General features: G+C 41.3%; 1 protein-coding gene across 1 annotated transcript; it reads right to left on the bottom strand.

Moving 5' to 3' along the window:
* Nucleotides 1–35,785: 35,785 nt before the first annotated feature.
* On the bottom strand, nucleotides 35,786–108,613 carry TOX3 (TOX high mobility group box family member 3). Its single transcript, XM_081336267.1, has 7 exons — nucleotides 108,289–108,613; nucleotides 58,287–58,349; nucleotides 50,099–50,356; nucleotides 42,356–42,625; nucleotides 39,215–39,442; nucleotides 38,428–38,508; nucleotides 35,786–37,769 (listed from the first exon to the last, which is right to left on the bottom strand). The coding sequence occupies exons 1-7, from the start codon at nucleotides 108,388–108,390 to the stop codon at nucleotides 37,053–37,055; spliced, it is 1,719 nt and encodes a 572-aa protein (XP_081192393.1). The 5' UTR covers nucleotides 108,391–108,613; the 3' UTR covers nucleotides 35,786–37,052.
* Nucleotides 108,614–144,179: the final 35,566 nt, after the last annotated feature.

The raw sequence follows: 144,179 nt of genomic DNA, 5'->3' as shown, positions 1-144,179 counted from the left end.
ATGGTTCTCTCCACGTTAGGAAACTTCCTGAACTCATTGGGACTTGTTTTGGATAAATAATCTGCATTGATTCATTTATCCATTAATACATTTCTTCTGTAAGGGACACGGTGGCTCAGTGGGTTAGGACGCTGAGCTTGTCGATCAGAAGGTCGGCAGTTTGGCGGGTCGAATCCCGAGTGCCGCGTAGCAGAGTGAGCGCCTGTTACTCGTCCCAGCTTCTGCCAACCTAGCAGTTCGAAAGCACGTAAAAATGCAAGTAGAAAAATAGGGACCACTACGGTGGGAAGGTAACAGCGTTCCATGCGCCTTTGGCGTCTAGTCATGCTGGCCACGTGACCACGGAGACGTCCTCGGACAAGCGCTGGCTCTTCGGCTTTGAAACGGAGATGAGCACCGGCCCCTAGAGTAGGAAACAACTAGCACGCATGTACATTTATTCTAGGAGACAAAACTGGTACGTACAGTAGCTATATGTAGCACATTGAACTGAAGGATTGTTACATCAGAAGCCTAGAGCATAGTACACAAAATAACGGGATGGTTTGGACGGGACCTTGGAGGTCTTCTAGTCCAATCCCTGTTCAAGCACTAAACCTTATGTAGAAGCATTTACTGAGCTTCCATTATTTAGGATAAACTTGAACCTCAGTTTTTTTTCAGTCCCCAATTCAACACTTTAACCACCATTCTACATTTGTGGTCATCTGAAATGTCGCTTCACTAATAGCGGTTTTCCAAACGTTTATGTAAAGGATCCATACTGTTGAAGAAGGAGAAGAAATTATACATTTATCAATGGTTCTAGGAACCGGAAAGAAATCGGGTTCGATAATTGAGAAAAGCTATAGTACCTCCTCCTTCCTTCCACCATCCTTTAAAAGTTTGTTTACAGTTTATACATGCATTACGAACACACGCTCCAACCCAAGGGGATCGAAAAGTTCGGAAGTTCAAAAGTGTCACCTACCCAAAAAAGAAAAAAAGAAAAGAAAAGAAAAGAAAAGAAAAGAAAAGAGAGAGAGAAAGCTCTTTTTTTTGAAGGAAAGAAAAAAGAAAAACAGTCACTACCACCACCTCACTCCACTCCCCCACCCCCGGTAGCAGCTGGGATGCAAAATGGCTGAAAGCCATAAAAATCCATTTTACCACTTCGTACAGTTTGTCAGACTTGAGAAATGGGACTGAATGTCAAAGCCTTCGGGCAATCTGGCCACAATCTGTGGTTCTGTGGTTGATAGGGAATTCCTTTCCCCATTCATTTTCTCTCTCTCTCTCTCTCTCTCTCTCTCTCTCTCTCTCTCTCTCTCTCTCTCTCTCTCTCTCTCTCTCTCCTTTATTTACAACTCTTTTGATAATAAGCCTTCCAGAACTTACACAGGTTTTGCCTTAAGTCGTACCCCATTCAGCTGGATTAGCATACTTCATGGCCCCTTGGATAAATTTGGATGCAGATGGTCCTTGACATTTTTCATGCCATCAGTCACAACCCAGGCAAGGAAACTCTTTCATCCTTTGTTTATCCTTCACTTAGAAGCCACTACATTGGATCGTTAAACTTTCATTTTTCACCGGGGCTGATTAAGGCGTATTACAAGGCAGATGTTATTCAATGCTGGGTTCGCCCTTCCTTTCTTTCTTTCTTTCTTTCTTTCTTTCTTTCTTTCTTTCTTTCTTTCTTTCTTTCTTTCTTTCTTTCTCTCCCCCCCACCGCCTTAACAATTTACATTTAGTACCAAAATGCTGGCTTTGTGCTTGCTCCAGTGGATCAGTTCCTATTTCTACAGCTCCAAGGTCAAGCCCTGCTGTTCTGTCAAACAATTAAATGTTTCATAAAGTTTGCTTTGTGCTTCTTTCACACACACACACACACACACACACACACACACACACACACACACCATTCCCGATAACAGGGATCTATCTCCCCCTGTTTGCACACTGGCAGCTGCCAACTGGAGCACAAGAACATCTTGAGGGCTACATCACTGCAGTTAGATGAGTTATTACCTGTTATTTAAGATTCTGCTTTTTGGAAACAAAAAAAAATTGAAGATGGCAGGGGAAAAAATACAATTCTGATATGAGAGAAAAAAGAAGCAGGCTATCACTTTCCATCTCAGGTTTTCCCATGCGTATATAATGATCGTTCTTGCAAACCCCAGTCTTACTTCCAAGGAGTTCAGGACTAAATCTGAATGCCATCAAGTGTATATTTGCTTTTCTCCAGCTTTTGGGTTACACAAGACTGTATTTATGATTATCTAGACTTTGAAGGATCCTTGGTACTCTCAAAGCACCTTTGAGACAAACCGCTGCAAGTTTGCTATTCATGGACACATGGGCCCAGGATCAAATTTAATGAGGAATTGGAAGGTCCTGTGGCATTTTTCTGAGGTTTTTCAAGTAGGAGATAACATGCAACACACAAACAACTTTATCAATTGTTGGTGCTCATGGAATTGCGGATATTCAACCTGGAAAGGGTTTAGAATTGCTTCAGCCACAGAAAGCCCGTGGAAATTCTCAGTCATCCAAGTCATGGTTGTCTCACAAGAAGCTTTTTGAAAAAGCCACTGGATTTTCTTTGGTTTTTTTTCCTTGAAGACATTTCACTTCTTCATCCAAGAAGCTTCATCAGTTTAGCCACAGAAGTAGAAACGCAATGTAGACACTTACCACCTGGCCTTTTGCTGCTTATATTTCCTTTGCAAACAATCAGATCTGAGCTGCAAAATTCCAGAGGACCATTACCCGGTGGGAAAATGCCAGAGTTTACTATATCTCTTTGCTGCTATCAAGTGGTCACCTGCATTTGCGTCAGCTCAGACTGGATACTCTTCCCTGAATCTAAAACAAACTTGCCATCTCTGGAAAGTCAACGTGAGCATAATGTTTTGAAATGGGAGAAAAGTGTTTTTACTGCCTCCCCACAAGCACATTTCATTGTTTGAAATCAAATGTTTGCATGAAAGCAAGCAAAACATTTATTACAAGTGTGTGAAAGTTGTTATGGAAATGAACCGTCTTTAGGACAGGATGTCCTTGCCTTTCACAATAATGGATATATATATATATATATATATATATATATATATATATATATATATATATATATATATATATATATATATATATATATATATATATATATATATATATATATATATATATATATATATATATATATATATATATATATATATATATATATATATATATATATATATATATATATATATATATATATATATATATATATATATATATATATATATATATATATATATATATATATATTGAAAAGGGACACGGTGGCTCAGTGGGTTAGGACACTGAGCTTGTCAATCAGAAGGTCAGCAGTTTGGTGGGTCAAATCCCGAGTGCCGCGTAACAGAGTGAGTGCCTGTTACTCATCACAGCCTCTGCCAACCTAGCAGTTCGAAAGCACATAAAAAATGCAAGTAGAAAAATAGGGACCACTACGGTGGGAAGGTAACAGCGTTCCATGCGCCTTTGGCATCTAGTCATGCCGACCACATGACCATGGAGACGTCCTCGGACAAGCGCTGGCTCTTTGGCTTTGAAACGAAGATGAGCACCAATGAGAGTTGGAAACGACTAGCACGCATGTGCGGGGGAGCCTTTACCTATATATTATGAATACCTTAGCAGTGACATGCTTGAGGGTTTTTTCCTTCAATATCCCAAACAAGCCAAATAAAGTTAAGATGCTTTAGAACAGGGTCCCCAACCCCTGAGTCTGGTCCACAGTTCTGTTAGAACCAGGCCATGCAAGCAAGCGAAAGTAGCGGATGAAACTACTGTCCTCTCGGTCCATGGAAAATAGTGCCCAAAAGGTTGGGGGAAACTTGCTTTCCAGAAAACTTGTGCCTTCAATTAAAAAACAAAAACAAAACTCCAGTCATTCATGACCATCGGGCATGTAGTCTATTAAGGTCCAATATGTCAAAGGAGCTAGAAGAATGAGAGTGGGTGGCAGGAATGCCAAATGTTGAAAGGATAGAAGAGAAGAGGATAAAATTTGGGGGTCTTTCTCACATTGGGGAAAGGAGGATGAATTAGGGGGTTAAGTATTTTAAACATGAGATCAATCAGATCCTCCAGTGACCTCAATGTCCAAACTATGTCCACCTCAATGTGATCCCCAGAAGAAACTTAGTTGAAGCAATATGTCAATAAGGATTCTCAGTCATTCAGGCAAAGGTGCCTGAAGATTGAATCCTGGCAAACAGACTAATTTTTCTTCTTAGTTTGTGATGTTTCACTTTTCATCCAAGCAGCTTCCTCAGCCTGGGCAATTCAGTTAGACAGAGAATCACTGGGATGTACCAATTCCTGCCACACCAACCTCAGGGGATTCCTCCCCCCAAAAAAACACACTGCAATATGTCAACGAATATTGCATATTCTTTAAGCAAGAATTGCATTTCCAGATCTCTCAAGGTAAACTATGTAACGAGTAAGCAAAATGTAAGGATCATTGTTTTAACGGCTTCAAGTCTTCCATATTCCCATACAATAGAAGCAGATTCATGCAATAATTCATTCTGTCTAGAGTTCTAAAGCTTGTGTAGAAATGGTGAGAAGATCTTCTAGCTGACACACACACACCTAAACATACTATATACGACATATACATACTATATACAAGAGTAACCATAAGATGGTCCTAAAGCAAGTTTGTATGACAACCCATTCTGATTACCTATCTTGGTAACCCTTATCCAAGTATGCATAAGGTAAGGTAAGATAAGAAGATAAGATAAGATAAGATAAGATAAGATAAGATAAGATAAGATAAGATAAGATAAGATAAGATAAGATAAGATAAGATAAGATAAGATAAGATAAGATAAGATAAGATAAGATAACCTTTATCGTTTTTTTTTTACTGTGGGCACAACGAAACACATCAAAAATGAAATTTAGTTGCTCGCTCTCAAAGTGAACACATATATGACACACACCTAAACATACTATATACAACATATACATACTATATACAACATATGTATAGACCTACACCCCTACATATACATAACATATGAATATTACACACTGTCCACCTTGAAAATATAATGAAAGGAGGAAGCTTGAGAGTTCACAAGGTTTATACTGCATGGAACAAAACTGTGGCTGAATCTGGATGTTCTGCTTCGGACAGGAAGGCCTCCGAAATATACTGAGATCTTCCCAAGATAATGAAGTTGTCTTGTCAGCATCAATGCACTGAAGCAAAAGTTATCTACAGCACATCGCTTGGCTAGAATCCAAATTATTTTCAAAAGAGAGAGAGAAAGGAAGCTCTCCTCCTAGCCAATTAGAAGTATCCAGCAGAGAAGAAATGTTAAGAGAAACCAAGAAAATGGAAAGTGCGACTGGGATGGTGGAAGACTCTCTGAAGTGAGTCAACCTGGAAGGTGCTTATTTACCCAGTAAAAGTTGCCCACTTACAGAGGAGGCAGAAACAAGCTGCAAGATCTCACCGCCGTTCTTTCTGAAGCAAGAGATTGTGCTGGAAGTGGAGAAAAACCCGATTTATAGGTTCGAAACAGGTTTGGGTGAATAAATATAATGGAGGAGAAAGGGGATAATCTGGAGGCAATCCTCTGAGGTCCTGGGTGCTCTCTAGAACTTGGTGGTTTTCTTGCAGACATTTCATTGCCCAACTAGGTAACATCAGCATGCTAGAAGGGAGAAGGGTTTGTGGAGAGGAAGAAGAGGAGGATTGTGGGGTCCTTGATGCTCTCTGAGCTTGGTTCTTTCCTTGCAGACATTTCATTTCCCAACTAGGTAACATCATTAGTGCAAAAGAATGGGGGTTTGTTCCCTGTTTATATACAGTAGCTTCCCCTTACAGTGTCACTCTAGGTATGGTTTTTCTACTTAATAGTTCCTTGAAAGAACTTGTTGTTAGTTGCGAAGTCATGTCCAACCCATCACAACCCCAAGGACAACGTTCCTCCAGGCCTTCCTGTCCTCTACCATCTTCTGGAGTCCATTTACGCTCACGCCTACTGCTTCAGTGACTCCATCCAGCCACCTCATTCTCTGTCGTCCCCTTCTTCTCTTGCCCTCCACCTTTCCCAGCATGAGGCTCTTCTCCAGTGAGTCCTTCCTTCTCATTAGGTGGCCAAAGAATTTGAGTTTCAACTTCAGGATCTGGCCTTCTAAAGAGCAGTCAGGGTTGATCTCCTCTAGGACTGACCGGTTTGATCACCTGGCAGTCCAAGGGACTCACAGGAGTCTTCTCCAGCACCACAGTTCAAAGGCCTCAATTCTTTGGTGTTCAGCCTTTCTTGTGGTCCAACTTTCACAGCCATACATTGCAACTACCAAGAAGAAAATTCTCCACCAGCAACACTGGCAGGGCGTACTCCTCACACATTCCTGCACTGATGATGTTACCTAGTTGGGTAATGAAATGTTGCAAGAAAACGACCAAGTTCAGAGAACACCAGCTCTGAGCTTACAAATATTTTCTTTTAAAAAACTTTTTAGAAGGGTTTGCATCCTGGTGAATGGGAAAAAAAATCAGAACATATTAATTATAACAACTTCTGTCCTCCAGCTGAGAAGCAGACCTCGGACGTTTTTCAAAAGTTTTCTTGCAAATCCTTCTTAAGGGTTAGCGTCTGGGATGAATTATTCCCATGGGGTCTCTGACACATCTCAGCTCCTCAGAACCATGCAAAGAGAATGAGAGGTAGGTAGAACTAAATTAGAAAACAGATCCACGCAGAAAAAAAATATTATTTGGGGGGAAATTAAATACTTTCACCTAGCGTTCCTTGGCTAATTATCATCCCCTTCTTTGTGGCTTAAGTAACTGCTCATTTAGATCCGTGAATGATTGCTCGGAGATTAGGGCACAGGGTAAATCTTTCTGCTGGGAATAATCTACTTATGCTACTGTTTATTTGAAGCAGTGATAAACATAGATATTGAGGCTCCATATGTGCCAAGCCAGAAAGAGAAAAGTGGGGGGAGTTGGGTGATAATTAATGAAGTCTCACATTTTTGTCAATAAATTATTAACTTCAGCTGCAATTTCATAATTTTCATTAACGTAAGGCTCCATCAGAAGGGAGTAAACACACATCACAATCCATTTTAAGTAGGCGGCATCAAACACCTTACTTGCTTGTTTAACATTATTGCCATTTCATCCGCTGGGAATGGGATTTTGTGCCCCATTATTTATCATTTACGAAAATTAATTATGCTTCTAATTAACAGCAGGCAAACAAATTATTACTCAAGGAGTTATTTATTCAGCAGCGAGACAGAAGCATTTGCATCGTACAGGATATAAATGCTTCCCCTTTTCTATTCTTTTTGTTTTGGAAGAAAAAGCTCTCTTCTCACACCCCTCCTCTCATTTGTGATTAATTTACTTCCCCTAAATTCTAAGGTTCATTACAGTTTGTTTCCAAAATACATCTCAAGAGGCCGGGAATTATTCATCAGGCAGTCGTTCAATTATTTAATTAAAAATACACAATATCAACAACCTTATATGTGCATTAAACCAGAATTTTGCACGGAGCAAAATAAATGAAACCCTTGACAGTAACAGAGGGAACAAGAAACTTTAATCTAGATTAATTCATAAATTCCTTTTGATCTATTCTATCAATCAGAAATTTTAGTGGCCTATCCTTTAATTCTGTTCCCCCTGTTTTGGACAATGAAGAGGACTGCAAGATATGTCAAGAAACTCTTAAGACTTCCCCCACCTGCTGTGGAGTTTGACTGCCAATTGATGTTTTAGGAGCTGAAATGGTTTATTTACTGAAAGTCATTATTTGACCCATGAAGGAATGCACGAAAGAGGGATCCAGTGATTCCAGGATGAAACTCATAGCACAAGAGCATCATCTAGTTCAGTGTTTCTCAACCTGGTCAACTTTAAGATGGGTGGCTGAGGAATTCTGGGAGTTGAAGTCCACAAGTCATAAAAGGGCCAAGTTTGAAGACCCCTGCTCTAAAGAATAAAAGAGAAGACGTTGGGCTCAAAATCATCTCAGCGAAGGAGGTACAAAAGAATTAGTGTATGAAAGAGTATATTAAAAAAAAGATGCCATAAAACCTACCACTGAGTGCTCTGATTTTATAATTACCATGATCCGCTCTTATGATACATCACTGCTAGAGCTGTAGATAAAACAGGAATAAATCATAGTTATTTATATTCCAGTAAATCATAGGAGAAAGTACCACAAGGAGTTATAATTCACATTCCCATCAGGACATAATTATACATGCATTGCCTTACATTTTTAGCATAGATATATCAGGAGCGTGGTAATTCATTACTCAATGAGAAGAAGAATCAAAACAAACGTGTGTGTGTGTGTGCGCGCGCGTGCACGTGCGCGTGCGTTTGCCTGCTCTCAGAATGCTAGCAGTGTCATTTAAGTATGGAGAATAAGGCCGCCACTGTAAAACTACCTATAAATTAGCCTAATACATTTTAATTCAGCAGTCTCTTGGGAAGCAGTTTTCAAATTCATGTCCCTTTAAAAGAGTATATGACATGGTTGAATAGGATGCACGGCAAGTCCGGAATAATTTCTCCTTTGCTTCTTTTGAGGAAGGACATTTTTGTAAACAATGAATTCTGAAGTCTGTAAGGTATACCAGAGAAATAAAACTCTTATGGGAGTAGAAAAGCTGGATTCAAATCCTCATTTAATTAGGGAGTTAATAGGTTATCTTATATTTTGACCTTGTCCCTTCCTTCCTTCCTTCCTTCCTTCTTTCCTTCCTTCCTTCCTTCCTCCCCCCGCCATCCATCCATCCATCCATCTTTCTCTCCTTCCTTCCTCCCCTCTGCCATCCATCCATCCATCCATCCATCCATCCATCCATCCATCTCCTTCCATCTTTTTCTCTCCTTCTTTCCTTCCTTCCTTCCTTCCTTCCTTCCTTCCTTCCTTCCTTCCTTCCTTCCTTCCTTCCTTCCTTCCTTCCTTCCTTCCTTCTCCCTTCCTCCCCCCGCCATCCATCCATCTATCCATCCATCCATCTCCCTCCATCTTTCTCTCTCTCCTTCCTTCCTTCCTTCCTTTCCATGACCATGGGGTTACTCCGACAGTCATAAGTGTGAAAAACGTTCATAAGTCACTTTTTTCAGTGCCGGTCTAACTTTGAACAGTCACTAAACAAATTGCTTAAAGTCGAGGATGACCTATATATGGTGGGGTTTTTTTTTCCCCTAAGAGCAGCACGTTTAGCAATTTCTTAGCGTTTACCTCATCGTGGATCCAATGTTCAGTTGGTTGCTTGGGGAAGCCAACCTCTCTCCTGCCTTTATCTCTCCATCCCCCATCTTGCTGCCTCACGTGCTTTCCTCTGATAAATAGCTCATTTTGCAATCACTATCATATAATTTAGCATGCTGACAGGTGCATAAACTACACATGAGCTTTGTATAAATATTAAAGAGGCTTTCTCCAAATGAAAGCTTCCAAATGAAACACAGTCCTTTGGCTGTTTTTAATAGCCTTGCTTGGAAGGAAAAGGGGGTAGTGGTGGGGGGGAGGGAGAGAGAGGCAATTGCTGGAGTGGCAAAGGCTCAGAGCAATTTGCTTTGATTGTATTTGGAGGTCTGAGATTGCCAGCTTCGGATATTAACTAGCCCTTTATGGGATGGTGGACTGTTGCTATCCGACTCCCATCCAGGTTTCTCTCGGATGATTGTTCCTACATGAGGAGCTGGCGGCCACCATAGTCAAGGTAGCCTTTGCAAATTGCTGGATTGAGAGAGTCACCTCACAGCCTTGGACAGATCTCTGTTGGACTATTGCAACACACTCCACGTGGGTCTGCCCTTGAACCCATGCAGTGCTGACAACGAGTGCGGGATGCATCGTGGTTTCAGAAAAGCACCTTTGGGACAACCGTGAACCGGATGATGGAGCATCTACATGGACATCAGCTGACATCATTAAGTCTGCATCTAGTTCTACGGATAAGTCCTTGACTTACAACCGCAATTGAGCCTGACATCTCTGTCGCTAAGTGAAACATTTGTCAAGTGAAGCTTGCCCCGTTTTTTTTTTTTTTTTTTTTTTATTGAAAAGTTTTAAAATACAATTTTCCTTTGAAAAACCCCCCTTCCCCCTCCCTCCTCCCCTCCCTACCTCCCCCCTATCTCCCCCCCTCCCCCTCTCCCTCCCCCTCCTCCCTCCCCTGCCTCCCACCCCTCTACTTCCCCTCCTCCCCCCCTCCCCCCCCCCCCGACTTCCCAGAGCAGAATACAAGGTATATATCTAAAAAGCAATCATAAACAATCATATACTAACAATTATAAACTCTAAAATCCATCACTCTCTAGCTTATATAGAGTAAACCAATCCTTAACAATACTAAATATGTATAAAGAACTAAAATAAAAGAAAACTAGCATCATTCCCATCTATGTTCTTCCACAATTCACTATTACCTAGACATATTCTCACTTACACATCACAAGCACCTATCCCTATTAACCTCTCTAGCCAAAATAGGCTATAATAGATAGTTCTTACACAAATTAACCCGCATTAACCCACAAAATTTTATTCCTCTTCCTCTGTAGTAAATTGTCCATTAATTCCAAATTGAACATTCTGTTACCATAGATATCATCCCAAAACTCTTAAAAACACAGCTACCACTTGACTATAAGTATATTGTGGAAGTTCCATAGATTTCTACTGGTCTTATTTTTTAATCTTTTTTGAGCGTTTTAAGGCAGCACGCGTCACCCTCTGTTCTCTAGGATCATCCAAAAGAGTTGCAGCTTGATCTCCTCCTGTACCCTTCTCGTCTATCTGTCCATCTTCATCCTCTTGATGTTCTCCTTCTCCAGATCCCTCTGCAGCTTCCAGAAGTGTTGATGGGGTTGCTTTTAAAACATTGTTGTAAAAATCATGCGCTTGCTTCACAGTACCCAAACAGTACCTTTTGCCATCATACATGAAGCTCAACCCAGCTGGGATCTCCCATCTGAACCTTATATCTCTTTGCTTGAGCTCTTGCACAAGAAATATAAAGTCCTTCCTTCTCTTTAAAATCTTTGGAGGAATTTCTTTTAGAACCAAAACTTCTTGACCAGCAATCACAACTTTAGTATCATAGGCAGCTTGTATAACTTCATCTCTAATTTCCCTTTTTACAAAATAAACCACCACATCTCTAGGCAACTTTCTCTGCTTAGCAATCCAGGAATTCACACGAAACACTTTGTCCATGCCTTGTTTTATTTCAGATGCTGGATGGTTCAATACCCCCTCAAAAGCCTCAGAAACCAGCTGCTTTAAATCTTCCTTAATATTCTCTTTTAGGCCTCTAATTCTAACAGCAAACTGCATCTGGTAAAATTGAGCCAAACTCTGTTCGCTATCCATTTTGTCTTTTAAATCTTCAATTTCCAATACTTTTGCTTCTAATATAACATTCTTTTGAGTCAAGTCTTCCACTTGATCATCCAGCACCTCCACACATTTAGCTACTTTATGCACTGAGGACAAAATGTCTACCTTCATCTCTCTAAGTTTCTGCTCCATCCTTTCTTCCATTCTCTGCTCCAATTTCTCCAATTTCTCCTCCATCTGTGCAAATTTAACACCCATTGACTCCAAAATTAACTGGGTATGTTTTTCAAGATCCTTCGATGTCAATACATCAGGAGAATGCAACGCCTGCAGTAATGATTGTTGTTGCACCGGAGAATTTCCAGCACTCCGAAAAGTTCTAGGGGGAGGTTTAGCCGCCATCTTTTACTTACAATTGTGACGCACTTTCACTTTAAGTTTTAAGCATAGTCCATCAAGCTTGAGAGTAAAATAAAATAATCCTCTTCATCTCTTCACCTTTTCCTCTTGTACCGCTCTGCCTGCTCCTTTAAATCATAGTCCTTTCTTCAGGCAGGGATGGTTCGCAGACGCCTGGCTCTGCTCCAGGAAGTTCGGAGCAGAGACGACGGCCAGCTGGGAGCAACCCAGGCTTCGGGGGAGTTCGATCCTTCAGCCGCCCAAGCTCAAAGCTCAGGCGGCCTCGGAGAACTCTACCCCTACCTGGGGCCTCACCCCCTCCTCTTCTCCCGAGGAGGGGGCTTCAATTTCGCCCGAACAGCTGATCGGCGCTGTTTCGGGCGAAAAAAACAAACAGCTGAGCCGCGGGCAGCCAGGGGAGGCTGTCTTCGGCGCCGCGCCGCCAGCGGAAGTCTCAAGCTTGCCCCGTTTTATGACTTTCCTTGCCAGAGTTGTTCAGTGAATCCCTGTAGTAGTTAAATTAGCCAAATTGTGGTGAAGCGAATCTGGCTTTTCCCGCTGACTTAGCTTGGCAGAAGGTCGCAAAAGGGGATCACATGAACCCGGGATGCTGCAACTGTCCTAAATGTGAGTCAATTGCCAAGCGTTTAAATTTTGATCACATGACCATGAGGATGCTACAACAGTCGTAAGTGTGAAAAACAGTAATAGGTCACTTTTTTTCATTGTAACTTTGAACAGTCACTACATACGTTGAGGACTATTTGTGCCGAAGTGAAATCAGGGTTACGACCTGTTGGCTTCCGAGATGCTAGAAGTCAAGCTTTAAAAGCTACGTGGGGGTCTTAGGGCCTGACTACAGGTAGTCCTTGCCTTATGACCATTCATTTAGTGACTGCTTGAAGTTACAATGGCACTGAAAGAAAAGTAATTTAGGATTTCTTTTTTTTTCACTTAGGACCATCGCAGCAACTCTGTGGTGACAAGATCAATATTTGAGTGCTGGGCATGTGTTTATGACGGTTGCCGTGTCCTAGGATCACATGATCGCCATTTGTATCCTTCCCAGCTGCCTACCGATACGCAAAGTCAATGAGAGAAGCCAGATTCGCTTAACAACTGTGACCGAAATAGGTCTTAAAATGGGGTGCAATGCCCTCCGCAGCTGCCTTGCCTAGCAATGGAAATTTTGCGGGTCAGGTGTACTTGAAAGTCATTAGAAGCTCTGCCCTCTTATCCTAAAGATGCTTTTTTTTTTCAGGAGGCAACTGGACTTCCTTGTTTTTCTTTGAAGGCATTTCGCTTCTCATCCACGAAGCTTCTTGAAGAAGCTGAAGAATCTTCTTGGATGAGAAACGAAATGGCTTCAAAGAAAAACAAGGAAATCCAGTTGCCTCCTGAAAAAAAAAGCATCTTTGGGATAACTGTGACCTGGATGACTGAGAATCTCCATCGACCCTCTGCCCTCTTATATACCTTTACAACCGTCTTTTTTTGACCATCCCACCACCACCTGTTCAGTGAATGTTCCCAATAGGGTCAGCCACAGGTGTTTATTCTCTATTCTGTGGATTTTTTGTTTCTGTGTGTGTGTGTGTGTGTGTGTGTGTGTGTGTGTGAAGTAACGCTGCCTTCTCTGTTGACTTGTCAGAAGTTTGTCAAAAGGGATCACACTGCAACCGTCATAAATATGAGTCAGTTGCCAAGCATCTGAATTTTGATCACACGATCGTGAGGATGCTGCAACGGTCGTAAGTATGAAAAATGGGGATAAGTTAATTTTTTCCAGTGCCGTTGTAACTTTGAGCAGTCATTAAACCAACCGTTGTAAGTCAAGGACTGGTATTTACTTTGACCCAGCAGCTACCTACTAAGACCAGTGGAACCTAGGACCATCTCTTTACAAAGAATGTATCTGTTGCTCAAAGTGTAAAGGGGCTCCCATAGAATGAAATATCTATAGGTTTTGCCCCACACCTTAAGAAAATTAAGGCACTAGTAAAATAACATAAACCTCCAGAAGCAAGGAGCAGATCATTTTTCCCCCAAGGTGTTTCTGACTTTTGTAGTCAGGGCTTCATGAAACACAATTTCCATTCTATTTCATTCATCTCTCTCTTAAAACATAAAATTTCACCAACTGTAAATGTCAACTCTTTTCTTTGTTATTTACTAATGCCATTTTAAAAATCCTGAATTGTTAGCTTTGTTGAAGGGCTCAGCAAGCCCTGGGTATTCTTTATTTGTATTTTACTACTAGACATGCTTTTTTTAAAAAAAAGATAAAGTAATATATATTTTTTCAAAAAGAAAACCCAACAGAAATGGGATTTAAACAACAGAGTGAAGTTTGCCATTATCATAAATGTGTGAAGTGCTTTCTGAATAATAAAATGGATCAGAGATTCGGGATAATTCAAACGGAAATGTTATGTTCAGCATCAGAATTAGATTACGTTAATGTAGTTCATTTGAAATGGTTTAAAGGCCATGGGAAGCGCGAAAGAAGAATCTGTATCATAACTTTGAATAAATAGATTGCGGCATTTGTTTATAATAACAGCGCGCTGAACAAATCTATTACTGAACTGCTGAATGTGGCAATATATTACCACTGTTATTAAATCTCCTTCTGTGTGATGATAAATTATAGATTTAATTAGACACATTCCCTGGGTACATAACATGGGTATCAGTCAGGGGGAGGGAGGGCCAGGAGATGTGGCATAGGACATCACATGCTTCATGCTCTCATTGCACAAATAATGCCAATTATGTAACCTGCATCATTTCTTTGACAGTCTCGTGATGCAGAAGACATCACTGTGACTTGTGCTGGAAGTTATATTTATGTGAAGATTTTATGTTTTGATGTCTATTTGTAAACTGCCCAAAGACGCTCTTGGAGGAAGATGGCCAGTTTCTAAACATGATATATTAAACAAACAAACAAACAAACTTAGGTGACCTTCAGATAGATGGATAGATGATTGAGAGAGAGGATAGATAGATAGATAGATAGATAGATAGATAGATAGATAGATAGATAGATAGATAGATAGATAGATAGAGCAGAGCAGAGCAAGGTAGATAGAAGATAGATAGATAGATAGATAGATAGATAGATAGATAGATAGATAGATAGATAGATAGATAGATAGAGCAGAGCAGAGCAGAGCAGAGCAGAGCAAGGTAGATAGAAGATAGATAGATAGATAGATAGATAGATAGATAGATAGATAGATAGATAGATAGATAGATGATAGATAGATAGATAGATAGATAGATAGATAGATAGATAGATAGATGATAGATAGATAGAGCAGAGCAAGGTAGATTCGATAAATAGAGAGGGATAAGATATGGATGGGCGGAGAGAGATTAGATGATTGAGAGAAAGAGTTAGAGAGAGAAAAGAAAGAAAGAAAGAAAGAAAGAAAGAAAGAAAGAAAGAAAGAAAGAAAGAAAGAAAGAAAGAAAGAAAGAAAGAAAGAAAGAAAGAAAGAAAGAAAGAAAGAAAGAAAGAAAGATTAGAGAGAGTGAGATAAGATATGGACGGGGCGACAGATTAGATGATTGAGAGAAAGAGAGAGAGAGATGAGAGAGAGATTAGCTATGGAGGGACATTTATCAGATGGAGAGAACTGCAATAGGTTTTGGATACAGATTTGAACCTGGAAAGAAAAAAAATAGCTTGGATTTAAATCACCACACAGCAATGGAAGTTTGTTTTTCCCCCCACTCCATCGATGGACAGCACAATTTATGATGACACTTCGGGAATCTTTCTCTGAAGAAAGCATAGAACGGGAGGGTTTGAAACAGCCTTGAAGCTTATTTATTTGCAATGCTACATTAAGTCAGCTCAGGAGTATAGTCAATAGGAAGCCTTCTTGAGAGAGTTTGCATTTTGACCTTTCAGATGTCGCTAAAGCACAATTCTTAGTGTGCCTCATTATGGACCACGTAAGCTCATCCCCTTTTCGACGAAGGTCCCCCAAATTTAATAGATTCCATCTTAATTCTTTCTTCCGTTGACCATTATGGCATTCTGACTCTGCTCTTCTAATTTCTCGCCATCAATTTCTTGATGACTATCCTTTGACTTGATTAAATCTATCCATCTGATTGCTAAGAGTCAACAACAACTTGAAGACATATAATCAATCATTCTTATTATTTTTTACTTACACATTCAGTTTTGCTTCTTGGAAAGAATCCTGTCACATCAGTGGCCTTACAGCTCTGCTTTCAGATAATTATTGGGCTTGCTTGAAGGGTGTTTTTTTTTCTTCGCTGCCAGAAATAAATAGTGGCAATTAACTATGTTGATACAAATCCCTTAGCAGCTCAACCGTTGATGTCTAATAGTTATCTCTGGAGCTGGGGCTGTTGTTTTTTTTTACAAGTGCACCTGCATACCTTGTTTTTCTTTTTCACAACCTTTTGTGCTGTTGTTGTGTTATCTGCTTCACGATCCAGTCAAAGGACTATAATCAACGGTATTCTTTCAATTAAGGAAATATCCCTTTCCGTTATATTGTCCCGTTTCCTGCTCCAGAGAACTTCACCCTTGCAGTTTTTAAACAGGGGCAAAAAATTATCTCATGAAACCTTTACTATTATTATTTATTTGACTCTTTTGATATGTACCATTGCTACTTTCGTTTGATTTGATTTTTTTTTAAAAAAAAGAAATTTACTGTATAAAAATAATTAGCGTTGCCACCATTAACACATTTATTCTACAAACTGATTGCAAAAAAGACTGTGGAATTTTATTTGCTTTTTTCCCATTTTATGGGATTCCCTTTAGTCTCAGGCACAAAGGATCAGGATCATACGGTAGCACAGAAGATTTATTCAAGTCTGCACACAAGAATCTGGTCAATTAATGGTCAACAATAAATTGGTGATAGATAAGGAATTCAAGGGGAGCTGAATCACAGAATCACAGAATCACAGAATCATAGGGACCTTGGAGGTCTCCTAACTTGGATCCTTTATGGCAATGTAAGGATTCTAAGCTGATGGCATGTTTAACTCCATCCCCCAGCTGTGCCTTACAGTTGCTACTTTGACTGCAGAAAAGATGCTTTGGACCATGAGAGACTGTGATTGAAACACCTTGTCTGCAACTCTTTAAAGTAGCCATGTCTTCATCTGAATCCATCCCTGGAGCATTATAAAGCCCAACTTTAAGATATATATCAGAACAAAAATGACCGAAAGAGGCAAAGATTCAATTAATCACAAGGGGTTGGGGGAGGAATCCTCCCTTGTCATCTTGCAATCCCTTCACTTATCCCCACCAGCTTTATCATTCTGCTTAATCTAATTACACATTAATTTCTGGAGAGATTTTTCTCATCACATATCCCATAGGCAAAGACCAGGAGTTCCAAGAGAAATAATTTCTGACATTAAATAGAACCTTCATACAATATATTAGTCTACGAATCCCTGACTTCTTTTAAATATGCTACATAACATTTAAAGGAAAACTGATTAGAATAATGGAAAGTTTTGTCTTCTTAATGCACTCTAATGACAGTTTTAAACTGCATCTTTTTGTTAAATGAATATGTTGGCAGACATTATGGTTATTTTCTAATAATGAGATCTTAAGAATCAAAGGAGATTTTTTTAAAAAAAAATGATGTGGCTGAGCAATCGTACTTAAATTTTACACTCTTATTCTCTGGGTGTTGTATGCATAATCTTAATAACACACCAATTTAATCAAGTTAGCTACAGTACCTTTGCTATCATTTAATTGACTGTGCTTTATATCTTGCATATTTAATTCTTAGATTATTGAAAAATGTAATGGCTTTAGTCCCTTAGCAAAGAAAGGCAAATATTAACACCTGTTGTACTCGTTGTCTCCCAGGAGTTAAATTTCTTGGTGAACTTCATGAGGATTGTTTTTCAGATCTATCTGGTCTGGTTCTGGATGATGGGTACTGCAGCCCAATGCATGTGGAAAATACCATATAGGGGAATATTATGCTCTACAGGTAGTCCTCAACTTACGACTGCAATTGAGACTAGAAATTATGGTATAGGGTTTCCTGCTCAAGCAAGAGGTTGGAGTAGAAGACCTCCAAGGTTCCTTCCAACTCTGTTTTTCTGTTATGTGCTGTAGAATATAAGGCCAAATATAAATGGTTGCTAAATGAATTAAATTGTAAGTTGAGGACTACTAACTGTATTCCAAAGCTCCTACTAGTTACAGTTCTTTGGAATTTATTTTCATATAGGGTGCAGGCAAGCCATTGAAAATGTCTTGCATAAGCCAGGAAGGATGTTAAGCCAGGAAGGATGATCATCAGAAACATTTAGAGGTCTAAAGTTTCTGCACCCCAGGACCTAGGCGAATATTAGTCTTACTTGTGAGAACCATCAACTACATGGGATGGGATGGGATGGGGTGGGGTGGGGTGGGGTGGGAGAGAAGAGAAGAGAAGAGAAGAGAAGAGAAGAGAAGAGAAGAGAAGAGAAGAGAAGAGAAGAGAAGAGAAGAGAAGAGAAGAGAAGAGAAGAGAAGAGAAGAGAAGAGAAGAGAAGAGAAGAGTTGGAAGGGACCTTGGTAGTCTTCTAGTCCAACCCCCTTCTCAGCTGTCCAGTCTCCTCTTAAAAACTTCCAGTGTTGGAGCATTCACTGACAATTAATCCACTGATTAATTGTTCTAACTGTCAGAAAATTTCTCCTTAGTGCTAGGTTGCTTCTCTCCTTGATTGATTTCCATCTGTTGCTTCTTGTCCTGCCTTCAGGTGGTTTGGAGAACAGGTAGACCCCCTCTTCTTTGTGGCAGCCCCTGAGATATTGCAACCCTGATATCATGTCACCCCTAGTCCTTCTCTTCATTATAACAGTTTTAATTACTATGTCAACCCATTTGTGTATGAGAAGTACTTAGTGCACCATTTAAATGCTGCTTGAGCAGATAAATAAAAATGATGTGCAAACCTACAGAAGCATGAAGTGGATCACCATGGTTTTCAATTATATTTGTCCTTCTAATATTATTATTAATAATGATAATATTAGACTTACAAACTAATTTTGTTGCTTCTGGACCAGAAGCAAGAGGAATAAAATCTATCTTCCTGATGAATATTCTAAATATAAGTTTCCTATTGGCTGTGTGGTCCTTAACAGACTGGATGTCAGCAGCCAGAAAGGGACCTTAAACAATAAAATTACAGCAGAAAAAGAAATAGGCATGAATAAAAATACATTCAAAGAGGATAGAGAATAATTTGGGAACCGTTTAAGTCTTTTTTTCCATACTGAAAATATTAAACTCTTCTAAAATGCAACACATCAGTATTTTATTTCTTTTAACCAAAATGGACAATATGTATTTCAGGGAAACATTTTGTCATTTATTATGTCACCAGCGGAAAAAAAGAGTAAAATAAACTGTTTATTATCACACATAAAATGCTTTTGATCAGCCAACTGAAAAACTAATTTCATTTTCTCATTACAGTGCCTCAGGCATCCTTTAACATCAATTTTTATTACAGACAAAGCTGGGGAAATTAAAATGATCAGTTACAGTGGAGGGAAAAAATATTCATTTCAGGTTCTTCCCCCCCCCCTTTTTTTGAAAAAAAAAAGGTAAGAATAGCAAGTGGTGAACACATCAGTCTTTGTAATTACAATTAATTTTGCAGAAACAGAGGACCAGAGCTTATGAGTTCTCAATTGTTGTACCTCTTTTAACAGAAACTGACTGAAAGTAACAGGAGACGCTTCCGGACAGCATGTGCCAAGAGACACTAAAATTTAATTTAAATCTACTTCACGGCATGTTCTCTTATTTCCAAACCTGAGGACCGTCCAGCTGCATTTCAGTCCTACGGTTAGATCCCTCTTTGCCACTGATCTCACAAATTTGACACCAATGGTTTCGTAATGTTGACCATTCGTATGATAGAAATGTATATTGTATATGGAGCAAGACAGGCTGGAGAAGAACTCATGGCAACAAGAACCTCAATAATGGCAGCAGGTCAGATGTTTGAAAATTGGCAGCAGTTTTGTTCAGAGTACAGAATAGTACAGTTGGAAGGGACCTTGGAGGTCTTCAAGTCCAATTCCCTCCTCCAGCAAGAGACCCTATGTTTTCAGACAAATGGTAGTCCAATTTCTTCTTAAAAGCCTCCATTGTTGGAGCACCCACAGCTTCTGAAGGCAAGCTATTCCATTAGTTAATTGTTCTCACTGTTAGGAAATTTCTCCTTAATTCTAGTTTAGTTCTCTCCTTGATTAGCTTCCATCCAATGTTTCTTTTCTTGGATTCTGGTGCTTTGGGGAATAGGTTGACACACACACACCCTCTTCTTTGTGGCAGCCCCTCAACTATTAGAACACTGCTATTATGTCAACCCCTAGTCTTAGGGTTAGGGTTATGTCACCATGAACTTTGAGAGCAAAATGGACATTGCCAACAAATTCAGAGTATTTGGGTATGGTTAGAAAGGCATTGACTTTTCTAGCCTGCCCTATCTATCTTTCATGGTAAAATACCTGGCAAAATCCCATTGGAGGAAAATTCCACTTAGGGTTAGGTCACCATGAAGTCAGAGAGCAAAATGGACATCGCCAACAAATTTGGAGTATTTGGGTATGGTTAGGAGGGCACTGACTTTTCTAGCCTGCCCTATCTATGTTTCCTGGTAAAATACTTGGGAAAATCCCATTGGAGGAAAATTCCACCAAGTCCCTCTTTTCTCTAGAGTAGCCATACCCAATTCCTGCAACCATTCTTCATTCTTCTACTGCTAAGCTTGTAAGCCGCCCTGAGTCTTCGGAGAAGGGCGGGATATAAATGGAATTAAAATTAAAAAAATATGTTTTAGTCTCCAGGCCCTTTATCATCTTAGTTGCTCTTCTCTGCACTCTTTCCAAAGTTCATTTTTAAAGTCTTATAATCCACCTATCTGATCGTCTTCAGTCACTTTAACAAGCATTTCTTTGGACAGTTTGCCATCTAATGGTCTTGGACTAGAGAATAGATTGCTTGACGTCTCCACATCAACTTTGGTTAACCTCTTCACAAGCAGAATGTGCTGGGGAATTCTGGGAATTGAAGTCCATCCCTCTTCAAGTGGAAAGATTGAGAAATCCTATTTCAGGAATTTAAGATGGGACCCCATAAGATAGTTTTGGCTGAGATGTTTTGTAGGAGTCATTTATCCAACATCGTGTCTTTAGCTACATTAAGCCCCCAAGATTTGAACAGGCGTCTCTCCAATCTTAATAAGACCTTTTAACCAGGATGGCCTCCCAGCTCCCACATACAACTTGATCGCCTCTTTTCTGTAAAAATGTCATCTTGATGTAGTTTTGCATCAAGCACATCTGCTCCAATGTGCCTCGATTCTGCTTAATTATTCTTTTATTTCAGAGGCCGCATTGCCACCTTTGATTCCAGCCCCAGTTGTTGATACAGAGACAGTGACAGATATCTTTCATGCTAATAAGATCTCTTTAAAAAAAAAACCTCAAAAAAGCATGGGGGAAAATATATATTATTAAGCTTCCTTATCAGGATGTGATTCATCTTATATAAAGAATGAGAGATCAATAGTGAATGCCCCAGGTGATGAGCAAAAAAAAAACAACCCCGCACACAAACTCAGAATGCAATTATGCCTTTTTTCCAGTTTTCTTAGAATGCCATTCAAAACGGAAAAGTAAGAAATTCAGGCTGTTTCCCAGGCAAGAGAGAAATAGGTGGTGGTGGGGGAAAACATTTCTCTTAACCAAAAGCAATATTCCTGAATACATCTTTTCTCATTTCCTTCCCCATTCTCTGGGGAGGTAAAAGCTTTTGATCAGCGCCATAATTAATGCCATCTTCTGGCCATTCTATTCCCTTGGATGGGAGTGAGCAATAGGTTACGGGGCAATAGAGCGAAATTAGATTTTAACTGAACACGTGTCTTGACCTTTTCCTTAAAGCCAATCTATTTACTTCATAATGCAGCCCATCTTGCATCAAGTCATGTAACCAAACTCAGTGTAAAGGTTAAGACATCTGCGAATAAGAAATTACCTTTCTTTCTTCTTTCTTTCTTTCTTTCTTTCTTTCTTTCTTTCTTTCTTTCTTTCTTTCTTTCTTTCTTCCTTTCTTTCTTTCTTTCTTTCTTCCTTCCTTCCTTTGCTGTTGACATGGGGGGAAAAAAGAAGAGAGAGATTGAGAAAGAGATGCGATGAACAACCAGGTTGGAGTAAAGGTTGTGGAGTTCACACAATGCTACAAGTCATCTTCAAGTCATCCTTTCAGACAGCTCACTCAAAGTCTATTTATTAGGAGGGTTCTTTGGGGACTCAGGCTGGAATGAGAATGGAAGACGTTAAGTACATGGATGCTAAAGCTGATTCTCATGTTGCCAACACATTGGCCATGTTTAGAACAATGTGAAAAGATTACTGGTCGTCCTTGACATATTTAAATATAAATATAAATAAATACGGCCATCCATTTAACAACTGTTCAGAGTGACAACAGCATTGAAAATATTGACTTATCACAGGCCTTGTGCTTATACCATTGCAGCATCCTCAAGGTCATGTGATCAAAATTCGGGCAACTGACATGTATTTACAATGGTTGCCATTCCTGGGTCATGTGATGCTTGCTGGCTGGAGAATTCTGGGAGTTGAAGTCCACAAGTCTTAAAATTGCCAAGGTTGAACACCCCTGGTTTAGTGTGTCATAAGAATTCAGATATTGCTCTACTAATAAATTAGCTCAAAACACTGAGAACATTTCTGGTTTTTAATTCACTGTTAGCCTGAGAGAATTAAGAGACGCCAGGAGCCCCTGCTTGAATTCTTGGAGGAATTCCCAATAAGAGAACTTTTTCACAAGACTTGTGGGGAAGATGAGTCTATCACACGTACACAAAATACACACCCTCAAGTCAGCTACTATTAATCAGAAATGACAGTCTTTATTCATATATATTTGACTGAAGCTGCATAATTTTAAACTCCACTGGGCCTGGATAAATGACCCTAAGTAGGGTACTTTTTCAAAATTGACAATGATTGATGATGGAGCAGGAAATTATGAACACAGTAACAGCCGATCAGAGTAAACAAGACAGGCCTTTTAAGATTGTGGGGACAGCGGGAATTTGCATCTTCGCTCCTGAAATTCTTTACAACTCTTTTTCCTTCTTTCATTTTCATCCTTCTGCTCAGTATATTTCAGTACAGAGGATAGGGAACTTGTTGGCATAAATTTAGAATAGAATAGAATAGAATAGAATAGAATAGAATAGAATAGAATAGAATAGAATAGAATAGAATAGAATAGAATAGAATAGAATAGAATAGAATAGAATAGAATAGAATAGAATAGAATATAGAGTAGAGTAGAGTAGAGTAGAGTAGAGTAGAGTAGAATAGAATAGAATAGAATAGAATAGAATAGAATAGAATAGAATAGAATAGAATAGAATAGGGTAGGGTAGGGTAGGGTAGGGTAGGGTAGGGTAGGGTAGGGTAGGGTAGGATAGGGTAGGGTAGGGTAGAGTAGAATAGAATAGAATAGAATAGAATAGAATAGAATAGAATAGAATAGAATAGAATAGAATAGAATAGAATAGAATAGAGTAGAGTAGAGTAGAGTAGAGTAGAGTAGAGTAGGGTAGGGTAGGGTAGGGTAGGGTAGGGTAGGGTAGGGTAGGGTAGGGTAGAATAGAGTAGAATAGAATAGAATAGAATAGAATAGAATAGAATAGAATAGAATAGAATAGAATAGAATAGAATAGAATAGAATAGAATAGAATAGAATAGAATAGAATAGAATAGAATAGAATAGAATAGAATAGAATAGAATAGAATAGAATAGAATAGAATAGAATAGAACCTTGGAGGTCTTTTACTCCATCCCCCAACTTAGGCAGGAAACCCTAGACCATTTCAGACAAATGGTTGTTGAAGCTCTTCTTAAAACTTCCAGTGTTGGAGCATTCACAACTTCTGGTGTCAGGTTGTCCTTCTGGAGGCAGGTTGTTACTTCTGGAGGCAGTAGATCAGATTATTGCGTACGGCAGCATGAAATGAACTTGAGTTGTTTTGGATTCAACTCCTGATCTGCACCTGGCAGAGACTGGTGGTAGACCAATTCACAGAAATGGAACTGAGTTTATATTAGTCCACATAATTCCTGAACTGATTTTAATGTTATTGTATCATCTCCATTATTATTTTTTTAAAAAAAATTCAGTTATAGTATTTTCTTTTAAAAAAATGTATCATTCTGGACAACATTATCTACAGACAAAAGTTATTATCCTCCCGTTTTTATCTGAACTGCTTTAGTTTTCTCTGATGTGGGTTTGCTTTCATTGTATTGCTGCTTTTACTTTTAATTAAGGTATATTTGTTATGTTGAAAACCACTTTGGGCATTTTAGAAATGCAAGAAGGCCAGTAAAAATGATTTGAGTGAAGAAATAAACGCGCACATAAGCAGAGTCTTTCTTCCCTCTCTTAAAAATGTATATCTAAGGCCAAGATACATAGAAAGAAAGAAAAAATGAAATAATTTCTAAAATCCAATATCCGGTACATGATTAAATCTCAGAAACATATTCATAGCTAACATTGCTTCGTTCAAATCTGCTGTAGCGATTAGGAAGAAATAATATTCCGTTTCTTCACATCAAATGTATAACCTTCAGTTTGACGCCCCTTGTTTGTTCTTTTTTATAAATAAAGAAGCGTCCGTTCCAATTAAGCTGAAAATGGTCTCTTTCTGACTGCAATCTTGGCTTGATTGCCCTGAAAAAGTAATCAAATTACAAGAGGAGAAAGCAGAACAATATACACACCCTGCGTGGTGGTTCGTGGTAAGCAGCATCTGCTTTTCAGTAAATGCTATCTTTTGAACGCCGTGTCATCCCTGGGTCAGAAGGCCTGGAGCCTATCAATGCTTGTTTGATCCTGAATAACTTGGCGAGCTCATCTACCTGCTGGATTGCCAGAGATAAAGATAGCTCTGGTGTTTATCTAATCTGTAACCCTCTAATTGTTTAGAACATCCCCACGCCGCCGTAGCCTCAGAAAAGAATTTCCCTTAAGGTGCAATAGTTGTTGTCTCTCAGAGGAATTCTTGACACTTTGGATTCCCTGAAGAGTTTTGTGCTCTCACAAGTCTCAAACTCCCAGCAGATATGAAGTCAGGTGTAGCAGTTGGGACTAGACAAAGCCATGCAACTGTTTGTTGCATGAAGTGGCTGGAACTGAATTCTCAATTGTAAAGCCCCCTTCCCCCCCCCCATAATCAGAGTTGACTGGGTTACTGAGTCACCTGAAAAGAAATTGGACAAATTAGCATTTTTAGGTGTGTTACACCACAGGTCCCCAACCTTTTGGGCACCACCAACCGGTTCCGTGGAGAGAGATTTTTCCATGGACCGTAGGGCACGTGGTTTTGTGTGCTGCCTGCAACCCGCGGATGGGGCTTTGCTTGTTTGTGCGTACCGGTTGCTGGCATGCCACAGCCCAGTACCGGTCCATGGACTGGAGGTTGGGGACCGCTGTGTTAGGCTTCAGGTCTCATCAAAGTCCAATCATAAACAGCTACAGTTCCAACAGCAAAGGTTAGTAGGAAGGATGGAAGGGACAAAAACAGTGGATGTGTAGGAATGTCCCGTGTCTCAACGAAAGATCAAAATTTCAGGTACAGAAGAAATCAAAGAAAGGATCAAAGTAAATTGTATTTATGAGATTTTCAAGAAGTGTCTTCCAACTTCTAGCCATGGTTTTCATCCCAAACTCTAAACAGAAAAACTGAATAAAGCCTTAGCAGATACTGTATGCTAAGCCAAGTTTAAGCATATTTTGCAGTTTTAACATACAACTAGGGGGGGAGGGGGTTTGCTTTCTAAAACTTTGTAAGCTAAATTTTATGATCATCTTCCATCCATCTCTAAGAGGCTTTGATAGCACTTTAAAATAATGAGGTTCGTTTTAATTAATGCAACATTAGTGAACATTTTGTAGGAGCACACTTAGCCAGTGCTATTGGAATATCAAATGAACTAATTTGGGATTCGTTTTATTGTAACAAACATCAAATGAATAGCAAAGAGGGTCTTCCTACCCCCTCTTTAACCACTGATACTTAAAGATAAATCTTATGATGCCAGCTTGTGAGCATTTGACTGACACAAGACGGTCCATATTAACTATGAGGCTTACACATCCTGCACGTTTGTTTGTTTTTTAAAAGGAGAATCTACACCATTAAAGAAACAGACCTGTACAATTTCCAAGTCATCAATCTGATCAGGATCAGCTAGTACTATATATTCAAGTAGAACAGGGGTCTTCAAACTTGGCCCTTTTATGACTTGTGGACTTCAACTCCCAGAATTCCTGAGTCAGCATGGCTGGCTGAGGAATTCTGGGAGTTGAAGTCCACAAGTCATAAAAGGGCCAAGTTTGAAGACCCTTGAAGTAGAATATGGAATAAAAGAGTTGGAAGAGATCTTGCAGGACCTATAATTAATAATAATAATTAATAATTAATAATAATAATAAGTTGGAAGGGACCTTGGAGGTCATCTACTCCAACCCCCTGCTAAGGCAGGAAATCCTATACTATTTCAGACAAATGGCTGTCCAGTCTCTTCTTAAAAACTTCCAGTGTTGGAGCATTCACCACTTCTGGAGGCAAGTTGTTCCACTGATTAATTGTTCTAACTGTCAGGGAATTTCTCCTCAGTTCTAGATTGGTTCTCTCCTTAATTAGTTTCCAGCCATTATTTCTTGTCCTGCCCTCAGGTGCTTTAGAGAATAAGGTGTCCCCACCACCCCAAATATATTTGTCATATTAGAAATATGGTGGCACAAAGGTTAGAATGCAGTATTGCAGGCTAACTCTGCTCATTGCCAGCAATTCGATCCTACCGGCTCACCTTCCATCTTTCCAAGGTCAGTAAAATGAGAACTCAGATTGTTGGGGACAGTAGGCTGACTCTGTCAACCACTTAAAGAGGGTTGCAAAGCACTGTGCAGTGGTATATAATACTGTAAATCTATGTGCTATTGCTATTGTTAAATATATGAACATTGTTCATTTTTCCAACATGCCACGTCCAGAAAAAAGGAAAGTAGGTCTAAAATAACCAGCTTTTTGCATTGAAGGCGTGAAACCAAAATGCCGACATCGCCATTGTGACCCACGGTCCAGAGCCTCGGGTTCCAATTTCACATATAAGTACTGCACGCCATGCGCTATTCTCCTGATTTGTGTATTGTGTTTTAGCATTTGTCCACTTCCTCCTCCCTCCTCCCTTAAATGCACATCATCACCTCTCCGTACGGCCTTCAACATTTAATTTCCTGAAGGCCTGAAGTTGAGTCAAGTAAGGGGAAAAAATAGTCTTCCAAAGCGTTCCCCTCCTGCCACCCTCGCCTTCCACTTTTCACCGCACTTAAAACTCTAAAAGGCCCGTGTGAATAGATGTTGTTTGTGTCACCTCTTTAGCTGTCATAAGAGAGTTGGGAATTGGCTTCAGCACTTAGCAGAAATAAAAGAGCATTCTTCTTCTATCACTCTTGGCTTGATTTCATGGTCCTCATTATTTATTTCTTAGATTTATATCCTGCCTTTTGTATAAGGAGTTCAAGGCCTCTTCTGTAGAAATCTTCTTTGGCTTTTTCCCCCCCATGGCTCTATGATGTTTGGGCTGAAGACAATCAGGTTGGCCTACCCCTTTTAAAGTGTGTGGATACTCTCACAACTTGCAAACCCTACAGTGAAGTATTCACCTCTCGTTTCTTCCTGCAGGTGGTCTTCTACTTATGACTGAACCCAACATTTCTGCTGCTACGTGGGACAATTGTTAAGTGAGCTTTTTTGTGACCTTTCTCGCCACGGTGGTTAAGTGAATCACTGCGGTTGTTAACATAGTTGATAAGAGAATCTGGCTTCCCCATTAACTGCTTGTCAGAAGGTCGCAAAAGGGGATCGTGTGATCCTGGGATGCTGCGACCCTCATCGATATGAGCCAGTTGCCAAGCATCCGGATTTTGATCCCATGACCCTGGGGATGCTCCAACGGTCGTAAGTGTGAAAAACAGTCCTAAGTCGCCTTTTTCAGTGCTGTTGTAATTTCACTAAATAAATGGTTGTAAGTTGAGAACGACCATTATTTCCTTTTTTTGCCAACTCCTATCAAACCCAGCAGATCTGAAGAGCTTTATCTTCACCGGGACCGTTCCATTAAGGTTAAATAACGGCTATGAAAATGGAAGGGAGAGGCTTTTTTTTTTCTCCCTCACGTTTCCTTCCAGAGCATCGGAGGGTAAATCCAATAAAATCAGCCATGGGGTTTGTTTACAACATCCCACTCATTGTTAATAAATTAGTCGAAGTGCAACTGCAACTCTAATTCCACAAAATGTTTAATATAACAGCTGAAATCCTCCAATTATGCAGTAGGAACTGCAAATAATTCGTTGGGGTTTTTTTTTTAATCACTCTCTCGCCCTCTGTTCCTGCACGCTATCTAAACACCATCTGTAGAAAACACACAACCTTCAGTTTCTGTGTGATGATGATAGAGATTCTGAAGTGGGAAAGCAGATAAACAGTTACATATTTTTCCCCCTCCGTTCTCTTCCAGTCCCTGCAATTAAGTGAATCATTTACTCAGTTGCATTTACATTTCTCCTTTATCAGTTGACCATAGGCAAGCTGCGTGTTACTCACCACCAGGAACCTGCAGCCTACTTCTTTGCGACAGTTCCTCAGATGCTCCCAAACGCCTTGACCCAGCCCTACGCCAAATGGTCTTATTTTGCACTTGAGCCTTTGTTCACGTGTCTCGTTCACATGCTAAAGCCCATGTCAAGTGAGTGAAGAGATGAGCCTTAACAATTTGTCCAGCTGAGAATTCTGGGGATTTTTACGAATCCTATAGAAAAGCTATTCTCTCAGTAGGAAGGCTTCTGGTGAGGATCAAGTGGAAGTGGGTTTTTTTTGTGTGTGTGTGTGTGTGTTCTTACATAAAAAGTTAAAAAAAAAGACTAGGAGAATTGGTGCTATTATTGATTTGGGTTGGGAACTGCCCAGTATTGATTAAAAGACCTGTGGCTATCCCAAAGGTGCTTTTTCGAGAGGCAACTGGACATTTTGTTTGTTTGTTTGCTTTTCCTTGAAGACGTTTTGCTTCTCATCCAAGAAGCTTCTTCCGTTTGGACCGAAGTTCAGCTTTCTTCAGTCAGAACGGAAGAAGCTTCTTGGATCAGAAGTCAAACGTCTTCAAGGAAAAACAAAGAAAGTCCAGTTGCCTCTCGAATAAGCACCTTTGGGACAACCATGATCTGGGCGACTGAGAATCTCCGTAGATGGGCTGCTATATAAATCTTTTAAATAAATAAATGTTTAAGGTAGTACACTAACATTTTTTCTGACAGCTCTACCCGTCTTGGTGATTCTTCTCTAGAAACAGGTTTTGAGGCCTGATCATTTGAAGGACCATCTTTGTCCTATTACAGCCGTCCAGCCGACCAGGTCAAGAAGGTAGGGTATGTTACAGATTCCACTGAATGGAGATTGTCAATTGATGGGACTACGAAAACGGGCCTTACAGTGGTGGCTCCTTCTTTATAGCAATAGCAATAGCACTTAGACTTATACACCCCTTCATAGTGCTTTACAGCGCTCTCTAAGCCATTCACAGAGTCAACGTATTGGCCCCAACAATCTGGCTCCTCATTTTAACCGACCTTGGAAGGGTGGAAAGCTGAGTCAAAGTTGGATCGAACTCTTGGCAGTGGGCAGAGTTTGCCTACAATGCTGCATTCTAACCACTGCGCCACCACGGGCGCAGTGGTGGAACATAATTTATGGAACATAATTCCCCTCCAAAGTATGGTTGGCCCTCACCCTGCTTGCTTTAACAAAACCCCCCAAACGTGGTTTTGTCAGCAGTCCCGGGGACCCCGAATGGAGACGTAGCTGCTCAAGTGGCTGATTTGATTATGTTGTTGCTGTCATTGGGGGGGGGGATTTTTTTTAAAAAAAAATGGGAATTCTTATACGGTGGAATTTTTTTTAAAAAAATTGTAAGCTGCTCTGAGTCAACTACACGTGAGTAGGGCAGCCCTTTGTTTTAAGAAAATAAATAAGTAGATAACTCAATAAAATAAAAGCGTAGACTGTGCTGTTTGACAAGATTTGAAGGCTTAAAACATACCCTGTACACACTTTTAAACAAAATGTGCTTCCCTTTTTTTGAATAGGGGTGGGGGGTTTTTGGGGGGGGGGTTTACAGTAGATCAGTATGCTTCGATCTTTACTTGTTCTTAACTCTTTACTGTTTAGTTACATCTTCATATTTTACATTTATTACTGTTTTGCTGCCCTGCGTCTCATCCTTGCCCTGGTTTTTAATTTCATTGTTTGTTTGCCCAACCTCACCGCAGGGGTCTTTTTGGGTGAGAAGATGCGAGCTGATTTTATTCAAAGAAAAAGCCACCTAAATAGAGGTGCATTTTTAAGGAAAAAAATGTCCGAGCCCCACAAGGCATTTCCCCCCCCCTAAAAAAAAACAGCATTCCCCCATGCTTGCTCCTTACCACACAGTTAATTAATGTATATTGTTACAGATTCATGGGACATGGGGAGGGGAGAAATTCCCATAGCACCCCAGACAACTCCTGTGATAGATTACTTGTACTTGTTGTGTCATATCCAATTAATTCAAAGGGACAGTAGACTTGCATTATGTGGTGAGTGCAGGGCAGATCAATACGGTACGTCGGGTGGAAATCTACCACGACTCTCCTGGTTCCTCGCCGGGTGCCGCTTGGTCCGAGGCAGATCGCGCCAGGCTGATCCGCAGCTGATGGGGCAGGTGGTTCATAGACACCATTCAAAGTTGGCCTATTCAACCCCGGCTTTTCTGACTCGCCATTCATGCATCGCAAAACACCATCTGCTCCTCTTTCGCCTCCAGCAATCACAGCTGACCAAAAAACGATAATAACAGCTGTTGAGAAACAAAAGACAAACAAAGCAAGGAGGGAAAGGTTAGGATGAAATCCAGGCCTGCAGAGTCCTCCATGAATACTCCACGAAGTGAGAAATGCGGGGGGGGGGGAGGGAGGGAGAGGGAGCTCTTAATCGGTCTTATTTTATTTTAATTTCAGCTTCCTCCTCCTCCTCCTCCTTCTTCCTTCTTCTCCTCTTCCTCCTTATCTTCCTCCTCTCTTCTTCCTTCTCCTTTTTCTCCTCCTCCTCCTCCTTTCCTTCTTCTCCTCCTCCTCCTTCTTCCTTCTCCTCTTCCTCCTTATCCTCCTCTTCCTCCTCTCTTCTTCCTTCTCCTTTTTCTCCTTCTCCTCCTCCTTCCTTCTTCTCCTCTTCCTCCTCTTCTTCCTCCTCCTTCTTCCTTCTTCTCCTCTTCCTCCTTATCCTCCTCTTCCTCCCCTCTTCTTTCTTCTCCTTTTTCTTCTTCCTTCTCCTTCTTCTCCTCCTCTCCCTCTTTCCTTCTCCTCCTCCTCCTCCTTCTGCTCCTCTTCCTCCTTTCTTCTTCCTTCTCCTTCTTCTTCTCCTCCTCTCCCTCTTTCCTTCTTCTCCTCCTCCTCTCCCTCCCCTCTTCCTTCTCCTCCTCCACCTTCCTTTTTCCTCCTCCTCCTCCTCCTCCTCCTCCTCCTCCTCCTCCTCCTCCTTTCTTCCTTCTTCTTATCCTCCTCCTGCCCCTTCTCTATCCCTTCTTCTTCTTTTAAGGCAACACTTGTATGCAATTTCCTCTGGTTAAGCTTGAAATATTTAATTCATCTGTTTCAAAACAAGAAAAGAAGGGGGGGGAAATGGGGGGGGTGAGAATACCCTTCAAGCCACAATGAGCAGGTGATAATATATCATGGAAACAGTTAAAAGGTTTATTCATGTTTGAAAACTAATGAACCTGTTTCAGCAAAAAATTAAAACTCCTTATGTTCCTTCATCATATGTCAGCCTGGGTTAATGTGAAAGTGGAATATAGTTAAGGGGGGGGGGGTGATAAGTGGAGGGACCTTGGGAGAAAGCAGAGGGAGGAGAGGACTTAATGATAGGAGGGGGGGGAAACATTATTTAACAGGTGTTGATAGGAGAGTGGGAATCACTTAATCCACAATGCCATTCCAGCGCTGGTTGCACAGGGATACACTTTAAGGGTATGTTGTGGCCCTGCAGGGGTGTGATAAACACTTATGGATAGGGACAATTTGAAGGGAAATTATGAACAGGAGTACAGCATCTCTGCAATCTCTGAGACTTGCAGTGGTACCTTAGTACTCAACTGCTTTGAAGCTCATTGAATTTGGTACTCAACGCATTTTGATGGGAAAATTCGGTCCCAGTACTCATCATTTGTTTGGTACTCAAGGCACAAGCCAGTGTCATCTGCCCTGTGACTCACTACATTATTCCCTATGGGAAAAATTTGTTTGCTACTCATCATTTTGGGTACTCATCATGCCTCCAGGAACCAAGTAATGATGAGTACCGAGGTACCACTGTAGGAACATTTTAGCAAAATTCTATTAACAGGACAACCATGTTCTCCATTCTGGAAGGTTCCCAGATTGTTGGCTGATGACAATTTCCAAGCTTCTCCATCTATGCAAAAACAGGATTTCACACCAGGTGGAATCTTAGCCTAACTCTTCTCCACCCTCCAAAAATAAAAATAAAAAGTCAAGGAAAAATTCAATGTTTCTCCTGCTTTACATGTGATAGGTTTCTGCAACTTCCTCCTCACCTTTCAGAGTTTTGAGGCTATCTGGCGGACGGAGACCACGTTGTTCTACTTCATTGCTCGATCACAAAGGTTGAAACACAGTACTACCGTTCCCTAACTTGATTCATACATTTGTATGACCCATCCAGGCATATCTCCAGATAGTCCTCAACGTACGACCACAATTGAGCCCCAAATTTCTGCTGCTAAGTGAGATCTTGGGTGTTAGTGTTGCCCCATTTTATGACCTCTCCTGCCACAGCTCTCAAGTGAATCATTGAACTTGTTAAGCTAGTAACATGGTGGTTAAGAGAATCTGGCTCTCCCATTGACTTTGCTTGTCAGGTTGCAAAAAGGGGGTCACATGATTCCTGGGACGCTGCAACGGACACAAATGTGAGTCAGGAAGTAAGTATGGAGGTAGGGTGGAAGGGAGGGAGGAAGATATCAAATCTACTTCAACCATAAATATATTTTGATTTTTTTTTTGTTTTAGCAGCATAACCTGTTCATACTGACCCAGAATCAAATCATTTCCTTGCAAGACTGATCATCATCAATGGGTTTTCAGCCCTTCATCTCATGTGATCAAGTGCAGGATAGGTGAAATTGATTAATGGGTGGAATTGCGCTTGCTTCTCATCCCAAACTAAGGGAAACAAGACTTCCTTTGTCATTAACTCTTATCACTGGCGACGTTTTCCTAGCAATGCAAGCCTGCAATTACAGATCATCTATACAATTACTGTCATATATGCTTTGGGTTTCCATTTCTTGAAGATAAGAATTTCAAGAGCTTTCAAGCGTGTTGATGGCTATATTCAACTAGCTGTAATTGACATGTGTGTGTTTTGTGTGTGCGTTTGCACAGGCTTGGGGGTTTCTTCCATGTAAGTCCCATTGAACTGAATGGTAACCATGCAACAACAAAAAGCTGAACCTCCACCATTATCTATCTATCTATCTATCTATCTATCTATCTATCTATCTATCTATCTATCTATCTATCTATCTATCATCTATCTATCTATCTATCTATCTATCTATCTATCTATCTATCTATCTATCTATCTATCTATCTATCTATCTATCTTACTCATTGTCTGTCTGTCTGTCAGTCTGTTAAGGATGCTGATGGTGAAGATCTTCCAACTATCCATTTTGTCTCACTTCTGATTAAAGTTGACATATTCAAGGGATGAGCTAGGCACGCACATAATTAGTTCCATTATTTTGACTTGAAAAAAATGGCTTCTTTTCTGAAACAAAAGAGTGCTTATTCCCAAATAGAGCTTGTTTGAAGGGAAGCCCCCACCCACCCCCCAGTTAACTGCAGGGTGGAAAATTACCTAGCTGAGATATAAAGACCATTCTTTGCATTGCTTCCCTATCTGTACTGTTTTATCCTTTTATTATTGTTACACGCCCGGAGTCTTTAGATTCTGGCTCTATAGAAATGTGAGAAGTAAATAAGTGAATAAGCAAAAACAAAAAAACAATAAATAAGAAACATGAATTAACAGGGTCAATGCAAACATTTGATTTAATGAAGCTGCGATCTCAAGCAGCAGGTGCTGGAGCAGGATTCTTAATCCCTGCCATCTTGTCTCTTTTCAGGATAAAGAAATGGGCACCTTATGGCTTGTACTGCCATTGCTAAATTAGATTTAATACCCTCAGATGAAGTTAAAAACTTAAAATTTCTCTGCCAATAATTTTTCTTTAGCTACCCTCGACTTTGGAGGTACACTCCAAAATTAGGTAGAACTAGGGAGAAAAAAAGACTTGGGAGTTGAGAAGTTAAGGTCTGCACTGAGCATGATGTCTTTGAGCTGGCTGATGTCATTTCTATTCTTCCTTCTTAAGACTCCCAACGCTGATAGGATGGGGAAAGGTCTCAAGTTCCCTGAGAAATTCACAAACTGATATGAATTTCTCAGGGAACTTGAGACCTTTCCCCATCCTATCAGCATTGGGAGTCTTAAGAAGGGAGAGGTGATGGAAGGTGGAGGTGTCACTTAGCCCAAGAAAGTAGCCAGTCAATCTCTTCTCTGCTCCAATATTTTTGGGAAGGCTGCAGTATCTTAAGTGACTTGGATCTGTAAACCACCCAGGTAGGTCTCTTTGAGGGTTGCAATACACATTAACAGAAATTTCCTGCACTCTTTGATGTTCTTCATCCCAACATTATTGAAAAGCTCCACAGAAGTCACGTTGGGGAACCCGATGGATAGCAGCTTGAAAAGCCGCTAACTTTGCGAATTTCATTTTGATCCTGTTTATACGACTCCCGAACGAGAGCCCTGGACGCTGCATCTATCCGATGTTATTTTCCTCAAGATTAGGATTCTGCTCAGGTTCCTGACTTGCTGTTTTTCATTTTCATTTTATCGTAAGCAGTTTAAGATGGTTGCCAGTGGTAATTTGCAATTTTTATCAAGATCTCTTCATTATAGCTTCTGACAGGACAGATGCTGTAATTAATCATGCAAGACAACTGGGGATAGTGGTCAAACTGTTTTCCTTGTATGGAGAAAAAAGAGGAGGGGGGGAAGATGTAAAACAGTGAGTACAAGAGGGCTCCTGATTTCCTTTCTCATAGTACAGGCGATATAATTTTTAAGGTCAACCTAGATAAAACAGCAGAATCAAAGGATTCTGAACTAAATACACAGAGGCAGATCTAGGCAAAACAAGGTCTGCCACCGAGCACCATCCTAATTGCAATATAGATATTGCTGTTCTTGTTTTGTTGGCATATAAGGAAAAAATGCATTCAGTGACCAAATAGGTAAAGATGCCTTCAAACTTAAGCCCTGTCAGATGCCACTTTCTCATGATTTGGGGGAAAATTATTTTGCAATGTTGCCTGAATGAGCCAACTCTTCTGTGCATTATTAGAATATGACTGTGTAATCCATAGTGACAATAATTGCTGGTTATTTTGGGTTTAACTGTGGTCGTAAGTCAAGAACTACAAGGTTGTGGGATTCCAACCTTCTGTTTGCCACAGTTGCCAGCAGATGGGCCCATAAAATGTTCCATTTATATTCCATATTCAGCACTAGTTACAATTTTGTAAAGCTGGTTGTTGTTGGTGGTTGTTGTTTTTTTTCTTTCCTGAAATGTGTTTATTCTATAGCAAGATAAAAGCATTTGTTTTAGATAAGCAAAATATAAACAACTTAATTGCTGCTATCGTAACTCATAAAAAGTATAAAACAGCATAAAAACACAATAAGCAATGCCGCAATTAAATCATTCATGTTACCAGTGTTTACATTAAAGCCTCATTTATGAAAACTTTACAACACATGATCTGAAAACTTACAACCTTTTAAAGAAAATATTTACACTGATTATTCAGATGTGGCAATCCCCTTTAAATAATCTACCAATATTACATATTTGAAAAACTCACATTTTTTTCTTCTTACTTTTTTTTTGTAATAACAGTTTATTTAAGTGCATTTCCTTTTTTTAAAAAATACAGTGTATTAAATCTGAAAGTTCACCCAAACACAGAATAGATTCAGTTTTTTTTTATAATGGGTGGGTATGAGCAGAACTGAAAAAGTGTGCGTTTTATTCCAAACTATTGGAGAATTTGGAACAACATGGTAATAAAACGAGAAGATGGCGTTTGATGTTGATAAACTTCAGAAGACATTATTAAAAAGGAAAAAAAAAGAGCTTTGGCAAAAGTCTGTGATGTTTCTTTTACATCATTATTATCCATGACAGAAAAACACAGTCAGCTACTCGTGTCATAAAAGCATGATGGTATGAAATCCAATCAACATTTTACAGGTCGTTACAACTGTGCTTTTAAGAGCTTCGTGGGTTCAAATTAATTCCGAAACTTAACTGGTGTGCAGTACATCGCCCGAATTTTGCAGGAAGGAACAGTTTTAATCGGAAAATTGTAAAAAGGCCATTTTTATTTTCTCAGTCTTCTTGAACCAGGCATTTAAGACTATTCAGTTCGCATATTTTTTAGTAAAGCTTGGAATAAATTAAAAAAAAATAATGGGCCACATTAAAAAAAAAAGTGGAAAAAAAAGAGCACAGCTTATTTGCCTAATAAACAAAAGAGAGAAGAAAGGGACAGCAAAGGAAGGGATGGGGGAAGGGAAGGGGAGAGGGGGATGGGGATGAGGAAAGGAAGAGAAGGGGAGAGGGAAGGGGGAAGGGAAAAAGGGAAGAGAAGAGGAAGGGAAGGAGAAAAGGAAAGGAATGGGAAAGGAGGAAGGGAAGGGGGACGGGAAGAGAAGGGGGAAGGGAAAGGAACCCTGGAAAACAAATATTTATAATTCAGCTAAAGGATTATACCCAGCTACACTGTAGTTCTTTATTGCCTATCTAATAGACAGCTTAGAAGTCTCTTGAGGTGTTATGCGTTCCTGCATAACTCCTCATCAGCAATGCGCCGTGTCCGCCTGATTCACCACTTGGCTTCCTCCGCGATGCAAAGCATGGCCGACTTTGCGCCTCTTCAGAAAATGCCGGCCTGCGATAAGAGCGGAGTCTGCGTCTGGCCTTGCATTTGGGACGGGTGGGGCTGGCTGGCGGGGGGTGGGCTGCCGATGGCCGCGATTGGGGAGGTGATCTGCGAGGAAACCGGGGAAAGTTGCTGGGGGGAGGGCTGCGGTGGATGCTGCTGCTGCTGCTGCTGGTGCATCTGGTGCAACTGCTGCTGGTGCAACTGCTGCAGCTGGATCTGTTGCAGCTGCTGCTGCATCTGCTGCTGCATGTGGTGCTGGAAATGCTGCTGCTGCATCTGCTGCTGGATCTGCTGGTGCAGCTGTTGCTGGTGCAGCTGTTGGTGGTGCATTTGCTGCAGCTGCAGCTGCTGCAGCTGCTGCAGCTGGTGTTGCTGGCTTTGCAAAGAAGGGCTGACTTGGGAGGGGCCCGAAACCGGCGTGGTGGCCAAGCTGGTCGTCATGGCACTGGTCAGCGAGGGGGACATGTTTGTAGGCCCGCTGGGGGCAGCCGAGGTGGGGGCAACGATGGGGCTCCCGGGCAATCGCATGGTTAAAGGTTTGGGGGCGATGGCCCTGGGCAGAGACTGCGGGAGAGTCTGTGGGGAGGGGACGACCGCTGGGTGTTGTGAAAGAGGGGTGTTCAGGAGCAAGGAAGAGGACAAATTCGTAGAGGCCAGAGTCTGCTGGACGGACCGGATCGTCTGGGCTTCAGCTGACTCGGCAGCAGCCTGTTAGTCAAAAAGAGAAGGCAACAACAATAAGTCTACTCGTCTGGGTTAGGGCTATTTATGCAGTGAAGGCAGCTTTGGCCTCAGTATTCATGTATTTCATCTTATCTTAGTATGTTCTGTGATGTAGTGGTGTGGTGGCCTAGTGGGAGAGGTCTGGCCTCCCAATCTGCGAGGCTGTGAGTTCGATCCTACGTAGCATCAGATATTTTGTCTCTCTCTCTGAGTGCAATAATTGTCTGCTGTGAATACCGTGTAGGCGTCAGGAAGGGCATCCGACCAGGAAACTCTCAGCTCCATTTGGTCATCCTCAACTCCACCCCAATGGCAAGGAATTACAGGGCCGTTAAAAAAAGGGGGGGGAAGGATATTCTGTTGCAGTGCTTTACCTGACACTTCCTTGATCTTATTTGTTGAAGAAACTATATATGGACCTATTATATTGTACTTTTAAAAAGTTCTTAATTGTTCAGCTTGCCCCGCCTTTTCCCACAGGTTTAGTTCTGCATTTGCAGGTAATTTTAGAAGGAACAGGGACCCCATTACACACCTCAATCAATGAGATGGCTACTTGTTTTAACAAGATGATTGAAAAAGGCAATAAATCTGCATAGAAAACCGCTCCTATACACTGAACTGAAATCAGCGTTAAGCTCACCTTTGACACCAAACTAGCTCTGTAGGCTGCAAGGGCTTTGAGATACTCCTTCTTGGCAGCTTCTGTTTTCCTTTTATATACCTGTTAAAAGTGGCACAGTTTTAATATCACACCTTTGTGACCAGAAGCTTCACAACATAGAGCAGTTCTTGCTTGAAGAAGGGCTGTTATTTGGGAGGGGAGGAGGAGGAGGAGGAAGAAGAAGAAAAAGTAGGGAGGAGGAGGAAGAGGAGGAGAAGAAGAGGAAGAGGAAGAAGTAGGGAGGAGGAGGAGGAGGAGGAGGAGGAAAAAATAGTAGTAGGACAATATGGTCAACTCTAACTATGTAAAATAAAATAAGTCATTTTGTGAGATAGAAAAGAACAAAACACTTTTTAAGTAAATTCATATTTTATACAAGCCTGTGTGCCTATTTCTATCTTTGTGTGTGCACGTGTGCGCACACCCATGCACCTGCAAGGAGCACACAATCGCCCCATAATCCGCAAACTTCCCATTGGTGAAAAAAGCCCGTCTAATCCCCTCACCCACTGGTTCATTAAAATCCTACCACCGCCAATTCAAGACCGCTGGGTAGATCTTTAAATCAGAGTTTCTCAGACGAGACTACAGGCAGCCTGATCAGGTCCCCATCTGTGCTCTCTTCCTCATTAACGAAGCCCCCCCCCAAAAAAAAAGACCACCACCATCCCCCCCCGCCGTTTAATTAGATGGATTGCAATCTTTGGCACCTTTCCCTCCAAACTCCCAAGGCCGCTTCACCACCACCCCCCCGCCCTCCGCTCACCTGTTTCTGCTCTTCTCCTAAGCCGTCCCACATGGAGGCCACGATTTTTGAAACCTCGCCAAAGGTTGCGTTGGGATTCTGGCCTTTAATTGCTGCTTGCGTGTCCCTGAAGAAGAGGGCGTAGGCAGAGACCGGCTTCTGGGGTTCGTTCGGATCTTTCTTTTTCTTTTTCTTTGGGGTTTTGGGCTTCTTGCCAGGATCTGGGGCAGCTCGCTTTTCTCCAGCAGCCTAAGAGCAGAAACCAGGGAAGTCATCAGCCTTGGCCTTTCCGCAGCCAGACGGGATAAAAAGACTCCGGTGGATAAAGGCCGAGCCTTGGTGGAGCAGTGGGCTAATGCCTCCCTAAGTAACACCAGCTGCCTGCAATTAGTGCAGGTTCGAGTCCCACCAGGCTCAAGGTTGACTCAGCCTTCCATCCTTCCGAGGTAGGTAAAATGAGGACCCAGATTGTTGGGGGCAATAAGCTGACTTTGTAATAATGCCGCTTGGGGTGTGTGTGAAAGCCCTAATAAGCAGGCATATATGAAGAATGAAGGCTACTGCTAAGCTTGTGAGCCGCCCTGAGTCTTCGGAGAAGGGCAGGATATAAATGGAATTAAAATAAAAAAATAAAATAAAGGCGTTGGGTTTGCAGGGAAACAGAGGCTTGAACAGGAGCTCAGGACTTGTCTGCAACTCCGTTCAACTATAGGCAGACCTTGACTTACGAACGCAACTGGGTCTAGGAGGACCCAACTGGATAGCAGAAATCTAGTAGAGATGAAGGCACCTCCTTCAGCCCTTGACAAACCTAGTTGACCTCATCTCACAAGCTGCCCCTAAGTCTACTGCTCTCTCAGTTTTTGCACAGCCAAATTCATTGATTTGTTGATTCATTCATTTATTGATTTCTTGATTCATTGATTGATTCATTGGACCCAGGTTGTTGGGGGCAATTAAGATGACTTTGTAATAATGCCGCTTGGAGGTGTGTGTGAAAGCCCTAATAAGCAGGCATATACATAGAATGAAGGCTACTGCTAAGCTTGTAAGCCGCCCTGAGTCTTCGGAGAAGGGCAGGATATAAATGGAATTTAAAAATAAAATAAATAAAATTCATTCATTCATTCAAATTTGTTTGCCACCCATCTCACCACAAGGTGACTCTGGACCAGCTTACTACATTAAATTCTACAGCTAGATCACCGTAAGCAGGAAAACTTTCTTGGGTGCCCAAAGTCCTTCGGGAAAGGGCGGTATATAAATTAAATTAAATTAAATTAAATTAAAATTAATGGACCCCAGTAACATCTGAGAAATAAGACACACTGTGTGTGAAAAGAAGGGGAAACAAGCCTTTGTACTTTTTTTCCCAGCCCTTTTGTTCGCGCCGTTGCTAATGTCTTTGTTAATTCTTCCAGGTCAAAACAGCAATGAGTAGAGTTATTTTTCAATCCTTTCTCAGCTCCTGTGATTCTCTCTCTCTGAAGCTCCCCTATGTAGCTTGCAGGCAGACTTCTGGTAAAAACGCCACTTGATAGATCCACACTTTCTACCTGTGCAAATTTTCCTGGTTTGCATCAGGAACCAGCTTACCAATCTCTACATATGTTTTGCCATAACCCTCTGGCTTAAGGTTAAATAATGGGAAAGGTTTTCCCCACCCCAGGGGAAAAGAAAGCCAAAGAAAAATAAGATGCTGTGCTAGAAACACACACGTATAAAATCCTGCTATTTGTTTTCAAAACAGATGGCTGCGAGTTCAGATGTTATTTCTCCACCTGTCATCTCTCTTTTGGGGTGAACATTTAATCTCAAAGATGAAAGCAAACTGGAGAGCACACTCATGAAAAGGTGAAGGCTGCGTTTTAGAAAGAAATGCATCGGGGTTTTTTTTTAAAAGCACAAATACCCAACAAGGTGGCATGTGAAAAATGTCAAAAGCACTGCAGCCAAAGATGACAAACAAGGGGACTGCATTTCTAAGGCAGGAATCTATTCATGATGACCCTTATGCTGGTAACCTCCTTGTTTTGAAAAACAGTAACAAAGGATCTCCAATAAGCATCTATGCGATAAAGCTGGGTAAACATTTGTATATTTAACTCTTTTTTTATATATTTTATTAAATTTATTATTTAAAAACATTGGACACGGTACAAACGGACTGACAAACCTTCTTGTCTACAATATTCATATATATATATATATATATATATATACACCTAAAATACACTTAAATACACTTAAGATACAAATCAGTTAAGTATAGTACAATACTTAGAACAGTGAACCAATCTGTAAGACCTAATAGAGACCTTCCTTTTGTTCCCGCCAAAGATAAAATTTATTCCAAATTCTGTAGTAATCTGATTGATCTTTATTTTTAAATTCCAAAGTTAATTTATCCATTTCTGCGCATTCCCAAATTTACCTTATTACCTCATTTTCTACTGGGATTTCATTCCTTTTCCAATTTTGAGCAAATGACATTCTTGCTGCTGTAATAATGTGAATCATTATTTAACTCTTGTTTTTACAAACGACGACAACAACAGCCAACTAACTACTACCTTGTTTCTTTTGCATTGTATTGCAATAGAACAGACATGTCAAACACAAGACCCGGGGGCCAGATCTGGCCCGCGAAGTGGTTTCATGCGGCCCGCAAAGCCATCCTGGAAACAGTGAGGGAACAGCCCCCACTGCCTTGGCCCTGGCCCAGAGACCCTCCTCCTGCCAGAGACCCTCAGATCTGTCCCACTGCTGCCCAGGCCCCCATAGGCACCCTTGATGCGAACCATGTAGAGCTGGCCACGCCCACCCAGTAGGCCATACACACTCTGGCCACGCCCACCCAGTAGGCCACGCCTACCCTGGCCATACCCACCCGGCCCGAGGGCAACCGCAGTGCTGATGCGGCCCTCAATGAAATTGAGTTTGACACCCCTGCAATAGAACATTTACAGGCCTTAGGTTAGTTATCATATTCACTAATAGGTAACTCCTCCAAAATTATCTGAAAATCTGTTATTTTGGGCAAGGATTCTGAAATCTTCCCGGACCAAAACCACCAAAAGTTATGCAGAAAGTGCTTCGGATTGATTGATTGGTTGATTGATTGACTGACTGACTGATTGATTAGCATGTGGTGTAACTTACTCTGTTGGGGTCATCCACATCTTCTTCATTGATAGAACTGGATGGTGAAGGAGTTGCTGATTTGCTTGCAGGAGGGGAAGGAGAAGTGTGTGGCAAGTTGGTATTCCCTAGATTTAATCCCAGTTGAGCACTTAGCTGGGACTGGTTAATAGTAGTAAGCTGGTTAGGAGTCATAATTCCTGAACGAGTTGCTTCCGTCATGTGGACAACAGATCTCATAATCAAAGGATGGTCCTGGCGATACTGAGGCATTTCCGTATGGGTATGATCCTGAAACACAGAAAGAATAGAAGGGCTATTTATTAATAGGATTTTGAGCTTTAAAGAGTCAGGATTAGGAAGAGTATTGACACTTTTGAACATTGGTGTTGGAGAACATTTGAGAAACCATGGAGACCCATGAAAACAAAGTGATGGAACATTGAATAAATCAAACCCAGAGTTGATTTGGGCAAAAAGGACCAGGCCAACTTTGGACACACTATGCAAACAACTTAGTTCTCTGGAATGTTGCCCTCTGCAAGAGGCTGCCCTTGAAGACTATAATGAAGCAATGTGGAAGTGGTGGGAGCACTTAAGTATGTCAAAGTTAACAGTTGCTGGATGACTTGCACTGGTTATCAGGAAGCTTCTGGGTGCAAGTCAAGATGTTGGTTGTGATCTGGGGTCTGGCTATATGAAGGACCATCCAACAGTAGGCATGCTCCAGGTCCCCTCATTGAAAGCGTCATCTGATAGGTCCCAGCAGATGAGCCTTCTATGTTGTAGCTCTTGGTCTCTGGAATAGTATCACCTCCATATCCTGAGTAGCCCAAAGCCTGCTGTCCTTTAATTGGGCCTTACAGATTTCGCTTTTCTTCCAAGCCCTAAGTAGAGTATGTACTCTTGAGAGGGGTTATGCTATTCAGTAGATGGATGCTTTTTTTCCTTGGCTTCTCGAATTTGGCTGAGAAATAGCAACAACACTTAGACTTATCTATCGCCTCACAGTACTTTACAGGCCTCCCTGGGAGATTTACCAAGTCAGCCTGTTGCCCCCAACAATCTGGGTCCTCATTTTACTGACCTCAGAAGGATGGAAGGCTGAGTCAACCTTGAGCCCTGTCAGGATCAAACTCCAGACTGCAGCCAGAGTTTGCTTGCAATACTGCATTCTAACCACTGCGCCACCAGGGCTCTTATAAAAGATTTTTAAAAATCAATACTATTTAACAGTCCAGAAATATGCTACTTGTTGGAATCAGGTAAGTAGCATTCCCGAATCTGCAGAGAAACTAACTTCAAATGTATTGAGAGGGATCCTTCTTTTCTCTCCAGCAACTCCTAATGTTACTGTTTGCAAAAGGCTGCAATTAGAGCCTGCCTTTGTTTCGGAAGAAACATCTATCTTGTTAATTTGCTATCACTATATTTTGGATTTGTCTGCCAGCAAGATTTAGAATAAGCCATCCTCAGATTCTTCACGATCCTTTTTCACACTAGAGCAGAGGAAATTTATTAAATCCATGAGACAATCCAAGTTAAGACAGTTAATGTTAGTTAGATGGAAAAATATAAGAAGTAAATGAAGGCTAGGGTTTTTTGGGGGGTGTTTTTTTTGGGTCTTGGCTCTATCAACTCCTTCTTGGAAAGTGACTTGATCTGGGGACGAGTAAATGTTGCACACTTAGGCTAGAAAATTGTGTTCCATAATTTTCCTCCCTAAACAATGACAATATGATAGCAACAATGTTGACAACATGTTCGAAATAACAAAGGCTTCTTTTAACAAATTGTTCCAATCACTAAACATATTAATGGAGCCTAAAATAAAACATTTTAGTTGTAATATATTAAACAACACTAATGTAACATTGTCCTAATTAGAACCACACTTATTCATCTTATCCGTATCCGGATCATAAAGTTTATATTAAAAAGAAGCTATGTATTAAAACAAACATTTAAAAAAATTGGAAGCATACATTTTCTAAAGGAAGTAAGCTGAAATTATGCCTATCCAGGTTTGCAATAACCTAAAGAACATTCTAAATTTGCCTTTTTAGAAAAAACGGTAAGAATTTGGAAACCAATACAAGTTTAGCTTGTGGGTGTTGTTTCCATAAAACTTCAAGTTGTCTTCATTTCTTACTTTGGAAAAAAAGTTCTTTATAAGAATAAAAACAATCATCAACAATGACTCATTTCTTTTGTGCCATAACACAGTTAAAATGAAGATCAACAGACCAACATATAAAGATTAAGCTGAAAGACGCTTCAAAGAACCTTCAGGTGTTTCTTAACCTACATGGGTTAACAAGAATTTCAGTGATGTAAACCATGGTTTTATTTAATTATTTTTATATAATCCATCACTGATTCTTGAAAGAATAAGATGATAATCATGATTTGTTAATCACGGTAAACAGAAGATAAAATCTTCCTGGGTGATGTTTAACTAATTAAGCTAACACTTAGGCATCTGGTGAGCTTCCATGGAGTAGATAACAGAATGACATAGTTGGAGGGGGTCTCAAAGGCCATCTAGTCCAACCCCTGTTCATGCAAGAGACCCTATACCATTTCAGACAAACGGTTTTCCAATCTTTAGATGGCTTAGCTTGGTCAAAAATTCTTCTTCCTAGTGAATTTGATTCTTCTTTGATAAATGAAAGCAGCATAAAATAAGTTTCGTAGAAAAGCATACCACATTATCCTCCCATAGTCACTATCTCATAACACCTAATTTCATCTAAGACTAGGTCCCCAAAGCACGGCAATATTTTTTAAAATGTTCCAAAACCTCACATTTTCATAGAAGAAAAACTTTACACCCACCAACATCCATACTACAGGAATGATATATATATATATATTTGTAAAACCTGAGGTAATTTATTTTTAATAAAAGAAAAGAAGAAGAAAAATAAAATGTGGGCTGCAAAAAAAAGGCAATTATTTCCCCGTCTTGTTTCTTAGATATCTGAAAAAGAATTTCAAAATTCATCAAAGCTAACCTTCTCTTATATACAACAGGCTAAGCTGAGAGAATGCTAACAAGTTCAATTTTCATTCAATCAGCACCGCTGTTCCCTGAAATGTTTCATTGCAGAAAAGAAATAAAAAATAATCTATATGGTAATTATTAGGATGAATCCCTCAGTAACTTTCGGCAACATAAAAGGTCAGTTCTATTCAAGATATTTTATCAGTCCCTTGCACGTACTCCTGTGCTGTCATTTTAAATCTGAACAGCATTTTATTTTCCCATTTACAGCTACCTGCAGAATTAAGTATTTAAGCCAAATAAGAAAAGAGAGAGAGAGAGAGAAAGAGAGAGAGAGAGAGAGAGAAATCTTGAATGTTGGCAAAGGCTATAATAGCATGGAGATAAATTGTTCAGCCGCTCTCTCCCAAGCCTCTAGGGCTACAGATTTTTCTTCTCCTGGTGCACTGTGGGTATTCAAAACTTGTTCAACATGATTTCATTTCATTTCAGGCAGTGCCTGAGAAAACTAAATTACAGAATCAATCATACAGAAGGTCAGAGTGAGACTTCATTACAAGTATTGCATGCTTGCATGAATATCTTTCATTTATGACTGACCCAATATGTCACAATAGCTGTCTAGTAAAAATAATCCACTTTCTGAAATTGATGTACTACTGATGTCAGTGCTACTCAGCGGGTTGGGAAGATTATAGAGAGATGTTTAAAAGGTGGGGGGGAGGAGAAGAGATTTTTTTTTAAAAAAAATAAAAAATAGAACCCTACAGAGCTCAAAGAACAGCTTGGTAGAATGGGTCATCCTTTGCAAATTAAAATAATTTTTCAGGTGATCACCGCCAGTCAACGGTGCTTTAGTTGGTAATGACTTGAGATGGTGTTTTGCTAACGGGTTTCAATCTGCTTATGTCTAGATGTACACATATTTTTTTTCCATATTGTGTTATGTGCCCTGGGTGCTTTTCTGAACACAAATGGTACTTTATTCAATTTTTCCCTCCAGTAATTCATTTAAGAATGTTGATATTTTGTATTACCATATTATTAAAATGCCAATGCTAATGATCCTGTATGCCTTTTATCTCTCTCTCTCTCTCTCTCTCTCTCTCTCTCTCTCTCTCTCTCTCTCTCTCTCTCTCTCTCTCTCTCTCTCTCTCTCTCTCTCTCTCTCTCTCTCTCTCTCTCTCTCTCTCTCTCTTTTCAGGGAAAGGAAATCTCAACCTAACAGAATGCATTTAAATGAAGATAAATGCTTCTGTCTTTCCTGTCCATAATCATAAACTAATCAGCAATATGAAAAATTGTCCCTCTCTTTACCAACAAAAAAGGACAGAGGCTGGTCATGGAAGGTAAGACAATGCATGGTGAGCTGTCTTATTAATCTTTTCTTGAAAGAAGTAGGAAATTGTTACTCTATTGACAGCCATCTTTAATAATTGGGTGCGGGGGAGGGACCGCTGAGTTTGACAATAAAACTGCTTACTTGCACTTAAAATATAGCCATCTAAACTTACTAATGGAATGTAAAGCATTATTTATTATTCTGATTGTCTTCTGGCAGCAAATCTAAGAGAAGCTGGTAAAAGTAGTGTTAGGTAGCTAGTCAACTCAACGCCCTGAGGGAAACATGGGTGAACCTTGGCATAACCTATTTTTTTACTAACGCCTCTGGCGATTTTATATTCAAGTTTGTAGGTGAACATGTCAGGCAGTATTCAGAATAAATCTGGAGACACAGTGTATTAATCATAGCTTTTGCCCAAGTACATTTCATTTCTTCTCCATTGACGCTTGAAAATTTCATGACATTTCTGCAAGGTGACATTCTGCTGGACATCTCAACGGGTCAATCCATAAATCCAATTAAGAGAACAATCCGTGGCTAGAAAACTGCCCATAATAGTGATGTTTCCAAAAACACCCAGGATTCCATGAGGTATATAAAAAGTTATGTTCTTGGAGAACAACTCAACAGGACTTAGACCTGGATGTCCATGAGACTGACTTCTCTCAGTAGCTTCTGCCTGCTCATAAAGATCAGGATGGTGGACTCTTTGGCAGCCATTTCTTCTTAAAATATGTTATCTTCAAGGACCATAGTAATGAAGCTTCTAGGTAACTGAGACCTTCTTTAGAACAATGTTTCTCCAGAAATTAGATTGGTTCCCATGCTGTTACTTTTTTAGAAATCCACCAACCCCTGGTTTTTCATGCATAGATAGGTTCAGGAGTTCAATCCTGACTGGCTCAAGGTTGACTCAGCCTTCCATCCTTCCGAGGTCAGTAAAATGAAGACCCAGATTGTTGGGGGCAACAGGCTGACTCTGTAAACTGCTTAGAGAGGGCTGTAAAGCACTGTGAAGCGGTATATAAGTCTAAGTGCTATAGATTGTTGCTATAGATTGCTATAGATTGTTAATGACTAGAACACTTCTCCTAGAAGCTTGAGATAACAGAATAATGAAAGGGCTCTTGGAGGTCTTCTAGTCCAACCCCTTGCTCAAGCAGGAGATCCTATACCACTTCAGACAAATGGTTGTCCAATCCTTTCTTAAAAACCTCCAGTGATGGGGGACCCACAACATCTGGAGGCAAGCTGTTCCACTGATTGATTGTTCTAACTGTCAGGAAATTTCTCCTTACTTCTAGGTTGCTTCTCTCTTTGGTTAGTTCTCTGTTCTTGGAATCCTGCTCTTTTCTTTCTGGCACCCTGCATGAAAGTTGTCATTTATTTCATTTAGGAATCTGCTACAGCAGAGGTCCCCAACCTTTTGGGCACCAGGGACCACTTCCGTGGAGAAAAGGTTTTTCCACAGACCGGAGAATGTGTGGTTTTGGGTGCTACCTGCATCCCACGGAGGGGTTTCGCTTGTTTGTGCAGAACGGTTGCTGGCATGCCACGGACCGGTACTGCTCCACGGCCCGGGGGTTGGGGACCCCTATTCTATAGGGACTGTTGGATTGAATGGTATATAAACAGCAAGTAAACTGGATTCATACATTTGGGCTGACATGAGAACATGTTGTGAGCACCAGAATGGGTTTGGCAACCATCAGTTGCCTAACATTCTATAGTTCTTTAGAGTACTCTCCCTACCATCTTAATTCCATTGGTAGCCATTCATTGCTTTTATTTTGTCAGAATGGATACACAGGGAATCCAATAATATTTCTGGTAATACAGATTTTTCCTCTGTGTAACATACTAGGCTTCTTTTTTTAATTTTCTTTAAAAGCAATATTTATCTTTATTAGAACAGGGAGAGAAATGTCCGCATGGACTCTGTTGCTTATAGATGTCACCTTCAGATTTCAAGGATTATTCCAGTTTCAATATGTCTCATCCAATATTGAAACTATATCTGTAGTATCTTTAAAGCCTGTGACTTAACTATCAATACCGATTTAACAACCTGACAACCAAGATGTAATAAAAATTTGAGAAGCCGAGCACTGCTGCATGCAGCCACTGTACGAATGTAGATTAATATCATAATTATTTTATGCCCCCATAGTTAGTTCTCTCAGATACAGCAAACCCAATTGTCCATGAAATAAAATTTCATAGTTAAAATGCCTCTTTTATGTTTTTTTTATTGCAGTAATAAAAAAGGGGGCTCCAAGGAAAGATCATTCATAAAATATACAATTTAAATAAAGGAATATTATTATTAATAAATATTTATCACTTTAATAAAGTGCCTGTTTTAAATAAATAATGACAGGCATGTATCAACACGGCTTTGAAATATAAATTTAATATTCGGGATAATATTAATCTTAAAGAGGCAAAGGAACTCAGTAGAAAATCTGGTTATTTTTAGGGGACCATTTTTCTTAAGATTACTGAGAGTAGAGAATATTTGGAGCTCTGGGTTAGACGGTGGGGTTTCTGATGCTCTCTGAGCTTGGTGGTCTTCCTTGCCGATGTTTCATTACCAAACTATGTAACATCATCAATGCCAGAAGAAGACGGGGCTTGTGAAATGGAGAAGGAGGAGAATGGGAGGAGGAGGAGGAGGAGGAGGAGGAGGAGGAGGAAGAGGAGGAGGAGGAGGAGGAGGAGGAGGAGGAGGAAAGGAGGAGGAAGAGAAGAAAGAGCAGGAGAAGAGGAGTAGGAGAAAGAGGAAAGAGGAGGAGAGAAGAAGAGGAGGAGGAGGAGAAGAGGAGGAGAGAAAAGGAGAAAGAGGAGAGAAGAGGAGGAGGAGGAGAAAGAGGAAAGAGGAGAAGAAGAGGAGGAGGAGAGAAGAGGAGGAGGAGGAGAAGAAAGAGCAGGAGAAAGAGGAGGAGAAGAAGAGGAAGAGAAGAGAAAGAGGAGGAGGAGGAGAAGAAAGAGCAGGAGAGAAGAGGAGAAAGAGGAGAGAAGAGGAGAAAGAGGAGGAGAAAGAGGAGAGAAGAGAAGAAAGGAGAGAAGAAAGAGGAGAAGAGAAGAGAAGGAAGAGGAGGAGAAGAAAGAGCAGAAGAAAGAGGAAAGAGGAGGAGAAGAAGAAGAGGAGGAGAGGAGAAAGAGCAGGAGGAGAACGAGGAGGAGAAAGGAGGAGGGTGGGTTCCTTGGTTGTTTTCCTTGCAGAGGTTTGATTGCCAAGCGAGGTAACATCATCAGTGCTAAGTTTTAATGCTAGTTTTAGCCCTGGTGATGCTAGTTTTACATTATCCACATCACTTTATGTCTTTGCTGCAATAAAATAGGTGGATACCCAGAAGATTTTTTTAAAAATACCCAATATATATAAAAATATATATAAATATGTTCCTACCATATGTAATCCATTGCTTTGAATAATGCCATCTTGTTCCACCAAGTTTCGAGATACTGTAATGGAAGGCAGATCCAAACTCTGGGGGGGGAACTGAGGGGTAAATTCATTTCCTTGGGCCCCCAACTGATCACTGAGGCCTTGAAAAGGCAGGAGAATATCAGCCATCCCTAAATTCGTGGGATCCAGTTCAGGCGGTGGCGTAATTGGTGGAATCTCAAACTCTTCGTCTCCAAGGCTTGGAGTATGGAATGTTTGCTAAAAGGAAAATAAATAAATTCTTTGTTATGATCACACAACAACAAACATCGTTTTTAAAAAAATCGACCAGGTCATGGTTGCCCCAAAGGTGCTTTCCCCCCCCCCAAGAGGCAGCTGGTCTTTCTTTGTTTTTCCTTGAAGACATTCTGCTTCTCATCCTAGAAGCTTCCTCAGTTCAACTTCTTCTTCAGAACTGAAGAAGCTTCTTGGATGAGGAGCGAAACGTCTTCAAAGATAAACAAAGAAAAACCAGTTGCCTCTTGGGGGGGGGGGAAGCACCTTTGGGACATTGTTTTTTTTTTTAAAAAAAAGAATTCTTCTACACTCCTCACAACTTGACTGGCAAGTTCCTCACATCTGCCCAGCTTTTTTAGATCTTTCAGATTAAAGATTATCATATGGCTTTAATGATGTATCAGTATTAACTGTTTTTTAATGCACACTTAATTAGCAACATCTGTTCTCTGTTGTTGGACTGAACATCGGCTAGGCTGGGCTGTTTTGTTTTTAGCTGGAGAACAAATTACCAGTTTATTGATATATTAGGAAAAAACAAACCAGCCCAAGCAGGTTACAAATTGTTCTGACACCAACATAAATGCTTTCAATTTGGGTAGAGCACATACATACTGGTAGTAAACTCTTATAGCTCATACGCATGAAATGTTAGAATCCTATTTCAAATTCCCTCTTATTCCATTTATACACAATAACAGATTGTATCTTGTTCAGGTGACTGTTAAAAAGGTAGTTAAAAAGGTTTATTTAGTACAGACATGTCAAACACAAGGCCTGGGGGCCAGATCCGGCCCGCGAAGTGGTTTCATGCGGCCCGCGAAGCCATCCTGGAAACAGTGAGGGAACAGCCCCCACTGCCTTGGCCCTGGCCCAGAGACCCTCCTCCTGCCAGAGACCCTCAGATCTGTCCCACTCCTGCCCAGGCTCCCATAGGCACCCTTGATGCGAACCATGTAGAGCTGGCCACGCCCACCCAGTAGGCCATACGCACTCTAGCCACGCCCACCCAGTAGGTCACGCCCACCCAGGCCACACCCACCCGGCCCCCTGAGGGCAACCGCAATGCTGATGCGGCCCTCAATGAAATTGAGTTTGACAGCCCTGATTTAGTACAAAGGCTCCTAAAAACCTTGGTTTTGTTTAAATGGAACAAGGTACAGGCAGTGTTTGACTTAAAACAGTTTGTTTCGTGGCCATTTGAAGTGACAACGGCACTTGGAAACAAGTGACCTATGACCATTTTTGCACCATCAACATTCGGACACTTGGCTGGCAACTGACAAGCATTTAGGCTCACGCGGTTCCCCTTTTGCCACCTTCTGACAAGCAAAGTCAACGGGAAAGCCAGTTTCCCTCCAACAACGTGTGGCTAACTTAACAGATGCAATGATTCATGGAACAAGTGGGGCAAGAAAGATCATAAAATGGGGCAAAACTCACTCCAGAACAGAAAGCCACAGAAATGTTGGGCTCCATTTTGGTGGTAAGCGTAGGACTCTTTTTATATGAGTGTTAATGATGGGTCTCTTCTCAAAAAAGCAAAAACAGAACACATCCTGTCCCAATAGCCACATGTAAATTTCTACGCTCAAATTTACACTCCTCAATTTACAACCATCGGGACTGGGACTTCTATCATTAAGTGATGCGGCTGTTAAGTGCAGGCACGTGGTTGCAGGAGTGGGGAGCCCAACTGTCAGAACTTTAGATCTGGGTCGTAAGTCCCCTTTTTCAGGTGAGTCATAACTTCAACCCATCGTAAGTCAAGGACTGCCTGAAGCTTGTTAAATATCTATGGAACCTTCTGAGAAGCTCTTTTGACCAACGCAGAACCATCATTGTTCCATTGTTCCAATTAATTTAGTAAACTAACTAATATAGGCACGTTCTAGATCCAATCTTTAAAGCGATGTCAGCTAATGGGACCCAGGAGGTCCTGCCCTCTGGAATAGCTTCTCCAAGAGGTTCAAGGTACCCAAAATCTGCTTTCCTTGATAGACCTAAGTTTTTTCCACCAGCGCTCAGTTAGGAAGTGTGTCCACATAGAAATTTTGTTAATATATGGGTATATTAATCTCTGGATTAGTGCCTTCATCTGTTTGAAGTGACTTTTTTTAATCTAGTACAGGGGTAGGCAACCTCGGCTCTTTTATGACTCATGGACTTCAATTCCCAGAATTCCTGAGCCAGCTGGCTCAGGAATTCTGGGAGTTGAAGTCCACGAGTCATAAAAGAGCCAAGGTTGCCTACCCCTGATCTAGTACATTGACCAGATTCATTTTGAGTTGGGTGCCCTATACATTTGACTAATAAGTCAATAAATAAACACAGTTATTAACTTTTATAGTAGCGAGCAGAAACCCAACATAAAGGATCCCTTCTCAGCCCAAAGTAGAGTTTTCACCCAACGATGGCCAGTAAGTTCTTTTGATTATGAACCCATCAATAGTTCAGTTAGGCAGCCATAGTTAGGGTGAAAAATGTCCCACTGAGCCGTATACATCAACAATATTGCTACTCCATAACTGTTCTGTTGCCTATTGTTAGAACCACGGCAATTATTTTTGTGGCTTCTGCACAACACAACCCCTCCAATGGTTTTCCAAATCAGTGTCACAGTGAAGCCAAATAAGCTACTCCGCACTAGCAATTGTTCCCAAGGAAAACCCAGAGCTTTATTAAAGATATTAACAATTCCAGGTATTGTGTTGTTTCGGGGAAATGCTGTAGTGTACAGTCACAACAGAGGGCTGCAGATGGATCACCAAAAACCGCATGGCCATCTCCTTTGCTATTCACGGCCCTTCTTCACCTAGTTTACCTCGGGCTGAGCTTGAATTAAAAGTGTTTACCTTATCTATTATTATACGTTGGGTTTATTTTGTTTCCCTCAGCCTACAATTTTGCTTCTGAGGGAGGCGGCAATTTCGCCTCATGCATTATTTATATTGTCCGAAAGAGCGACTTAATGCCAGTTAATTTAAAAATGATACGTTCGGTGAAATTTCTCATTAAGTGGCTAGAAATTGTCATCCTTCAAACTGTTAATGATGATATAAATTAATAACTGCTTGAGAGAATATGGAAACTGAAACGCGAGGATGAGGAAAAGGGGGTCCCTTTGCCTCCATATGAAAAAAATGTCAGCTGTCATTACTGCTCTCCCATCACGAAGGAGAAGGCAGCAGACAGCCGTCTGCAGAAATAAAACCATCTTGAGAGAATCAAGCAGGCTCATAACGCACACACACACCACACACACACACACACACACACACACACACACACACACACACAAACACAAAGGACATGGGCACAAATATTGCAACTTAATCTCAGTCCTGCAAGCTCCTGCTTTGCATGGGGAGATATTTATTCCTGTTTCAATATTAAAAAAAAATGGGAGGGGGGGAAGGAAGCTATTCATAGTCAACAGACTTGAAGTTCACCAACACAAAAGGATGAATTGGGCACGGAAGGCCTTTGGCTAATAAAAATAACCCTATGGCTACATTTTACAGTTGGGGTTGGCACAAAAGCTGCCTGGTAACAGATGCAATGATAATTTGTGACTCATTTACTACCCTATTACTGCTTAATGAAATCTAACATATCACATTAACAATATGGATAAACACTCGTTCCTGATATCTGGCATTTGGCTGTCTTCATTACCAACGTAATTATCATTTGAAATATTATTTCAATAAATATTTAAGGTGCTTCAGGATGCGGGGTTTTTTGTTTTTGCAAGAAAACAAAACCGGGTGACAGCTTTTATGACACCGACACAGGTTTACGCAAAAAAACAAACAAGCCACATCAATTTCTCAACCGAGGTTGTTTTTTAAGGGCTAAAGGCACAAGCGAACTGGCAGGCATTAGATTGAAATGCAATATAAGCTTAAAGATGTGACAGGTACAGATTGAAAATGTACCTAATATTGTGGACTTGGTAAGTAAATTTACCTGAAACTTGATGACTGCAAAGCAGTCATCCACAGCATATACATACATACATACATACATACATACATACATACATACATACATACATGTATATGTATATGTGTGTGTGTGTGTGTGTGTGTGTGTGTGTGTGTGTGTTATTTGTCAAGGCTTTTTTTGAATACACCTTGCTAATTAACTCTTTCCTGTTTTTGCCTAACCCAAGGCTATCCACAGGATATAGTCAACTTATGACAGCTCATTATTTGTGTAAATTATTCAAATATATATATATATATATATATATATATATATATATATATATATATATATATATATATATATATATATATATATATATATATATATATATATATATATATATATATATATATATATATATATATATATATATATATATATATATATATATATATATATAAATTAGATTTCTATGCCGCCCTATTCCCGAAGGACTCAGTGCGGTTTACAGGGCAGCATAAAATACAATATAAGAGATAATATAAAATTAAAATAAATTAAATTAATTAAGCCCAACAATTAAAACAATATTTAAAAAGCTAAAACCCCTTCAGTCCAGGCCTGATAAATCGAAAAGCCAGGTTTCCAGGTCATATATATATATATATATATATATATACACACACATATTTCAACTGTTCTGTAGTCCTTCTGTAGTATAAATGGTAAAAAATGTTTTAAGCCAGACATGGCAGTTGAATTCATTTTGTAAAAGGGAGTATGAAAAAAAAATCTCCAATAGTTGTGTCATTTATGTGCCTCCCTATAACACAACTATTTTAATTTGCAGCACATTTTGGAAAAATGATATTTGTCATGTTTTCTTGATGTCTACCAAGAGTTTAACTAAAAAAAAGGAAAAAAAAGAAAGAAGAATCAAAATTGTCTCACGTTATGATTGCTGAAAGTAATGTATAGATAAGCGAATAAGATGAACGTAATCTAAATGAAGACAATGTTTAGCACTGAACTATTCTAAATGATTTAGCCTGTTTCATATTCTGCAAAGTGTCCCCATGTTGTGCAATTTGATTGTGGAGAAAAGTCCTCTTATGATCCAGAGAGGACTGGGCAATGTTTTTAAGAGAGTTGCCTTGCCCATCGTGATTATAAAAGAGCTATTAACTTTTCATGCCTTTCTCTCTTAGATTACTTTCGGGAAGAGAGAAAATCCTCCAATCCTTAACAAAAAAAAAACAAAAAAACCCAAAACAGTGCATGTGGTTAAAATGCCATCTGCACTGAAATGTTCAAAACATTTGTTCCTTTTGATAAAAATGCAAATTTAGAGAGCTGTTGTATCAACATATAACAGCCAATGTCTGACACGGTGAATTATCACAGCTGGAATTAAATTGTCTCTGAACAGCTGCTGGCAGCAGAGCCTTCATCAATGTTTGATTCAAATGGAGGAATGAAATTCTACAGAATGAAACATCATGTTGTCATTACAGATGGGGGTGGTGTTCATTACCACAACCAACACCGAAGCAAGCCGATGCCAAGCAATCTTCCCTTATCTAAGCAATCTTGTTGGAAGGAGGAAAGAGAGAAAAAGAAGGAGGGAGAGCCAGGCATTGTTTTAAAACTATGAACATAAAAATACTGCATTGAATACAGCCACATTTATCACGGCTCTCCAATAATTTTTCTCCTCTGTAATTTTTTCTTCTTCTCTACTGTACAAGGATATAAGCAAAAAAAAAAAAAAGATTTCTGGCTCAGAGGCAGAAAAGCTATTGATCTTAAGACGTTTCTGTTTACAAGGACCACTCAAATCCAGCTCACATGCTGAAGGAGTTCACTGCAATTTTCATTCTTACAGAACGACAGAGTTGGAAGAGACCTTGGAGGTCTTCTAGTCCAACCCATTGCTCAAGCAGGAGAACCTACACCATTTCAGACCAATGGCTGTCCAGTTTCTTCTTAAAAAACTTCCAGTGTTGGAGCATTCACGGCTTCTGGAGGCAGGTTGTTCCACTGGTTAATTGTTCTAACTGTCAGGAAGTTTCTCCTTAGTTCCAGGTTGCTTCTCTGCTTGATGAGTTTCCATCCGTTGCTTCTTCTCCTGCCTTCAGGGGCTTTGGAAAATCAGTTGACCCTCTCTTCTTTGTGGCAGCCCCTCAAATATTAGAAGACTGCTATCATGTCACCCCTAGTTCTCCAGTATTACAAATGAACCATCAAGAGCAGTAAAAAAAGAAAGCTGGACAAATTCAGCTTGCATTTCTATCCAATTGGAGCAAACATGTATGTTGGCCAAAAGGCAGCTCAGTCTGGAGCAGAGTCACTTTTGCTACCTTGATGTTCTTTAGAAGAGAGGCCCCCAAACTTTTGGGCACCAGGGACCGGTTCTGTGAAGAGAGGTTTTTCTGTGGACCGGAGTGTGTGTGGGTTTGTGTGCTGCCTGCATCCCAAGGATCGGGCTTTGCTTGTTTGTACGGACCGGTTGCTGGCATGCCACAGCCTGCTACCAGTCCATGGACCAGGGGTTGGGGGACCCCTGCCTTAGAAGACCATCAAGGAGAGGTCCAACAGATTGAAAGAACTACAGGAATATTGGGCTGGCAAACGCCTCTCTGCCATCTTTCCCAGATGTTGGCCAAGTTCATCACCCTGTGACCTAGTCAGATTCTGTCAATCAAAGTTAATGCTTCCATTCAACCAAGACTCTCTCTATGGAGAGTCTCCTCCTTATCTTTCCCAGAAAACAAATGATCCTGCAAACCAGTTGTGTTCCCTTTGTTTTCCTAAGAACCTAAATTAAAAAATAAGGTTTTTGTATGTATCTATGGCCCTAATTAGTTGATGAGCATTCAATGAATTTGCTTTAAAATGTACGCCTGGACTGTGCCTTAAATCTGCCTCCTTCTGGTTGCCTTTATGCATGTGCTTGTATGCGTGTGCATTTATGTATGTATATACATTAATTTTTGCACATTTCTGAACCACCTATCTCCCCTTATCTGTCTATGTAACAAACTGCAGGAGAAGGAGTGACAGAAACTGTGGGAGGTGCTAAAAAAGGGATCAGTCTAGAATCCTTATGTAGCCACAAACTAAATCCAACCTCTCTTGAATTCCGTGGATCCTTATCTAACTCCAAATAGGAAATAACCATTAGTTGAGACGATTCCTCTGCATAGAGATTTTAGCAATAAATCAGTTGTAACTGGACCCCTCACGTGTGAAGCTGGTCTTTCATGCCTGAACAAATACATGCAAGCACACACACACACAAACATACACACACACACACAAACACATACACACGCACATGCAGAGACAAACATACACACACATTTGCAGATTTGTTTTTATTGACCTGCTACATAACTAACACTCTTTCAGACAACCAAATTGACCCACAACGGTAAAATGTCAGGTTATTTTCTCTCTCATTAAAGACTTTATTTTATGTTCCATAAAACACAGAAAATTTAGCGCTTTGCCCATCACCTACTGAAAGGCTGAAAAAATGGTAAAAGTGAACAACAGAATTACAGTGTAAAGCAGGGGTGTCAAACTCAATTTCATTGAGGGCCGCATCAGCATTGCGGTTGCCCTCAGGGGGCCGGGTGGGTGTGGCATGGGTGGGCATGGCCTACTGAGTGGGCGTGGCTAGAGTGCGTATGGCTTACTGGGTGGGCGTGGCCAGCTCTACATCATTGGCATCAAGGGTGCCTATGGGGGCCTGGGCAGGAGTGGGACAGATCTGGGGGTCTCTGGCAGAAGGGGGGGTCTCTGGGCCAGGGCCAAGGCAGTGGGGGCCGTTCCCTCACTGTTTCCAGGATGGCTTCGCGGGCCGCATGGAACCACTTCGCGGGCCAGCTCCGGCCCCCGGGCCTTGTGTTTGACATGTCTGGTGTAACGCAAAGAGGAATAAAGTGTTTGCAAGGGGTGAGGATGTGATACTTACCTCATTCGCTGCAAAAAATGCGTTATTTGCTTCTGCCATATTCATGTAGTTATTGTTGCCAAACTAAAAAGAAAAGTATGATGTTAATATATTGCATTCTATTACATTATGCTATATTATACTGTATAACACGTCCTGGAAAATGTAAAGGGTATATATATAAGAACAATTTGGATCCTAATGCTGTAGGAGTGGGGAATGTAAAACAAATTAATTTGCTAAGTTTCAACAACTCTTAATCGAATGTTCAGTTGGGAATTCTGAGAACTGTCTGGCACCAGTTGATTTTAAACATCTTGCTTCAAGTGTTCCTTCCACAACCATTGCATCTCAATATATGTATTTATGTTTACCATTTTTATTTAGAATAACTTTGCCCCTCCCTTTCGGGCAAAACTGTTTTAAAAGAAGCATAATATAATGATACTATAATAACAATGCACATATTAAAGCATGATTATGCCATAGATATCTGCAAGACTCACAAGATTATGACAGCCTAGAAGAGAATCCAATAAAGCTGAAAGGTGAATAAATAACTCACAACCTGGTTCCATTAACGTCAGGAAAAGAATCAAACTTTTCATACTCAATATACTCAATATATAGGTAGTCCTTGATTTACAACCATTCAATTAATGACGGCTTGAAGTTACAAGGACACTGGAAGAAGTGACTTATGACCATTTTTCATACTTACGACCATTGCAGCATCACGTGATCAAAATTCAGATGCTTGGCAATTGACTCATATTTATGACGCTTGCAGTGTCCCAGGATCATGTGATCCCCCTTTGGGACCTCCTGACAAGCAACATCAATGGGGAAGCCATATTCATTTAATGACAATGTCACTAGCTTTAACAATGTAGTGATTCACTTAACAACTTGGGCAAGAAAAGTCATAAAATGGGGCAAAACTCTCTTAACCGTCTTGCTCAACACCATAAATTTTGGGCTATAATTGTGGTCCTACATCAAAGATTTACCTGTACTTTGTTTTGCGTAAATATCTATTTTATTTATTATTTCATTTGTGTGCCATTTTGTATGTAACACACGCATATACACACAGACGCACAATTTTATTACAGGCAGTGTCCAGAGCTAAAGTACCATTCAAGACAATTAGTATCGAGTTACCAGAGTCGTGTCAGTTGAGAAGAGAAATTATTTAAATAAAAATTTAAGTGAAATTATTAAAGCTCTGTGTGTGTGTTTATATGGGACATCGAAAGGCTATAAAGCTAACACACTGAGTTACCGAAACAAATTGTTAAAGCAAATTAACGATAAGGAACAAAGGTTCCATCATATTTAATAATTAATAATTAAACTATGATTAAACATTTAAGCTGCGTGTGCGACAGAAAGAGAAGCCCAGAAAGAAATCTGAATGGTGTTTATATCCAAAATCAAGGCCTCTAAATTGGGGTTTTGAACAAGAATTTAACTACCAGCTCCTTAATTTACCTCCTCAATTTAACCCTGAAGAAAAAGATTGTTCCCAAAAGCAACAGATGAAAGTCAAACCTTCATGTACCTGGTTTTATTTTTTGTTCTTGTAGCTTTTTATTATTGTTTTGCTTTAAATGGCTAAATTTTATTAGAATGTTACATTTTACTTCAAAGTTACCAGAAAGACAGCTGAGAGAACTACAAACCATTCCTTACAACACTTCTCTGAGTTGTGAAAAGAACAATGATTCCCACAAGCATTACGTTTTGACAACCAACAGGAAATTATTGCGTATTCTGGCTATGAGTGCAAGATATATCATCACGTCTCTACAAGCAGCAATTCACTACATACAAGAGACTGCTCAATCTTGCTCATAGTATGTCAGAAATCTCAGTACAGGTAGTCCTCAACTTACGACCACAATTGAGCCCAACATTTCTGTCGTTAAGTGAGACAGTTTGTTAAGTGAGTTTTGTCCCATTTTTATAACGCGATCCCCTTTTGTGATCTTCTGAGGAGCAAACACAATGGGGAAGCTGGATTCATTTAACAATCACGTTACCAACTTTAGCAACTGGAGTGATTCCGTTAAGAACTGTGGCAAGAACGGTCGTAAAAAGGTGCAAAATTCACTTAACAACTTGTCCCACCTAGCAAGAGACATTTTGGGCTCAGTTGTGGACATTGGTCAAGGATTACCTATAGAGGCACGAAAAAATGGCGTCAATAATGAAATGGATGTCATGATCTAAAGCCTGGGACTTTTGCAACAAGATCTTGTCGAGTATCAGGACAACAAGTGCAAAAAGTACAATGGCTTGGTAAGGCCACACCTGGAATGCTGCATCCAGTTTTGGTCACCACGATGTAGAAAAGATGTCGAGACTCTAGAAAGAGTACAGAGAAGAGCAACAAAGATGATTGGGGGACTGGAGGCTAAAACATACAGGGAACGGTTGCTGGAATTGGGTATGTGTAGTTTAACGAAGAGAAGAGTGAGGGGTGACACGATAGCAGTGTTCCAATATCTCAGGGGCTGCCACAAAGAAGAGGGAGTCAAGCTATTCTCCAAAGTGCCTGAAAGCAGGACAAGAAGCAATGGATGGAAACTAGTCAAGGAGAGAAGCAACCTAGAACTAAGGAGAAACTTCCTGACAGTTAGAACAACTAACCAGTGGAACCACCTGCCTCTAGAAGCTGTGAATGCTCCAACGGTGGAAGTTTTTAAGAAGAGACTGGACAGCCATTTGTCTGAAATGGAATAGGGTTTCCTGCCTTAGCAGGGGGTTGGACTAGATGACCTCCAAGGTCCCTTCCAAATAATAATAATAATAATAATAATAATAATAATAATAATAATAATAATAATAATAATAATAATAATAATAATAATAATAATAGGTGGCATTTTGTTTTGTGACGCCACTACTTCAGTTCTCACTCTTTATCATCCCTTAGCCCTAAATCGAACTTCAACCTCTCTCCCACAGGAACTCTTCCTCTTGAAAGAAAAAAAAGTGGGGAAATAATTAGCAAAATCTGAAAGAAAAACACAGCCTGCCTGGATTCATTTTATCTCAATGTTTCAGAAAACGTGCCAAACATAAGAAGTTGGAAGACCAGGAGGGCCACAAAAATGTAAAAAAAAAGCCTCATTCATGGGAAGCATGTGAGGAATTTTAATCAAAATTTGTAGCTGAGGGGGTGAGGACATACCCTTCCATTCATTCCTGCACTGTTTACATGTCTTTCCCCCCTCCCATGTTTTCTGGCAAAACTTTAAATTTACTGCATTTACATTTCATTACTGTACTCCAAGTTCTTGATGCAGATGTAACCAGAATTAAAGACTGCACTAAATTCCAGACGTATGTCAGATCAAACTTTGCAGAGAGCAAATATTTTGATTCTCTACTGGAAACAATGGGGGGAAAGCTGTTTGTTCTATTTCTATTTCTATCTCTCTATCAAATCATAATCTAGAGAGGAGTTCAAATTGAAAGCATTTCCTTGTTTCCTTCCAACACTTGTTCTAATTTTAAAAGAAACCCACCAGTCATTCTTTTAAGGGCAGGACATGTCAGGGCTGCCAAATCCGGGCTGCAAAGATGCAGACAGCCATTAGAGGGCAGCAAAGAGATCCAGAAACCCTTCATTGCCATCTTGCAGTTACTGGAATGTCTGCAGCTCCGATCTCGGAGCTCAAGGAAAGAAAATGAAGAGAAGTAACTCAAGAAGGGAAGAAGAGAGGCAAGGAATTCTCCGTAGGTAAAACCACAAATATCCACAGGTGGACCTCGGCTTATGACCACCACTGAAACTAGAGCTTCTGTTGCTAAACAGTGCGGTTGTTAAGTGAGCGATGCTTAAGGTTCTGTCCTTTCTTGCCCAGGTGACTGAATCATGGTAATCATTACATAAACCTGACTCCTCCCACTGATTTTGCTTGTCAAAAGCAGGCAGGGAAGGGAGCAAATGGGGAACACATCACCCTGGGAAGCTGAATCCGCAAAAAATAAATTGGCCAAGTGCCCAAATTGTGGAATCACCGCAATGATTGTACAAGTGCGAGGACTGGCCATAAATCACTAATCTGGCCATCGTCATTTCAAACAGTCATTAAACAGATGGTCGTAAGCGAAGGACTACCTGTATGGTACTGTACTACCTGCGCTACCTTGACATACTCTCCCCGAGGCCTCTGGGCAGTGGAGTCTAAATGAAGATGCCTTAAGTGGCGATGCTAAACTATTCACAATCTCCACCCAAATCCATAGGGGTTTACTTTGAGTAAGCTTACTTCTGATACAGAATAACAGAACAGAATAATGGGGCTGGAAGGGACCTTGGAGGTCTTCTAGTCCAACCCTCTTGCTCAGGCAGGAAACCCTATAACTTTTCAGACAAATGGCTGTCCAATCTCTTCTTAAAAACCTCCAGTGTTGGAGCGCCCAGAACTTCTGGAGGTAGGTTGTTCCATGGATTAATTGTTCTCACTGTCAAGAAGTTTCTCCTTAGTTCCAGGCTGCTTCTCTCCTTGATTAGTTTCCATCCGTTGCTTCTTGTCCTACCTTCAGGCGCTTTGGAGAAGAGGTTGACCCCCACCTCTTCTTTGGGGCAACCTCTTAGCAATAGCAGTAGCACTTAGACTTATATACCACTTCACAGTGCTTTACAGCCCTCTCTAAGCGGTTTACAGAGTCAGCACGTTGCCCCTCCCCAACAATCTGGGTTCTCATTTTACCAACCTTGGAAGGATGGAAGGCTGAGTCAACCTTGAGCCAGTCGGGATCGAACTCCTGGCAGTCGGCAGAATTAGCCTGCAATGCTGCATTCTAACCAGTGCGCCACCACGGTTCTTAGATATTGGAAGACTGCTATCATGTCACACCTCGTCCTTCTCTTCATTAAATGAGACATAGCCAATTCCTGCAACCGTTCTTCGTATGTTTTAGCCTCCAATCCCCTGATCAACTTTGTTGCTCTTTCTCTGCACTCTTTCTAGAGTCTCTGGCAATTTTATGGCAATTTTACACCAATGCAACGTAAAAAATCTAATAATCTAGACAAAAGGAAAAAAGGCTGTGATAGAAATAATCCTCTGAACAGTTAACATGTGCATGTAATTAATGTAAGATCTACAACTAAACAGCTACGAATTGTATCCATTAATTAGCACTGGCCCTAGAGAAATGAGAAGTGGGGGGGGGGATCAGTAAAAACATTAGCACTAAACTGTGCCAGCCTCTGATGAAACAGAGCTCTGGTGGCATCTGAAATCAAGCAGCTGGCACTAGCCGGCCGAGCTATTTAAGAACTTTTCACCTGAGGTCTGGCGAGCTGGAGATACAAAGCATTCTCTCCCTATCTTTTGTCTCTCTATGAGGCTTATTATTAATGGTTTTTAATTTAGCAAATTCTCGGTGATCAGCTGGGAAATGTTATAAATCACACACCAAGCAGAACAAAGAGTTCCCCCCCCCCAGTCGAAGATTTTAATTTTGGAGAGGCAGTTCAGAAGGACCTGTCACCTGCTCTTCAAGGCTCCCATTTCACGAGGGGTCTGAATTCAAGTTTTTTGGGGGGAGGGGGTTGTTGTTGTTTGAAGCCTTTGTCTCAGTTTAGCTCTAGTCGGATTACACAGGTAGTTCTGGACTTACAGCGGTTTATTTACTAACCGTTTAAAGTTACAACGGCACTCTCTTAAGCGGTTTACAGAGTCAACCTGTCACGCCCGACAATCTGCCTCCTCGTTTTACCGACCTTGGAAGGTTGGAAGGCTGAGTCAACTTTGAGACGGTCAGGATCAAACTCTGACAAGCAAAGTCAATGGGGGAAGCCGGAGTCACTTGACAAGCATGTGTTTTGCTTAACAACCATGTGACATCAATTTCAGATCCAATACGCTGAAGAAATGAATTGCATACTGGTGTACTTGGAAAAAGAATTTCAGGGAATAAGACTTTAAATTCCTGCACTGCTTTCTGCAAAAATCCAAGTCAATTTAAGCATTCTGTCTGTATTTGTAGATAGATAGATAGATAGATAGATAGATAGATAGATAGATAGATAGATAGATAGATAGATAGATAGATAGATAGATAGATAGATAGGTAGATAGATAGGTAGGTAGGTAGGTAGGTAGGTAGGTAGGTAGGTAGGTAGGTAGGTAGGTAGATAGATAGATAGATAGATAGATAGATAGATAGATAGATAGATAGATAGATAGATAGACAGACAGACAGACAGATAGATAGATAGATAGATAAAGATGGATGATATACAGATGATAGATAGATAGATAGATAGATAGATAGATAGATAGATAGATAGATAGATAGATAGATAGATATGAGAGAGAGAGAGAGAGAGAGAGAGAGAGAGAGAGAGAGAGAGAGAGAGAGAGAGAGAGATAAGATAGATAAATGATAGGTAGGTAGGTAGAAATAAGATCTAGTTTAATTATAAAGATACGATAAAGAAAAAAAAACCTAGTCTGAGACCACCATTAATTCCATTGAAACTCATTTTCTTTTAGGCCCTGTGTTGCCTCGTAAGTCAGGTGATTCGTTCACTAAAAGGATCAATAAGAGTTTCTTCTCTTAACTTTCCTTGGCTTCTGTCTTTGGTGCTAAGCAATTTTCTACCGTTAGAAAACTGAAATTGGAATCAATTGTCTTCAGAGCTTGCTTGAAGTGTGGAGAATTAGAAATCAACATTACAGACGTAGAGAGTTAGTCATATTGCCCCTTTTAGCATCACACCCTTTTTGCTTTGCATTTCTGGCAAGAAAAGGAGGAATGTACTGATTCCCAAAGATGCAATTAAGAACCAAAACTTAATTATTTTACAGCCTTAACTACTGTATCTTAATCACTGCACCAGATAACATCTTCTCTGCATTTGGAGGGGATTTGATTGCTTTCCAGGATTAATAATCAGAACTGTCTAGTAAATAAAATGTTTGATAAAAGCAGGAATTAAAAATTAAGTGTCTGAAAGTGGGGGGAGAGGCATTTTGAATTCATCGTGCTCACAATTTCTTTGACTGCCTGAAATGCCAAGCAAAGTGAATGGAGGAATTTAAGTTTTGTTTCACTAATGAGGAATCACATGGAAATCAGGTTAATACAAACAATAAATCAAAAGATAAGAAGCTGGATGAATGCTATTTCAGCAGGGTTACTCCAAACACTAGAATGTAGAGTAGTACTTTCTCACAGCAACAACAAAACCACCACCAACAACAAGGATACAAAAAGAGGAGTACAAAAAAAATCAGCTTTAGCCAAGCAAGTTTGTCATTGCAGATTTCTCAGAGAATAAATTAAAATACACTGGGCAATGTAATTTCTGAAAAAAGTGACTTATGACCATTTTTCACACTTATGACCGTTGCTGTCTCCCAAGATCACGTGATCTTGTTTTGATAAGGAAAGACAATGGGGAAGCCAGATTCATTTAACAACCAAGTAACTAGCTTAACAACTGTCTCACTTAGCAACAGAAATTTTGGGCTCATATGTGAAGGCTACTTTTATTCACCTCCCAGGGAATAACACTGCATTTCTTTAAAGAGCCATAGCAGTCTATGTATTTATCTATCATTTTTAGAACATTTTCCTGTTCAGTGAATCAGTTCCATAACGGTTAGTATAGAAGTCACAGACAATATGAAATCTAGCCACTGAATTTAAATCTGAAAGCCTTTTATTCTTCAAAATCCTAAAAGCGGGGGCTTTATACCACTGTTGGACACGCCTACAATATTTCCTCAAACCGATTTCAACCGCAGCTAATTATATCGCAGTTGGTCTCTAAGTAGCTTTTCTTAGACTCTTCTATAAAATTTCATGTGTGGATGTGAACATTCTGAATTCTAACCTGGAAATATTATTTAGTTCCATCGCAGCCTCTCCAGTGATGAAGGGGGAAAATTAATGTAGAAAACAGATGGCAATACGTTATAATAAGAATAACAAAAGGTTAGCCGAGGTACGTTTAGGTTAAACACAGCAGCGAACATACAAGATCTTACTTCTCTGATATAGTCATACCATTCCCCTGCAAAGAAACAGATTCTGAACTTAATTGCTAGATATGTAATAACCACCTAATAATATATTTCCTCTTATGTAACCGGTTTGGCATGAATAGTGGCGATACTATTTTTGGATAAAACATTTCAATTAAATAACAGATGATTAATTATACAACGGGATTCTCATCCACTATAAGACTTCTTTGGTTTTGTCATGCCATATTAAAGCAACTTTCTTAATACCCCAGGATATTATTGAGAAACCTTTTGTATAAACCAGGGTTGAAAAAATACTTTTTAAAATTGCAGTCCTGAATAGAAACCCAAAATAAATGAAAATGTGTATCAATTCAAAACAAAAGTACAAAATCAAAAGTACAAAATCAACTTGACGTCATACAAATTTTCCTTATGGTTGAAAACTTAACTTGGAAACTTGATTTTAAGTACTTTTTCCTGTTTAGTTGGTCACTGTTTTAGCAGAACATTGTTTTCCTTCAAAACTCCAACACGTGGTGGTAATTCATGAAAATTCACTCATGGTACCTGACATAAGAACATTTCCACTTCTCCTGTGACTAACTAACATAGATGGGAGTAGAACATACTCTTCCATTTTCTGGAAGTTAATCAACGAACAATATATACAGCTGGGATGCCTGAATAATGCACATAAAGGTAATGGGACCAATAGAAGGAGATAGTCCTCAATTTAGAACATAGAATAACAGAGTTGGAAGGGACCTCGGAGGTCATCTAGTCCAACCCCCTGCTCAAGCAGGAAACCCTACACCATTTCAGACAAAGGGTTGTCCAGTTTCTTCTTCGAAACCACCAAGTAGTGATGGAGCACCCACAACTTCTGGACCAAGCTGTCCCACTGATTGTCTTCTTTGTCAGGAAATTTCTCCTTAGTTCTAGGTTGCTTCTTTCCTTGGTTAGTTTCCATCCATTGTTTCTTGTCTTGCCTTTTGAGGCTTTGGAAAACAGTGTGACCCACCCCTCGTCTTTTTTAGGAGCCCCTCAAATATTGGAACATTGCTATCATGTCATCGCTGGTCCTCCTTTTCATTCAACTAGACATGCCCAATTCCTGCAACTGTTGTTCTTCGTGTGTGTTAGCCTCTGACCCCCTAATCATCTTTGTTGTTCTTCTTGATCATGTGACCTTGGGGATGCTGCAACTAAGAACTGAGACAAATGAACTCAAAATTTCCATTGCTAAGCAACACACCTGTTAAGTGAATTTTGCTTGATTTAGCTAATCGGAAGGTTGCAAAAGGAGATCACCGTTCATTGAGTGATGTTCAAAGTTGCAATGGCAGTGGGGGAAAAAGTGACTTATGACCATTTTTCAGGCTTACAACCACTGCAGCATCCCCAGGGTCACACAATCCAAATTCAGACACTTGGTAACTGGCTCCTTTTTATGACAACTGCGGTGTCCCACAGTCACGTGATCCCCTTTTGCAACCTTCTGACAAGCAAAGTCAATGGGGAAGGCAGATTCACTTAACCACCGTGTTACTGACTTAACAACTGCAGTGATTCCCTTAACAACTGTGGCCAGAAAGATGGTAAACTGGAGGCAGAACTCACCGAACCACGGCCTAGGAATTTAGCAATAGTCATTTGGGAGTCAAAATTGTGGCTGTTAAGTTAAGGTCTGCCCTCAGTGGTTTACAGAAACTTTTTCCTGATGTAATGTAAGATGCGTTGTGATTTCAGTGACAATACTCCTCAGCCATGTGGGCCAAACTTCGTTTGAAAGCCAAGGAAACTGTGAGGTTAGCGCATGCAGCCTCTCCCTTTAACACACACACACACAAACCCTTCATTCCTATCACGGAAATCTGAACAAGCGTTTTTGAGAGATCCTGTCATCCTCAGGATTAGCTTGCAACAAACAGAAATACATACAGAAGAGTTTAAATTTTAAAGTAAAGCATCTGACTTATATCAGTTTGACACTTCCAGATAAGATATGGCAGCAGAACAGGTTATAGTTTCAATAATAATTTCTGATTGGCATGTCATTCCTTCTAACTACCGTTTGGCATCTCTCCAGAGAAAAGAGCAGAGCACTGTTAGGGGGGGGGAAAATTCTCTTTGTATAATTCAGTATTTACACAGCCTGGGCTCTCTTGCTGTAAAGAGAAAGCATTTAAGCTGTTCAGCTTTAAAAGATTTGGATCACCATACCACAGGCCCTTCTCTTCCCCCACAAAATAATGTTTTGGTTTGGTTTTTTTCCCCTACAAGCAGGTGACAATTTTGTTTAAAAATGTTCACACCACGGCTAAATAATCTCTCAAGGTTAGGAGAGGGAAAGAAAGGGTTGAGAACCCTCTGATTGCTTCGGTGCAGCTGCTCAAACAATTTCTATCTCGGCAAGATTTGCATATTTCTGAATATTCTCTTTCAAACCCCCGCATTTTTGTGAGCAAAATCAATTTTGTCCAAGACAAAAAAATAAAATAAAAATAAAAGTGAGATTTGGCGCAATGATTTTAAGCTTTTAAATAAACATGAACTCCACAGTATGAAGAGGTCCAGCCTGGCTTTGAAGAAAGGGCTTCTGGTTGTTAGCTTGCACGGATATCAATTGTCAGGGACACATTTTTAACATGCAGCAGAGAAAAGAGTGGAAACAAAGAACAAGTCGAATGCAACAGAAGAAGAAGAAAAAAGAAGAGCCAAGCCCTAATTATGTGGCCACAATGGCAGATGGATACTAAATTTAATTCCAGCCAAATGCTAAATGCCAAAATCAATATTTATAGACGCTAAGTGAAAAAACGCAAACAGGGATGGTATATGAAATCAGGTTCGAGAAAATAAACACAAATGCAAAACGGCTCTCGCCAAACATTCAAACCAAAACATTATCCTATCTGAACCTTTTTAATGCCCTGTTAATAGTCACTGTTTGCACACCTCAAAGAGGAGAGCGTTGCGGCCCAGTTGTTCAAATCTATACAAATTTAAGAAACGTGCATTGCCAGAGAATTACTCATCTATCAGTCTATTATATGCTGCTGCAGGACTGACTGTATTAAACAAATCACTCCGTACCATTGAGGAATACAAGCTATATACAGAGCAGAGGTTATTGTGTAATTTAAATCTTGGCTACCTTCCCAGTCCTCTACAAGACTCCAATTTGTGAAAATGGTTGCTCTCTGCTACTGCCAAAAAGCCTGCAAGAAAATGGCATTGGAAGCTTTCCAGAAATATGTCTGCAAAATGCCAATCAACAACTCACCAAAGATTAACAATACGACTCTACCAAATTAATTTAAATTATGGAAACATATGGGTGGAAGGCTTGCGTTACATTTTAAAATACCTTCTTCGGCACCCACATTGGTAAAAACTAGGTGCTGTACCACCACCCTCATGCATTCAAACTTTTTTACTCGGCTGCTAAATTTTCTTTAGGATAAGACAGGGAAAATTGTTAATAGTTTTGCTAAAGGGCTTTGCAAGGCACGGTTTTGAAATGGTTTTGTCAGAGGGAGAGAGAGAGGGAGGAAGAAAGAGAGAGAAAGAGGGAGAAAGAGAGAGAGGGAGAGAAGGGGATCAACATACTTATGATGAGTTTGGTTTCTTTCCACTAAATAAGACAAAAATGTTTCATTTGCATAATTGGGATATGCTGGGGGGGGGAAAGAAAGGAAAATTCGTTATGCCTCAGTGAACAAATCCTAAATTGCGTGTGCATTTTAAATGAGGTAACTCTTTTTTTTTTTTGTTCTGTTCTCTCACAGTCTTAGAATTTTAACTTGCCTGTTCTGGAAGATTTATATAAAATCAGTTTTCGGTTTCAGCCCAGAAACACAGCATATGGAAGCAGTCCCTTGGAAATACTCAGAAAGTCTTTTTATTATTACTATTCCACCCCCCACCCCCCCACCCCGCTTCCTTCGCACTAAGTATTGATATCTGTTTTTAACTCCTTGATGTTGCCTTCCCATTATATTACAGAAAGTATATAAGTGAGAAACATTAAAGAAAAATCAATGACAAGGCTGGCTGTATTAGTCATTAGTATATGCTGGATTTGGGAGAGGGGGCGTTGGAAATGAGGGTCTCCTGTTTCTCTTCACTGCTTTTCTATTATTGCCCAACTAATGGAAATACATCAAACAAATGTTCTACAAGAGCCATATATATTAAAACTGACCTACTCATCTAGGAGGCAGGAGGGGGGGAAAACGCTGCTCACTTTCAGTCCAAATATGACACTGATAAATGGAAACGTGAGGCTCCACCACACACCCCTCAGTAACCTAAACTGGGTGCCCACCAGGTGACCCTTTCCCGGCCAAATTTCTCCATTCGTCTTCATTAAGGTGACCATATCAGTTTCTGAACCTTCCTGTCATATTTGGGCCTTACCTTCTTTTTTTTCCCCCTGGAAGTTGGGAGTTTCTAAATACAGGTAGTCCTCGGCTTCCAGCCCTTCGAACGGCACTAGGAAAAAGTGATTTATGACTGTTTTCTAAGCTTATGACCAATGCGGGATCGCCATAGTCATGTGATCAAAATTCAGGTGCTTGGCAACTGACATGTACTTATGACGGTTGCAGCATCCTGGGGGGGGTGTACATGATCCCCTTTTGTGACGACAATAACAACAGCAACAACAGCTGGAAGGGACCTTGGAGGTCATCTAGTCCAACCCCCTGCTCAGGCAGGAAACCGTTTACCATTTCAGACAAATGGCTCTCCAGTCTCTTCTGACAAGCAAAGTCAATGGGGGAAGCCAGGTTCGCTTAACAACCGTGTTCCTTACTTCACAAGGGCAGCAATTCACTTAGCGACTGTGGCAGGGAAGGTCGTAAAAATGGGGCAAATCTCACCTGACCAATGTCTCACCTCGCCACAGAAATTGTCGGCTCAATTGTGGTCATAAGTCAAAGGGTTACTTTATACATCATGACCGACTGAGTTCCTTTTCCTCAATGTTGGCAAAGTAGCATTGCTCCATGTTTCTGTCCCTTGGCCCTTGGGTGTGACATTGGGATGTTATTGTGGTTTGATTCTGCGTTTTAATATTTATTGTAAAGTAGCTGGCGGGCATTTGTAGCCCAAGGTCAGAATGGATAGAGAAATTCATGGCTTCTGCTGAGCAATTATTATCCTCTATCACACTGGAATCTACTCAGGCCAACAGTGGTATATTTAGATTAATTAATGGAGGCACCCATACATTGAGAGCTAACTAACAGTGATAAAAAAAATAATTTGGGTTGGAGTTACCCTTTGGGGGTTTTCTACCTCAGGCCTAAAAAGGTTTCTCTCTTTCCTGCCTGAAGCAATAAACGTGAACAGCAGCAAATCCAGAATGGCATCACTGAACATCTGGCAGCCATTTTCCCTCTATATTTAGAAGTAAACGATGGGAAATAATATATTAACCTGCCAATAGGTTTAAAGCTCCTGTAAAAGTTATCCCACTGGAACAATGGAAACAACGGATGGAAACGAATCAAGGAGAGAAGCGAGCTAGAACTAAGGAGAAATTTCCGGATGGTGAGAACAATCAACCAGTGGAACGGCTTGCCTCTGGAGATTGTGGGTGCTCCATCACTGGAGGTTTTCAAGAAAATATTGTGTGCAATGGTACAGGGTCTCCTGCTTGAGCAGGGGGCTGGACTAGAAGACCTCCAAGGTCCCTTCCAACTCTGTTATCCTGTTACGCCAGGGGTGTCAAACTCAATTTCATTGAGGGCCGCATCAACATTGCGGTTGCCCTCAGGGGGCCAGGTGGGTATGGCCTGGGTGGGCGTGGCTAGAGTGCATATGGCCTACTGGGTGGGCATGGCCAGCTCTACATCGTTCGCATCAAGGGTGCCTATGGGGGCCTGGGCAGGAGTGGGACAGATCTGAGGGTCTCTGGCAGAAGGAGGGTCTCTGGGCCAGGGCCAAGGCAGTGGGGGCCGTTCCCTCACTGTTTCCAGGATGGCTTCGCGGGCCGCATGAAACCACTTCGCGGGCCGGATCTGGCCCCCGGGCCTTGTGTTTGACATGTCTGTGTTACGCTCCAATTCAAAGAATTCTACCCCGGATGGGCAGCTTAGTTCTACCACCTCCTTTCCTTTATGCCCCCCTACCTCCCCCCCAAAAAATACTGGGGATGAAAGTTGTGGAGGTTGTGTGTGGGGGGGGGAATCAGCATTGTTTTGCACATATGCAAATGAACTACTAATTTGCTGTTCTTTAAATGGGCCCTACATCTGCCTCGTGAGACTGACATGTCAACCTTCTTAACAGTCCAGCATCTCTTCAATAAGATCCCCTAAACAAGGGGTAGACAACTTCGGCTCTTTCATGACTTGTGGACGTCAACTGCCAGAATTCCTGAGCCAGCCGGCTCAGGAATTCTGGGAGTTGACGTCCACAAGTCATAAAAGAGCCGAGGTTGCCTACCCCGGCCCTACACCTATTCAGAACCATTTTTTCCTCTTTGGGGGTCTTGAAAATGCAGCTCTGTATTCAAATGAAATAAGGCAATAATGAAATTGCTTCCCGTTCATTTGCTGTTCTGAGTGAGTTTGAACTGGGAGATTCAGCATTCTTAAATCAAATTCAATGAGTTTCATTACATTAAAAAGACTGACTGTTCTAGCCTCATTATTTTTCCTTTTTTCCCCCCAATAGGACAGCAATAATGGCAGGTGCCTTGATTTATTCTACATTAATCAAGATGAGTATTATTATTTTTTGTTATATAAAATAGCTACTGTATTTTGAGAAGATGTAATGGGAGAAAGGAAATATTAAAAGAGGATCCACAGCAACCTCCGAGAACTGCAATCCTCACTTGATTACCTAAGGGAATTGTATTATTCCCTCCCCGAAAATTATCGAAAAAAGCATACAACCTTGACTCCACATCTGGATTTTCACCCAAGAGCCAGCGAGAAAGAGGAAAAGCTCCATCTTAAATCAGATTTCAGCTAGTGCAAGCAGAGGGAAAGAGTTAGGGTGTGGCTGTTCTCCTTCATAATATTAAAGCTTGGATTATTCAACAAAGAGGAATTTGGGAAGAGACATGACAGGTTGTAGCTTAAAAGGGGGAAATATAGGCTTCATCTATCAGCACACGGTAGCCTGCGGAGCTGACGCCCTTAACATGAACATAAAGGAATTTAAATTTACTGAAGAACCAGGCTCTCAATGATTACTCTTCGTCATGGCTGTATCTTCAGAACTTTAGACAGTTGGTTTCTTAGGGGCAAATTGGAGAATATCACATGGCAAAATCCTATTGCCGCATGACATGCTAATACAGGGGGTCTTCAAACTTCACCCTTTTATGACTGAAGGGATCAAAGGGTCAAGTTTGAAGACCCCTGTGCTAACAGGTCGTAGCAAGAGGGTAATTTGGTAAATAAGATATTGAACCCAATGGCTTCTGAGTTAAAATAAAACTGCAACCATCTACAGATGCATGGCTACAAACGCACAAACCTACCATCAAGAAGGTATATACAGGTAGTCCTTGGCTTACGACAGGTAGTCCTTGACTTATGACCACTGGGACCATACTTTCCATTTGTTAAGCCAGACAGTTGATAAGTAAGTCACATCCAATTTTACAGCCTTTTGTGCCAGGGTTGTTCAGCAAATCACTGGCCGTTGTTAATAACATGGCCGTTAAGTGAATCTGGTTCCCCCATTGACTTTGCCTGTTGGAAGTCAACTAGGAAGGCCACAAACCTGGAATTAAGGAAAAACTTCCTAACAGTGAGGACAATTAACCAGTGGAACAGTTTGCCACCAGAAAAAAGTGGGTCTCTCCATCACTGGAGATTTTTAAGAAGAGACTAGAGTAGACAATCACTTGTCTGAGATGGTATAGGGTCTCCTGCTTGAGCAGAGGGGTGGACTAGAAGACCTCCAAGGTCCCGTCCAGCTCTATTCTGATTGATGGATTGAAATGGCGATCCCAGGACCCTGCAACTGTCGTAAATACGTGCCAATTGCCAAGTGCCCGAATTCTGATCACGTTGACTATGGAGATGCTGCAATTGTCATAAGTTGAGTACTGACTGTAAGCCTCTTTTTCCAGCGCCTTTTATAACTTTGAACAGTTGCTAAATGAATGTTTGTAAGTTGAGGATCATCTGTACAGAGAGACCTATCTTCTTCACTCGTACTCTGGAGTTTTTCTGTAGACTATCAGCTTCTTCTTATTATTGTGCTGCCAGGAATGTGGGAATAACATACAAAGCATGGAGATTAAGATTTGGAATAGGGGTGGAAGACATCCATGCTCAACTCCTAAGAGGTCACACAAGGAAGGGTCCTCGGTGCTCTTTGAGCCTGATGGTTTTCTTGCAGACATTTCATTATCCAAAGTAGGTAACAACCCCTTATTTCAACCCTGAGCTACAAATATTCCCCGTTATAGGTTCTGTGTAGCTTCCAAGCCAACGTTTGGCCTATCTTTTCAAAGCGTGTAGGTTTTTTTTTTAAATTATCTACCTTCTAAAGTCACTTATGAAGAGGTTCCTATTGACTTTTTCTTCTTTATTTACAGTGTCTTTTCAAAAGAGTTATCTCATAAAGTCTCTATCATTTTATAATGTAGAGTTGTTTATCCCAGAATACAGAGATGAGGTTATCACTACAGGTTAATGGATTTATGTTAGAAAAAAGCCAACGGTTAGGTTTATCCACTGTGGCCTGTATTCCACATTATACAGCACAAAACACTGCAACCTGATCATTATCACTATCGCAATAAAGAGATGGGAGCTTTATATACTCAACACACTCAATTCGATGTTTACCGCCTTCTTAATTTCACAGGTAGAAATGCTATATAAATATTGCAATATATACTGTACAGTCAGGTTTCTTTAAAAGAATCAAGTCCAATAAAAATAGGAACATCCTATTCTCCTAAAAACGTTTAAAAATATAAAAAGACATTGCAGGTCTTTATGAATCTGTATTTCTGAAGTCAGCATGAGCCGAACTGATAAATGAAATTCTGCGTGTTATATTATCTTCCATACTTTTTCGTTACAAGATACTCAAGTTACTGTTTACAAAAAGACCAGATTTTTGCCTTCGCTTGAGACTGCTTCCAAATAAGATAGCAGAAGGATTGTACAAACTTTTCTAACCCATATTTATGTATCCTAACCCATATAAAGAGTTGGGAAACCAGTTCTAATAAAACATGGAACCCAATAATACTCCGAACATTTTATCCTTATGAATACGGATATCAACTCAACGTATCACATCAGACCTTATTGATCTTGAGCTTGTGGTTGCAACTAAGGGTGGATAGAGAAAATACAGCAAGGATGAAAGCACGGGTAATGGGGTCTGAACAGATTCTAAGATATCAGTATTTGCTTTCTTCTCAAGTCTTATGGCAGTGTCAGGCAAGTCTAAATACATTTTACAAGACACTTTTTCCAATGGAAATAATGCGTTCAGTTGAGAATCTAACCTATAATTATGTGGGCAGTGGATGTTATTCCTTATCCACAGAGGTGCCAGCAAACTATAGAGGGTAAATTGGCTTATAAGCACACACATACACACAGAGAAGCAGATGCACACAGTCAGAGCTGACCAAGCTCAAATCATCATTAAGGAGAGAATAACAGAGTTGGAAGGGATCTTGGAGGTCTTCTAGTCCAACCCCTTGCCGAACAAATAGTTGTGAAATCTCTTCTTAAAAACCTCTAGTGATGGAGTGCCCATAATTTCTTGAAACAAGCAGTTCTTCCACTAGTTAATCGTTTTCACCATCAGGAAATTTCACCTTAGTTCTAATCTAGGTTGCTTCTTGTCTATGTTACAGGAACCAGACTGTACTCCAATTATAATTAACATAATTTCAGTCACTGAAAATGTTGCTGTTGTGATATTCCACACACACACAGAGAGAGACAGAGAGAGGGGGGGGGAGAATCCCTAAGAGTTGCAATCCCAACATATTTTGAAGTCTACAATTGACAGGAAATAAGGTGTCAAAATCAGCGCATGGGTGTCTGTCGTTGGTTAAATTTCCTTGTTCTTCTTTCCATTGCTTTGTCTAACTTTAACACTTGTAAGCTTCTCAGCATGGAGAACTGTCATGGGATTATGCAAATTTCAAAATCACTAGCTATTTTAAAGTTATGGCTCTTATGAACCTACACCATTTTACCTTTTGACAATTAACCATAGTTAATCTGTGAATGCAACCCTGTACATGGAAGTTATAGAAATAGTAATCCAAGAAAATGTTTATTTATTCTCTAAAATCTATAAATATTTACAAGGGACTTGATAAATGCTCTCACTTCAAAAGAATTAACATGGAAACAACAACAACAACAACCCACCAGTGTTACTACCACCCCTGCAAAAGGAAAGAAGAAACTACCAAAAGGAGGAAGAGACAGATTTATTAAAACACACACACACACACACAGAGAGAGAGAGAGAGAGAGAGAGAATTCAAATACTATAATGTAATTAGGCGTTCATTTCCAATATTTCAAGGCACAGTTAACCTTAGACAACTGTGAAGAAAACCTTTTAATTAGCATGCTATCTTTGGTGCAATTAATACCTTGTCACTCATATTTTATCTTCAAATTAAAAAGTGTTACTATCTAAACTGCATTAATTAACCAACAAGCTTGTAAGAGCATCAAGAGAATTAGGAGGAATGTAGGACCTGTAATTCTTACACTGCTGTCATGGCCTGTCTCAAGAGGTCTCTTCACGTGATGAAGAGGATCAGGGGAGGTCCTACTGCCTCTACCCTGAACCCATGAAGAACCGCCCCAATCCATCTTCAAAATACAATTCAATGCCATTTTTTATCCCTCAAACATTATGGTGGTTTGTTCAGCCCAAACTCAAGTAACAGAACGGAGAGATGAACTTACGACTTCATAACGTAGCTGCTACTTACAAAGAGTTCTCAACTTGCCACCACCTCTAACCAGTTAACCCAGGGGTCTTCAAAACTGGCCCTTTCATGACTTGTGGACTTCAACTCCCAGAATTCCTCAACCAGGCATGCCTGGCTGAGGAATTCTGGGAGTTAAAGTCCACAAGTCATAAAACGGCCAAGTTTGAAGATCCCTGAGTTAACCTAACCTGGTCCCTTCCAGCACTGTAGTTTTCTTTTTATCGCCAAAGAATTACTTCCAACACTCCTGTAGAACACATCAAACATATCTTCCCCCTCCTATTTTCCCCACAACTACAACCCTATGAGATGAAGTGAGTTGACCAAGAGTGACTGGCCCAAAGTCACCTAGCTGCTTTCACTGCTAAGGCAGGACTAGAACTTACCATCTCCTGGTGATTGGCCCAATGTCACACAACTGGCTTTCATAGGCAAGATAAGACTAGAACTCACAGTCTCCTGGTGACTGGCCCAAAGTTACCCAGTTGGCTTTCATGTCTAAGGTGGGACTAGAACTCATTGTCTCATGGTGATTGGCCCAAAGTCATCCAGCCGGTTTTATGCCTGCAGTGGGACTAGAATTCCCAGTCTCCTGGCAACTAACCCAAAGTCGCCCAGCTGACTTTCATGGCTAAGGTGGGACTTCAACTCACAATCTCTCACTTTCTAGCTTGTTGCCTTAACTACTCAGTCAAACTGGTCCTATAGTGCACAAATATAATCTTCTCAGAGTCATTAGCTCACGGAGTTTATTTACGAAGTGAGATTCATGGACCAAAACCAACAAAATATGTAACTGTATACTGAATTTACAAATCTCAAAGAAGCAACAGAGCAAGCCATGTTCATGCTGAACTTGCATGTTGTTCATGGCATGACCTGAGCAGCATAAAAACATTTTTAGTGATAAAATAATACCAGCAAATGGCATTTTTGCATCCTTTAATTTGATTGGTACTATCCACCATTCTTTTGTAATGAACTGGTGTACTTTTTCGCCACTAACAGGCTGTCAGGCTAGTCTGTCAGATGGGAAGAGGGCTTTGCATCACGGGACACTACATGCTTCATAAACTCTTGCCTAAACAGGTAGATGGAGATGTGTTTTCCTACCACGTGCTTCGAGTATTTCCAACTATGCGTACTAAAATATTCGCTCGAGATGGCAGAACTATTTTCTTTGCATTCACCATTCGAAATGAGCTCGTCAAAACATGTTGACAGATTTAGCTACAAATGATCAGTGCAATAATCAATTCACATTATGCCAGCACAACGAACAGTGCCTGACGCTCTTTCCTGCGAGAAGAAATTCAAACTAAGTACCACTATTCTGAGTGCTCAAAAGCCCACTAAAATTTCCTTTAAATCAGACCCCATAACTAACTAACTTCTTGTGGTCTCTCGCATTATATATTGACTATCTAGATGTAACCATGTGCAATTAAACAGAGTTAAATCGAGTTCAATTCAATTATTAAAAATCAATTCATTAAAAAAGGGCCTTGGGATGTAGTTGCTAAATGAGATCCAGTTCAGCCTCTAAAGTGTGTGTGTGAGAGAGTGTAGTTTCAGAACCAGCCCCAAACAATTTGTTGATCAGTCTGGATAGTTAAACTGGCAGGATTATAACTGGATAATTAACAGTATTTAAACATTCACACAATTCTACAGCGGAAGCTGGATATATGCACATTGTTTTAAAGTCACAATGGAATCTATTTTTTTCTGGCTTAATGTATTATGTGAGCTCAGCCCCAGTGGGACAGCATGGTTGTGGGAACACAGATAGCATGCTGTGGGAACCAAGCCAATCATAGTTTATTCAATAAAACCTGATTAAATACATTAGGATTTAGTATAAGGTGCAAATCAAGCTACATGTCAAGCGTGGGGGAAATCAGAAGATTCAGGCAGTTTGAATGAATATAATGAATTACAAGCAATGGTGGCGCAGTGGTTAGAATGCAATATTGCGGGCCAACTCTGCCCACTGCCAGCAGTTCGATTCTCACCAGCTCAAAGTTGACGTAGCCTTCCATCCTTCTGAGGTCAGTAAAATGAGGACCCCGATTGCTGGGGGCAATGCGCTGACTCTGTAAACTGCTTAGAGAGGGCTGTAAAGCACTATGAAGTGGTACATAAGTCTAAGGACTATTGCTATTGCTATCAAGCACTCTACGAGAATCTACTAACAGTCAAGGGAAATTAGTAAGAAAGGCATTCAAGTTGGGCTGGACTTAGATCATTTGCAGGCACACGGGGGACTCGGGGGACTCGTGACTGTTTATACCCTCCCTTGGGCTCTGCCTGGTTATCTCTTATATGACCCATCCCTCCATCCTGCCCCACCCCCCTCCACTCCCATGGGTTCTTCTACGCTGCTTTCCCCTTAAAGCACTGTCTCTCCAAAGTTTGAGAGACTTGCAGATAATAGGCATTGGAACAAATTCAATCTGACTTCACATTCCACTGCACGGGGGCACCAGGCAAAAGAAGCGATGCATATAAAACTAGAAAACTTCTACAGCACTACTGTTAATGGAGTTATTCTGTAAATCGCCAAAGATCCTCGCGGGAGACAAACAATCACATGGCTACTTTTTTGGATTCATTATCCCAGCTCGGCACACTTAATGAGCATTTTGCTTTTTTCTTCTGTTCTCTATGTTATACCTGGCTTTTGCACTGAAGGCAGAAATGTCTAATTTCCAACTGCCCTTGAATCGGCCTTGAGTTGGCTTGTTCCCTAACTTGCAAGCTTAGGTTTTCCTGGTTTTTTTTTAAAAAAAAAACAAGAAGAAAAGATGGGTAACTGTCTGAAGATTTCAAATCTTAATTGCAGCGTGTTCAAAGAGAAGTGAGAAGCGGCATGTTCAAAAGCAATGCCTTGACCTCTTAAACAAAGTTATTACATTCCAAGCAAGGACATTCTCTTCCTCTATGCTGAACTCGTGTTTTTTCCCCCCAAACTTTTCTGCCAGCAACGGAGGATCCAAATATTTAAAGACTTTCTTTAGGGCAAATACAATGGAGCAACAAAAGTTTTTCTCAAGCTGCGAATAGATAACTGTTACAAATAGAAGTATTATTCTAACTCGAAAGATAGAATTTATAACTAGAATATTATATTTTGGTATGAGAAGGGAAATACGAAAATGCTAAAAGGTTTTGAATAAGGGAAGCTTTTGGTTACTCAAATATAATTTATTATGAGAAATTATAAGCCGTAGAGACATTTTGAACATTGAAGGGAAATTATTTTTTTAAAAAAGTGGGAAAAACAGGATATTAATTGAACAAATGGACACCTCGAATAATGTAGCCAATTTTGGTCACCATATCACAAAAAAGATGTTGAGAGACTGGAAAAAATTCAGAGAAGAGCAACTAAGATGATCAAAGGCTTGGAGACCAAAATGTACGAAGAATGGCTGTGGGACTTGGTTTTGGCTAGTCTAAAGAAAAAAAATAGGGGAGACATGATAGCAGTATTCCAGTATTTGAGGGGTTGCCACAAGGCAGAGGGGGCCAGGTTGTTCACCAGAGCACCAGAGGGAAGGACGAGAAACAATGGTTGGAAGCTGAACAAGGAGAGAAGCAACCTGGAATTAAGGAGAAACTTCCTGACAGTGAGGACAATCAACCAATGGAACAGCTTTGCCTCCTGAAATTGTGGGCGGTAAGTAGTGAAATTACAGCCATAAGTCACTTTTTCAGTGCCATTGTAACTTTGGAATGAATTGTTGTAAAGTGAGAACTATCTGTACCAAACTTGATTGAATACCAGAGAATCTGATCTTAAAATACTACACACCATCCTACAGTGTGCACCATGAAGGAAGTTAAAATTTAATCCATGCTTACTTAACAGACTAACAGATTTGGTTAGTCCAATCCCCTGCTCATTCACTCATTCATTCATCTAATTTGTTTTGCCACTCATCTCAAGGGGACTCTTTATATGTCACTGAAAGTAATTTTATTCCAAAATATAGATTTGGAAGGGAGCTTGGAGGTCTTCTAGTCCAAACTCCTGCTTATTTATTTATTCATTCATTCATTCATTCATTCATTCATTCAATTTATTTTGCCACTCATCTCAAGGGGATTCATTATATGGTCATTGAAAGTAATTTTGTTCCAAAATATAGATTCCAACAGAAAACTAGTTTTAAGTAGATGGTTGGCAGATGCATATATAAGGATAACATTCAAATTATGTTATGGTTATTGCAATGTTTGTTAACCTTATCAGCTTGGAAGATGTGAGCACTGAAGAATTCTGGGAGTTGAAGTTCCCACATTTTCAAGCTGCTGAGGTCTAGAAGCACTGCAGTAACGTACGTCTTGTTTTTATTCCATTCCAAATAGTTATTTTTCTTTTTATATATTTAATTCCCTACAGATTTATCAATAATTGCAGTTCCCTAGGCATAAGGCATATGTTTTTAAAGATCACAGCAGTATCACAAGCTGTCCGGTTAGTATATTTTAATACATCTTTGTCAAAGTAATATGGGTCAGAATAGAACAAAGCAAAAATAGCTGAGAGAACTATTTTGCATAAATATGAAACAACCATTCAGGGAGGTGCAACATAATTTTATACAAATGTACATAAGAGTAATTCCTATAGAATTAATTGAAGATTACTTCTGAATAATATATACCGAATTACTCTCAGCATATAAAATGCAGATCATTGGATCTAAATTAAGCAAGGAAAAAACTGTTCTAAAGCCAGCTCTTTAAATAACAATGTGAAATAGTTCTTAATAGCTGTTATGCGTTATGCTTTAAAGGAGCAGAGCAATGCTTAAAATGTCAATATTTTAATATGCAAGTATTTCAGATAGGCTCATTCCCCCCCCAAAAAAAAAGGCTCTGAAGTCATCCTGTTGGGGGGGAAAATTCAGCACAGCAGGATGCAATCTAATTAACAAAAGAACTAATTCTGAATATTGCAAGCTGATATTCAAGACCAAAAAAACACACGAAGAAGTATAAGTCTAGTTATCTTCTCAAACAAATGTGCAAACTCTCCCAGAAGTTCTTAAGTTACATTTTTATGCTGGTCCCAAAGTTGTTTTTTCAGGAGGCAACTGGACTTCCTTGTTTTCCTTTGAAGACATTTCGCTTCTCATCCAAAAAGCTTCTTCAGCTCTGACTGGATAGTGGGGAATGGAAGGGTGTATATTCCTTGCAGACAGCTGGTCATTTGCATTCTTAGAATCGCTGAGGCCATTTGGAGGTTTACCTGTGTCCTCAGGGTCTTCCAAATAGCCTCAAACTCTCTCTAAAAGAATGCAAATGACTATAACTCCTTCCACTCCCCCCCATCCAGTCAAAGCTGAAGAAGCTTCTTGGATGAGAAGCAAAACGTCTTCAAAAAAACCCAAGACAGTCCAGTTGCCTCCTGAAAAAGCAACTTTGGGACAACCATGACCTGGATGACTGAAAATCTCCATAGACATACTTTATGCTGGGCTCAGAAGCCACAGCTTACTAGTTTAGCAGTTTTAAATCATCAGCACAAAAGTTGAAAAAGAAAGTCTACATGAGCAGAATCTCAAACAATCAGTCTTCTTCACACTGAAACCTAGCCAAGATGTTCAACTGGCAGATTGTTGTGATTCTTCGCCAGCCAGTGGATCCGGCAGCTGAGTCTGAGGAATCAGATGAGGAGGAGGGGCCTGGAGTGACATTAGAGTCAGAGGAAGGCTCTGAGAAGCTCCAAGACTTAACAGTCAGATGAGGAGCTGGGCCCCTCTACTCGCGCTCAGCCTGAGACACAGCTGTGCTGGGACCCTGAGTTGGACAGTTGGCACAAATCCCGGATGCACGAATGCACAGGCAAGAGAAGCAAGTAGGACAGAGGAATGCAATGGGGCGGCTCCAAAGGCAAAGGAGAAGGCATTAGGAAGCCACGCCTTGGCTGAATTATAAAAGGGAAGGTGTGGGAGGTGCTGGTTGCCGAAGGTAACCGTTCGTGTTGAGGATGGAGTTTCTGTGGACCGTGCTTGTTTGCCTTGGACATTGATTCAGGTCTGTGAGAATAAAATCGGTTGTTTTTTTCTTGCAGTTCCTGCCTATTTCTTGGAAGAGGGGTTTCTCCTTGTGAGCATAACCTGGACTCAGGTAGGCTGGGACAGAAAAACAGATGTCCCATGGGGCCAGAGAGAACATGGTATAAGGAACAGGTCAGCCCCAATTCTTTTCAATTACACAAAGAGGAGTAATGTTTACAAAATTTCATCTCTACCTGTGTTCACGCCCGCCCAGAAGACTGACAGCTTGCTCCTGCTGGCAGGTGTCATTTGAGCTCAGGGTCTCCACTTATTGTTTTCTTGTTCTCGATACACCTTCTCAGCAGTCAGAACACTGTTTTCACCCTCACTGCAAATTACGCTATTGTATATCAATTCAAGAGGAGCAATGGCTCAGCCATTAAAGACTCTTAGCTTGTCAGCTGGAAAGCTGACAACCCAAGTTTGAGGCCCGAGTGTGTGCGACAGGGTGAGCTCCTGTTCCTTGCTCCAGCTCCTGCCCACCGGGCAGTTCAAAAGCATGCAAATGCAAGTAGATTAATAGGTACCATTTCGGTGGGAAGGTAACAGCATTCCATGCACCTCGGCATAGAAATCAAGCTGGGCACATGACCACGGAAACTGGCTTCAGACAACACTGGCTTCCTCGGCTAGAAATGGAGATAAGCACCATGCCCTAGAATGGGCCACGGCTATATAAAAATGGAAGTACGCTTTGATTCCCCAAATGGATGAATGGCTGCAAAGGTTGATGGAGTTAGCAGAGATGGCTAAACTGACTGCTTTGATTAAAGGGGGGAAAAAACCACAATTACTTTTGCTTCTACTTGGAAACCGCTTCTGGGCTTTGTGCTCGAGGTGGGGAAAAAATGCAGTTGTTAAGTTAGGAACACAGTTATTAAGGGAATCTGGCTTCCCCCCCGTTGACTTGTCAGAAGGTTGCAAAAGTTGATCACATGACCCTGGGACATGGCAAGCATCATAAATACGAGCCAGTTGCCAAGCCCTTGAATTTTGATTCCATGGCTATGAGGATGCTGCAACGGTCATTGCAGTTGTTCATAAGTCACTTTTTCCCATGCCATTGTTAATTTGAAACGGTCACTAAGTGAACTGTTGTAAGCCAAGGACCACCTGTCCTTTCAAGACATTTTTTTTTAAAAAAAGACTGGATGGCAAAGGAATGGAAGAGGAGTCAACAAGGTTCAACTTTAGAAGTTCTCATTCCACAAGGAGGTCTGCTTTAAAACTAATGGGCGAATGGTTCATTCAGGATCAAGCCACCTCGAAATGCTTGCATTAAGCAGGCCTACTTCACAACAATAGATGGTTGCTGGGAAAATACACACCAATACCATATACTCTGAGAAGCTGTGCAGCTGATGTCATTGTCCTGGGTAATAAAAGGACCGGGTGTTTTGTCCCTCCAATACAATCCTGGTCTCAAGACTGAAATCTTCCCAGACGTTCTACTTAAGATTCTTTCCACTGTGAATGCCATGGGCTTAACCTGGGAACTTGTGCATACAAATGCGGGTTCCTCTACCACCGAATAACCATTGACTATCTTTTGAATCACAAGCGGAATGACTTAGAGACCAGCTGCTAGAAAGAATCAATGGGAGAAAGTTACAAGCTTGTGAATTCTTCTCTCTGATTGGGCACTGTGACACCTCTGCTTTAAGGTATTCCTCATGAGTGCATCTGTAAATCGTCCATTTTCTTCTCTGAACTGAGATGCCTCCACAATCCTAAATAGTTGTTTTTATCAGTGGGAAATTGGTTGTAAAAAGGGGATTTGGGGGTCACATTTCAGGAGGAGGAGGAGGAAGGAGAAGGAGGAAGATGAGGAGGAGGAAGAAAGGAGGAGGAGGAGGAAGAGGAGGACATCACTATTGTGGAAAAGAAAAAACAACAAAATAGGGTGATTTGCAAATTGAAGTTGAGCGACTGTGGAGGAAAAAAGCAAAGGTTGTACCAATAGTAACAGGAGCCCTTGGAGCAATACCCAAAGGGCTACCTAGATATGTGGAAATGTTGAACTTATTAGACCTGGATGTCCTGATTTTGCAAGAAAAACCCCACCATGCTCGGAATTGCCTTTATACTCAGACCCTACCTTAACAGCTCTTAGGTCCTTGGTTAGGATTTGAGCTGTTAAGTATTTACCAGTCCCAGACTGTGAATTTAATTAGAAGATTAAATCTTTAACAACAACAACAACAACAACAATCATAATAATACATCCATATCTCCCTATCCCAGGTCCTTGATAAGGACTCGATAGGTAAACAAAAATAACAAACCCAGTCTGAACATCTGGCTGACTGTGCAATGAATAATAATAATAATAAAATAACAACAACAATAACAAGAGTTGGGAGGGATTTTGGAGGACTTCTAGTCCAACCCCCTACTCAGGCAGAAAACCCTGGCCTATACCATTTCAGACAAAGCTCTCGAATATATGTTTGCACTCGATTAAATGAAATCTGAATAAACAATAACTATCTATCTTAATTTCAATTAATTTTGCAGAAGAGATGCTTCCAGTGGACTGTAGCCTGTATTTTTTTTTTCTGGCAGCCTTAACTTGGTTTACATAGCTCTCAAAACAGTAATATAAAATTTCTTCTTGTAACTATGTCTGTCTATAATATTTTGTTGAAATCAAGAACAGGTTATTATTACATTATGTTCTTTTCCATCACTTTCATGGGGATTACGTAGGAAACTTCTTCATTTTGTAACTGGAGAATGTAATCTCCAAGCCTCCATCCTAATATCAAAGATTAACATTGCACAATCACCATGAAGGAAACCAACTGTGAAAATGTTTATTACTTTAAGTATTATTAATTTGACATTAAACATTCCTTTGGCACGTCTTAACTTATTTTCCTTAATTTTCAGAATTTGTCTGCCAACTACAATGTTATTACAACACATTCCTTAGGGTATATTAAAGGATCACTCAAGCCTTATTATTTTCTTATTTCATCAATTTTTTAGCATGAGGAAAGGGGGAAGGAATCGCCAAAATCCTTATTTTGTAAACTATTCTGCCATTTACAGCCGAACTAGCATTTTAATACATCATCAATATTTAACTACTTCATGAAATGAAGCGTGACGGTTACTGTGAAAATGTCAGTCTTTCCAGTTCATTAAATTCATTTATAGCATAGATATCGTATTTTATTTTTCCTCATCCTGAAGAAATGGTGTATTATGATTAACCAAGACATAAATCTTAAATTTTGCATGCCTTTTTTGTCATCCACGGAATTAGCATTCAAGATTTGATATGGATTTTTAAACTATCGTGTTAACCCTAAGTTTAGATGTCCGTCACACCCAACATACAACAATTATATCCCAGAGAAGGTCTATCTAGTTGTCATGAAGAGTTGTCACCAATTTGACAGCACACAGTCAATCACACTCAATCAATATAATTTCATTAATTCAAAGAGTATGATTCTTCTATGGAACAGAATCTTGAAGTTGATGCTATCAACAATCTGATTCAGCATCTTTAGTCTTCCTACATCTCTTCTGCATAAGGGACGCATCTTACACATCCTGATGGCCAAATGGGAATATAAGTAGTCCTCAATTTACAGGTCATTTAGCAAAACCATTCAAAGTTCCGATGCTGCAGTCATATAACTGAACTTCAGGCAGTTGGCAACTGGGCAGCATTTACACCTGGTTGCAGAATCCCATGGTTACATGTCCATGTTTACAGTGGTATTGCTGAAAACTGGCAGTTTCAGCAAAACTACACCCATTGATTTGCTTAACAACCACAGTGGTAGCTTAACGACAGCCACCAAAATGGCAGGGTCCATTATGGCCATTAGTCAAGGACAACCTAAAGGCACGACGTGAATTCAGAACCTGAGTTTTGATTTAGATAGGATTTTTTATACAACAGGCTAAATCATTGTTCAGCTGCTGAAGAAGCCAAAGCTGTCTGGGTTCACACATCATATTAAACAAAGAACATTAAGGTTAGTGCAACATATTGATACAGCCAAAGTTGTAGTACTTTTCTCAAACACCCAAAGCTAGTCAAGTAACCAAATACATTCTTACTGTAGCCAAGATTGTCATAATAGGCAGAAACCAGCACAAGCTATGTATCAGCGAGAAAGATTCAAAACTATTGTATCACCTACAATTTTTCAGTAACAGATTCAATCACATAAGTTAATATATGGGAAACAGGATTTGCAGTTTTCTTGCAACATAGAATAATATCCTTTTGAACCTGGATTCCCTAAAATTCAGTCATTTCTGAAGAAAACTACGCAGATAGATGGGATTATTATTACTACTTTTGTACAGATATTGTCTTTTTAACTTTGACTAAAAAAAAATTAAAAGCATATCCTAAAATTTCCTAGCAGGCTAGCATTAAAAAAAACCTGAATGCAAGAATGTGGTTAACAAAAAAAAAATTGCAATTTTTTGGCTGCTATGCCAAAAATAATACAATAAAGGCAGAAGATAACATTTGCTCTGTGTTGCACATATTCTATTAATAATATAGATTCTGAAACAAAAGTTATCCTTGTGTGGGAAAACTGTGCAAAGCAAACCTCAGAACTTAAGAAAATATAAAGTTCTTATACTACTTATTTATACTTTTCAAGCACTCTTCAAAGTGTTGTGTTTGAAGAGCTTGCCAAACCACTGCCTGATTCAAAACAACATTTCGTGTAGAGAAGTCACTGGATAGAACACTTCCTTACAATTTTGGCAAGCCCATCCTTTCAAGAGTTCAGTAAGCATCAAAGACTACCAAAAAAATTATGTGGCACACTGAGAAACCAATATATAACTACCACGACGTGTCTATATCTACAAATATCAGAATCGTGTAAGGCACGGCATTCCCTGTGATACACTATGGAAGTGAGGTTGGACTTTGAAGAAATAGAATAGTAAGAGCACTGACATCTTTGAACTTTGGCGATGGAGAAGACTCTTGAGAATACTACAAACAGCCAAGAAAACAAACTGATGGATCACCACATCGATCAACCCAGAGTTTTCACTCAAGGAACAAATGACCAGGTTTAAGTTGTCCCACTTCGAAACTGTGAGCATCAACTGAGAAACCAGGACTATCCTAGACCAAGCCAAGTCCAAAAATTGCTAGGGAATTTCTAGAAACTTGGCACTCTGACCAATTAGCCATCAATAGACACAGAGGCATAAACAATGTCTACGTACTATGCAAAAGAGACAATCAATGTGCCAAAAAGGGAACAAGACCAAAATACGGTACTTCCCACTAGCAATCAGTACCCAGATGAACACAGATTAACTCCAGGTTTAGGATCAGATCAACAATCAAGAAGTTAACAATACTATTATTATTATTATTTATTAAATTTTTATACCGCCCTTCTCCCGAAGGACTCAGGGCGGTGAACAGGGCATATCTTAAAACTACAAAAGTACAAAAGTTAAAAAAGAATTAAATTATTGCCCACAATAAAAACAATAAAAATATATATATAAATATTAAAACCCTAAGTGATTCCCCATCAGGCCAGGCCAGCTTGTTCAAATAAATGGGTCTTTAACCCGCGCCGGAAGGAGCGGAGATCCGGTGCCATCCGGAGCTCTGCCGGCAGCTGGTTCCACAAAGCCGGAGCGCCCACAGAGAAGGCCCTCCCCCTGGGGGCCACCAGCCGACATTCTCTGACTGGAGGCACCCTGAGGAGGCCCTCTCTGTGGGAACGCACGGGGCGGAGGGGAGTCGACGCCGGCAGCAGGTGGTCCCCGAGGTATTCCGGACCCATGCCATTCCCCAATCAGGGAACTGCCAAACAAGCTAACAGTAAACAGCCTAACCAAAGAATCTCTAAGACCACCCCACTACCACTTACAGGGTAAGCCAGTAGAATATAAACAGAGCAAAGCCCACCCCTTACTAACACTGATGATATTACCTAGTTTGGGTAGTGAGATATCTGCAAGAAAACCACCAGGCTCAGAGAGCACCAAGGATGCAACAGTCCTCCACCACCACCTCCTCCTCCTCCTCCTCCTCACAAACCCCACTCCCTTCTAGCACCGACGATGTTGCCTAGTTGGATCATGAAACATCATCAAGAAAGAAAGCAATGAAGCTCAGAGAGCACCAGGGATCCCCTCATTCCAACCCTGAGCTACAAGGATTCTCCTTTATTGGTGTCCCACTTCAGACATCTTCTGCAAAGACCCAACGCTCTGGAGAAGGCTGTGAGGCTAAGAAATGTGGAAGGAAAAGAGAAGATGATCAATAGCAAAAAATAAATGGACTTAGTTACAGTAGTGATGAAGGCACCACTGGAAGATCTGAAAGAGCATGTCAGGAATGGATTGTCATGGAGAAAATCGAAGTGGTTGCCAAGGGTCAAAACCTACTTGATCAATCAATCAGTCAAACCAATCACTCTGTCAAAATGGCTTATGACAATCAATGGTAAAACAGATCTTACCCTCAGATTTATAATCTAGGAGTTATTTCACTGATTAAATTTATCTCAGACAACTATATTTCTCCTTTCTTAGTGTTCTGGTGCTTCGAATGATTTTTATTTTTTAAAAAATATATTAATCTACGTTATAGTCCAGGGGTAGGCAACCTCGGCTCTTTTATGACTCATGGACTTCAACTCCCAGAATTCCTGAGTCAGCATAGCTGACTCAGGAATTCTGGGAGTTGAAGTCCATGAGTCATAAAAGAGCCAAGGTTGCCTACGCCTGTTCTAGTCCATCTCCTCCTTCAAGCCGTAACCGAAAAAGCACTTTTTCTATAAAACCTTTCTTTGCTGTAAAGCTTGACCCCTTAAACTCTGCTCATCATTTAACTAGCCAGTTCCATTTTCAAACTACTTGTGATTCCTAGCTTGCTTTTACTTGAGTCACTCTTAAAAGTTGACATACCCAGATAACATAATGATGACCTATGGACATAGTGCGTTCCCAAAAAAAATTTTTTAAAAAAAATTCCAATGAAATTTTCAGAAAGTTGCAAAAATAAATAAATGCAAATGAACTGGAATTTGAATTGACCAAAAAACAACTGAACGGGGGTGGGGGAGAGAATATTTTGAACAGACCCTCATTCCTCATTTCTTGATGTAAGAACCCTACCAGTAGTTGTTAATAACTCAGATATAAGAGAGAGAACTGCCATTTGTTTACTTTATATATGGCAACAGATTTTCTTCCAGTAGTGCTTGTAACAAAAATGGCAGTTCTGCTATCGCCGCTGGGACAGTTTTATAAATACAGCAGCTCAAGTCTGAAAGTTACGGTTAACACAGTCCTACCAAAGACTCTAGGACTGCACCCCACACATGCCCCCTAAAATGAACTAGGACGGACATCTAATTACATGCAACAAAAATGTAAGAGGAAAATAGTGCTTCCTATTGTGGTAATTGTGTTGTGGTACGAAACTGTAACCGCAAAGGATTTCTGAAGAAGCCATCTCTGAAAGTATCTCCTCCTTCAAGTTACACGATGCAAACTTTGTTGAAATGTGCAAACCCCCTTTTAAAAGACGCACCGTCCTGTATAAACACTTAAGTCCCTTAAAAGGCAAGGAACATGGTGCAGTTTAAATGTTATTTTGAGACAAACTGAATTAATAAAACGCCCTCTGTCCATACAATGCCGTCCTTGGAGCCTGTTTTGATAAGGTAATTTAAGCCCGTTTGAAACGAAGGCTCTTTGTTTAAAGTTCTGCGATTGCAACACAATCGAGTAAATTTTTAAAAGAGCTTAGTCATACCATAACTAGTTTTGAAAATAAGCAGAACGTCAACTCCCTCGAGGGATTCTATTCCTATTTCTTTTCTCTCTTATTTTTGGCTGCACTATTGAAATTGCAGAGACAGAAGACAAATGAGCACAAGGTAACAGCAGATGTAAGGTAACACAAGCCTTGTGTGTGCCTAATTCATCCCCACTGCAAAGTCTAACCCATTTTATATCTGTGAGATGACTTAAGTTGAGAACCCAGCAGAAGTCTTCTTCCATAAACATTTATTATTCACAGATTACTTTACCCAGCCCCTGGTTTACATTTCCCAGCTGACATACTTCATAAACCCTTCCTCTTATTCAGCTTTCCATTTATAAGTAATGGGGTGCTTAAGAGGTCCAGAGCAGGAACAAAGGAAATTTAAATCCCCATTGATGGGAAGATTCACTGGGTGACTTTGTGCTATTCACCACCCCCCAGCCTAACTAATTTCCTCTGACTATTGGAAGAATGAAAGGAGGGGAACTACCACAAAACCTTCAGGAGAAGAAGGGGGAGAAAAGGGAGGAGGGAAAAACCAACCCCATGAAGGTAGCAGCCCATTTTTTTTAACCAGGTTCCATGGTTCCATTCTGGATGAGGAAGCCAAAGAGCTTGCAATGATGGATTGCACTAGAACTGAGAAAGGTGTCATGTAAACAACAGAGTTGTTCACTAAAGCTTCACAGCAAAATATTTCCAACCATCGGACGTCCTATCAAGAGGAATCATTTTTTAATGGAAGTTATTTCCCCGTGTAGAGAAAAGCTACGGAGTGACATGGTACTTTACAGGTTTCACATTTTTAATGTCACTGCATTCTATTGGGTTATTAGTTGGAAACTTTTTGTCCCATGTTTATTACTTGATAAGCAACTCAAGGCAGCAAGCAATCATAATACTCCTTTCCCCTGCTGTTTTTCCCACAACAACCCTGTGAGGTGAGTTAAGTTGAAGAAGTGTGGCTGACTCAAAGTCCTCCAGCTGACTTTCATGCCTAAGGTGAGACTAGAACTCACCATCTCCAGGTGACTGGCCCAAAGTCACCTGGCCACTTTTCCTGCCTAAGGCAGGACTAGAACTCACTGTCTCCTGGTGATTGGTTCACCCAGTTAGCTTTTGTGCCTAAGGCGGCACTATAACTCACTGTCTCCTAGTTGACTGGCCCAAAGTCACTAGCCAGCTTTCATGCCTAAGGTGGGACAAGAACTCATAATCTCCAGGTGATTGGCCCAGAATCACTCAGTTGGCTATCATGCCTAAGGTGGGATTAGAATTACAGCTCATCTTCTCCTAGTTTCTAAGCTAGCACCGTAACCACATTACACCAAACTGGCTATAGAGCACGTAGTATGAAAAGGACTCTCAGCTACTCCACTCAGTTGACATACATTATGCTATGACAAGATGCATCCGTCCCATGCTGCTGACATTTTCAAACTCCCAAGTTATTGCTTAATGTTATTTATTTAACAAACCATGGTTTAGAATGAGGTGTGAACCCAGCTGAAAGGTCACTACAATACTGCATATGCTTCATGTGCAGGAACATTGGTTTAAGTAAAAGTCATGTCTCCCTTGAGTTTGAGTTTGAATCTTGGCAATTACACAGACATAATCTGCAGTCTTCTTGGTCACAACATGGGAATCAACTGCTACTGTCTTCCTTCAAGACATTTTTTGACTTTCCTGTCTAGTTTACAGTTCTGCTATTTCCTGCTTGTCTATTCAAGCACATATCATAGTTTGTTTGTTTTTTTTTTCAGATGAGCCAAGGTTAGTCCTGCTACCTATTTCTGTTTAAACTGTGGGGAAATCAGGGACACGGAGCTCTGAAACATGGTCCGGTTCAAATATTTTCATTAGTTTATCAAAATATGAAATACAGAAATACAAAGAAAAATGAAGATAGTGGGAAAACAGGGGAGGAAAAGGGGAGAAGGAAAAAGTGTAGGGGAAAGGGGAAAAGGAAAGGAAAAGCATTGACTTTTGACTCCTTTTGGGGGAATAAGGTAATATCATAAAACCTCAACTTTTTACTTTTACGTAACAATATATACTAGCCATGTCTATAACGACAAACCTATCTAATCAGCAAAAACAAAGTTTCATTTTTTCCCCACCTCCAGCACCAAGTCCAGGAGAGATTCCAGAGAAGAAACAAAATTATCTTCTTTTCTTTCATCAAAGCAGTCACTTTAGCCATCTTTGCTAACTCCACCAACTTTTGCAGCCCTTCATCCATTTCAAGGGAACTCTGAAACATTTGTCAAAATCTTTCTCATCGCTCCAGAATTGGCCAGAAGGTAGATCTTCAGTTACCAATAGATTTAGTTCTGACCTGTAACTAGAAATCTGTCCATCTTTTCCCTCCTCCTCAATTATATTGCTGAACAGAATGCAAAAAAAGTTTGAGAAGTGTAGGGTTGGTTTTTTTTTTTAAAGACGTCTTCGAACTGAAAACATATTTTTGAGCTCCGGATCTATTTAATCCTAATTCTGTATACCTCACGTTGGGCTCTAACTGTGGATTTCATCATTCAAATAATTACACCCAAGGAAGATTTTGTAAGCCCATCCTTGAAGTAGGCTCTCTCTTTAGCCCACATAAGGAAAATCAAATATTCTAGCAAGATGACAAAGGATAAATACAGAGGCTCCCGTTGATGTACAATTCAGATGATATTAGAATAGTTCATTATAGGCTCCTACAAACGCTTCTGAGTGCTCCTCAAACTTTATGAAAAGGTTAACAGCGTGAAGACATAAAACATGCGGGGAAAGTACCAGTAAATTGTTACTGCATAAAAAGAAAAACTATTTAAGTTTTGCTTGGAGCACCGGGGATTGATAGAAGCTTGGAAAGGGTACTTAAAAGCCTCCAGAGAGTTTGCTTATTTTGTGAGGTTGCTGTAAAAATAACAAAAAGTCTTGGATGAACGTAGTGCTCCAAGCAAATATTTGGTCTGCCATTGTTTGATCCGTTTTCGCAAACAGGAGGCTCCTGGCTTTAACTGCCATGTTCAGTGAATTAATCTGTTAATTGGTTGAGCCCTAGGCTTTATCATCAAAAAGTATCACCAGCATATACAGTAACCGATCGTCCATGATGTCAAAGTCATAGAACAAAGAACCATAGGGCTGAAAGGGAACTCGGAGGTCTTCTAGCTCAACCCCGTGCTCAAGATAGGAGGCTTTATGCCATCCCAGTCAAATGGCTGTCCAGTCTTTTTCCTGAAAACTTTAAGTGACGGAGCACTCACAGCTTCTGGAGGTAACTGGTTAATTTTTCTGTCAGAAAATTTCTCCTTTCTTCTAGGCTGGATCTCTCTTTAGCAAGCTTCCAACCATTATTTCCTCTCCTGCCCTCAGAATTTTGGAGAATAAGTCGACCTCCTCTTTTCTGTGACAGATCCCCAAGTAGGGGAAGGTAGCTATCCTGCCCTCTCAATCCTTGTCAATAGACTAGGCCTGTGGTGGTGAAACTGTGGCACGCAGAGCCCTCTCTGTGGGCACGCGCGCCGTCGCCCCAGTCCTAGGCCTTCAGCTGGGTTTTATAAAAGCTTTTCGCTTTAGGCCGCCACCATGTGCAAGAAAAAAAAAGGTTCAATCAGTCAATTTCAACTTCTCGTGGGGAAAAAAAAGATCTCGTAAAGTTGGAATTGATTGAACTTTTTAGTCCCACCCAGTCTGCCATTACCACTGCAGCCACGCCCACCCAATGGGCCACGCCCACCCGGCACCCGATGATATATAAGTGGGTTTTGGGTTGCAGTTTGGGCATTCAGTCTCTAAAAGGTTCGCCATCACTGGGCTAGGCATACCTAGCACCCTTAACTGTTTAACAAAAGCAGCTCAATGAAAATGTTCTGACATTGTTTTAATAAAAAGGGGGAGGGGGAAACCAACCCTACAACAGAATTGTGCAAACTGCAGTTGACAGACAACCGTGTGATTAACTGCTGAATAAAGCCAGGTTGGTATAGTGCTTAAGGGACCAAGACTGAGACTCCGGATTCAAACTGACTTTCAGTTATGGAAGGAAACTGTTAATAATCCTTTTTACAGATACAGAGTGAGGCCAACAATATGCATTAAAAAGAGGGTAACAAATACCCATTGTGGCACTAATTTTCTCAGAGCTCCACAAAAACAGGTTGATCAACTTATTTCCTTGATAAACTGCTAGAAATCAACATTAAAGTGAAAGCTATCCAACAGCGGAAAGACAAAATACTTTGGAAGGAGGATATGTTTGACTTTGGGAAAGAAAGTCTGGCTAAGCTGGCGTTCTTTGGGCCAACAAAAATCATGGTAGAGATGCTTGCACAATTTACTTAGACACCAGAAAGTTTCTGATGCAGTCCCTCACCAAAAATTCCTTAACAGATTTAAGGGCCCTGGACAAAGAGGAGAGAATTAACCACAGTTAAAAATAGGAATTGTGGGAACAAGTAAACAGTTCCCACAAGAGAAGAATGCAAACCGTTGGATCCCTAAAGGTTAACGTATACAGGTTGATCAATTCTTGTAGCCAAAGATAGGTTATTAGAAAGAGGGTGGATCGCTCAGGGAAAATATCAACACAGTAGGTGGCTGTTGAGTTTATTAGGAAGGGAGCTAATTAGGAATCCCGTCGATTAAAAGGAAGGGATTGAAAGAAAACAGGCTTTACCATGATGCCTTTCTATACATCTTCCAAGACCTTTTCCCATCTTCAAATGGCTATACCAGAGCCAGAAAAACATATAAGCTTAATAAATAGACAGATAGATAGATGGTGGTCGAAGTGGCAATCAAAACTGATACTTTTTCCTCAAGAATCCATAAAAACAATAGTCCATTAGGAATAAAATGTACAATGTGCTGTTAACAGCTGTTTTTGACTTTTTTTTATCAGAGTGACTTCCTGCCAGGAGAGTTTGCCTACTTTTCTGTAATTATGCACATTCTGGAGAAATTAACAAATGAAGAGTTTTCCAGCTGTCTGGAAAAGAGCTTAATCTGAGGTTGTTCAGGGAAGATGTTCGGCGGAAGTTTCACAACAGACTAAAAAACCAAAGTACGTTTTCTACACAGGTTGCAGTTTACTTATGGAACCCAAAAGTCCGAGATTTCACTATGATCACCAACTTTAGAAGACCTTAAAGGGGGTGGTTAAACAAATTCATGAAGGGTAAACCTATAAAAGATACCAATTAGGAAGGCTGTAAGAATCTGATTGACGACCACGACCACCCTGTCCTTGCACATAAGCTTGGTTTGCTTAATCATGGTTTATTCACAACCAGGTGGGCTCATACAATCTACTATAGTTGACGTCACTTAAACCTATTGAGCCAAAACCATGATACTTAACAGTGAAGGTGGTTGGCAGTATTTAGCTTTTCGTAGTAATTTATTTATGTCTTTTAAAACTTTGTACAATCTTTTATGTAAACAGCTCAGAGTTATCCTGGGGTAAGATGGGTAGCCAATACATTTTACAGAGAGACAGAGACAGAGATGGAGTCACATGGATGGATGGATGGATGGATGGATGGATGGATGGATGATAGATATATATAGATAGATGGATAGATAGATAGAGATAGAGATAGAGATAGAGATAGAGATAGAGATAGAGATAGAGATAGAGATAGAGATAGAGATGGATGGATGGATGGATATATATAGAGATAGAAATATAGTTGATGATGATACTATAAGATTTCATTGATTTCATCCGAGACGGTTCCTGGAAATCCACATTTAGATTGAGGACCATGGATAATCCAGTCCTTAGATATTACTGCTGAACAATAACAAAATTTGGGGTCCAAGCCCAACTTGCAGATAGATAGATAGATAGATAGATAGATAGATAGATAGATAGATAGATAGATAGATAGATAGATAGAATATTCAAAGGATGGATAGATAGATAGATAGATAGATAGATAGATAGATAGATAGATAGATAGATAGATAGATAGATAGATAGATAGATAGATAGATAGATAGATAGATAGATAGACAGACAGACAGACAGGACCCAAACCAGTGGGTATCCAACTCAGTACCTACATTTTTTTATTGCAAACTGTTCTAGCCGCCAAGAAAAATAGGGAACCCACATAGGACATGAACACCTAAACATTTAAGCAGAGGAGAAGCAAGAAAAAAAATACCTTTAAAATATTCAGACTTTGGAAAGCTTCAAAACATCAAGCACCTGAAGGAGAAGAGTAATTTCTACATGAGGAGTAGGTGCTAACTCACCTTTGCAATCTAATGCTTTCTGTTTCTAGGAAACCTGGGGGCTATTCTCTTTGGAACAGATGAATAACTAAGCCTTCATGCTGGTAAAAAAACTCCATACATCTTTACAAACAGCTTCCATAAAGATTATGGGAGCGCTCCCTTGCCATGGCACAAACGGCAGCGGGACTTGGGTTTGGCTAGTCTAAAGAAAAGAAGAAACAGGGGAGACATGATAGCAGCGTTCCAGAATCTGAGGGGCTGCCACAAGGCAGAGGGGGCCAGGTTGTTCACCAAAGCACCAGAGGGAAGGACGAGAAACAATGGATGGGAACTGATCAAAGAGAGAAACAACCTGGAATTAAGGAGAAACTTCCTAACAGTGAGGACAATCAACCACTGGAACAGCTTGCCTCCAGAAATCGTGGGCGCTCCATCACTGGAGATTTTTAAGAAAAGGCTAGACCATCACCTGTCTGAGACAGTATAGGTTCTCCTGCATGAGCAGTGGGCTGGACTAGAAGACCTCCAAGGTCCCTTCCTACTCTACTCTACTCTACTCTAAATAGAAAAAGTTTTGCTGTGAAAAGACAGGTAGTTCTCGACTTATGGCCATTAATTCAGCGGCCATTCAAGGCACTGATAAAAGTGATTTACGACCCGTGCCCTTGCACTTATGACCGTTGCAGCGTCCCCACGGTCACAGGATCAAAACTGGGTGCTTGGCAACCAGCATGGGTTTACTACAGTCACAGTGTCCTGAGGTCATGTGATCGTCATTTGTAACCTTCCCAGCCAGCTTTCTACTAGCTAAGTCAATGGGAAAAGGATTCACTTAACAACTGTCAGATTCACTCAATGACTGCAGTGATTTGGTGCTTTGGAAAATAAGATGACCCCCTTTTCAGTGTGGCAGCCCCTCAAATACTTCCACAATGGATATTAGCAATGAATATTCTGGTCCCTGCTGTGGTCATTGAGGACTACTTGCATGTTCTTTCTAAATTCTTTACTCCTATACGGGCTCCTGATGAGGTAGGGATTTTAGTGCAGGTAACAGGGAAAACCATTCACCCAGCAGAGCTCGTGAAGTGAGGCAGCCTAACTAACCTATTGCTTAGGATTTCCTTGCCCACTGAATATTTTTCAAAAGACACGCAAGCCATTCAATTGCTAGAAAGAAGGGCAAAGAGTGTTTATTTTAAAAACTGCTAGACTAAAGCCAATGCCCCAAATTAGTTCTCCATCAGCCAAAACCATAAAAGGACTCAAGATAGCGGCAGAATGTTGAACAGCTGGCCTCTTTCAAAGAAGAGCTTCTTTCTATTTATTTATTTATTTTCCCCAGTGTGGGTTTCCTTCCCAAAAAACAAAGTTTTGTTAGAAATCTAGAAAGCCAAAATGACCCCTACTCAGGCTGGCTCCATCCTCTTGTAAATCAGAACTGAGCTTAAACTGCAGGGAAGTATTAAAACCCGTTTGCCGCATTAGCCAACGGAAGGTTTATTTACACTCCTTGAAAACAGGCCCCTATAAACCCACTCCAGAGAGACAATCATAGATCTCGGGCCGGTGAATAGAATTACTTCCGGCTCCTGAGATGAATTATTTCATTTCTAAGCCACGTTCCAACTTTGCAATTGGGGGGAAGGGGTGGATTCACTAGAAGCTGGGAAGCCATACTTGGACTACCATTAAAGGTCATCAATCTGGATCAGTAATTCTCCGCTATGAAAACACAGGCAGTCCTCAAGTTGCAACAATTTATTTACTGGGCGTTCAACGTTCCAACGGCACTGAAAAATAGTGACCGTTGCGGCATCCCCAGGGTCACGTGATGCAAATTCAGACGCTTGGCAAACTGACTCGTATTTATGAGGGTCACAGTGTCCCAACCACCGTAATTCGCTTAACAACGTGATAAGACGGAGGCAACTTAACAACTGTCTTACTTAACAACTCCACTGCTTAGCGATGGAAATTTGTGGCTCAACTGTCAGTCAAGGACTACTTATTGCCTGACGTCTTAGTGCGAAAGACCCTCTAGCATCACGGCCCACCTAGAATACGGGTTCTTCAAGGAAGAAAATAACACGTACTATTGTGTACGTGGATTCAGACCCTTTCATAATCATCAGGGCTGTTGTACATTTGAACAGTTGCTAAATGAATAATTACAAGACAAGGACCACCTGGACTACAGAAGTGTATGTCTTGAGTATAGACGACCCTGGCTGGGGAAAAAAATCCACAAATGCTGGGTTTTATGCCGTGTTCTGCTGGTTTAACAAGGCCGACGATCGGTCACTAGTATGCTTTTCCAACTCAGATATCCCTAGTTACCAACCTCTAGTTGCCAACTATACGGTCCTCTGCTATAATCCCATGTGGCTTGTTTACATTGTATTTCTGGCACTTTCCCTAGCGTATTTTAAATTAATCTCATATAATTTCTGCCTCTCACCATATTAGAACTTGTAGGTGTCTTTCTTAGTTAACAGTTGATCTTATTGGGATAAGGCCAAAGTGCAGGAAGAAAGGCTGAGCACCACTCAAATTCTATTATAGCCTTTTAAAGCACAAGGGGGGGGAAGGGAGGGGGGGACATAGCCTTCTTCATTTCTAATTCTATAGGGGGGGAAAATTCGACATCATTTTGACTGCTGATAAAACTCCTGCAAAATGCTCTAAGCTGCGTTCTCCAATCCTGCATGGCCGCTCGCTGTGGACCTGCAACACAAACCGTAATTCCTAGATTCACCTTTTACATAAAATCGTAAAATTCCATTGGGTTTGGGCCTCCTGAATACATCAGTCAAGGAAATACTGAATATAAATCATCATTCGGGGCATTAGCATGTATCTTGAGGACCCAGAATTGCATCCCACCCCTCAAAAATCTTCTGTGCGATTACACGACTCTTCCAAAGATAGTATGTTTTCATGTGCAGGAATAGGGAAATTATTCAACACAGGTTGTCCTGGATTTACGGGCCACAAGGGAGCCCCAAATTTCCATTGCTAAGCAAGGCAGTTGTTAAGTGAGTTGCGCCCCCATTTTATGACCTTTTTTGCCAAGGTTGTTAAGTGAATCCTGCAGTTAAGTGAATCACTTGAGCCTTAAAAAAAACCATCTTCCCTTGTTGACTTTGCTCCTCGGAAAGTCTCTAGGAAGCTTGCAAGTGGAAACCCCAGAACTACGGGATGGAGCAACCATGCAGGCTGTCAAGCACCCAAAGTTTGATCAGGGGACCGTGGGGATGCTGCAATGGTCATAAGTGTGAGGACTGGTCGTAAGGGCCATTGTAACTTTGAACGGTCATTAAATGAATGTTTGTAAGCCCAGAAGCACCTGCAGAGAATTGGAAGCTTGCCTACAAGATTGACCCAACCAAGCTTCTATCAAGTGTCCATCTCAAGAGTCACTGAATCTACCCAGCCCTCTCGTCACAGGTAGTCCTCGACTTACGACAGTTGGGTTAGTGACTGTTCAAAGTTACAACGGCCTGAACAAAGGGACTTACGACCGTTTCTCATGCTTCGGACCACTGCAGCATCCGCAAGGCCCCAAGGTGATCAAAATTCAGACGCTTGGAAATGGACTCATATTTATGATGGTTATAGAGTGTCCCGGGATCACGTCATCCCGTTTTGCGACCTTCTGACAAGCAAAGTCAATGGGGGAAGCCAGATTCGCTTAACAGCCGGGTTACTAGCTTAATAACTGCCGTGGTTCACTCAACAAATGTGGCAAGGAAAGTCATAAGATGGGGCAAAAATTCGCTTAACAACTGTCTCACTTAGCAACGTAAATTCTGGGCTCAATTATAGCCGCAAGTCAAGAGTTGTTTGTATACCAAGGACATTAGCTTCTGAAAGGGATAGTGAAAAGGTAATTGGATAAATAATCTGCTTCCAGGACCAATTAGGAACAACTAAAGGCAGTTTGATTAAAGGTTAACAACAAAACAATGGCCGCTGTAAGCACATCGTGATCCTGTAACCTTTGCCCTTTGATCTCCTTACACCCACTTTTTTCCATTAGGCACCCTTCCATATTAACCAAACACTTCAATCTAAGACCAACAAGTTTATTTATAGGAAAAGTGAACGCAGACCACTTTACATAACCCCGTGACTGTGAAATTTCCATTCCACAAAATCCGAATCTATCAAACCCAAGAGGCAGAGAGAAAGGGTTTAAAAATGCCCTGCCTCTTCCCCCTTCCCTCCCCCCCCCCGTCACTACATCCAAATCTATTTCTAGAAAATATTTCTTACTTTTTGATTAGTTCTAGTTATGGATTCAGGAAGAGCTGAATCAGATAGATTGCATGAATGAAGCAAGGAAAAGGGAAAAGATTTAAGCTTCTTTTCTTAGTCAGTGTAAACTTGTGAGTATGGGACAACTACACGGCCAACCTTTACTCTCCAAGATCTGCAAAGAAGCCCGTTGGCCATCTGCTCCTTTTATCTCCACCATCTATTTACCCAACTCTAGTGTTTGTGTAGTGAATGTTTTAAATGATGCAGCTGCAAAACTCATTTGCTATGCTTCCTTTTGTGAACCATCATCAACTATATTACTTTTCCCTTCTCTGAAACAGGTCTATTTACAGAGGAAACATGCCCTAGCATACAATTTAGCTCATGTCGGAGGCAATCGGCTATCCAGCTGCAGGCATGGTAATAAAAATGAAGCACGCCCCAAAATGAACAATAACCTAGTTAAAAGCCTGCTCACCAACTGAATTTTCTTTCCTCCGGCTTCATTCACTTTTCGGAAGTCCTCGAGTTGACCAAAATTTCTGTTGCTAAGCAAGGCAAGTTGTTAAGGCGAGCTGTGCTCGATTTTGCAACCTTTTTGCCACAATTAAATGAAACATTGCCGCCCTTAAGCAAACACGCCTTCACCGACTGACTTTGCTTGTCAAACATTGTGTGGGAATGGCAACCACATGACCCCAGCACCCTGCAGCCCACTGTAAATACTGAATTTTCATCACACAACTGCAGGGACATCGCAACGATTGTTAAGTGGAAAGACTGGTGACAATCACTTCTGTAACTTTGTATGTCAACGAAAACCTGCATGCTATGATCTATCCACCATGAACGAATTCATACTATGGATGGTAGAGTTGAGTCTCTCATAAAGCAGGGAGAAATTCTTGTGTAAACGGGGTAGGCAACCTTGGCTCTTTTATGATTCATGGACTTCAACTCCCAGAATTCCTGAGCCAGCATGGCTCTGCTTGGAAACCTCTCCCTTTTCCCTCAGCATGGCTGGCTCAGGAATTCTGGGAGTTGAAGTCCACGAGTCATAAAAGAGCCAAGGTTGCCCACCCCTGGTGTAGGAGATGACCAGCCCAAGAGTGGGGCCAAATGCATCATCAGTTTAGAGTCTCTACACACACACACACAAACAAACACACACAGAGACACACCCTGTAAGACAGAGGTCCCTAACCTTTTGGGCACCAAGGACCAGTTCCATGGAGAAAGGATTTTCCATGGACCAGAGGGTGCGTGGTTTTGTGTGCTGCCTGCATCCCATGGATGGGGCTTTGCTTGTTTGTGCGGACCAGTTGCTGGCATGCTGTGACCCAGTAGCGGTCCATGGACCGGGAGTTGGGGACCCCTGCTGTAAGAGACCTAACTCCAGCCCCCACTTGAAATCTGTTGACTCTTATCTAACGCCAATTCTCATTGACAGTTTCTAGATCCAATTCTTGTGTATAGGTTGCATGAAATAAACTTGTAGTACTATTGAACTCTATCCTGGCCTTTAACTATTTTGCAATGGAAATTGTCATTATTTCATAGGGCGTAAGAGAATATAGGTAGTCCTCAACTTATAACAGATCATTTAGTGATTGTTTGAAGTTATGGCACTGAAAATAGTGGCTTACTTATGACCATTTTTCACACTTATGACCGCTGCAGCATCCCCAGGGTCACGTGATTTACATTCGGATGCTTAACTGGTTCATATTTATGACGGTTGCAGCGTCCTGGGCTCCTGTGATCCCCTTTTGCGACCTTCTGGCAAGCAAAATTAAGTGGGGGGGAAGCCCACTTCACTTTAACAACCGTGTTACTAATTTAACAACTGCAGCGATTCACTTGACTGCAGCAACAAAAGTTGTAAAATGGAGGCAAACCTCGCTTAGTGAACATTCCACTTAACAACACACATTTTGGGTGTTGTAACTCAAGGACTGCCTGTACACCATGAATGCATGAAAGCTCACGAAAACAGCCTATAAAATGTCTACCAGGATGTAAAACAGAAGAGCAGTGAGCCATTTGGAAAACACGCGGCGCAACTGACGAATAAAATTGTGAATTAAATGGTGTACGAGCGATTATTGAGGTGGCTAAACCTGTGGCCAAGTATCTAGATTGGGGTAGGATATGCACCCCAGGCAATAAGACTTTGTCACAGCTAAATCTACAGCTACTGATTTCCCAGCAAGGAGGAACAGCATGAATGCTGGAAGTGATGGAACTTGGGATAAGATGGATGGCCTATACAGTTCTTAAATAAGTAAGCAAACAAATGAAATAAACAAACATAACAAGGCCCCTTGTTGGGTCCGAGAAGCCCACTGTTGATTGTTGAGGGTCTCCAACTGCATTTCTGCTGCTGAGCTACCATTCAACCTCTCCAAACCTCTTCTCAAGCCATCATTGCTGGGTTTCATTTTGTCTCCCTACCTACTGTACATCTCATCTTGCTCGTTTAGAACCCAAGCCCTCATGGATTCAGTATTGGCTACTGCAGGAAAGTAGCCAAAAGGTCTTCAGAAAAGCTCTCTAGGATAATCCCGATGGAACCATTCAATTCCTTTCATTCCATAATCCATGGTTTCACATACCTTGGCCAAAGGGATTTATGAACCTGGCTACTGCCATTACTGCCCTATCCACAAGAAGAAAACGAAGCAGCAGAAAGAGCAAAAGAGGGCACCATTTCTCTTCTCACAAGTGGTGTGGCATCTTGGGCAAATGCCTATCCACCTATCAAAGCTATAATTTATGTTTCTACTATGAATGCTGCAGAGGTAAACATGAAAGATGGGTGTCATATTGTCACACTAAATCAGAATGGCGGCAGATTGGATTTTGTCTACGGCACCTTTGTGACTTGGGTTGCCTTACTATGAAATCCAGCCACAATGTTTTGCAAACCATGGATTTAGCCTTATCCCTCAATCACGCCATGATATCTTCCTCAAATCATGGCTTGGTGCAATTCTATTGTTTATGATAGAAGAGGCCATTATATAACCTCCAGCCATTCGCTCCAGATAAACCCACTGAATTCATGATATTCTGAATTGACTAAATGCTATATTCTGTGAGCAATAATTAGTCATGTAACACCAATTATGTGTTATGCATTCCTGGTCATTGTACTACAAGAGAACATCAGGGATACCAATCCATGTTAGCCAATTTATACACCACGCAACACACACACTTATATAGCATTAGTCACTGATTCAAGAAAAACAGTCACGAATTCACTCTGCCTACCTATTGCTGTTAAGTATTGTTGAGTTTGAGTTTACAAGATTAGATTAGATTAGATGGATGGATGGATGGATGGACCTAACCAATCTTTTGCTAACAGTTGTTTGAAATTGCATAAATAAAGTTTGAAGTCTATAATCATAGTCTTCAGGCATGTTACTCTACAGTAATCACATAGATCACTATACTTGTTCTAGCTGTGAAGATAATTCACTATTTGGAAACAAGTTCTTATTCTGTCAGTTTCAACTGCCCTTTTTGTCTTTCAATAGAAACCCCGTCCAAGTAATATTCTTCATTAAACACACACAAAAAGTATATGAGTTAACAGCTCTAGCTGATCAAATGGGAGATGGATATTCTAAGAAACAACATCCATCAGCTGCCCTCTACCTTCCTTCGAGCAATACGCCCTATACAGTATGGGAAATTATTTTTAAATGTGGTTACAACTGGTTCTTCCCCACAAGCATTTGATTTAGAAACTGTACCCACATGAAAGTTGCCAAACGATAACAACAACAAAAACCCTGCAGTATTGTTTTATCACCTATAAGAGGCATCCAGACAAAAGGCAAACCATAAATAAAAAGCAATATATAACAGAAACTTGAGTTCTTGAATTAATGCAAACAGCAGAGAGAATTCATGCTCAACTAAATTGCAGCATTATGCATTTGTTGACCACCGAACAGCAGCATATAGTTGTCTAGAGCTTATTAAAACCCTTTGAAACTCAAGAGTGGTTTCTGCAACCTCTAATTTGTAACTATGTCTCCCCTTTCTTTTCATATCATCAACCCAGCAGCAGGCTGATATTTTCCATGTTGCATTTGCCAAGGAGAATATACACATAACGCTTTGTTCAAAAGCTGTTCCAAGATTGCCTAGTGAAAAGGCACGTGTGTGCACACACACACACACTGCATTTGGCTACACTGCATTTATTAAAGATACGAAATAAGCTGTCAGCTCTAATTCCATTGATAAATATATGTATATTCTCAAGCCAGTCACTCCACAGAAAAGTACTGAAGATATTTCTTCCCACCACACCTATCTGAAATTAGAGCTGTCTTAATGAAAAAAACCAAACACCCCCCCCCCCCAAAAAACCCCCATCCACAAAGGATTAAATGGTTGAGAAACTTTTTGAAAACACTCCCCGACATTTTAAAAATAATCTTTTCCTTCCTTGCTGGCTTCCCATTTTTCCCAAACTTTATCAACTGACACTAACAATAAACCCAGATATCAGTTAAGTCTTTTGCAAGGCACTGTAATTTCTCAGTATCTTAGGCAGCATCACGAGAGGGCCCCCCCCCACCCCTGAGGTTGCACAAACAGAGGCAAAGGGGACCAGTTCGCTGTGAAAGGGATCTTTATATACGCGTAGGAAGGCCCAGCGCTAATAACTTGATGTGCTATTGACACAGCCGAGTGCAAATAGCCAAGTCCTTTACGGAGTAACATGAGTCACAGTGTACTTCTTTAAGTTTGAAATTTTTCCTTTTCTTGTCTGGCAGCTGGTGAAAACAGACCAGATAGGGTTGAAACATATTTTGTGTAATGCATTTAGCCACAGGGAATATCCGTCCCTTCTGGCTATTACATGTATTCTGTCATCTGTAATCTCTTCGACAAGAAAGGGAGATATAAATAAGACATAGAACTAAGCAGTGCTACAACTTCTCCGACTGGCCAAGGGTGTTAAAGGGGTTCTTCTCTTGATGAAGACAGGAGCCGAAGGATCTGGTAGCCACCTCCTTCTCCTTCTCAGTTCAAGGTGGTCCTGAGTTCCTCTGGCTTGCCCTCATGCCTTTATTTTAGATGCAAGATTCAATGACTCCCATCAAGTTCTGCACAAATGTGCTCGGCTGGTAGAATCATATCCTTGCTTTAACATCCTGAACCAGGAAGAAATGTGGAGGAATGTGAAAAAGGAGTGGGACTATTGTTGAGAACAGGGGCAGAGAAATGGCAGGCAGGCAGTAATCCATACAACTGTAATGCAATCTAAATACCCAACCTTAACACACACACACGCGCGCACAAGTCTGATGATCTCCATACAAATCAAACCACCAAATAAAAAGGAAGCGTGCCCAGCAGCTGCCTCCCAAACTCCTGCGTCCAAAGTAGTTTCCGCAGAACCAGCCAAACTGCTAATTGTTCCAGAGTTTTGCCCCCAGAGACAGAAGAACACATCTTTTAAAATGCACATCTGACTTGGATACGGCATGCATGAGGCTATTTTCTTCACCAGCAGGACCCCCAAGACCAGTGAAACCACCACATCCTGCAAGGGCCAGACTTTGTAAGCGCTAAAGGAAAACTTGACTTATTTCCACCGAGCTGGGAGGAAGTTACATGGGGTCGCATTTGCAAAAGGGAAATGGGAAATAGGAAACGACAACCACCAAGGATGATTTGCGAATCACTGAGAAAAGGATGGGAGGGGGAAAGTTCTGTCGAGGAAAGAGAAAGAAACTTGGGAAAGTTCTGATTTTTTTTTTTAAAAAAACTAGTTTTAAAACCAGCGATGCGGTCAAAGTTGTGAGATTGAGACCATCTTTTCCCCCCCTCCTCTCGAGCTACAACCAAAGGAGAGCCACCCCCCCTCCAGAAGCTAAACCAAACTACGGCAAAAACCACAGCAGCAGCGTGGTCCAACGCCAAGCCAAGAACTGTAACACAACTACGCACCCCCTGGAACAAAAGATTAAGGGGGGGGCAGGGGGAGAGAAAGATGAAGAGAGAGAAGAGAGTGGGAGAAGGAGAGGGAGGGAGGGAGGAGAAAGAAGAGAGGGGGAGAGAGGGGGGAGGGAGAGAGAAGAGAGAAAGAGAGGAAAAAGAGAGGAGAGGGAGGGAGGGAGCGAGGAGAAAGAAGAGAGAGTGGGAGGGAGAGAGAAGAAGAGAGAAAGAGAGTGGGAGAAGGAGAGGGAGGGAGGGAGAAGAAAGAAGAGAGGGGGAGAGAGGGGGGGAGGGAGAGAGGAGAGAAAGAGAGGAGAAAGAAAGAGAGGAGAGGGAGGGAGGGAGGAGAAAGAAGAGAGAGTGGGAGAGAGGGAGAAGAAGAGAGAAAGAGAGTGGGAGAAGGAGAGGGAGGGAGGGAGGGAGGAGAAAGAAGAGAGGGGGAGAGAGGGGGGGGAGGGAGAGAGAAGAGAGAAAGAGAGGAGAAAGAAAGAGAGGAGAGGGAGGGAGGGAGCGAGGGAGAAGAGAGAGTGGGAGGGAGGGAGAAGAAGAGAGAAAGAGAGAGGGAGAAAGGGAGAGAGAGTGCCGGGGAGAAAGAGGGAGGGCGAGAGCGAGAAGAAGAGAAAGAGAGGGAGAAAGAAAGAGGGAGAGAGAGAGAGAGAGAGAGAGAGAGGGAAGGAGAGGGAAAAGAGAAAGAGGAGAGAGAGGAATACTGGAAAACAGTCACCTTGTTGTAGCTGTAGTAACCCAAACACTGGGTAAAGTCCAGGCCGGCCGGGTCTCCGGGAAGGGAGCTGCCCGAGGCAGCGGGATAAAAGCGTACATCCATTTTGCAGGGCTGAGCTCGGGGGGCGGCGGGGCGGGGCGGGCGGGGTCGGGGGCAGCAGCCCGAGGGCCGAGGCGGCTGGAGGAGGGGGCGGGGAGGGAGTCGGAGATCCGCTCGCTCCAAAGGGGCGAAGTTCTGCAGAAGCCGGGACTAGATCCACCTTCCAGAGGGCTCCCCCTTTTCCTCTCCAGCAGACCCACGAATACACACCCCTGCGCGCAGCAGCAGCAGCAGCAGCAGCGCACACACACACACACACACACACACACACACACACACACACACACCCGGAGGGAGACCCGCACTCCGCGGAGCAAGTTGCCGGGCTCTGCGGAGCGGCGGCGGCGGGAGGGAGGGAGGAGGGAGGGAGGGAGGGGGCGGGACGATAGAGAGGTGGAGGGAGGGGAAGGGGAGAGCGGCAGGTGAGCCGGAAGGGACAGGTGAGGGGACGCTCTAGCGGGAGGGAGAAAAAGGAGGAAGCCACCGAAAAGGGAGGGAGGGAGGCGGGGAGGAGGGGGCCAAAAGCGCGCCTGCTCGCCCCGCCCCGCCCCTCGGCTCCGCCCCGCCCCTCCCCTCGGCTCCGCCCCCCTCCAATGGCAGGCAGGAGCCGGCCGGGCCAGGTGCGCCGCACAAAGGAGCCACGCGCCGGTAGCCGTAGCAGCGGCCGCAACAGCGGCTCTTCCATCCACGCCCCCGCTCCCCCTCCGCGCCTCAGCGGAGAGGAGCCGGGGGGGGGGCGCGCGCGCAGCCTCCCCTCCCCTGGGAGCCTCTCTGAGGAGGCGAAGCCTTGCTGGAAGGGAGGGGCCCGGTTGGGGGAGGGAGGGAGGGAGGGGGCAACGGGGGTCCCGAAGCCGGGCGGGAGGAGTTCGGTTCTTCTTGGGCTCCCAAACCAGCCCGGGAGGGTCTCCTCGAAGGGGCCGAGGGAAGGCGCCGGGAAAGCGGGGAGCGCGCGCTCTCCTCCTCCTCCCCTCCCCGGCAGGGATGGAGGGAGGGGCTGCCTCCCTCCCTCCTCCTTGCCCCCCCCCACACCGTCGCCTCGGGGGCGCCCCCGCCGGCCGCCCTCCCTCCCTCGCCCGCTCGGAGGTCAGCCCGGGCCGGCCAGCCAGGCAACCTCCGGCCCCGACGGCTCGCCTGGGTTGTCCCGAGTTTTTTTCGGGAGCACGTGGGAACGGGGAGGGGGAAACTTTCGGGCGCCCCTTAGGAGGAGGAGGAGGAGGAGGAGGATGGTCAGTCCGTCGGCCGGCTAGGCGAGGCTGGGGAGCAGGAAGTGATGGGGGGAGGGGAAAGACTTGGACGACACGCGACTAATTAGACGTGTAGACGCGGGCTGGCGGGGCGGGAGAGAAATCGCCTCGCTGCGGCTTCGTGCTTGCGCTGTTGGGGAGGCAGATGGGTGGGGGCTTGTTGGTTGTGTGTGTGTGTGTGTGTGTGTGTGTGTGTGTGGAATGGTCCTCGGGAAGCTTTTTGATATTCAGGTAGTCCTCGACTTGCAACCATTCGTTTAGCGGCCACAGTTGGGGCCTGGATGGTTGAATCGCGCCTGACCTGAACTTTTCGGCCCGGTTGTTAACTGAATCGCCCCCATTGCTAAGCAGATCATCAAGTTCTGAAGCAGATCCAGCTTCTGCTGATGTTGCTTGTAGGAGACGCCAGGAAAGTTTGCGGTTGGTGATTGTGTGACACCCAAGAGGCTCCAACAGTTAGAAATACAGGAGGTCCTTGACTCACGTTTAGTGACCGTTCAAAGTCACAACGGCACTAAAAAAAGTGACTTAGATCCGTTTCTCGCACTTAAGACTGTTGCAGCATCTCCATGGTTATGTTATCAAAATTCGGATGCTTGGAAACTGGTTCGTATTTATGACAGTCGCAGCGTCCCGGGGTCACATGATCCCCTTTCGCGACCTTCTGACAAGCAGAGTCAGTGGCGAAGCTGGATTCACTTAATGACCATGCTACTCACTTATCAACTGCAGTGATTCGCTTAACTGTGGCGAGAAAGGTCGTAAAATGGGGCAAAACTCACTTAACAAGGAATGGAAATTTGGCACTCGCTTATGGTCGTAAGTCGAGGGCTACCTGTGCTACGGCTGTGGACTTGGGCAGGATTTGCATGCAGTGGAGAAGTACTTTGGGAGAGAGAGCTGGGCATTGATGTGGCCATGCATGTGAGGACCGATCTCGCATTAAAAAGCTCCATTCATCCAAACCTCTCCACTTTGGGATGAATGAGACAAGAGCCCAGGTGTGCATCCTTGGATTATAAATAAAACATAGAATCATAAGGCTGGGAGGGACCTTGGGGGTCTTCTAGAACAACACACACACACACACACACCCTGCACACCACAGGAGATTTTATACCATCCTGGAGAAATGGTGGTCAAATCTTTTTTTCAGAACCTCCAACGCAGCCAAGCTGTGGCATTGAAAGTTTTCTCCATGATGTCTGTGCATTTCTTAGTGTGGCTACATGTATGAAACATTAGTACATTATCTTGGAAGAGAACAAGCTGACATATTAAGACAGGCATCGCCTGTGTAATTTGATAACTACATTAACATATGTCCATATGCTTCAAGCACTGATACATAAAAGTAACAAAATGCCCTGGGTTGGTATAGGGCAGGGGTAGGCAACCTCTGCTCTTTTATGACTCATGGACTTCAACTCCCAGAATTCCTGAGCCAGCTTGGCTGGCTCAGGAATTCTGGGAGTTGAAGTCCATGAGTCATAAAAGAGCCGAGGTTGCCTACCCCTGGTATAGGGGTTTCAAACCACCACAACCCAAGTTGGCAGGCAGGAGGAAAGATTATCAAATAAATGACCTTATTCCAGAAAATGCTAAAGATTGTGTTAAGAGTTACGACATCATGATGCTGCAGACCTCATTCGGGCTCCTACAGTAGAAAAACTTACTGTTCGTTTGTTTTCTGACTTTAAAACAGTCGTCACTTGAACAAGTTCTTGCAATTTTGCCAACATTTTCAGAAGTGGTTTGCCATAGCTTCCTTCCTCAGACACACCCAGCTTGTTTCTGTCCCTACAAAGGCAGGACTAGAATTTGGAGTCTTCAGCTGTTATTATATTCTTTTCCTTCATAACTACTTTAATCTATTTTTTTCATATGCAAAATCTGCATCTGACCTGGGGTTTAAGCAAACCCCCACCACTATAGTTCCATTACTAGCATCATTATATGCAAAATGTTCCAGGATGTGCTTTCCAACATTTCATTTCATGGAATAAATAAATAAATTGTCATAACTCCACCCCTTGTCATGGATTTTATTGATTCATTCATTCACCTCACTTTAGAGGTGATCTTCCAATTCTTTCTAGCATCCAAATAGGAATTTAAACATTTATTTATTTATTTATTTAATTAAATTTTTATACCGCCCTTCTCCCGAAGGACTCAGGGCGGTGAACAGGGCATATCTTAAAACTACAAAAGTACAAAAGTTAAAAAAGAATTAAATTATTGCCCACAATAAAAACAATAATATATATATATAAATATTAAAACCCTAAGTGATTCCCCATCAGGCCAGGCCAGCTTGTTCAAATAAATGGGTCTTTAACCCGCGCCGGAAGGAGCGGAGATCCGGTGCCATCCGGAGCTCAACCGGCAGCTGGTTCCACAAAGCCGGAGCGCCCACAGAGAAGGCCCTCCCCCTGGGGGCCACCAGCCGACATTCTCTGACTGGAGGCACCCTGAGGAGGCCCTCTCTGTGGGAACGCACGGGGCGGAGGGGAGTTGACGCCGGCAGCAGGTGGTCCCCGAGGTATTCCGGACCCATGCCATGTAAGGACTTAAAAACCATCACTAAGACCTTGAACCTCACCCGGAAGACAACTGGTAACCAATGCAGCTCGCGGAGCAAAGGTGTAACATGGGAGTACCGGGAAACTCCCAAGACAACTCTCGCGGCCGCATTCTGTACCAGTTGGAGCCTCCGAGTGGTCTTCAAGGGAAGCCCCATGTAGACAGCATTGCAATAGTCAAGACGAGAGGTCACGAGCGCATGAGTGACCGTACACAGAGCATCCCGGTCTAGGTAGGGCTGCAACTGCCGCACCAGGCGAACCTGTGCGAAAGCCCCCCTGGTCACGGCTACTACATGATCTTCTAAGGTAAGCCGTGCATCCAGGAGGACTCCCAAGTTGCGAGCCCTAACTACAGGGGGTAAAGACTCACCCCCCATAGAAAGTGAAGGAACGTTTTGAATGTCCCGGGATGCCGGAATGTACAGCCACTCAGTCTTGTCAGGGTTGAGTTGAAGTCTGTTCCTCCCCATCCAGACCCGAACCGCCTCCAGGCAACGGGACATCACAGCGAGGGCATCACTGGGGTGGTTTGGGGTCGAAATGAAAAGTTGGGTATCATCAGCATATTGATGATACCCAACTCCAAAACCACGAATGATCTCACCCAGCGGTTTCATGTAGATGTTGAACAGGAGAGGCGAGAGAACCGAACCCTGAGGAACTCCACAAACGAGAGACCTAGGGGCCGATCTCTGCCCCCCTGCCAACACCGACTGCGAACGTCCCAGGAGATAGGAGGAGAACCACCGAAGAACTGTGCCTCCCACTCCCAATCCCCTGAGACGCCGCAGCAGGATACCATGGTCGATGGTATCGAAAGCCGCCGAGAGGTCTAATAGGACCAGGACAGAGGAATATCCCCTATCCCGGGCCCTCCAGAGATCATTCACCAGAGCGACCAATGCCGTCTCCGTGCTGTACCCGGGCCTGAAACCCGATTGGTACGGGTCCAGATAATCCGCTTCATCCAGGACCAGAGGGAGCTGATGCGCCACCACACTCTCAACAACCTTCGCAAGAAAGCGAAGGTTGGAGACTGGACGAAAGTTGTTCAAGACAGCTGGGTCCAAGGCAGGCTTCTTGAGGAGAGGTCTCACCACCGCCTCCTTCAAGACGGTGGGGAAATTACCCTCACTCAAAGAAGCAGATATCACCGCCTGGAACCAGCCTCGTGTCCTCTCCCTAGCTGCATAAACCAGCCAGGAAGGGCACGGATCCAATAAACATGTGGTGGAGCTCAACCTCCCCATAATCCTGTCCACTTCATCAGGGGTCACAGAATCAAACTCCTCCCAGATAACATTGACAAGACCGCCCGTGTCCTGATCGCCAGACTCTGCCCACCTGGAGTCCAAACCGGTCCGAATCCGAGCGATTTTATCCGACAGATGTTGACTGAATTCCTCGGCACGACCCTGCAAGGGATCCTCCCTCACCTCCTGATTAAGGAGGGAGCGAGTCACCCTAAACAAGGCGGCCGGGCGATTATCTGCGGACGCGATGAGGGCAGAGAAGTAATTGCACCTCGCCGCCCTCATCGCTGCGAGATAAGACCTAATATAGGTTCTTAACCGCAACCGGTCGGATTCGGATCGGCTGGACTTCCAGCAGCTCTCTAGGCCCCGTTTCCGACGCTTCATCTCCCGGAGCTCCGCGGAGAACCATGGAGCTCGCTGGGATCTGCACCGGGTCAGGGGCCGCAGGGGTACAACTCGGTCCAGTGCCTCAGTGGCTGCCCTTTCCCAGGCTTCCACTAAGGCATCCGCCGAGCTGTGAGCGACGGAGGCAGGTGGGGATCCCAGCGCTGCCTGGAACCCGAGAGGGTCCATTAAGCATCTGGGGCGGTACCATCTAGTTGGTTCCGCATCCCCACTTTAAAATCTTTTCCTTCAAAGATATTTTAAGAAAAACACTTGAGGCCTAAATTAGATGTGGGACATAAGAGAGGTGTGTTAACTCTAGGGGAATTACAGAAGCATAAGAGGGATTAGGAACTGTGTAGATGATACAGTTCAGTTTTACTGTAGAACATCAGATTCTGTCATTTATTTTTTAAGCTTAATTTTTGAAGTTTCTTCTATTTGCCCTTGGTTAAACTTAACATACAGCAAGCATTATCTCCAGAGGGAATAAAGATGGTAGATGCAGCAACATAGTCACATCTAATGCATGTACAAAGGGATGGGACCTGGATTGTGCTGCCATCTTGATTTTTTTGGACCTCTTTTCCCATGGAGATTCCTGTTCACATCAATGTATTGTCAGTAGGAGGAAAAATAAATACTTCAATTGTTGGGTATAAGAAATGACAAGCATGAGGTAGAACAATGAGATTCACACACTTTAAGCCCTAAAGTGATTTGATTTTGACTGTGCTAGTTGTATGAACTGTGCTTTGTAAACTACAGTTTGGTTTATTCAGTAATATATGCTTGAACGATGAGTAGCGCACTAAGGTAACTCAATGAGTTATTCTGATTCTATCCCTACTTAGTGAATTTTATGCAGCCTCGAGTATTTTATGCATGAAGTTTTTCAATAGCTGGGATCTGAACGTTAAGAATAGAAAATTTTATTAATTACAACCTGGTTTGTTTGTTGGTTGAGATCTTAAATTAAGCAAACTTAAATGTATGGAAAAAAATTGTATGTTTGTCAGAACAGGCAGGACCATTACGATAACAGCACACAAACTGCAAGTGTAGCCTTGCATCCAAGCTTCATTCCAGCAAGTGCCTTCATGTTATATTAAAAAGGCAAGGTGTGGATCACAACAGCACACCCATCCCTTTCAGATTTTGACTCTTCAGCACAAATATCAACTGCCCTTCCCACTGGGAAATAACTAGTTTGCAGTTCACTGGTGTGTCCAGGAAGGGAAAAGAGATGTATGGTTTGAACCTTTGGACTTTTCAAGATAGGGAGTTGGCAGTTCCTGTTTCTCTGCTCTAGGCACATTTTTCCTAGAAAACCAGCTGTGTTCTGGAACTGGAAAGCCTGTAAGTATCGGTGCAGTAGCATCAAGGCACTAGTCGTGATGATGTTACTTAGTTTGGGTAATGAAACTAAGGATAATGTCCTCTACCATCTTCTGGAGTCCATTTAGGCTCACACCTCCTGCTTCAGTGACTCCATCCAGCTACCTCATTCTCTGTCGTCCCCTTCTTCTCTTGCCCTCAACCTTTCCCAGCATTAGGCTCTTCTTTAGTGAGTCCTTCCTTCTCATTAGGTGGCCAAAGTATTTGAGTTTCAACTTCAGGATCTGGCCTTCTAAAGACCAGTCAGGGTTGATCTCCTCAAGGACTGAGGAGGAGTCTTCTCCAGCACCATAGTTCAAAGGCCTCAATTCTTTGGCGCTCAGCCTTTCTCCAGAGAGCTAGATCTAATTATGTTTGGAAGAGATATCAGTAAAAGGAAACCAGGCCATCAAAGAACATGGGACTGGACACCATCAAAGCTGACAGCAGCCACAGCATAGAAAAACTCAAAATAGTTCAAGATCAGAAGATGTGGAGAGACCTGGCCCATGGAATCACCAAGAGTAAAACACGACTGAATGGATAAGGTCATCATTACCCAGCCTGGTTATTTGTGTCTCAAATGAGAACTCTTATCTTCCTTTCCTTGTCCCATAATCCATTTGTCTGTTTTCTTGACCAGACGTTGCACACCCCACTTTATAATAGATAAAAAGGTAACATAAAGGTTCCCCGCACATGTGTGCTAGTCGTTTCCGACTCTAGGGGCCGGTGCTCATCTCCGTTTCAAAGCCGAAGAGCCAGTGCTTGTCCGAGGACGTCTCTGTGGTCATGTGGCCGGCATGACTAGATGCCAAAGGCGCACAGAACGCTGTTATCTTCCCACCGTAGTGGTCCCTGTTTTTCTACTTGCATTTTTTTACGTGCTTTCGAACTGCTAGGTTGGCAGAAGCTGGGACGAGTAACAGGCGCTCATTCTGCTACGCGGCACTCGGGATTCGACCCATCAACATCAGCTCCCTTCTCCCAATCTCATCTGAGATTTTCAATGTTCCTTCTTCCTTACTTCGGAGAGCAGTTTGTCTAACGTGTACATTTAGAAGACAGCTATAAAATCCTACTAGAAGATGAGACTGGTGGGCTTTCTACATATTTTTTTACGTAGAGGGAGGGCTAGTGTTAAAACATACTTCCAGCAATAAAATCTACCAATGAAAAAATGTTTTATCACCTTCTTCAGAAACTTGCATGAACCTAGGCTATTCTGTCTTTTTTGTTTTAAAGCAGATGTATTTTCTGCTTAGACTTAAACCTACAACTTATCCATTGTGCTGGACTGGAATGGGGCCTGCCCACGTTTTCTGGAACTGTTTCAAATCTTCCCTTCGCCTCCCCCCCTTCCCAGAATTTCACCACCTGTTTTGTGAATTCATACTCCAAAGGAGATCTATGCAATTAGGAGCAAGGAAATGAAAATAAATGACCTTGTTTGTTGTTTGCAACAAAGGGGCTGTGCAAAATTAATCCAGCAAAGCTTGACCTTATAACCTCAGGAAAGGAAGGTTGTGATAAATGCACAATACATCCCCCTTTCTCGGCCCACCCACCCCCACTCACCAAGCTGTAAAAAAAACCATTATCAAACAACTCTGCCTCTTTATTATGGATATTTGAGCAGGCTATTCCAAATATTAAATATTGAATGAAGGAGGTCAGAGATTTTGCATGAAAGAGAAGATGTCTAGGCAGAGCTAGAACACGGTTCCTTACAAAATCGGCGCAGCGGGAAAGCGTCAGATACATCAAGAGCAACTTCAAAAATAAAGAAAACCCTTGATCTGCATTAGGGCTGGGTTTGTTTTTTGAGCTTTGCTTTGGACTTGCTGATGTTTTTTCTGTTGCATAAATTTGATCAGCTCGCCTAACGAGATGGGGGGGGGAAAGGGACTGCGAGAGAGGGAGGCAAAATTATCCATCTGGATTATTTGCTGTTCTGCCCAACCTTACTGGGTCAATGGATAGTAACTGTGTAGTGTAAGGTTTGTTATGATGATATTGTCCATTTAATTATTTGTTTGGTTGATTGCAGCCCCATCCCAGGTCCATTGACTCAGACGTAATCCCTGCAGAGTTCAATTAGGCTAACTCCCAAGTATGGTTGTTGTATAAGAGAAGAATGATGTTGATCTGTAATGGACAGTTACTAGCTATTGATTTATCTTGCTCTCTGGCTGCGCCTAGAGATAAACTTTGTTGTTGTTGTTGTTGTTTTCTTTGACCATTAATCCATAAAGTATTGAAAGTGAACGAAAGCAAAGCAAATTACTTGTTGGAACGTACATTTCATTGAGATATGCATTGTGTGACAATGTTAGTACAATAACCATGGGGTTAGTTAGGACCGTGGAGGCCCTCCCCCTACCTTTGAATTGAATTTTATTGTTGAATTTTAACAATCCTGCCCTGTTTTAAATTTTTCTATTCCGTTTTTAGATTGCTAACATTTTATTTGTACAACGCCCAGAGTCCCTCTGTGTGGAAGATGGGCAGTTTTGAAATTTGATAAAATTCACACTCATGACCATTGTAGCATCCCTGGGGTCACGTGATCTACAGCTGGATGCTTGGCTCCTGTCTCACATCTACGACGGTTGCAGGGTCACGTGATCCCCTTTTGTGATCTTCTGACAAGCAAAGTCAATGGGGGAATCAGATTCACAACCATGTTACTTATTTAACAACTCACTTAGCAAAGGTGTCAAAGTCCTAAAACGGGGCAAAATGCACTTAAACAAATTTCTCACTTAACAACATAAATTTTGGGCCCAGTTGTGGTGATAAGTTGAGGACTACTAATTTAATTCATTTATGTTTAATAAATTAATGAATGAAATTTAATTCATACGTGATAGGCGTAGATGTTTGCTTTTCTTCACTCACCCTCCAACTGGGGTGATCTTAGATTGCTTTTGTTCTCAGGAGGTTGCTCCCCTCCATCCTCACCCTGTCATCTTTTATATATTTTCTAGGTCTCCTTAGGTCACGATCCTTTGTTATTTACTGCCCAGTAGCTCAACCAGCCTAGCAACATTTATCTTCTCAATTCCCTTTGGTGTCCTCTGCAACTCAGAAGATGCGCTTTCCTCCATGTCCTCTTTTCTCTTAAGAACGCAAGGCGCTCTGCGGCGTCCTTAAATAAGCAAACTTTCTACCCCAACCACTGCTAGCCGGATTACCCCCCCCCCACCTCCCATTACACCTTTGCTGTTTGAACTAGGTCTGATCCATAATAAGGCAACCAAAATCTCATCAGCGTTTTGTGTGTGCTGAGAAAATGATGTCATATGATGTAGCTGCTTTGCGTGGCCTTCTGCATTCCAATAGGTTTACATTTTTTTCCATTAAAAGCAATACGGTACTAAAGCTAGCTTTAGTCATTGCATGTCAAAAACTCTATTCCAAGTTCTGGAAAGTTTTCCTTCCATGTAAAAGAAGCTTTGATTATTTTTTTCTACCTTATTCTCAGGATGTTTGCTCTGTGAACTTAGTATACCGTTAACAAAAGGACAAAATGTTCAGCTCTTTGGGGCAGTGGATCTTCCCATCGCAGACTCCCAAATTTGAACAAGGTCCAATTCCTTCCTATTGGGAAAATAGGAAAATTACAAGCCTACGGTGTTTTGAATGTACTTCCTTCTTTCACCTAAAGGGAAGCTTACGGTCTATTTTTGTGAAAGGAATACATTGCAGAGACAATCTACTTTCCACAAGACCTGACAATTTTGCTGAGGGTGTTATTGTTTTGCCTCAATCAGATTATTATTATTTGGTTTAGTTTTCATGGAAAGCCATGCAAAGCCTGGCAAAGCTGGCTGAAAATATTTTAAGCAGATGTGCATGATTGCCTAGCAAAACAGCATTCCGTAATTTGAGTTCTCTGCTTTTAGTGTAGAATTGTGGGTGGATCCAGACTGTGTATTTTGCCAGGTTTGGTCTATGGCTTGTAAGGTGGTTTCTAGCCATTGAGGTTTGTCTATCATAGTATCATAGAAACATAGGGAGGCCTTCCAGTCCTAGCCCCCTGCCCTAGACAAGAGATCTTATTGCATCACAGACAAATGGCTACCCAATCTTTTCTTGGAAACCTTGAGATGGAACACCCGCAACTCCAGGAGGCAAGCTGTTCTACTCATTAATCGTTCTCACTGTCAGGAAATTCCTGTTTATTTCCAAATTGGATCTTCCTCTGATGAGCTTCCATTCACTGCTTCATGTCCTGCCCTCAGACGCTATATAGAATAAATAGACCACCTCTTCTCTGTGACAGCCCTTCAAGGATTGGAAGTTGCTGTCATGTCTCCCCCTAAGCCTTCTCTTTGTTAGATTAAAGATACCTAGTTCTCTTAATCATTCATCATATGTCTTAGCCTCCGGGGCCCCGATCATCTTTGTGGCTCTTGTCAACTCTACAAATGAGCATGGCTGCACCCATTTTTCTCCTCATTTCAGGTTGCCACATAGAACGGAGGGAGGGAGGTTTGCCCAGGTGCTTCGCTAGTCAAAATAATATTCGGTCCCGTAGGAACCAAGGTCATCTACTGTTCCCAGGATCAGGGATTGGGCGTTGTATAAGAAAGCCCACCAAATGAATATATTGGGAAATGTAGTTGATGGCGTAGTTTTGTGGGTGGGACATTATACTTTGTAACTGGGTAATTTTTAGTTGGAAATTCAGACTTGGTTTCACTTTTGATCGTGCCAATACTTTGTAACTAATAAACATGTTCTTTGAGGAATTTCCAAGCCTCGGAGTTCTGCTTTATTTGTCTCTGTCTGTCGAAAGCATAACAGCTCTTCTCTGCAATCTTTTGAGGGCCTCATGATCGTTTTTATACTGTGGTGACCAGAACTGGACAGAGTATTCCAACTGTCATGATTTATAATTTAATGGTTTTTTTTAATGAGCCTAGCCCCTTATTGCTTATTCAATCAAGTATAATTAAATAAATCATGGTTTCATCCTATTTATACAAATATGCAAATGGTATGGGAAGATACATGTCTTCTTCGATCCAACCCGAAAAGTCATTCCTTCATTCCATTGCACAATAAACAGCCCAGATTAGGCACACAACATAATTCCCATTATGTTAATGCTGCTTTAAAATATATTGTGTGGAGGGCTTCAACAATCAAATTATCAATTATAATGTCTACTCCAAGTTGAAAAGTGTTGCAAAACAGAGGGCTGATTATGGTTCCACTACTTCCAATCTGCATACTCATTGTTTAGTACAGGGAAAACAAATTATCTTGTGTTGGCCTCAGTTCAAATTTAATTAAAGGAGTGCAAAGCAATTATAATAAAGTACAATGCTGTAGTAATGAAAGGAAAATAACTCATTAACCTATTAATCTTTATTTATGTTCCTCTCAAATAAGTATGTAATTTCTTTATCACCATATCCCATAAGTACTCGCAGGCTTTTCTAATGCTCACAGAGTCTGACCATGTTAAACATCAGAATACAACTTCACCATTTCACTTTGACTTCCTCTTCCTCCTCCTCCTCCTCCTCCTCCTCCTCTAGCAATTATTCTTCTATTGCTTCTCCTCCTCCTCCTATTCCTCCTCCTCCTGCAATCCTTCTCCTGTTTTTTCTCCTCCTCCTCCTCCTCTCCCTCCTCATCCCCCATTTTCAACCTATTTCTCTGATATGTACATTTCAACACCATTCATTTGTCCTTTTGGCCTCTGCTTCTCCTTGACACTTGTCAGTTGTAAAAGGCAAATCAAACGCCGAACATTGGTATGCCTCAGTTATTGTGTAAGGGGAGAATTTGCTCCCCAAACATCTGCTGCGTAAGATAGTGTTACATTAAGACGTAGCATGAAAGCATATTATTTTTAAGAGGACTTGACACAGCTATCCCTTGCTAATCTTTCTAAACTGAAAGAAGATGGTACAAAAAACTGTTCTTTTCTCAAGTAGCCTGTTTAAGATTCTTGGAACAAATTCTCTGGAATTGCTTGATTTCTGCTTTGGGGGAAAAAACACACACACACATACCCGGCTTTTATTGGAGAGCAAAACAAAAAAAAAGGATGTACCACTGGACTATTCGGGAGGAGACCACTCCATTTTTGAAAACTTTCATTTTAAAATGTCTAAATTCCCCGTCTCTGTCCAGGCAGAGCCTTTGCACAACTCTTATACAGATTCAAAAACAATTTCCCCCCTCCAAAAAAAGTGCAAGTGCATCATAAAAAAAATCAATAGAGGTAATAAACCAAGTTTGATGGTGTGGTGTAGTGAAGTAATTGCAAAAATGCAAGGACGATAGACTCAGAGGAAGAACAATGGACCCAGATGTTAATTTTAAGAATATCTGACTCCATAAATGGATTGTATTTAATCTATATTCTTTCTGCTATGGAAGACGAACATGTTTTACTAGACAAAATTGAGATGGATCAAAAAAGTGGACTTTAAAATGACAAGCTAAGTATGATAGGAAAATAAGGCTGATGTCTTAATCATTAAAAGGATTTACAAATCAAGAGAGTGACCTGGATAATGTTCCTACATTGGATTTACAAAAGAGGCTTGTTAAAGCTTTGAAAATTTTTATGAAAATAGACAGAGAAAAAAAAAGAAATCAAGTTCTAGGATTAGAGGAATTAAAGATCAAGACTGTTTAAAGTAAAAGAAAGGAGTACAAAGTTGGTTTATTTGATCAAAGTTAAAATAGATATGGTGTTAGCTCTGGTAACTCTTAATGGACTTTTGCTGATCAGGATTGTATTGTTAAAGTTTTTAAAGATTTGCTTATAGATAAGAGATGGGCTATGCAAAGAAGAGATCATTTGTTGTATTTTAAGAGACGTTGATAAGTTACTAAGATCATATATTCTTGTTCCAATGAAGAGGGAAGTCATTTCTTTATATATCTCTTTTATTCTTTACTATATTGGTTTTTTTTTCTACTTTTTTCTTTTCTGCACCATTTTTTCTTTTTCTAGTTTGTATTAGGGTTTTTTAAATAGCTGTAGTTCTTTATTTTTTTAATAAAATTACTACTAATAATTTTTTTAAAAAAAGAATGCCCAACTAGAATATGGTTATCTGCAGTTCATCTTTGATGTGAAATATTATACCAATAAAATGGCAAATAAAAAACTCACTTAGGGATAGGCGTTATTGTTTGCAAGAAAATCCATCCCTATCCCCAGTTATTATCAAAGCTTTACCATTATCACTCAACACTCACACCATACTTCCTTCGAACTTGCTTGTTTGACTGCTCATATGGTTGAAAGCAGTTGACGTGCCTTCTCCTTCACACCACCAAATCAACTTCTACCCTTGTAAGTTCAATTTTAGATTGACAATCTGTTGTGGAGAAGCGCATTAGCATTCTAGCCCTTTCCTACAGCAATATATATTGCATTCTCACTCTTCTTTCACACTTACTGCTCAGTAATGGCTGTTGCAGAGTCTCACCCATTTGTGTTGGCCCAACACCACATCATTCCATTTCAACAAAGACCAACCAGTTGGATTAGTCCCTAGAATTGACAAGGGGAAAATAACCAAGGTTTCCTTGCCAATCAGACATGAAGGCCTAAAGCTAATGAATGAATATATTTAGTCATAATGGCAGTTGGCGGTAGGTGATGTCCTTCTGTTCGTATTTACTCTAGCTTTCAAAGATCATGTTTGGTTATAAAGCACATTAATAGCTTTCTGGAAATTTGGAATCTCAGTTTGTTCAGCTCCTGATTATAGATGCACAATACAAGCCATCATGATCCATGTGAGAGCACATCCTCCCATATTATCCACTCCCTCAAATATCCATTCTCCTGGTTCGGTTTCAAGCTTCAAATAGTTCAGAAGAGAAATCATCTGTGGCCAAGATCCAGGTGGATTTAAGATCGTGTTGTGTGTATTAGGATCAATCATGACAACAGAACATCGGGAGGTTTAACTAACGTAGGAAAAATTGAATGAAGGGAAAGTTCTATCTATCAGAGAAGATGAAAGATGAGGCAGCTGTTTTCAAAAGATGTTGGTAGATACTGCTATCCTTTTACATCCAATTGTAAATCAACTCCAGTGGAAAATGGCAAGGAGAATAGGCTGGAATAGGGAATATGATCAGATTTGCAAAGTGTGTGGGTGGAGTATTAAACAAGACCCTGATAATAATAATAATTAATAATTAATAATTAATAATTAATAATTATAATAACAACAACAATAATAATAATAATAATAATAATAATAATAATAATAATAATAATCCTTTATTGTCAAAGTACAACATGTGTACATTGAGATTAGCTGAGCCTCCCCCCCCCCGTGCTCTCTCCCCCCAACACACAGTAACAACAAAGGAGAGATGTACTCAACCTAAGCAACACATTTACCTGTTTAAATGATGGATTAAGGAACATCTTCCTGAAAGGATAAGTATGTTCCGGGCATAGGAAAACTATAAACTAATGTGATTTTTAATTTAATTAAAATTAAGCCTGGGGTCATGTCAGTCATCATCTACTCCAAACCATAAAATTGGCTAGGGGTGGAGAGTTGTAATCCAGAGTTTTGATTGCAAAGGTGAATAAAATCAGTTATCCTAAGAACCTGGAAAGATTGATATAGAGCATTCACAGACCTTTCTGCGCTCTTTCATAACTGATCATGGACACCATCACTCTTTGTGAATGAGTAGGCAACCTCCATGGAGTCATTTTCTGGGCTACACAAAACGTGTTTTTGAATTTCCAATATATATCTTTTCACCCTTGGGCCCCGTGGTATAGTTTACAGAGAAACACCGCAGATATGTACATTACATGCTGGATATTGAAGAGTTCAAGAGACTCTCTTTTCTTTTAGCGAGAGAAAGTTGCTTCCAGCAGAAATTCTACCAGGGTTTCATGTACATTCTTAGCATTCTTCAGTTGAATTACATGCAACTAGTTCGGATCCCTTAAGCCAGACATGTCAAACACAAGGCCCGGGGGCCAGATCTGGCCCGCAAAGTGGTTTCATGTGGCCCGCGAAGCCATCCTGGAAACAGTGAGGGAACGGCCCCCACTGTCTTGGCCCTGGCCCAGAGACCCTCCTCCTGCCAGAGACCCTCAGATCTGTCCCACTCCTGCCCAGGCCCCCATAGGCCCCCATGATGCGAACGATGTAGAGCTGGCCATGTCCACCCAGTAGGCCATATGCACTCTAGCCATGCCCACCCAGTAGGCCACGCCCACCCTGGCCATACCCACCCGGCCCCCTGAGGGCAACCACAATGCTGATGCGGCCCTCAATGAAATTGAGTTTGACACCCCTGCCTTAAGCAGAACTGCATCGGTCTTTACCCAGTTTTCCAAATCAATCTGTGTAGCAGATTGGGGGGTTAGATTAGCAGAACACGAGCCAAGAGTGTTGCATACTTTGATCTTTAAAAAAGCAACACACATGATCTTTTGGATAACCGTTAAATTTAGCAAACATTTGACAAAGGCAGAACAAAATCTCTTAAATTTGCAAATTAGTTTTTCAGTTGCTACGGAGCTCCAGATGCTTCATGCCCTGGCAATATTTCTGAAGCTACAATAAACAGATTTACATGCTTAACTAATATGTTGACTTTAAAGAAAATGCCTGAATCTAAAACAAGAGGCAGCTTTCTTGTTTGATATTAGTCAAGAAGATACACAATCAACAAAGAAGAATCTTAGAAAGAGGGGTAAAACATCTTAAAATGAAAGAAGTAGGCTTGATTTGTTTGTTAAATTTCAGACTTCATCTATCTTTAAACAGTTTTTTTATTTAATTAGACCCATATTTAAACAGTTTTGACCTAGGCTTTTTAGAACTAATGGAGTTACTTCTGTATCAGCTAAAAACAAAAGATCCATACATTAGTAATTCAAATGGAGAGTGATTGAATCTGGATAGAAAGTAACTTAAAAAATTGCATATGAACTATGACCAGCTCAAAACACTGGAGAGCTGCATAGAACGTATCAGATGATGTTGGGTAAATTAAGAGACTCTGTTAGAGCAAATTTTATTTTTTAATAAATTTTACCATCTGTATCTTGAAAAGGCCATCCCGTACCATCAATCCACAATACCTTGTCATTGGCCACCATGACTGGATCTGATGACTATTGTCCAACTGATGGTTACAAGATTTAAAAAAAGAAAATTGTGAATATAGGTAAACTGTCCTGGACTATTCCAGTAGAAAGAATGGCATAGAAACCATGTTTGTGATTGACAACAATAATTGGGAGATTCAAAGTGCCTACACTTGATCTATGTAGAGTTTCCTACCATGGACTACACCCTCTCAAACTTTAGAACAGGGGTGACCATCTGTGAGCTTGTGGACTTCAACTCCCATTTATTCCAGAATTCCATGCTGACTGGAGAATTCTGGGAGCTGAAGTCTACAAGTCTATGACATGAATTTAGGTTTTTTTGAATCCACTTCACTACTCCTTGAAAAGTGAAAGTCAGAGTAGATGCAATAACCATCTGCTGCTTATATAGTCTTACTTTTCCCACATATTTATTTAATTGATTTCTCATTTCCACTCAAAGAGAAAGAAAGCCCCTTCCCCAAAATAAGCTGAACTAAACATTCCAGGTGGGTTGATAAGTATGAGACTAAGACCTTTGGAGGGAAAAAAAATTAGAAGAAAAAACATGGATAAAACCCAGTCATAAAATCCTCACCCCCTTTTTTTATATATAGTTATAGGATATTAATGCTCCTCCCTAAAAAGAAATTGGTTTAATGGACTGTGATATCTTTTTTCCTCCCAGCTTTGATGAATGAAGTCATAATATTGAGTTTGCCTAGGCGAAGAGGGAAGGAACTGAAGCGATCCTCTGCAGAGTTAGAGTAACAGAAGGCAGATGGGGGGAAAAACAAGGATTTATATTACCTCGTTTATGCTGATGGCCTTTTCAGTACCCGATTGGCACACAGCTCTCTTTGATGACTGACACCCTGAAGAGCCAGCTGTTCATTTGTTTATTTACTTGGCTCTGGGTTCGATAGGGATTGGGGAGGGGTGCAAAGAAAGAACATAACAAGTATTGCTATCTCTCTGCTGCCAATATCTGAGGGTCACATGGAGGATGGAATTGTAGCTCCATGGTTGATGGCGTAGTTCAGACATGTCAAACACAAGGCCCGGGGGCCGGATCCGGCCCACGAAGTGGTTTCATGCGGCCCGCGAAGCCATCCTGGAAACAGTGAGGGAACGGCCCCCACTGCTTTGGCCCTGGCCCAGAGACCCTCCTTCTGCCAGAGACCCTCAGATCTGTCCCACTCCTGCCCAGGCCCCCATAGGCACCCTTGATGCGAACCATGGAGAGCTGGCCATGCCCACCCAGTAGGCCATACACACTCTAGCCACGCCCACCCAGTAGACCATGCCCACCCTGGCCACACCCACCCAGCCCCCTGAGGGCAACCGCAATGCTGATGCGGCCCTCAATGAAATTGAGTTTGACACCCCTGGCGTAGTTGGTAAGCTACCTTCAGATCCTGGCATTTCCAGCCCTGATTTCTTTCCTGAGATCAGGAAGTTTCCAGGTCATGTCTAGTCCATTAAAGAGAAGGACAAGGAGTGATATGACAGCAGTCTTCCAGGACTTGAGGTGTTGTCAACCTATTCTCCAAAGCAGCTGAGAGCAGGACAAGAAGTAACGGATGGAAGATCATTAAAGAGAGATCCTGCCTAGAACTAAGGAGAAATTTCCTGAAAGTGAAAACAATCAGTCAGTGGAACGGCTTCCCTCCAGAAATTGTGGGTGCTCCAACACTAAAGGCTTTGAAGAAGGAACTAGAAAGCCATTTGTCCGGAATGGTACAGGTATCCTGCTTGAGCAGTCTCACCGTCAAAACCCCACAGAGGCTGGCCCCGTGCCTTAGGAAAAAGCTTTGAAGCCTTCCAGAAGACTGCCAAGATCAGGGCCATCTGGATCCCTTCCCTTTAAAGCAACCTCCTTATTGCAGAGGCCCACTCCCATTCATGATGAATCTGCAAGGCAAGACAAATCACTGTTCACTTTTGCTCCCTATAGTAAGGCAATCACAGCCTTACTACAGACTCTCAGAAGCTTCATCTTCTGCATTCCTTTAGGCCTCTCTTATTTTTAAGTAAAAGCTTAGCCCAAACACACACAGTACGCGGTGCCCTTTTTCCTCCCTTGGATATAGCAAAAGTCAGTGGGCATTAACGGAAAAGACAACTTTCTCCCCCTCAAGAAGAGCCAGCTTGAAGTGAGGGTCTCCTCTCTCCATTGTTTCCCCACCTAAAACTGGCATCTCCTTTGCAAGAAGGCACGAAGCCATCTTGACAGATGGCTGCCAGGAGGGAAGCCAAGATCTAATGGTCTGTGAATGCCGACTGTGTGTTTTATTTATATTTAAATTTCTATCACTCGTGCAACTTTCAAAGGGGCATATAAGAAAGGAAGATAATAATACCACAACAGCAGCCCAAAGTGACACGAACAACAACAACAACCCATTATTTTTCAAAGCCGGATATGTTCCCGTCAGCGGTTCTCAAAATGCCAACCTCAAAGGTGGTGCAGCAACTCAGCAAATCTTCTCTGAGAATGGATTTCCCAGTCAGGAATATACAAAACAAAAATAGAGGACATGAAGAATAAACTCAAAGGGTGTGCAAAGCTTCAAAGGACCACTTTGTTCTAGCGTGCTTTGAGCAAAACACCTTTACAACCTGCTTCTTGAATTAACACAGCTCTGAGTTCTGCATTCTGTGGGTCTCTGCCCCCTAAATCTGGCAGACACAAGTAGCCTTCTATACCAGTGGCCCCCAACCTTTTGGGACCCAGGGACCAATTCCATGGAGAAAGCTTTTTCCACGGACTGGAGGGGACGTGCTTTCATATGCTGCCTGCATCCCACGGATGGGGTTTGGTTTGTTTGGATGGACTAGTTCCTGGCATGCCACGGACCAGGAGTTGGGGACCCCTATTCTCTACCACTTGCACCTTGCCATGGTGAATACAGGTAGTTTTCGACTTACAGCCACAACTGTTGCAGCTGTGGCAGAGTGAAACAGTTGCTAAGAGGTGAAGAGTTGTCAGAGCTGAAGAAGTTTCAATGGATGAGAAGCAAAACGTCTTCAGAGAAAAACAAGGAAGTCCAGTTGCTTAGTGAAAAAAGTATCTTTGGGACAATTGTTGAGTGACTTTTGCCCCATTTAAAGACCTTCCTTGCCACAGTGGTTAAGCGAATCACTGTGGTTGTTAAGTTAGTAACATGGTTGTAAGTGAGTCTGGCTTCCTCATGGATGTAGCTCATTAGAAGCTCACAAAAGGAGATCACATGATCCTGGGACCCTGCAACCGTCCTAAGTACGTGCCACTTGCCAAGCGTCCAAATTTTAGTCACGTGACCGTAGGGATGCTGCAATGATCGTAAGTGTGAAAAACAATCATAGGTCACTTTGAATGGTCACTAAACAAAGAGTTGTAACTTGAGGACTACCTGTATTTCATAACCCATGTTAATCCATCGCATTGGCCATTCACGGCATGTCCTTCTTTAAGGGAGTCATAGTGACAGTCCAAATTTTGCCTTTCCTATAGGGAATGTACCAACTTTGCTTGAGGGAGGGGGGAAATCCCAAGCTACTGGGTTGAAAATATGAAATTAATTCCTCTGGTGTCTCTTGTAAAAATTGCCCCTTTCACAGCAACATCACTTTCCTGTCCTTGCAGCAAATTCTGAGTTGCTAGGTCTCCCGTTTTATTATAATTTCAGATTTTATTATTATCATAATTTCAGACTCTGAGAGCACCCGGAAAAAAACAGCTCAGCTGTATTTGGGGAAGAAGAGAACAAAAGGATGATCTTTACAGCCCGTAAATTTCATTTCAGAGTAAATTTCATTTCATTACTTTTGATGTGTGTAGCATTGTTTCAGGTGGTCAAGCCCTGAATAGTAAATCTTTTTACTTCTCTCTACATTTATTCCTAATTTTCTAGTCAGTGCCATTTCGTATGTGCAGCGAGGATTTATTTAATATTTATGCCTTTTTTAAAAAAACAGCAACAACTTTCTTTACAATTTCAGGGCAAATTAAGACATTGCTCCACAAATCCTAAAAATGGTGCTAGCATTAAAATTGCATCTGCATTTTGTTCTATTGCATTCACAGATAGCATGGACAGATCCACCAAAACAATGGAAAGCATCTTGCAATCTGTAGACACCTCACTCACTTATTTGACTTATGGCTACCAATGTCATAGGTAGACAGCTGTCACTCTCTCAAGTAGACCAGACAGAAAACATAATAAGAGGAGCTAATTCATTGTAGGGCTATTCTTAACAGAATTTTGCAAGTCTGAAAGTACAGATCTCCTCCATCCCCTTTTACAGCCTGACAAGTTAAGGCAGATCCTTGCTAAGCTTCTTTCTCTGACCGTTAAGAAGCCATGGGCTCCTTCCCCTTTTATGCAATCGGTCCATAGGCACCATTCCTTCCTCTTTATATGCTAAGGTCATTTCCATCTACCATTACCTCAATTCAGAACAATCCATGACAACATGGATAAAAACAAAAGTTCCAAGAGAAGAATCCTGATACTGTTGCATTAAAAGTTGTGGCCCTTTGACTCCTGGGTGAATGTCTTCTCTTGCCTCTGGCATAAGCGACTTTAACACTGGTGGATCTGGAAGGCTTTGGGTCTAAGGTCACTAGACCTCTTCCCAATACCAGAGAGAAATTATAAAATGCAAACAACCACAGGTGTGGGGAAAACAGGAGGACAACTGCTAAGCTTGTAAGCCGCCCTGAGTCTTCGGAGAAGGGCGGGATATAAATGGAATTAAAATAAAAAATAAAATAAATAAAAATCCTTCCTTGTGTCCTCTACAGAAAAGTCCAGAATTGGTTTGAAGTCCTCAAAGACTTTAAGTCCAGAGCTATTCCCTTCCTAACGGCAAGGTTGTTATCCAAAACAGTTCTGACTTGTCCAAGTAGGGAAGATCAACCTTTATCTGCATTTTTTTAAAATAAAAAATAAAAATTGCACACAGTGTTGAATGTTGAACCTGGAGTTAGGGATCCAGAATCTGCAGCCCAGCTCTATGCAGATTTGGAACAAATGCGTCCTGCACCATCTGAACCTTCCAAGGGCTCGTCAAGGGCAGCCCCACGTAGAGTACATTGCAGTAATCCAGTTACTTCCTATGGATATTAAGGTAATATCTCTAAGCATTCTCTCATCTTTTGAGATATTCAAGTGGCCTAGAAATGAAGAAGTATCCTTATAAAACCTTTAATTTTTCCACAATTCTTGAGACTGTCAGAAGAGATCTTAACGAGGTTGAAGAACTCCAGGTCAATACTAGAGGTCACATCTCCATCTTAAACCTGATGTATCATGGACATCATTGGTGGCCATCATGGATCAGATCATACAAAAAATATTTGCCAAGGGATACAATGAGTCTTCTGTATGAAGTCTTATGAACATAGAATATAGAATAACAGAGTTTGAAGGAACCTTGGAGGTCTTCTAGTCCAACTTCCTGCTTGAACAGGAGACCCTACACCATTTCAGACAAATGGCTGTCCAGTCTCTTCTTAAAAACTTCCAGTGTTGGAGCATTCACAGCTTCTGGAGGCAGGTAGTTCCACGGGTTAATTGTTCTAACTGTCAGGAAATTTCTCCTTAGCTCTAGGTTGCTTCTCTCCTTGATTAGTTTCCATCTGTTGCTTCTTGTCTGGCTTTCGGATACTGTGGAAAATAGGTTGATCCCCTCCTCTCTGTAACAATCCCTCAAATATTGGAAGACTGCTGTCATGTCACCCCTGATCCTTCATTTCATTAGATTAGACATACCCAATTCCTGCAACCGTTCTTCATATGTTTTAGCCTCCAGTCCCCTAATCATCTTTGTTGCTCTTCTCTGCACTTCTTCTAGAGTCTTTTTTGTTATGAATATGTATGAAATATTATGCTCTTAATTTAGGCAAAATAATTGCCGATGTCTACCACACATCAGACTTCTTTAGGCTTCTGAAACCAATCTGTTACATTTTGGTAAATAAATATCCACTACATTTAGCATAAAACATCACATACACAAAGGCAAACCATAGTTACAACTCACATAGTGTATATTTGTTATAAAGAACTATGTCTCATTCAGTGTTTTGAGTTTCAAACTCCATTGCCGAAGTGGTATAAAATGTGCAGTGTTGTAGATTAATGCACTGAATACATTTCCACAGACCTTGATGTGATTCATAAAAGGTCCATTTCAAAAAAGTAGTGTATTATCAGTGAACAGTTGCAGTAAATAATCTTGTTACAGAAACCTAAGCAATTTTTACAAGGAGTATTTCTGGCTGACTGAACAATTTATTCTCCAGATGTCACATTGTATTTTTCCAATATAAGATGAAACAGGCTGTTGTGGGGGAAGGAAGGAAGGAAGGGAGGGAGGGAGGGAGGGAGGGAGGGAGGGAAGGAAGGAAGGAAGGAAGGAAGGAAGGAAGGAAGGAAGGAAGGAAGGAAGGAAGGAAGGAAGGAAGGAGATGAGAGGGAAGAAGGGAGGAAGGAAGGAGAGGGAGGGAGGGAGGGAGGGAGGAAGGATAGTCAAACTATTTTGTTTAGAAATATTTCCTTAAAGAGCTTATTATAATGGTAAAACTGCTTGTTTTGAAACATCCAGCATTTTATTATTTTTATTTTATTTATTATTATTTATTCATTTCAAGCAACAGTGAATGAGTTCATTGTCAGCCTTTTCTGAAAGATACCTGGATTAGTTTATCTTTAATACAGAAAAATATTGGTATCTCTTCATCACGGATGTTTACATTAGAGAAAGCAACTTATTCCTGGCCAGGTGAGACCTTCATGTCTCCATTTGTGGCAGTACCTTTGTTACTAAAACTCTGCCATCCAGGGCAAATATTTGCATGCCGGCAACAGTTATTTCTGAGTAAAATACCTGTTAGCAAATCAAGAAAGGAACGTTCCATAACCGAAATGGCAGCTGCGCGTTTGTGTTCATTTCTGCTCCTTTAAATGTATTTGCTTATGATTAGTCAAACATCATTAACTCAGCTGGAATGGTGCCATTAAGGCATTTATAGGAGACCATTAAAACCTGTTGTTTTAATAAGTTCTATACTTTCCAAATAGGATTTCAGGGGATCCTATCATATTTTAAAGAGAAAAGCCCAAAATGGCAACTTGTTTATTTATTTAGCGTATGCCAGCAGAAGCCATATGAGGTGCGAATCCTATTCAGGATTGTCCATTGCTGACTTGGTAGTTCAAAGCTGGGCACCTTTGTTGATGGTGTTAACCACCCAGAGAATGCTGTGGTATATCAGCCTAAGTGCTAGTGCTATTTCTCTTAAATCCCAAGAGAAAATCCACAAGGGGATCCTTTTCAGGCTAAAATATGTGGGCTGCCAAGCCAAAGAATTCTATGCCTGAATAAATAAAGTTGGAAGGGACCTTGGAGGTCTTCTAGTCCAACCCTATGCTCAAGCAGGAGTCCCTATACCATTTCAGACAAGTGGCTGTCCAGTCTCTCTTAAAAACTTCCATTGCTGGAGCATTCACCACTTCTGGAGGCAGGTTGTTCCACTGGTTATTTGTTCTCGCTTTCAGGAAATTTCTCCTTAGCTCTAGGTTGCTTCTCTCCTTGATTAGTTTCCATCCACTGTTTCTTCTCCTACTTTGGAGAATAATAGGTTGACCCCCTTTTCTTTGTGGCAGCCCCTCAAATATTGGAAGACCACTATCATACCATCCCTAGCCCTTCTTTTCATTAAACCAGTTAAACCAATTCCTGCAACCGTTCATATATTTTAGCCTCCAGGCCCATAATCATCTTTGTTGCTCCTCTCTGCACTCTTTCTAGAGTCTCAACATTTTTTTTAATTTCGTGGCAAATAAAACTAGATGTAATATTCCAAATGTGGTCTTACCAAGGCATTATAAAGTGGTTCTCATCCATCCGAACGAAGGAGTGTATTTTTTAAAAAAAGAGAAACGGGTTCAGGAGACATATCTGGCGGAAGACTTGTTCAAAGGCATTCTCTGCCCACTCTGTGAATATGGCCAGCATCTCTTATGTCATTTCCTTAATGCTACAAAGTACTCCACGCATCGAAGAGGTCTGAGTCCATCCATTACAGTCCATTTCCATTGTGTTCCCTTTCTTCCTCCTCTCCAGCCCCCTAGTCAATGCCATTAATCAAAATCCTATAGCAGAAAATGAATGCATATAAGTCCAGCACATTTATTGCCATGGTAACTGTTCAGTCTCTTGTTCATATGTCAAGCCACATCAGTGGAGATAAATTCTTTTGTTTTCGCCCTTTCTATTTTGCTTTTAATCCGTGGCAAAAAAAACACACACCCCAAACCCTAGTTTTGGCTTCCCTGCTTTTCAAACAGTAATATAATAATAATAATAATTTTTTAAAAATCCCAAACTGTAAAAATAAATTCCACCGGGGGTCTGGTTTCCTCAAAGCATCGTTCAAACATTTATAAAATTACAGCTGAATATTTAAGGTTAGACTGTAATAACAATTAAGGTATCAGAATAGCCTAACAGTGATGATATTGTTTTAATCCTTGAGATGGTTTGGGAATTTAATTCCTTGTGGATAGAAGAGCTTACCAAGATGAATATAAATCATTATGATACCGGAACATATCGTTCATGAATTAGATTTCAGCATTTCAAAGAGAATGCCTCTAAGCCACAAATGATGTTAATGTAATTCATTCTCAAGCTATGATGTTCGTAGTTATAATTTTTCTCCTTTCCATAATATTCGAATTAATCTTTACTACACAGATTCTCTAAACTCGGTGTTGGAAGATGATCTTATATTGCTTTGTGATTATGAAAGAAAGCCCAGCTCTATTTATCTGGTTATGAGTCAAAGAGAATTGTGCCCAATTTTCAATAGCCCTAGATCAGAACCTAAGGGATCAAAGCCTAAATAAAAATTATCCCCGCAGGAGAATGAACGTGACAGGGTGCTATGAAACAAAAAAAGATGTTGAAATTCCAGGAAGAGTGCAGAGAAGAGCAACTAATTTGATGAGGGGTCTGGAGGCCACACCATATGACAATCAATTGTGGGAACTAGGTATGTCTAGTCTAAACAAAGAGAAGGATTTAGGGATGCTATGATATCTTCCCTACTTGAGGGGCTGTCACAGACAAGAAGGGGTCAAGAAGCAATGGATGGAAACTAATCAAGGAGAGAAGCAATCTTGAACTAAGGAGAAATTTTCTCAGTGTTAGAACAATTAATCCGTGGAACAACTTGCCTCCAGAAGTTGTGGGTGCTCCATTACTGGAGATTTTCAGGAAGAGATTGGAAAGCCAGTTGTCCAGAATGATATAGGGTCTCCTGTTTGAACAGGGAGTTGGACTAGAAGACCTCCAAGGTCCCTTGCAACTCTATTATTCTATGGTCTATGTTCAGTGCTAGCTCCAGATTTCAGGTATGGTGGCACCTCCAGATGTTGAGCAGACCCAACTTTTTCTTGGGAAAGTAACCATTAATTGTTAGCTTTCCTCTCTTTCTCCGAGATCAATGCTCCAGGGGACTCAAAGATATAAGGAGGTATTCTTAGAAACAAGAAAAAACCAGCAGAAGAAATAAATGGAATTGTCAATTCAGAAACAAAAGCCAGAGCATCTCAAAACTGATTTTTCATTATTTGCTACTCTATAAGTCAATTTAAGTTCTGAACGTGTGGTACTTTAACAAAAAAGCGACCTATTAATAATATTTAGTTGGACATGAAGCTGACACATTAAAATAAATAGCTACTAGAAGTTTTTAAAACAGCATTTATTTTCCTCCAGTTCACTGTTCAACTTTTCATGTTATAAATCAGAATTAATCACAGGTTTAATTCTTTGTTTAATAATGTGTTTAATGTAAATTAAACTGTAAAAGATCCACAAGTCAGGAACTGAAAAGACTATTAAATCTTTCCTTTGTTCCCTTAACTGCTTTAGGCTTCCAACCCCAAAATAATTTTTCTGAAATAGACTCATTGACTTCAATTAGTCTAATAACCCTTAGTTAATTTTGATCTACTATATATAATATTTTGCATATCTCTTTTGTAATTAGATTTTTTTTTTTAGAAAAATCCAGCCAATACATAGAACGTAACCATGGTGGGAAACAGTGATAGAAGAGTTTTCAGAGGAATATTTCAAGGATGGGAATGAATGGGAAAGCTAAGATCTAGATTGAGAGAAGATGTGGTTCAGCTCAAGATGGCGGATTGGGAAGTTTCATTATTGTAGATGAGGTTTGTAGACATGTTCATAAACAATTGGGGGCACATCGTGAATGTCCTCCTGTCCTAGTACCGATGACATCACTTCCACCATGATGTCATCCACCAAATGATGAAATTATGTGCTTGTAGATATGACATTATGGTATGGCTGAGGTCATGAAGCACAAAAGAGAGAGAGGGAGGGAAGGAGAGAGAGAGAGAGAGGGGGAGAGGGAGGGAGAGAGAGGAAGAGGGAGAGAGAGGAAGGGAGGGAGGGAGAGGGAGAGGAAGAGAGAGAAAGAGAGAGAGAGACTAAATAACTTGAACTTATTCATCTGGCAAAGGTATTGCAAGAAAGATTATTCAGTTCCATTAGAGCTTCCCCAGGGGAATACAATCACATTCTTAATTACTTACGGCAGCTACAAATTAAAAATAAGCAAATAAGTTCTCATCATCAGAGTTTTCTTACCCTGAAGAAGGGGAGATTCTTTTGTGTGTCAATGTGGAGTCTCTCAGAGCACACAAGCGTATGCATGCATATCAAGGTGATTCTATTCAAATCACATCAACTGGCCAATTCCAATGAATAGAGATAGCAATACACCTGTGCTATTCAATACATTTTTGACAGAGGCTTGTATTTTGGTCTACTCAAAAACTGTGACTGCCAGGCAATATCCAACGATTTGGAATGATTCTGGGGGATTTAAAAGTTAGGGGTGAAATATTTTCTCTCAGCAAGAAACTCATCTAAAAACACATCTCAGATCTGGCTTTGATGTAACAGAAGCAAATACGGGCTAACCCTCAACTTACAACCACAACTTACAACCACAACTTCAAGATCACGTAAAGTGTTATTGGTAAGGCCACACTTGGAATATTGCATCCAGTTTTGGTCACCACAATGTGCAAAAAATGTTAGGACTCGAGAAAGAGTGCAGAGAAGGGCAACAAAGATGATCAGGGGCTGGAGGCTAAAACGTATAAGGAACGGCTGCTGGAATTGGGTATGTCTAGTTTAATGAAGAGAAGGATGAGGGGGGACATGATAGCAGTCTTCCAATATCTCAGGGGCTGCCACAAAGAAGAGGGAGTCAAGCTATTCTCCAAAGCACCTGAAGGCAGGACAAGAAGCTTCTCTCAAGGAGAGAAGCAACCTGGAACTAAGGAGTAACTTCCTGACAGTTAGAACAATTAATCAGTGGAACAACTTGCCTCCAGAAGCAGTGAATGCTCCAACACTGGAAGTTTTTAAGAAGAGAGTGGACAGCCATTTGTCTGAAATGGTATAAGGTTTCCTGCCTGAGCAGGGAGTTGGACTAGATGACCTCCAAGGTCCCTTCCAACTTGGTTATTCTATTCTATTCTATTCTATTCTATTCTATTCTATTCTATTCTATTCTATTCTATTCTATTCTATTCTATTCTATTCTATTCTATTCTATTCTATTCTTCCATTCCATTCCACTCCACTCCATATATTCTATTCTATTCTATTCTATTCTATTCTATTCTGTTCTGTTCTGTTCTGTTCTGTTCTATTCTATTCTATTCTATTCTATTCTATTCTATTCTATTCTATTCTATTCTATTCTATTCTATTCTATTCTATTCTATTCTTCCACTCCACTCCACTCCATATATTCTATTCTATTCTATTCTATTCTATTCTATTCTATTCTATTCTATTCTATTCTATTCTATTCTATTCTATTCTATTCTATTCTATTCTATTCTATTCTGTCATGGTTCTACTCTACTCTAAATACTCTACTCTACTCTACTCTACTCTACTCTACTCTACTCTACTCCATTCCACTCCACTCCACTCCACTCCATTCCCATTCTAGTCATCATTTCAGGATTTTTTAGGAACATATCCTCAATTGTATCTGCTATAAAATTCATTTGTTCATTTGTCTGTCCGTTCAGTTATTCATTCACATGCTTGGTCTACTGCCAGCCTCAACTGACTCCTGGCAGAGTTTACACCCTAACCACATAAGATCAATGCCCAATAAAAATTGCAATAAAGATATAGTAATTATTAAACCACAGAGCCTTCCTGATCATTTGTGAAACCCACGAAGAACAGATGCCAAGCCCCTTCCTGGCAGATGCCAGAGTTGGTTCAGCTCGAATGTTTAAGGGGAGATTGTAGCACACACAGACACCCGGGTGGAGGAAACATTCTCTTACTTCACAACTGTGGGGCACCAAAAGCTTCTCTGAGTGGGATGACCACATGCAATGGGCCAGTTACACCCAAATTAGACAATTAAGTGTCTTGCCATTGCTGTTCTTCAACTTTAATGCATCCAATATAGACAACTGCAGCCTTGTCATTTTGAAAGAATTGGAGCTACACACCTTCAGGTCGCTGTGAAAGTTTAGCACCACACCCCAGATGTGTTAGCTGCATTATCTACCCAGACAAAGTCAAACAGTTGCAGCTTATATTCTTGTGGTATTTTGAGGGGCATTTTATAACCCCACAGAGCCATTTCTGGACATTCCCACGAAAGTTTCTGCATGTTCATAATTTCTCACACAGTTAAAAAAAAAGGTCGCTCAGCTTCTCAGAGCCCCTTAATTTGCAAACAGAGTATTGACTGTGTGAAAACTACCAGCAGGCGTCATTTAGCGATCACAATTGGGAGCAGCGCAGCGGTCACTAATTGAAACCATGACCGTACCCATGATCTGACTTCATCTTTTCCTTGCTTTATAAACCTGTGAAAGTCATAAAAGCAACAACTGGTCCCAAAGTTACTTTTTTCATGACTTTCGTGACTGCAAATGTCACTAAATGAGGCAGTCACTAAATGAGGACTACTTGCAAGCACAGACACAAAAAGTCAGAATGGACCACAAATAGCAAAACCAAATAAAAACAGGGGGGGTGCGTTTTTCATACTCAACGTCTTCTTAGATCACGCAAGCTATGAATCTTAAAAGTATTTTCTAAAACATCCCATGGAATTAAACAGAACTAACTAGTGGGACTTATGCAAGAGAAGAGATGGAAATCCTTGCCAAGTGAGCTGTGATGATAGATTTATTTTCCTGAAGTTCATTAAAAGTCTTTCACCAACACATGAAAACTGTACACTCATTAAACATCTCTGAAGAAAACATACATTTTTTTGCCTCATTAGAAGGTGTATTTTTGACAGGCCATCATTTATAATGGCACAGTTGCAAACAAGCTTCATTACTAGCTCTGTTTAACACTCAACAAAACTGCAAAGCGATAATAAGGCGGACACACATTCCAGATTATCAGGCACACTGGAAAGGGGGGATTAGCACTCAATTAATATATGAGTAATTATTTAGATATCAAAAAGAAACTGATCCTTAACTGTTTGTCTTGGGGAGCAGGCAAGGGAACTTGAGAAAAATTAAAAGGGAAAGATAGGAGGGAATCTCGTAGCCACTTTGTAAGTACATGATGTAGCATAGCTAATATAGGATCCAAATCGGACAGGAAAGATTATGAAGATTACGCATAGGTCTAATTAAAGTGATTATGTTTGCCTATGATTGCAGCAAAGTGAGAGGTTGTGGAGTACAACTCTTCCAGGCAGTGCCAGTCTCACAAGCCTGGCCTTTCCTTCCATTGAGCTTCAAGATCTGTCTGTCTGTCTATCTATCTTCATCATCATCTCTCTATCTCTCCATCTCTCTCCCCCATTTCTATCTCTCTTTCTCTCCATCCATCTCTGTCTGTACATCTCTTGGTTTATCATCTATCTATCTATCTATCTATCTATCTATCTATCTATCTATCTATCTATCTATCTATCTATTATCTATCTATCTATCTATCTATCTATCTATCTGTCTGTCTATCTATTATCTATCTATCTATCTATCTATCTATCTATCTATCTATCTATCTATCATCTATCCATCTCTCTATTATCTATCTATCTATCTATCTATCTATCTATCTATCTATCTATCTGTCTGTCTGTCTGTCTATCTATCATCTATCTATCATCTATCTATCTATCTATCTATCTATCTATCATCTATCTATCTATCTATCTATCTATCTATCTACGAATTTTGATCATATAATGGTGAGGATGCTGCAACAGGACTAGTCAAAAGTCCCTTGGTTGGCTATATGTCAAAGACTACCTGTGGATAAATTCCATAATTCAAGAATGCATCCTGATTCCAATCTAGAAATCTTTTTTTAACTGAATGTCATGTATTCAACACAATAAATCTACTTTCAATAAATTATTTCTTTTCTTCTCCAATGTACAAGCTCCCGTCTTCTCAGCTAACTTTTCTCATGTGTTCATTGAGCAATGATGCTAATTCTGTACACGCTCAGATCTGGCTGGTAAACAAATGCAAATTTAATAAAGATTGTCTCATGCATGCATATACCTGCATATAGAGTAAAGATTTCTCTACAGCTTTTGTGGTAGAACATGGAGAGTTGAAGGGAGATTATTCTGTTATAAATGTCTTTGTATAATTCAGATCAATAATAGTTTCAGGAACAAGATGAAAACAGAATCCATTTTTAGTCATTTTTTTAAGTGCCTGTTATTAGCTCAGTAACTATGAAACAGAAAGAGATGAAAGAGTGCAGAGCTTTATATTGAAAAGGAGAACATATGCTTGGTTACATAATGATAATAAACTACCCTTAGTAACCATGGCAGGAAAAAAGATAGATGCATTTTATGAAGATACATTTTATGAAGCCAGGAAGGGAGGGAGGGAGATGAGAAGGAAGGAAGGAAGGAAGGAAGGAAGGAAGGAAGGAAGGAAGGAAGGAAGGAAGGAAGGAAGGAAGGAAGGGAAAGGGAGAAAGGGAGAAAAGGAGAAAAGGAGAAAAGGAGAAAGAAAAAGAAAGAAAAAGAAAGGGAAGGAGGGAAGGAGGAGGAGGGAGGGAGGAAGGAAGGAAGGAGGAAGGGGAGGATGAGGAGGGAGGAAAGAGAGAGATGAGAGGAAAAGGAGGGAGGGAAGGAAGGAAGAAAGGAAGGAAGGAATCAAGGAAGGAAGTAAGTTCTTTTTTCCTTTGGAATGAGAGCTTGAGACAGTGAATTCTTCAGTATGTTCATTATATATGCGGTACATAGATATAATATTTAAATTGTGATTGCCCTTAAAAAAAACCCTGTATGTTGAATAAAACATGCAGGCATCCAGTGTATTCAGATACAAATTCCAGTTTTTATTTTTTTAATTTAAAACAGAAATATATTCCCAAAGTAAATAGTGGCTATAGAAGCATAAAGGTAAAGGTAAAGGTTCCCCCGCACATGCGTGCTAGTCGTTTCCGACTCTAGGGGCCGGTGCTCATCTCCGTTTCAAAGCCGAAGAGCCAGCGCTTGTCCGAGGACATCTCCGTGGTCATGTGGCCGGCATGACTAGACGCCAAAGGCGCACGGAACGCTGTTACCTTCCCACCACAGTGGTCCCTATTTTTCTACTTGCATTTTTACGTGCTTTCGAACTGCTAGGTTGGCAGAAGCTGGGACGAGTAACAGGCGCTCACTCTGTTACGCGGAACTCGGGATTCGACCCGCCAAACTGCCGACCTTCCGATCGACAAGCTCAGCGTCCTAACCCACTGAGCCACCGCGTCCCCTTATAGAAGCATAGTTACTACAATTGTACAATTGATGCTCAATATAACACTAATAAAATATACCAAGCAAAATACATTGAATTGTTTTTATCATATTAAAAAGGGGGGGGAAAGGAAATACTGTATGAATGTTTCAGCTTAGCGACAAATTAAAAATAAAAGGGAAAAGCAGGGAGAAATAAGAAGAAAAAATATCCTTAAAAACAATATAGATAAATAATTGATTTCTAATTTTCCCCTTCTTTGTTTGCCAGCTGATTTTCTGTATCTTTTGATCTAAACTGCAAAAAACAGGCTCCCAATGTTAATATTTGTTTCCTGAAAATTCTGGTTTGCTGAAACAGCTAACCTCTTTTCTAAGATGAATTTCTATTTCATAATGTCAAACAGGAGCATCTATCTATCTATCTATCTATCTATCTATCTATCTATCTATCTATCTATCTATCATCTATCTATCTATCTATCTATCTATCATCTATCTATCTATCTATCTATCTATCTATCTATCATCTATCTATCTATCTATCTATCATCTATCTATCTATCTATCTATCTATCATCTATCTATCTATCTATCTATCTATCATCTATCTATCTATCTATCTATCTATCTATCTATCTATCTATCTATTTATCTATCTATCTATCTATCTTCCCATCATATTGAGTGTATATATTTGGGTGTATGTACACACACATTCTCTCTTTTACACTCAGATACACACGAGTGTGTGTGTGTGTGTGTGTGTTTGGGTGTGTATCATCTTTATTCATGGGCACATTTTAATTTTACTCTTTTGAAGGGCTGCTAATTAGCAGCAAATCCAGCCTGACATGATTACAGCCTCTCTTCCCCACCCTTTCCCTGCCTGGCTTTGAGTCTGCAATTACCTTTTAATTTATTTAGAGACATCTTTCCTTCTGCTTCTTTCCGCAAACTTAGGTTTTTCTAGAGAAACCCATTGGTTTCTGCTTCCCCCCCCCCAGTCAACCAGATTGGCTGCTTCAGATGATGCTGTTTAAGGAAGGAAGGAATAAATGGCAGAGAGTGGACCAGACGAACAAGCAACTATTAAAAGACACAACTGGGCAGCGTTTTTATGCTGATATGAATGCCACTGAGCAAAATGGACTTTATTCCCTACTAAGTGTATTTAGGATTATTGCACAGTTTTTCCTTTACCCCACCCTGCCATCAAATTTGCACAACCTTTAAATCTTTATAAATGGGAGAGATCATCACAATTTTAAAAATTCAGCCATGTAGTACAGGGGTCCCCAACCTGTGGGCCGTGGCCCGGTAGTGGGCCTTAGCCTGCTGGCCACCAGGCCATGAGACAGGCCAGTGGCGTAGCGTGGGTTGTCAGCACCCGGGGCAATTTGCGCCCCCTAACCCGGTGACGTCACGGCACCGCCGAAAAGACGCGGCCCGCAGAGGCGTAGACTTTCCAAGAAGAGTCGCGCGCATGCGGGATGCTTCCGGGTCCCTCTCGAGGGCGGCTGGGCGGGGCTCCGACCTGCAAGAGCCGCTGCATTCAAGCTCGCACGTGAGTCCCGCTAAATAAAGCCACGCATGCGCACGAAGCTAGGCCGGCCGGCCGGCGGGTCCGTCTTCGCTCGGCCAAGCCTGCCGGGGCGCCTGCGGGGCGCTTGCGGTTAGCCTGAGCCTGGGCGGAGAGTTGGGCGCTTCTATTTATTTTATTCAGTTTATGTGGCCGCCCATCTCACCTGCCCGGACTCGTTTCGCTTTGCAAGAAAGAGCAGCTCGAGAGCGGAGCCAAGCCGACTCTGTGCAGCCCTTGGGGCTCCCTGAGCAGCTCAGTGCGAGCGCGCCCCCCCAGATGTTGCGCCCAGTGCGGCCCGCCCCCCCTGCACCCCCCACGCTACGCCACTGAGACAGGCTGGCCAGTGTGTGCATGTGCAAGCACACACCCCTCACTTGTGTTAGCGCCTTGGCCACAGGGTGCAAAAACAGTATGCCGTGCCACAGGGTGCAAAAACAGGCCACTGCTGCACCTCAGTGTGTGAAAATGGGCTGCCGCCAGGCCGTGGAACGCAAAAACAGGCACCACTGCACCACGGGGTGCAAAAACAGGCTGCAGCCACCCTGCGGCTTTTTTGTGTCACACATTGCGGTGGTGCCCCATTTCTGCATCCTGGCAGTGTCCATTTTTGCGCCTTGCAGGATGCAAAAACAGCCACTGCTGCACTGCAGGGCACCGAAACAAGGCACTGCACCATGCAAGAACAGGGCAGGGCTAATGAGTATCACACGGGCACTAGCCTCGCCCCGTTTGCAGCACCCGCATGCACGCATATAAAATGCTTCCCCCTCCCTTTTCCTCCGGTCTGCCAACCGACAAAGGTTGGTGACCTCTGATGTAGTACAGGCAGTCCTCGACTTACAATAGTTCATTTAGTGACCTTACAAAATTACAGCGGCACTGAAAGAAGTGACTTATGACCCATTTTTCACAGTTACAACCTTGGCAGCATCCCCAAGGTCACGAGACCCAAATTCAGACACTTGACAACTGGTTCGTATTTATGACCGTTGCTGTGTCCCGGAGTCATGTGTTTCCCTTTTGCGACCTTCCGCCAAGCAAAGTCAAATTGGGGAAGCCAATTTGGTTCACTTAACAAGCCAGCTACTAACCGGGGCCAAGTAAAAAGGGGCCAAACTCGCTTCATCCACGCCTCACTTAGCAACAGGAATTTTGGGCTCCATTGTGGTCATAGGTTCGAGGACTACCTGTACTACGACTTCGTGTGATCTTGAAATGTTATTTAACTAGCATTACTCTGGAAAGTAGGGATGCCAAAATGGGATGTTGCCACGCTCCCAAAACCTGGCACGTAGCGGCATTAAGGCAGCACAGTTGTGAATCAGCCTTCCTTGCCGACCAAACAAGATGCTGAAGCCTCAAACCTCACGCCATTCGCCCTGCAGTCAAGCAAAGGACGCGTCAATCTCTCTTGTAGTATCCCATTT

Source organism: Vipera berus (assembly GCF_964194415.1).
Source record: "Vipera berus genome assembly, chromosome: 10".
In the NCBI taxonomy this organism is placed as follows: Eukaryota; Metazoa; Chordata; class Lepidosauria; order Squamata; family Viperidae; genus Vipera; species Vipera berus.
The sequence above is the reverse complement of the archived record's forward strand: the minus strand, read 5'-3'. Positions and strand labels throughout refer to the sequence as shown.

Bases quoted from the DNA above. Each gene is read 5' to 3' on its own strand.
- TOX3 (XM_081336267.1), bottom strand. From the start codon at position 108,390: ATGGATGTACGCTTTTATCCCGCTGCCTCGGGCAGCTCCCTTCCCGGA. The intron at 58,350-108,288 runs GTGACTGTTTTC...TTTTCTTTTTAG, and splicing joins GTTACTACAGCTACAACAAG to TTTGGCAACAATAACTACAT. The intron at 37,770-38,427 runs GTGAGCTTAACG...TTTGACTAACAG, and splicing joins GAGCTAGTTTGGTGTCAAAG to GCTGCTGCCGAGTCAGCTGA.